At 38.9% G+C, this 144179-nt stretch overlaps 4 protein-coding genes across 4 annotated transcripts; 2 read left to right on the forward strand and 2 right to left on the reverse strand.

Annotated features, from left to right (window-relative positions):
- Positions 1-2362: 2362 nt before the first annotated feature.
- Positions 2363-10264, forward strand: LOC139731611 (deoxyribose-phosphate aldolase-like). The gene is made up of 8 exons (XM_071642499.1): positions 2363-2393; positions 3667-3764; positions 4612-4759; positions 5230-5328; positions 6553-6687; positions 8207-8335; positions 9080-9192; positions 10058-10264. Exons 1-8 carry the CDS (start codon positions 2363-2365, stop codon positions 10262-10264), a joined length of 960 nt encoding a protein of 319 aa, XP_071498600.1.
- Positions 10265-15869: 5605 nt separating this feature from the next.
- LOC139731678 (tetraspanin-14-like) lies at positions 15870-20890 on the reverse strand. Its single transcript, XM_071642566.1, has 4 exons — positions 20729-20890; positions 17277-17520; positions 16617-16707; positions 15870-16236 (listed from the first exon to the last, which is right to left on the reverse strand). The coding sequence occupies exons 1-4, from the start codon at positions 20888-20890 to the stop codon at positions 15870-15872; spliced, it is 864 nt and encodes a 287-aa protein (XP_071498667.1).
- Positions 20891-25362: 4472 nt separating this feature from the next.
- On the reverse strand, positions 25363-34902 carry LOC139731613 (tetraspanin-5-like). Its single transcript, XM_071642502.1, has 5 exons — positions 34574-34902; positions 31225-31501; positions 28116-28359; positions 26935-27025; positions 25363-25772 (listed from the first exon to the last, which is right to left on the reverse strand). The coding sequence occupies exons 2-5, from the start codon at positions 31459-31461 to the stop codon at positions 25463-25465; spliced, it is 882 nt and encodes a 293-aa protein (XP_071498603.1). The 5' UTR covers positions 31462-31501; positions 34574-34902; the 3' UTR covers positions 25363-25462.
- Positions 34903-52246: 17344 nt separating this feature from the next.
- Positions 52247-110070, forward strand: LOC139731614 (RUN and FYVE domain-containing protein 2-like). Its single transcript, XM_071642504.1, has 15 exons — positions 52247-52529; positions 64871-64906; positions 70010-70198; positions 72327-72444; positions 74527-74628; positions 77427-77633; positions 78769-78913; positions 80852-80953; positions 88595-88711; positions 90310-90477; positions 91833-91930; positions 93239-93325; positions 96326-96550; positions 101650-101776; positions 109064-110070. Exons 1-15 carry the CDS (start codon positions 52409-52411, stop codon positions 109205-109207), a joined length of 1986 nt encoding a protein of 661 aa, XP_071498605.1. The 5' UTR covers positions 52247-52408; the 3' UTR covers positions 109208-110070.
- The last annotated feature ends 34109 nt before the right edge of the window (positions 110071-144179 follow it).

Consider the following 144179-nt stretch of genomic DNA (forward strand, 5'->3'; position numbering starts at 1 on the left):
GATGTGTTCTACTTATGTTGCTGCTTTCACTCAATCCACATTTCTCTTTTGGTTTTGGTTTCCTCCCCTTTCATCAATAGGCTAAGTGCAGTGGCGGTTGCAAATTATGGTCGGCAATCAGACTGTTATGATAGCACTCGCTTAATGTCATTAGATACTCATTATGATAGTTAATTATGACACAACGATTATGTTTTGTCTGTAATTGATGACAAGTTTTTTTTTCTTTCTCCAGCTTCAGAAATAGGGGTGACTTTCTCTCTTAAAACATCGAGTGAAGATGAAATGTTTATTTTCACTAATTTTGGAGTGACCTCAGGGATCACTCCAAAATCTTCGAATGATCCCTGAGGTCACTCTAAAAGAAGTGAAAATGAAAATGTTCACTCAAAATTCACTCCAGTTTCACTCTAAACTCACTCTTTTTTGTTATTCACTCCTTCAAGAGTGAACATTTTCACTCGATTTCTTTTTTAGAGGGCTGTCTTTTCCCAGTCTACTATTGTAATCCCTGATTGGAACTGATGTATAAAGTGTGTAATGGTTTGTTTCTATAGGTCAAGTGCTGATTAAGGCCTTACCGCACTGGTACGGATCGGAAGAGGAAGTTCTTGACATCATGACCAACAATTTTACGGTAAATGCAGATCACATCATTAGGTAATCCGTATACTAGTAACACTATGGCTATGATTATGACGTTCCTTCTTCATTCTGTCTCCTAAATTAATTCAAAAGATTAGTGCAGATGATGAGGAGAGAGGAAGATCACCCCAGATTTGGGTCTTTTTTGTTTTTAATCGAGTTTGTTTGTGGGTATGATTGTGTTTTTGTTGTTGATGTTGTTGTTTTATGACCATTAATTGACACACTTTATACCCCTCTTTAATTGCTACATCCATTCCTACAATAGACATCTGCCTGACCCAAATATTGTGGGTATGTTTTGTTTGTTTTATGACCATTGATTTATACGCACTTATATTCATTTTCATCTCTACATCCCATACAATAGACATCTACCTGACCCAAATATTTCAGGTTAATGTCATTTTTTTCATTGAATTTTATAGTGTATTGAATTAATTACGGGGAAATGTAAGTTTTATATGATGCTGTGTATTTGTTATGTTAATGTAATTGGTATTTGTTATTGTTAAAATGTTCATATAATGTACATGTTGTTTGATGTAATTTATATGTTTTTTAATGTGATGCATTATAATTTAGTCTTCGGGCTACTACTTTGCATGTTTGTTCTAATAAACCATTATCAAATCAATCAAATCAAATTTGCATTCATCAACTGATGCAGTTGCAAATAAATTAGACGAAAATGAACGTAGCGATTAAATTGAACGTTAGCGAACTTATATACTATACTTAATAAGTAGTATGTCAATAAATTACGCGTTTAGTTTGCAAATGCATCAGCAACAGCATCGATTTCAGCCGCGTACATTCACACTGACTGCATGCAAAGAGATTTTTCTCCTCCCCACTGGGGAAAATCTCTTTGACTGCATGTGACTGATTTTGGATACGGGCATGGACCTTATGATAATATACATGGACTGTTCACTGCAGTCTTTCTTTGATGTAATGATCGTCGCCGACACCTGATTATGTGCATCTTAATGAGTACATTCAGGTGTCTGGACAATAACGATTGTGTGATCATATCGTCGCTAACAAAAGAATCCTTTCCCTCATTTCAGTCTTGTTTCGCTGATGTGCCTTTTTTCAGACGGAAATGTCTTTGAATAAATACAGATGACGAGGAGCAGCAAACCTGAGATCTTTTTTGTGTCAAAAGATGGATAATTGCTGATTCGCACGTTTTTCGCACACGCATAAGACCTTGCCTAATGGCAAGATATATCTGTTCTCTACCATTACAGTCCCTTTTTGCTCTGGAATAAGCTGGAGAAAAGTGAAATATTGAGATCACAAATGACAGTCATTCTGCCAAAATGTTAGCTTTCTTTTAAAAACTTCCTGCTTCTCCCAAGCGAAATTGTTTGAGGTATGATTTCCTAACATACACCACAACTGCACATTCACTTTACTTGATTTTTGTGAGTTATTTTCTTCTGCGCATATACTTCTAGATTCCTCGAATCTCCGTCTTGTTCTTCTCCCGGCTTGCTGGCGATGACGATCATGGGATCAAAGCAGTGAAGCATGCTAAAAATGTCTTTGTGGCGCTTTTGAGATGTACGGGTGCATGAATTACGATACGATGAATGTCCATGTGTGCATTAGGTCCATGATACCGGTAAAATGTCATAACAAAAGCTTCAGGTAGATGATAAGTAAAGAGAGCAAATTCGATAACAACAACAACAACAACGATATCATCATGGCCGCGCGAAATCCGGGCACCGAGTTGGGTAATGAACTGACTTTCTTCTGTTCTGTGAACAATATAATATAAAGTTGTGCATCTCACTGATATACTGACCGTTAATATCTTTAGCTTGATTTCAAATCATACTTTCATTGAGTAGATTTCTGTTCTTGACTGTTATCAATCGTCAAATGTGTGTTTATCGTAATGCAGTGTGACGCGCCTTGTGATTCTTCAGTCCCGTACGTATAGTTTACACGTTGGATGTTGGGACGTGATACTTTGTACGCGATTTAGCTAGTACTAGTAGTTCGAGAATCCAGAAGTACAACACTAACATTAACAGAAAGGAAAACACGTGACCATCGTGTAGAATTCTACGAATCACGATACTGACATTACTGTATTTTCTAATACCGGTACTACAATTGTAGTAATGATACTATAGGCAAGAAAAAATACTATAAACTGTAGATATCTAGACGGTGTAACTATTCCTAGATCTAGATGACAGATCTACATACTAACGTTACTACTACTCGGCCCTAAGTCTTATCTAAAATTTACTGTCTATCCTGCATTACATAACCTTCCTTCCCACGCACTGCACTTGCTGTGCGGACTTGTTGGATGGAACTCGCTGCCCCTGACATCATATCAGCCCCATCAGTGGAAGCCTTCCGGCTTAAGCTGATGGCAAGCTATGCAGTGTAGACTGCTAGTTGAGTTTTACTCGCACCCTGAGATATTTTATACAACTGCACTTTCACACAACATGAATCACGCCTGTAATAATCTTCAAGTAAGAAGAACGCAGGACTATCAGAAGAAGAAGAAGAAGAAGAAGAAGAAGAAGAAGAAGAAGAAGAAGAAGAAGAAGAAGAACTTGCTCTGTAACCATAACATTTAATATGCTCAGCCCCTTTCAATCTTGGGTCTAACGGTTACTTTCCACTTTCAGCTTTGCCAACCCCTTTGGCATTGACCCTTTTTTTTTTGTGCTTTAGGTTTTCTAAGTTTGAAAATTCTAAGCAGTCATGTACCGGTATAAATATTTAAAGCCAGGATCTGGAGTGCAGATGAATGTGTGTTTCTATTTTGTTTTGTTTTTTGTTTTGTTGTTGTTGTTGACTTTTTTTTTCTTTTTTTACAAAAAAAAAGCATGAATTTCATTGCAGCACTTCTTACAACTAATGTCCCTATATGTATGTCCATACATTTCATGATTTGAAACCTGAACAACAATGATATTGCTGTAATGTGAGCCATTCTGTTTTTGCTCCTTCTGTTTGCATAATTTACTACACATCTTCTAGACCTTGCATGGGTTGATGCAGTGAGGATCAACAAGCCAGCTGTATTCAAGCGGGCTGCTGAACTTCGGACTCGCAGAGCAGTCAAGAAAAATTATCAGGTAAAAAGAATATGGGACTGGGAATATCATCATGCCAGCTAGAAATATCATCATACAGGTGTGTAAGAAATAGTTCACATCATATGAAGATACTGGCTATTATGACCAAGGTTCCTGGCATTTTTGTAAACCTTTACTGCCACAGGCAGTCCAGCGGTATATTTATTTAAAGAAAAAAGTACTTTGATTCCAGCACTAGGGATACATCTTGTACCTGTCATGGGGGGAAAAAATGCATAATTGTATGTCATGCAAGATGCCTGACAGTATTAAGAAAGTTGACTCATGAATTTCTAAGTCTGACTGTAAATCAGTTATTGTCAAAGTGGAAGATAAGTTGCTGTGTGTGGTAAAAGATTCATACTTTCAATAAGCAGTTAAAAAAAAATGGAACTCCCCTTACAATATGTACAAAAAAATAATGGTTAGTTTAGGAAGCCCCATAAGGAACCCAGTGGTATTATAGCTTCGCCCTATATTTCCGTGTGTGGAGCGTTTCCTACACACAATTATTGTCACTGTCATTACCATTGTCATTGATGTTCCTTTCATTGTCTTAAATTTTCTTTTGTTTTGATTTGTTTTCATACTTGTAATGACTATTTCTGGTGTTGAAATCTTTGCAGTTTCAATCAATGGGTAAAAAGTATCATACCTGGGTAGTATGTGTCTAAGTAGCTCTCTTATGCAGAGTAGTTTGGGCTATGTTTCATGCACAAAAATTAGACATCAGATCAAAATTGATGAGGGGATTTGCTGCGTTGGCTATCTGTCAGATAATGGAAGAATTTATAGAGGAAGTTGGGATCATATTTAATGATTGTGTCTTGTTCATATCTGTTGGAAGGTTGCATGGCTCTTGAAGGCAGCTACATGCATTGATCTAACCACCCTGTCTGGAGATGACACCTTCACAAATGTCCAGCGGCTCTGTTTCAAGGCCAAGAACCCTATCAGGAGGGATCTCTTAGAAGCTGTCAAGATGGAACACAGGCGTAAGTACCAATTTAGATTGTGATATCATTACCCCCCCCCCCCACCCCTTTCTCAGGAAGTAACATGAAAAAGATGACAACGAGTGGTTACTGCTGATGTAACAAAACAATAAAAGGAGATGAAAAATGGCCAGAACTAGGGGGTTACACCAGAAACTGGAAAGAACTTTTTTATTTGACTTTTGACAAGACATTTCAAAAGGCCACTTATGCATACAACTCTGATCTAGTGCAGGTAAATAGAGTGCATACATATGAGTGGGAATCCCAAATACAATGTACCAGCTAGCAGGTACAAAAATTTATGCAGTCATTTTATGATCTGTGCACGGTTGTGATTACCATGTCGCTTGATGAGGCAGGTTTTTCACACTGAGCAATTCCTCTTAAATAATGTATGCCGTTAATTTCAAAATAAGCATTGCACTTTTACAATTTTTTTTTTGTATTATTTTCTTCATTTGACATAGAACTGACGGTTGGGGCTGTTTGTGTGTATATGTCAAGAGTTCCGGATGCCGTCAAGATTCTGAAGCAAGCCGGAGCCTCTCGCATTCCTGTAGCATCAGGTACCAGTGTATATTTCAGTCTTGGGATGCAAAAACACTCTAGTTTTCCATCACTGGAGTAATGTAGTCATTGCAATATTTGAATTTTTCCCACCATGTAAAGAATTTTGAATTTGTAATGTAATGTTCAAATATAGTAATAAATATATCTATGGAGACCTGAACTGTGAGACTAAGAGCTTGTGACAAAATGCATATGCTTGTCTCTTTTTTTTCTTTTGTTTCCTGACATTTTCTTGGATTATAAATATCTCAGATCTCAAATTGAATTCCTGGTTATAGTAATCACATCAGTTGCATTATATGGCAGACATAAGAAGACGATATCAAAATGAAGAGCCACTTTGTATTCTAGTTAAAGGACAAGTTCACCTTCATATACATGTGGAGTGAGTGAATGCAGCAATATTAGTAGAACACATCAGTGAAAGTTTGGGGAAAATCGGACAATCCATTCAAAAGTTATGAATTTTTAAAGTATCTGCGTAGTCACTGCTGGATGAGAAGACTACTACAGTGTATGATGTCATATGCGTACAACCATGTAAAGAAAATAAAAAGAGAATTTCACAAAACTTTACTTTTTGAATAAAGTGCACATTTCTTCGACTTGTTACTGACATATCCTATGTTAAGGGTAATATTATTCCCCCGGCCTTCTGAAAGAGAGAAGTCAAGTGTTCTTTTGTTATGCGAGAAAAGTGAAAATACATTGTATGTTGAATTTTCTCTATTCTTTCTTTGTATTGTTGTACTCATCTGACATCACAAGCTATAGTAGTCTTCTCATCCAGCCTTGAGTGAGAGAAACATCAAACATTTATAACTTTTGAACGGATTGTCCGATTGTCCTCAAACTCTCAGTGATGTGTTCTACTAATATTGCTGCATTCACTCAACCCACATGTCTATGAAGGTGAACTCGTCCTTTAACTTTGATGGAGTAAAATCAAACAAAAAAAATAAAATCAGGTTAAAATCAGATGTTTAGAAACTTTTGGAATATCAAAGTATTACAATTTTCCCTCCTCGAAATACCAGTATTGGTTGCAGTCGTATTGATCATGTAAAAGTTGATATTTTCACATGCGTAATTTTCAGTTTTGAAGTAAGATGTTTTGTATTCTTCAGTGTACAGAGGCTCTCTTCAGAGTATTCTTTGTGTTACAGAGGAATTTTGTAAATGATATTCTCTTTTCTTTCTGTCACGTTGTGATATTCAAGTTGCCACTGGCTTCCCTGCTGGTCAGACTCCATTCAAGATACGGCTGGCAGAAATCAAGCAGGCAGTTGAAGATGGCGCAATGGAAATTGATGTCGTCATCAACAGAGCGTATGCACTGGCAGGCAACTGGAAAGGTTCGTGTTATGTTTACAAGTCCGTTTTCGTTATTGCAATGTCTAACTACTCGTAATGCAGGAGGCAGTTAATACCATACTGTCTTTGGAGAATGAATTGCATAGTAGGGTGATTTGGGATGACACTAGTCAGGCATAAAACATGCATGGCATTCACACACCAACTGGTGTAGACTACAAAATACAGGGGAAACTTGGTATAACGAACACTGCTATAACGAGATATCGGTTATTACGAGGAAATTTTCCCGGTCCCAAATTTCCTTCCACACAAGTCTATGTAAAATGCTACTCTTATAGCGAGATCGGCTATAACGAAATAACTGCTATAACGAGATAAATTTTGTGACTTCCAAACAAAGAAAAACATAGCCAATCAAACCTGTTATAGCAAGGTAAAGCAAAATGTCCTCGGGTAAAGCTTTACTTCGCCTGTGCTATCACCTTCCGAGATTGTAAAGCTTGATGCGCCAAAAACGGTCTTGTACACACATATTTTCTTCAGTGCACTCCAGCTAGCACCCCATGTTGTATGTGTATGTGTGTGTGTGCGCGCACACTGATACATGCAGAAAATGTGGTGGGACGGCCATATGTATACATGACATCATCATGACGTTTAGCAGGTGTGAGGCAATCTGATGCTGTGATTGGCTTTCTACGTACCTGGTAGGGAATTCCCCATCTTCACACACACGCAGTCATAATGTACATACAGAATGTGTCACATACACACACAGCATTGTGCAGACCATATCATTATTCCACACACCCATACCATAACCACATACTAATCCACAGACGATCTTGACACAATCGCAAGCTATATAATTTACAGATTCAAACATCTACAATTAATAAGAAACACATTCTTGATATGGATTTCATTGGCGAAAAACATCTTCTTACCTATAAAGGTGAGTAATTCCCTCACATACATTATCAAGTTATCAGTATTGATTGAAAGATGGTGGGTAGTCCCACATGTGCAAATTAATGTCTTTATGTTATGCTTTCTTTTATGCCTACTGATATAACGAGATATCGGCTCTAACGAGGAAAATGACTCGGTCCCGACCATCTCGTTATATCGAGTTTCCACTGTAAAGAGGTGTACATTATTAAAAATTAGGTATGGACCAGTGCTCTACACCGGTCACATATTCCCTCCAATATGTATGTCCTTTTGCCTCTAAGCCCTAATCACAACTTTCTTTCGTATAGTGTGGGTGAACCTGAGTACCCCTGACCCGTGCATGTCACTGCTGGGTCAACATGCACCACACACATTCCCGCTTGTCCTAACTAACTCATCATTTCTGTTATGTTGACTGTCATTTTGTGACACTATAATGGGTTATTGTTGTTTTGTTTTTAAGATAACACCAGAGTGATTTATAATGTATAGGAAAATGGTCAGACCAGTTATACAACTACATACCATATCTCATAAGATTTGGCAAGTGTGTGGATATGAAGAAAATAAATCATCCAGATCACATCAAACCTCCCTTTTCAGGGGTCTACGATGAGGTGCGTGCTTTCCGTGAGGCATGTGGGGAAGCTCACCTAAAGACAATTCTTGCTACCGGAGAACTGGGTTCATTGGTCAATGTTTACAAGGCCAGCATTGTAGCTATGATGGCAGGTTAGTCCAGTGCAGTCCACTATTTTGTCTTCGTCAACCATGCAGGTAGACAGTAGAAAATTTAGATTGTAAATCAGGTAAAGAAACACAAAACTGAAGATTCCAATCAACACAAGTTTACTTGCAAATACACTGCATCACTGAGATAGATGCAGGCTTAGGAACATCAGAATTGAGTATGAGAAATGTGACTCTGAACACAGAGAGACGAAGGAGTGGATCGAGTAATTAATGGCAATGAAGAGTTTGGAGAGCAAGATATGCGGAAAGATAAAAGTAGACTTACATATTGAGTTGAAAAAGAGAGACAAAAAAAAAAACAGAGATTAGAGTGTTGTACTCTGAGTAATGCACAAATTACAATTCACTTTTTCTTTCAATTCGTGACTGATAGAATTGCTTCTTGTACCTCAGTAATCATAAAGATTAAAGCAAATGGATTTCCAACTAGAAGAGCAAATATTTGAATGCTGTGATATAGTTTTCACTTTTGTGATATTTAGGATTTCAGAAATTAATTGTTTATTAGAGGCAAGATGATGATAGTAAGAAGATCTGAGTATCTCCAAATAGTTAGATATTGACTTCAAAACAGTCACTAGTTTCCTTCTTATAATTAGTAAACCAGCCACACACCATGTGACAGACATTTAAAAGGAGTGAAGCAGCTCTGATTTAGTGATGCAAAGATATTCTTTCTTGTCTATGTATCAAGTATAAACTAATTTCTCCCTTCTCACACAGGGTCTGATTTTATCAAGACTTCCACAGGCAAGGAAGGAGTCAATGCCATCCTCCCGGTTGGTTTAGTGATGGTCCGCGCCATCAGAGAGTACTATCAAAAGACCGGTTACAAGGTAAGGTTTACGACAATCCGTACTCTTCCTAAAACTGGATCAGAGAATGTAATCATGGAACTACTTGCAAGGCAAGGCTTACCATGTTCCCCGTTCTTGTCTAAATTTGTGCTTACCGCATCATCAGCGGTTGTTCAAATATATAGAAGGAGAATATGAGCCAAAGGCTGGTTTCAAAGGCCAGGCCTGACACATTTCCCATTCTTGCTGCGATGAATCATAAAAAAACAAAAAACAGTGGCAGAATCGGGTGCAAGGGTAGACTTATCATATTACCCATTTGTATGGTCAGAGAGTATTTCCAGTACACAGCTTCAAAGATTAGGCTAGCTATCTTACTCTTTTGTACTCAAAAGGTATGTTTGGTTAAAGGACAAGTTACACTGTCGAGACTCATTGCCCATACGTACTCAGATTTTATGATCGCAGAGTGCCATTTCTTTCACAACTGCCCTGAAAATGTATCTCTTCGATGATACAGCAATTTTCGATGATACAGCAATTTTCGATGATAAGATACTGCATGTCTAGTTGAAGTGCTAAAGTAGTGGGCTGCTTGAACTTTGCTTTCTGGCAAAATATGAGAGTTGGTATTTCTAGATTTGTTTGAGGACTATATATCAGAATTAACCATACTCTAATTGTAAATGATGTGTCAATAGTGTTGATGCTGTTTAAAAATATGGGAACAAAAAGCGTAACAACAATGAGTACTATATGTATAATGTATTACTTTTGTATAATTTTGCCGATAGTAACTGCACTTTCCCTGAGGGGATCTCATTGTGTATCTGCTCATGTTGTTACATTCTGTGCAAACTTTTCTAGAAAGTTTTAAACCACTATTACTTTCTGCTGACTGCAGGTTGGTTTCAAGCCGGCTGGAGGCATACGCACGGCCAAGGACTCCTGCAGCTGGCTTGCCCTCATGAAGGAGGAACTGGGCAATGAGTGGCTGACTCCGGCGTTGTTCCGCATCGGGGCCAGCTCCCTCCTGGGAGACATCGAACGACAGATCTACCACAACGTGACTGGCCGCTATGCTGCCGCCAACGAGCTGGCTATGGCGTGATGCGGGAGGCTTGACCCACGATGTGTGCTGGCTGGATCAGGGTCAGTGGGACTGTTGTTGTGTGAACCTACTACATAGTATGTCTTCCAGTTGTGTGTGAACCAGGGTGTCTGCTGACCCCCTACATTGTTGACAACATAACTTGTGGTGGAAAAAAAAAATAGCTGTTCTTTGTTATCAACACTGCTTGTTGAAGGTGCAAAGAGCTAATCACTATTCCTAAACAGTATTGCCAGATGGTGATTTCACCTTAAAAAAAAAAAAAAATGAATTTTGCGATTTCTCAGTTTAGAACCTCAGTGAGCAAAGTTTGTCCTTGCCACAAAACAGAGCTTGCAAATTTTTGATGGCTATTTGACGATTCTTCAAAAGTCAAGAGCTGTACTGTTTTTTAACTCCACAAGGTGTATTCCACAATGAAAGTAAGAAAATCTTGTTTAATTTCTGATTTCCATCGTGAAATAGGCGATCAGATTGTCATGCAGACAGTCAAAATTCTGCCAAGAAATGACATTACACATTAAAGCCTGTACTGGTGGAGATATCCAGTATACATGTATTCTGAATGTTGTGATTCAAAGTTAGATGTGATTATTCACATATCTACTAGCTTCGTTAAGATGGGATATGCCAACAAATTTCTGTGATTCCCTTGTTGAGATCATCAGTGGTATTTGGGGAGGATGCCTCTGAGTAGAAAGACTGTGTTTCATTTTATGGTGTTCTGACTGCCTGTCTTCTCTGAGATATTAAAAGCCTATTGACCGACAAAGTTGGCTTAAACAACAGAAGTGAAAATTTGACGGGAGTTCATGATTAGAATTTGTTGTTATTACACATTGTGAATGGAAGCGTAATGTGAAGAGATACGTGTTAGCAATGACTGTAACAAATTGACAAAGGACACATTAGAAGGGACATGCCTCCACCTTTTTCCCTCTGATAATCAGATAGATTCACTATGAAAGGTATCTGTCTGCCGAGCAGAATCAGTGATGTACATTGTACTTCCAATCCCGGCTTTTAAGTCCCCTCATTTCATCAGATTTTGCAAAAGAAAAATCCCAAACTTTTGATCTGGTTTTTACTCTCTGTTTTGATAATGCAGCATGCAGTATTATCTCAGTATCACATACTGGTTTGGTAAGGAAATGAATAATTGAAAAAGAAGAAGAAAAAAAGAAAACGAGTGATATTGAAGAAGTATTTAGAAGAATGCAGTAAAGAGATGGAGGAGTAAGATGAATCTCTTAAATAGTGCTTCATGATTAGTACTTCAACATCACGGTAACTAGATATGGAGGGGTTTGAATCATTGGTTATAATGGCTTGATAAAATGCTTCTTGTGCATTGATTATTGGTAATCATGTGGCTATGATCAAAGTCCAGAATTATGTCAAAATCAAGTTCCAATTGTTGATCAGCATTGAAGACTGTGATTATCAAGCTCTCATTTGCAACAGAGAAGCCATGTCATCAAAAGTAGAATATTATGAAGAAGTATCGGTATGCAGGAAGTAACCTCTCAGACCAAACATACAAAGCATTTCAAAGAGAAAAAAAAGAGAGAGAGTAAGCCAGAGTCTTAACCCTTTGCAGACAGGAATCGGATATGCCCTGCAGTAACTCCATTTGGAATTGTTAGGTAGCAGAGGTTATGGGTTAAATGGCAGAAATGCACAAACACCATGATAGGGTCAGTTCTTCTAGGGAAATTACTGCAGATGTTAATCCATGTGCTGATATAGTTTTTGCCATTTTGTACAGCTGCTGTCAAATTCTCTGTGGAAAAATGACCACCCATGTGATGCAGGGTCCTTGTCAGTACCTCCAAGGAGGTTCTAGAGAATGGAGTCACAACCGTCTTATTTCCTTTGCTAGATGTTCGATGCCGCTGCTCAAAAATGTTTGAAGCATGTGCCAAACAGGATCTGCCATGCAGATAGGAAGACAATTGACTCGTGTCTCATTGCATAATCACCAGCCACTTTCAAAGGAAGGTATGTCTTCGTGATGGCAATTACTTTTCGCTATCCCTTCTTATAAAAGGTAGGTGGTACAGACACGAGGATGCGCGAATAGAAATTGTGCATAAAATGCTGAATTAAAGATGAAAATTACTCGACTGGGCATACCTGGGCACTAATCTGATATATCTATCACTAACGAATTATACTTGAAGATTATTCCATATTAGTTTTATTTGTGGAAATAAAGTGGAAAAGTGATAAAACTGGCTTTCCAGGATGGTACAGTTTTGAACATTTTCACATGATACAGCTCTGATTTACACTTTTGCACAAATTTCAGGAGGGAATTGACTTTTGTTTTACATGCGTTATCATCAAGTGAAATTTCATATCATTTAATAAATGAATAAATAAGCAAAATATGGCCAACATTGTTACGTTCAAAATGAATCTTCAGATTGCTCAGCAAGACGGCGTCGTCGAACATAGATCATCAAAGGCACAAATGCACCTGCAGAATGCTTTTGTACATCAATAGAAATCTGACAACTGTTTGAATGATTACAGCCAGTTGGAACTCCAACTCGTAAACCTCCTTGGTATCTCTGTGAAAAGCTACTACTGTATATAAAGATGCTGTATCTAATGTTACCTGTACTAGCCATTTGTGTAACAAGCTAATGTTTACATACATGTTTATAACGTGTCAGCATATTTGACTCGGGGAACATATGAAAATAAAGCCACATACGCATGTAAAAACATGTATACGTGAAGACCTGCGTGTGTATGTACACATACATATATGCATGATAAACCAATTAATTAGAATCACACATACTGAGGTACATGTTTCTGTATATTGCACACACAAACGATGGAATTAGGCCTATATTATAGGTAGGGTTGTCATCCATGATATTATGCTGTTGTTTATGCTTACATTCAATGACTCTATACACCTTGTAGCTGGTAATGTTTATGATGAAATGTAATTGTACACAATGCCAACTGGTGTGTGAGTTGGAATACATAAACATAGACTTGAATTTGTACTGAGTTTCCCACACTGGTCATATATAGTCTGTAAGGAATGATATATTGTGAATTGTATTATAGCAGAAAAAGAGCAAAAAAATCTCTCTTGATTGTCACATGTGAGATATCAAGTGAGAATAAACTTATTTTCATCAGGGAAAGTGATTGAATGTGAAATTGTTTGGTGATGCATATTTTGGACTTTGTTTGTGTTAATCACACCTGTGTCCTGGCTGGAGGAACGATCCCATTTACCTAATGTAGTCATTGTAGTGGGGAGAATATCTGAGCTTGTACAAGAACTTGGCACCATGCTTATTGTTTTTTCAGTAGAGAACTTGATCGCATTAACGCAGCTTATGAAGAACTCGACTCAATGCGAGTCGGTTCATTTTTCCTTAGCTCAAGTACTGGAATGCTCGCTGGAAAGAATGCTTGTGTGCAGATGTGTGTGAATGTAATATCTCAACTTGTGCAGGAACTTGACTCCGTGTGAGTCGGTTGTATCTCACTTGGTAGAGAACTTGATTTCATGCAGGAATAAAATGCTTGTGAGAATGTGTGAGAGTGTAATATCGTAGCTTGTGCAGGAATATGACGTCATTTGAGTCGGTTGGATTTTTCTTGGTACACATGTACTTAAAAGTCAAACGCAAGCACGAGAAACTACTTGTGTGCATGTATGTGAGTGTAATATACGTGTATTCCGGTTAGTTCAAACTTTACTACATGTATGTGTGAGTCGGCTGGAATTTTCTTGGGAGAAGGCATGAACTGAAACAGAAGAAAATGCATGTGTGCAGGTGTGTGTGTGTGTGTGTGTGTGTGTGTGTGTGTGTGTGGGTGCTTAGTACCTCAATTTGTGCAAGAACTTGACTCCCTCCGAGTTGACGGGGTTTCTTCTTGGTGGAGAACTTGAACACAAGCAGGAGAAAATACCTCTCTGCATGTGTGTGAGTGTCGATTATTATTTAGGATTCATATTGGGAGTTTTTGGATGGCCTGATCACGGGGAAGGTCTTGTATTATGCCTTGCATGAAATGAGAATGATCCACATGTTTGTGCTTCTTTCATTTCATTCGTACTACTGTATTATTTTTATATCCCATGTAGTCATAGGATGTTTCTCTGAGTGTTAAGCAGCTTCCTGACACATCATTTGACATTAAGAATGAGGAAAGGATACACTCGGACGTATACAAATGATAAAAACAATTTAATCTAGGTTTACATATTTGCAAGTAAGGCATTAATGAGAAAGTGTCTTGCGACCAAAATCACTGCTCCATGAAAATACGCTAAACTGTTGAAATGTTTAATACATGTATGTACATGTGTGTTCTATCGTGTTGTGATACCATTGGACACTCAAGTTTATCATCATTTATTCAGATTCAGTCATTAGAAATCTGACTCGCCAAATGTTGCTGTCATTCTTTGGTACTGTACTCTTTCACACGGAGGAGGAGAACTGTAAGGTTATACCTGTAGGCTTTTAAACCACCAATACTATGCCAATACCGTACTGAGGTTGACGTGGAGTGTTGGATAATGCCTTTGATATATTTCATGTGGAATATAACCATGGTGATGAAATAATCTAAGCACTCGAAGAGCATAGACCTCTGCCAAGCAGCTCATTTGCATCATATATTATAGTCCTTCATCAATATAGACCATTCCCTCTGTGTAATAAAAGTTGATTGACGGTCACCATAGTGTACAAAAGAGCGATGACGATGCTAAGTAATCTGGCTATTCATTGTGGAGTTGTATACACATATGCTGAAAATGGCACCATTTCTCAAAGATAGAAGAAATCCTTTAAAAAAAGAAAGAGAAATCCATAAAAAATCCATAAAAAATCCTGGATCCAGACGGTGATCCGGGTTACTACTGAAATTTAATCATCTTTTTCTTTTGTCACTCTCAACTTTTCCTAAAAATTCAATCCAAATCCGTTCATAACTTTTGAGTTACATATTTTGCAAACAGATAAACAAACAAACAAACGCCGGCAAAAACATAACCTCCTTGGCAGAGGTGAAAAATCTATTCATCCTGTCAATTCTTCATAATGTCACACTTCCACACATTTACGTTATATGTCTTGTTCTCCGTATGAGTTTATGTACTCGTTGATCTCTGAAATAACTTCTTTTTTTGGGGGGGGGGGGGGATAAAGAAAAATGCAATAAAATCATGATAAATCATACAACGTGGAATAGCCAAATCCTAGATAGCGGCGAGATGAACATCAACAACGCTTGTATATACAAAAATAAAAATACACCACCCACTATTTGCTATGCATACATGAGTAAAAGAACCTGCGTAAAATTGCACATCTAAGGAGTCGTTGGAAAAGCTCTGGCTTCATTCGAGCTCAGCAAACTTTTTGTCAAAGTTCTAAATAGTACTTGGACTGATCCATCACTACCAAGTACTGCAAATGACTTCTCTTTCGGGAACATAAAGAATCTAGTAATATCCAAGGGTACGAAATGCTATTTAACCTCCCTACATAGCATTCCAAACCTTTTGTATGGAACTTTCTGTATGTTCTCTTTATACCTGCATGTCTTCAAAAACATGCTACATAATATACACTGGACTGTCGGTGCCAGTGTAATCTCCCTGGTAAGTGTTTGTGTCCCAGTCTGCCCGCACACTCTCCACATTCCGTACGAGCAACACGGCCATGAAGGTGGCCATCAACTGCAAGAGGAGCAGCGTCCCGCCAAGGCAGGTAAACCAAGGCGCGTTGCTTAGGAACCAGTCTGGCAGTGCCTGGGCGCAGCCGGTGGTATAAATGTTGAGGTTCCAGTTTTCTGCCGGTTGGGCCAGGACGCCGTAGCCGCACTGGCTGTTTTCAACGCCGATGGGATCGGCCGGGTCGGGCGTGCAGCAGGAGAAGGGTACACCGCATCTCGAATGCGCTCTGGATGAGCAATTGAAATATCTGAAGGGACAGAAATGAAACGAAGTGTTGGGATAACGGAGAGAAAAAGACGAGATACGTTCTCTTGATGATGATAAAAGCATTTCGTCCAAGGACGTAAGCTCTGGGCGGGAATCAAACTCGGGGCCTCCGATTGGGAGTCGGGAATCTTATCCAATATGCCACACCAACCCCATATATTCTTCTTGATAAAGTAATATACGGAGGCCCTATGTGATTTTCTCATCTCATCTTGCCAGAATTAAAAGAAAATATATAAGTTAGATATTTATTTTCACAAATGCTTGTGTTCTTTATAAGAAAGGACACAGGTTTTAATGGCTGATCGATCAATTGTTCATATCTTTTGAAAATGTCGACGATATCGTTTGGATACTCACATATTAAACTGCCAGTCCATTGGTGAGTCTATACCACAGCATTGAAGACCTTCCTGCATGTTGTCCATCAGGAACTGACTGTCGGGGTCATCTGTCATTTTGACAGGGTAAAACATGGTGTCTAAGTCAGATCAGAATGACAGAAGTCAGATGTTTGATCTTATACACAGTGTACTCATCAGTGGACATCATTGTTATGCGTCAGCCACATGTATATGAAAGTATAATATCTGCAAGAAAATCCTATACAAAGTTGCTTTACAGGATTTATCCTTTTTTTTTTTGTGACGATCAACAGACCGATCAGACTTGTCCTTGCCATCTCAAATGATGACATAAAGTGTAAAGGCTTTGCCTTGCTTCCACGATTATTGTTGTCTTGGGGATTCATTCAGTCAACAATTGTATTCTTTCTCCCTAAAGCTTACTCCGTACTATCCACTCTGGGTTTTTTCTCTCTTAGCATTATCTTATGACGCCTACTTCATTCCTTATCGACACCCCGAAAAAACAAAACAAAACAAAAACTAAAATACATTTTCCGGTGGTTTATATTCGCAAATGTATCTTCGTATTGGGTGTTTCAATGGCCTACCAGCTAATGTGTTGGGTGATTGTTTTCTGTCTACGTAAGAGACAGTCTTCCGTCGTGTAACTCACCAAAGTAGCTGACCAGGGTTCTTTGCACCCACGTGTCCGTGAGCTTCGAGAAGTTGTCCTGGAAGATGTAAGCTAGGATGCCAACTGCGATTTCCGCGAGGAAGATGGTGAGAAGGAGCGCGACGTAGAACTTGAGTAGACAGGTGTTCTCCCGAAGTGACCCGATGCAGCCCAGAAAGGCCAAGAGGAAGATGATACCACCGACGATGATGAAGGCGTACATCGGGTCCACGTGGATACCAACCTAGAATTGGAAACTCAACACCGTCACCAACAAAACTAACGCGTTCAATACAAAACGAAATGATGAATACATTTTTTTCCCGGCAATAATGTATTGCTATATGTGGCTGTTTGTACCACATGGGATCGACGGGGTATTCAAAGAAATATTGAGGTACGAATGTAGTGCAAATTTATGGGCTTCAAAACCTCAAGAGTAAGAAATTGTCTTTCCGTTGCACAATGCAAATCAATTACTTCATTTCCAGCTTCTATTCTCACAGTTTAGATAATATACGGGTATACGATCACTTCAAAACACACGAAAGCAATCAAAAGGACAAAATGCTTCCATGCTGATAGCTTGTCAAGAGATGACACAACATTGCGCCTGGGACAATTGCTCCGGTCTTATTTTCTCCAAGAGCTCAGGGTTAGGATTAGGGTTGCAATAGGCAGTGATAGGATTTTAGGTTTACTTTGATATGAGGATTAGGATTAGGATTGTAAGAAGGTTTTAGGTGTAGTTATAGATGTGAGAATTAGGATTAGGGTTAGGGTTATGTTTGTGAGTAGAATTTATGTTTGCCTTAGCGTGCAGATATTTAATGGGTGCAATTGTCGCTGGAACAAATGTCATGGAACCTATTACAGTCCCCTCCACTCGAGAAACAATTCAGAATATGTTTGAGATGTTTCCAAAACAAGGTCGTCTTCTGTTGCATCGTAGGCAAAGCCGTCTACTCTTAATCTTGAGATCCCGACTTCAAATCTTCAAAGTTCTATCATGCACGGGCAAGATCCTGAACCAACAACCTCTCTCTCAGCTCTGGACCCACTTGTGAGTGTAGATACCTGGCAATGTATGCAGAATACTAGGCCTACTCTGGGAGACAGGAAGAGACTACCTTACTAATGTGAAGTTATCTGACTTGCCAGCATTTTAACAAATACCTATATTTTTTGATGATTGATATCAATATCATTACTTCGATTGTTTGACTTCATAAACACAGGATTCATGACATTTCGAATACATCCAAACTTATGGAATCTTATGAAACAAGCGAGTGTAGACTGTTCTATACAATACACTTGAAAAACAACAACTAGCGACCAACGTGGAGTGGTCAATAGTACTTGTCACCCCTTGGCTTGTCAGGTTCAGCGTTCTTTTATCATTGTTTTTTTTTTTGTGATAGACTTTCATGTCGACATATTATGTAGACAGTTCATGTGCGTATAATTATTAGATGAGATAGACCTGTGTATATCCAACATATTTGTACTCATAATATCAAACTACATCAACCGAAGTAACTCCAGCTTCGAAAGCTGAAATTGCCTATGAAGTCGACTGCTATAATTCTTTCCCATTGTGACAAAGCTGCAACAGTGATGCAACTCGTTATTAAACATAATGGAGACAGACAATCTCTCCTCTCAGATGACATCATGACGCAGGAATAACTCGGCTACCCAACTTACAGCATGCTCATAGTCCATCTCGTACACTTGTAGCTGCTGGAAGCCTATACAGTCAGTATAGCCATGTATCCAATCGCGTATACTTGGTATCGAACAAAATATATCCGATGTCCAAGCGTGATTTTAGCCACAGCTATAGTCTGTCAACCAGCAGTCGACCCTCACAAGTAGTTCCCTATTATAGTAAGTGCCTCATCAATACCCCACGTCAACCTTTATTACTCGGGTTGAACCAGGGAGGTGTCTCACCTCCCTGGTTGAACAGTAGTGGCATTACATACTCGGACTGAAGGCTGAAGTCATTGACGGCTCCCAGTTTTCATGAATAGATGTGTCATATAAGTGGTGCCCCCCCCCCCCCCCCCCACTGACCCCCACGCAGGCTCTGTCATTAGATCAGAATTTTAATTCAACGACAACGACACGGATCACGTCCAGTATACATGGTATGTATACGATGCAGCTGAATGCTGGTAATAATGTGTTACAGAGGGCCCGTGACGGATGGGGATCAGCACGATCCGCTGCACCTGACATCGAGGGGAATCTAATCTGCAAATTTCTCGTCAAGAAGTGCGCTAGCTGTACTATCAATTATATGAACGGATAGACTCCTTTTTTTTCAAAGAAATGCCATTTAAATTCCACAATAATTATTATAGGCCTACAATATCAAGGATTACAGAGTACAAAAGTACATGCGATCACCGGTAACTTCTGATCTGCGATGGAATGCACCGGGCGCAAAGCAAGACTGAGTCTCATTCATTGACATTTTGTTGCCATACAAAATGGCGTGAAAGTCCAGGGCCTACACTCTGTGCCATATACACTGTAGTCCCCAACTGAGTAGCTACATTACATGTCTCTGATATTAGGCATGGAGGAACAGGCACATTATAGATATCAACTCTCTGTCGAGTAAAAAAACTCAGCGATACGCTGCGTCTTCATGTATAACACATTTTCGTTTAGCCCTGGTCTCTGCTCTCAAAAGGGATAGTCTATTTATACACACATGTCGACCGCTTCTTGAACGAAGTAATCTGGTGTTTGCTCTTTTTTCACTAAATTCATTGACTGGTCTGTCTGCCTTTCCCACTTGCCACCACACCGACAGCTTATTTCGAGGAGTATTGTAATGGCACTCTCAATAGACGCCGTACAGATATCAACTACAGACTACAAGTATACTCAATAGTTGTACAAACAATAATAAGACTGTGGCTATAGTCGACCGGATCCGCATCACCAACCAAACGACATTACCACATTCAAATGGGCCGCACTTCTATGCACTATAACGCGATGGAGCGTCTAGCATAGTTCGAACTGCTGATGTAATGCCTGTTTTTGCGTATATCCACCACTAAGGTTGACCACTCAAACTCTACCCGCAAATAGATGTTTACAGTCTTTGACAAAATTAGCCATTCATAGGCACATGGGTATCCCAAAATAAAATGACTGTCAACTGCATTTGAGATTACGGTAAAACAGTTAGAAATAATTATATACCGACACGCAGCTTCAATTATCTTCTGGCGCAAGAATGACGTCATGGATTTTTTTTTTTAAAGACGCAGAATATCGGACATAATGGTCTTGAAAGGGAGATAATAGTGTGCTAAATGGCACAGATCCTTCAGTTCTGGTAACTACCGTAAAAGAGTTTAAAGATTTGGCGCGCTTATATACCTATATCTATGTGTTACAACAGTAGTTTGTGCTGTTGGCCTTACCTGTTGAACGATGACCCCCACGTTGGCCACGCTCTTGGAGACGAGTCCCCACACTCCAAAGCCTAGGATGGCTGCCCCGCACATCCAGAAGACGACGTTGGAGAAGAAAATGGTGAACTTCAAGCAGGCGCTGACCGTATTGGTACGCCGGCCCGTAGTCATTTTCGCGCTTCGCTGTTCAGTTGGTGCAATCTGAGAGAACGCTTCAATTACCGCGACTAATATACTCTCCTTCGAAACCACACTGATTTGCTTCCGTGCCTCACTCTTTTGGAATAATGAATAATCCTAGGTAAAAGGGACAACGAGGAAGGGGACCTTCTAAATGACAAAAAACGGATTATCAGAGAAGCCAGACATTGACCGAGAACAATTCTGAAAAAAGGTACAACTGAACATTGTTCCCTGTGACATAAGACCGGCCGGGAAGCAAACTTCGAACAATAAAAAAAAAAGAAGAATTATCTAAGCGCAAAATGAATGAACAATACTTTACATGTAGTTAAAGTTGCGGTTGGATGAATTTTATGAAGCAACATGTTTTGTAATACGTACTTGGCATCACATTTGGTACTAAGAATAGCTGTGAAAGAAATTTACACACAACACATTTGATTTCAATGACCCAAACGTTGAACGGAAAAAATTGGGAACTCCCATTCAATCCCCCGAACAATGCATGTGTACTTCACTGGTACTTCATGGTACTTCACTGTACTATGCTGTGCTGAATAACAACTTTGATTTATAAACTATGATTTGACCACTATAATCCCAGACTTATTCGAGATTTTCATTCTCTGTCTTAAAAGGCAATTGAAAAGGCATATATTTTATGGAATGATTTATAGAATAATTGGAATATGGTTTTCAGGATCAGTAAGACCTCAAGACAATTTTAGAAGATTATAAACAACACCTTTTTTATGCAAGTAAGTTTCAACTTAATGAACAGCTAAATATGGAATTTTCTTTTTTCTTTTCTCTTATAATGTAAACGTATTCGTCTTTAACTTTATTTTAAGATGTGAATTTGATCGCATTTTGTGTTCATGTTTGTTTCAAGCCAATTACAAATGATGCGAAATGATTTCACATATTTACATCATGGTATTTGTTAAGGGATCATTCTCAATAAGCCTACTTTGCGCTTTTCATGATTCCGCCACTGTATCGTATTTGATACCATGCATTCTTGTTTGTTTGTTTGTTTGTATGTTTTTCATGCAAATTTTGAAAACCAATTATGAAAGTGGAAATAAAGATAGAATGAAATTTTAATATGCGTCGATGACCTCAACAATTCTTAGTGGATCTCTCCCTCCCCATCCTCTCTCTCTCTCTTTCTCTCTCTCTCTCTCTCTCTCTCTCTCTCTCTCTCACTGTCTTTCACAAGAGGACCGTTGTGCCATTTTTTATTCACTTTCGTAATATCAGATTCAATTTTCAATTTTCGTAAAACCGTGTCCGTTTTTGATAGAAAATATTGATAGTATACTTTGCACATCAGAATAGTCTATCATGATTCGATATGTAATTCATCGTCCTACAATCGACACATGTGATTTCTCGCTGTAGTTACTTCAAGTGCAAATCTGTTGCATTTCTAAAGCTGATGTGCGTGTCTTTCTCAGGTTATTTTTTAAGTAATTTTTCCCCTTGCCACGTTAACAAACTAAATTTGAAATGAGTGCATTATAGCTGACATACAATACAATCAACCATTTCAACCAACCATTTCAGGAGGATGTTCTGGTAAGAATTGATCCAAAATTTTCTTCTTTTTACAGTGGTAAGCTTAAGGTATGTAGACCTACATGTGAATAAGATGTTAAGATTGCATTGCAGACATCAACGACACAGCAGACTATAGCACCCATTTTTAGGAGCTGCGTGATCAAGCTCACTTTAGGGCAGAGATCACAGCAAAATAATGCATTACAAAAAATCAGTAGAAGTTCATTGTAAAATTGCGTGTAGAAAGGAATAAAGATAAATAAAAAATATATCTTTATACCTATTAACAAAAAACACTTACTTAAAGGGGTATAAAAAATACAAGAATAAAAAAAAACAAACTATATTTAAAGCTTAACGCAACAGACAAAAGTTATTACATGGACACAATAAACTTTCTCTACTTATGCCATGCAGTAGAATGTTACTGGTATGCCGGTTTTCGTGTTTTTATGTAGAACTATTCCGAACAGGGGATATACAATTAAACCGTATGTTTAATTTAAAATAAAAGGGGAGGCTTACCAGTATCACTCCCATAGTTACAGAAATCTCCTCTTGATCCATTAATTCACAAAATCAATGACATTATGTGACATGAATTTACCGGATTATCATGTTTGTATTCAAGACAAGAGCCTCAACATCCGCTTTATTTTCACTCCTTCAGTCATCATGACGTAATGATTTAGACTACAGTTAGTCGTTGCACTTTAAATTGCAAAGGTTGAATCACAGTTTATTACAAAATAGAATAGAAATTCAACACACACCATTCAAGATATGTTTTCTCAGTGTATGATACGACGCATCACACAAACTTACAAAACGCTTCAAAGAGAGGCGGAAAGACTCATTTACAGTGATACAGTGCAAAATAAAATTAACAGCATACATTACTTCGTAATGAGCGTGTTGTGTATGTACAAGTTTCCAAGACAGTGACCTTTGAATGTCTAACCCTCTCAGACTACAACAGCGCACAAATTTGTTTAAAAAAGAAAAATGTGTGGTTAACATAATAATTCTGGAATACTCGCTACACGACTGGAGAATTCTTGAAGGGAATTTGTCGGGTTAATGGACTGATCATACACACGACGCACAGATGCGTGGCAGTGAATACGTCATAACAATCACAGTTGACATTGTACCTACATCAGGCAAAATAAAGACTATCAATAGGTTCGTACCATGTACATGTAAAAGCTAAGCTCTGAACATTGTCAATGCTAGTTAGCCGAGCCTCCAGTCACGGGTTCGTATGAGTGGTAGACATGTTCTTGCTATAGCGCTTTCTGACTCCACGTCAGTGTCTGTCGAGTGGGTAGTTGAGGTCCAGTCGAAGTCTACTCGAAGTCGATCCAATCTCTCTCTCTCTCAATCATCTTCTCTCTCCGTGGCATGGGCTAGCACTTTTCGGTAACAGAGCACCAGTCAGTCAGCTGTCAGGAGTTGTCCGTATTGTCATATCGGCTGATATAATTTCAAGTTACTAACCAGTCTTCCATTCAGCAGGATCCTGAACTTTTACTACAATCCACAGAAGAAAACAGCGGACACAGAAAGTGTGATTGAGTGCTATGTACAGTTAGCCAAAGGAAGAATTCTTAATGTGTAACATTATCAGCCACCATATTATATTCATTACATACCGCCAGCCTCTGATCTCTTCACATAAAAGTGCCTGTCATTATCAACTATATACGTGGAGACGAATATGTGGACTTTCCCAGAATTTGGATATTAATGCTTCCATTGTCTAAGAATGGACTAAGAAGATTATGCTCAATCAATATGTATTTTACTTCATGGGTATCTTTCCCACAAAACAACCTCGTAGCGAGATAATCCAGTTCCTGCTTGAATTGGAATCCAGTTGTATGGAATAGGACGTATTGATTCTTGCTATGACAAGGCTCAGTTACAATGATTTTTTGTTGTAGAGAACAGCATTCGCTGTAGAAATACGCGTATTAAGATTTGAATATATTAATAATCGAAACAGTTTTGATTGGCCGTCAAAATAGAGAAAACGAAGAAACGTAATACATTGTTTAGGTGACCTATCATAATATCTCCAAAATACGCACTTCAGCTTGTGTGAAGTTATAAAGTTATGTGCGTGTGTCCGCAACCAAGAGTAACATTAATGGCCGAGTCCACCAGATAACTTATTTGGCAAAAAGTGATGGTTTATATAGGGATTTGATAAGGTCTTTCCTCATTATAAGGTTTGTATTTCAGAACGGACAATCCGTGGGTTAAACCACTCGAAGCCAACGGAAGTGTTTTCCTTTAAAAGAACTGAGACTATAACTTTGTTGTGTGTGTGTTTCTTGTCCCATTTTTGCAAGAATACTTAATGTTTCCTGCATTTTCTCTCATACTCACTTCCATTGTTCTCGTTTAGAGCACAATTATAATATGTAGGGCCTATACACTGTATAAGCATGATAATGACATTCAACTCAAATACATTAGGGAACATTACGAATAGTTCTATTATGTGTTTCACAATATTTTGGCAATTCGCAGAATTCGAACCGTATACTGTCGACATCTCATTGATATAAATAGTACTGTTCAACCACATGAACCAGGAAGAGAATCGCAATTATGCGCCTCCCTGATTGTCTTAAGTGAATACAGCAGTTCGGACAAAAAGAAATGCAAACTCAGTTATTTTGAGAATATTCTGTAATGTCTACCGTTCCACTAGGCAATTTAAGTGTCGTTGATCAGTCACGCGCTAACAATGCCAAATAAGGCCATCTGAGTACTTCAGGAATGCTTGGTAAGGTCACTTTTGACATGTCATAACAGGATCACGCTGGTGTAATTTTTTTTTCTTCTTCTTCTCCTCCTCCTCTTCCTCCTCCTCCTCCTCCTAATTCTTCTTCTTAATTTCCTTGATAAGATTATGCCGATGCTAATCACGAAGGGGTCCTCCCTGATAGAAAGTTCTGGCGAATCTTACTGCTTGTATACAAACGGCTACCAGTATGACTTCACTTCCTCCACATCACCGATGAGAGACCGGGCCAGACATATCGCTACAGACTGTAAGAGTATCAGCGCCCCTCCAATGCACCCGAGCAGGATGGCGTTGTTGATGAACCAGTCCCGCAGTGCTTGGGCGCAGCCGGTGGTGTGAATGACGAGGTACCAATCCGCTAGCGGCTGGGCCAGGACGCCGTAGCCGCACTGGTAGTTGACCACGCCGCTGGGATCGGCCGGGTCGGGTTTGCAGCAGGAGAACGGGACGCTGCATCGCGATTGCGCCTTCGACGAGCAGTTGAAATAACTGAAAGAAATGACAAAAATTAAATGCATGAAATCAGTTCGGTGCAGAGAGAAGAAAGAAGGAACGTGTTTTTCTCTACCAAAATGGGATTCTTACCATGTGAAAATTGGTTTGAATAAGTCTCGGAAAATTAGAATGGTTGCAAGATTTCATTCTTTGGCTCATGCCCTTCGGTTAGGGCGGTTCGAAAAGCCTTTGAAAGACAGGAAATAGCAGCAGGGAGTGTATATACTTGATCCGCGGTTCAGTTTATCGGCAGAGTGGATGGAAGAATTAAACCATGCACCAACTTGGCTTAAGGTTGTGAAACTGATACACGTATTGAGAGCTATGGTGGAGAGTTGTGGCATACAACGATTTCTTTTTTCAACATGATAATCATTTTTAGAGATTTGTTTCAGTTTTTATCAGACAATATGGCTGGAGAGCCCATATTCAGCTGCAATAAGTTGGTCTTCCATGCGTTGCAGTGAAGCTGTGTGTGCTTGGGGCGCAGACCACTTTACTGGGCCATCCAACCTGCTCTTTGCGATGAATAAATGATAAAGCTGGATCATTTACGTGAGTTGGTTGTGACTCTCTGGCGCATGAGATCTCCATATTATATCCTATTCAACCAGGGCCAGAGTGCTGTGCCTTTTGTTAATGAGAACGGCATGATAGCACTCAACATTGCTAAAAAATAAGATTCATTTAGATTCGAACCCGCGCCCGAAGAGCCATGAAATTTATTATTGAATAGAGCCACCTTGATAGAGTCACCGGATAGAGATATCTTGCCGCCCTTAATGGGGCGGGGATAGGAAGGGGAGAGGGAAAATGATAATTAGTTACTTAGTTAGATAGATAGATAGATAGGTATAGGTAGATAGATAGATAGATAGATAGATAGATAGATAGATGGATAGATAGATAGATAGACAGATAGATAGATAGATATATAGATAGGTAGGTATTATAGGTAGATAGATAGATAGATAGATGGATAGATAGATAGATAGATAGATAGACAGATAAATAGATAGATAGATAGATAGACAGATAGATAGATAGACTATAGATAGATGGACAGAGAGGACAGAGGAGAGAGTTAGGGGGAGGTAGATACTAAAATGATGGAGCATTGGATACTAACTGCCAAGGGGATAGCATGGATACTCACATATTGAGCTGCCAGTCGTTAGGCGAGTCTATACCACAACATTCGAGTCCTTCTTGCATGTTATCCATCAGGAACTGACTGTCAGGGTCATCTGTAGAATAATAATGATGAAAAAAGTAAAATGTGTTATCGCCAGGCGATCTTTATCCGAAAAGGGTTACCCCCTCCCCTCCTCCCCCATAAGTGGAAGTTATTTCATGATCACAACATTTGAATAAGGTACAAAACCGAATACACCCGATACAAAATCTTCCTATAGAGTGAAGATTAATTTAGATTTTTCTGATTTGGTATCTTTGTCCTTTGACAACTGTTTGATTTTGTTGAAGTTATCACCACCTTAAACAGTTCTATAGTAAATATCTTTAAACTGCAACACAACTTTAAGCTTCTTGAGTAAAATATCAATATTCGTAAATATATCAATATTCGTAAATATATCACAATGGTGACATGAAAGAACTGAGATAATATGCAAGTGAACGACATCAAAACTTAATAGAATCTGTTTGTAATCTTCAGTGCAATACTGGCAACACTGAAAGTTGCATTAAATCGTCAGTAGTTATCATGACTTATAAGTAGGCTCCTAATTTCCACCGCACGTAAAGCTCCTCGTCGTAATATGCGCACAATGCATGCGCCGGATAATATTCGTCATTTCGAAGGCTCGTCAATTCGAAAGTGAAATAAGGTTCGTTATTCAAAAACACACCAATTCCCTGTACCCATTGTTCAATAATTTGAAAATGAATCGCGGTTTGTTAAATCGGAATATTTATTTTTATGGAGTTATACCGAAGGTTCGTTATTCCGAACGCCCGTTAATCCGAAAATGAAATAAGGTTAAATTCGTTACTCTCAGGGTTCGTTAATCCGAAAACAAAAAGACTGAACCTTATTTCATTTTCAGATTAAAGAACCCTCGAAATAATGAACATTTGGAACAGCAAAACTCATTTCATTTTCTGATCACTAAGAACCTTCCGAATAACGAACTGTAACCCACAGCAAACAATCCTGGTCACCCGACAACCTGGGGGCATTTCAAAAAACTTTTTGTCAGACATTCCGTCCGACAAACTATTAAAAGCTACTGAAATCCTTGCATCTGATTGGCTGAGAGCAAGTTTGTCCGACATAAAATGCTTCATGAAATGCCCCCTGAGCTGGTCACTCACCGAAGTAGTTGACCAGCGTTCTCTCCACCCACGAGTCAATGACCTGCGAGAACTTGTCCTGGTAGACGTAGGCCAGCACGCCGATGGTGATCTCCGCGAGGAAGATGAGGATGAGGAGGAGGACGTAGAACTTGAGTAGACAGGAGTTCTCCCGCAGTGACCCGATGCAGCCCAGGAAGGCCAAGAGGAAGATGATACCACCGATGATGATGAAGCCGTACATTGGGTCCATGCTGATCCCAACCTGGGTTTAAGTATTAAACACAACACAGTGCCGCAATTATTAACATCATCACATGCAACACCCTGCGACAAAGATATTTAAAATATTTATAATATTGACGATTCTAACATTACTCATAATCATTATCATCTTAATGATACCATAAATATACCGACAATAATAATGATGATATACAATGTATAGCACAGAACTCGACTCAGAGCAAAACATGCCAGCTTTCCCACAACAAATTTTTCGTTTTATCTGCATACTTTGTTCTCTCCACTTTGTTGATAAGGCTCTCGACTTCATAGCAGCAGATAATAACGAGAGAATTACATGAAAAATAATAAGTTGTTTTTTTCATGAAGAGTTTAATAACTGAAAATTTGTGATTGAGACATTACTTCAAGTCATTCATTGTTGTTCTGGAGGAGTTAAGCCTCCCTCCCTCTCCTTGTCCTAGAAAAGTTTTATGATTTTTTCCCTTTGAAATCGTGCTCACATGAATGTTTCACACACTTTCACCATTCTTCGACAACTACCACTGTGATGAACATCTTCTATATTAGTGATATCGGTAGCAATCAGACAGTCATATTGTTGATGCCATCACCCCCACAATACTCGCACTGGATTGCACATGAACATTGTTATAAAAACGTGTTTTTGTTGTGTTATATAGCAAGTGCCACCCTTTCCCCTCCCCATAAGATTCACAGTTGGTAGGTTATTATGCACTGTGTACACAATAAATATCAGAAAACAAATTTTATGTATATTTCTATATGACAATAAAATACTTTGAACTTTGAACTCTGAACTACAAGACTTCAGTAACTTGGCACAGATGCACAATTTAGTCTTATTGCTTTAATGACAGGAAGGGGATTTAGATTAATAGGTTAATGGGAGCCTTGCAAGGTCATCATGTCTTCACCTCCTCCGTTTCTTTCTCCACCGTGTTTGCGATTGAAATCACTGTTTAAACTTTCGTGCAAAAATGCGTTTGTCTGTTACTATTGTTACTCGTTATTATTCAAGCTGTAGTATCCCGACAATAATGTTATTGTTGTATGCTGCCATCTACGGCAGAGATTCAATTGTGTTCAAACGAGAGGAGCTGTGGCAAGATGTATGGGATATTGGATGCCTCCAAAGTTGAGTTCTTTCTGCATGGCTTTTATGTTTGTGGGGGTAGTTAGACGCTTATGGACTCAGGAGAATGATGGAGGCATTACTGCTTCTTGCTGGAGCCAAAATGCAAGTGTCCTTCTTTATTCACTGTTCCCCAATATAATATTCCAACGCATTTACCCTGGATACATCATGTTCACAAAACATGTCCCCGTGACTTTCCGGTGTTGTTTATATTTATACACATAGCTTATATCGTGAGATGAGGTGAAGACAAATGACAGGGGGAGCGGTCAGGAAGTGGGAATAGAAAGTGGCTGTCAACATGTCGAAGATTAGTTGATCTTGATGAGAGAAAGAAACCAGAGAACGATAAGGAGCTTGACTGAAGAAGGGTGGCGGTGAGATGGATGACTATGGAATGAATGAGATATGATGTTCACTACTACATTATAGACGTAATACTTCTGTACAGAGTTACAGACACAATAATGGCAATAAAAGATACTGTTCCTAAATCATGCATAAATAACAGATGTCGAGTTATAACAGAACTATAAAAACAGCGTGGAATCAGCCAAGATACCACCTATATTATCATCCATGGCATGCCACACGTCCCCGCAGGCGTGCACCCTGTACATGACCCGGTGAATGACTTTTGCAAGTTCGTCAAGTCACGTTTCATGATGTTCCTAGCTGATCTACTTCCTTCTCCTGCTCCTCCTCCGGGACCAGTTATTACTAGCAATGGCGGACAATCTGCTGTGCGATCTCTTTCTTGATTCCACATAATATTCTGCATGACATAGTTTTTTTCTGTCCTTGTACCTGCGCCTCATCACATCACATCTGTAGGCAGTGCGTGTTGCACTAGATAATGACCCAGTCGTATTTTTTGTTGTCTTCCCTCTTCTGCCTTTTTTCCCTTTTCTGTCTTTTATCTATTTTTCTTCACTGCCGATGGAAACGCCGCTCTCCAGCTCTTCAACAATGTCGCAGATAACTATTCCTGACTACACAATGAAATTATTGATTAACGTGTATTCGGACTTATCAATGACATCTTTTTTCCAGTCACCTGTAGAATGAGCTTCACTCATTTTTGATTGTTACGTTTTATACCGACCAAATCGACAGCTCAAAAAGTGACAAGACAGTGCTTTGTATATATTAAGCCACTTGATTTGAATGAATTTACTGGCGTTTTTTAAGCAAGTTATCTGGGCAAAGCGCTATCAAGGCAAAGCATCATGGGACACGGGAATACAGAAACCAACTGAAATGATTGGGAGCCAATTTTTCACGGAGTACACCATAGCCATGTTGAAAGCTACTGAGTATATACTGACTTCTCAGTTCATAGTTCCCAACGGGCATAGTGCTATTTCTAATCCCGAGCACGTATATTTTATCGCTGCTAATAATGGCGTCTAATATTTGTATGATGAGAGATCAAATCAACATGATGAGGGTTCAAGTTTCGACAAACTTTTTTTGATAGGGCAATATAATGCTACCATGTATAAGCACATCGGTATGTATGTTTTAACACATGCAATCATGACAATACAATACAATAATAAAGAAAATTCAACTTAAAGGACCTGAGTACTGAGTTCTGAGTACTGCACTTGGACCAAGTTTTGTTTCATCGCTTCAGAGTACCCAGTGGCTGGGCGCCAATGATCAGAACGCCACCATGCTTTACCGCTAAAGTGGTCACCCATCTGATACTGGGATGCTTACCTCTTGAGCAATGGCCTCCACACTGGCCACGCTCTTGGATACGAGGCCCCACACTCCGAAGCCCAGGATGGCGGCCCCGCACAGCCAGAAGATGACATTGAAGGAGAAGATGGTGTACTTAGCACATAGGCTGACCTTCACACCGGGAGGGGCCCTCCGGGCTGGTTGTCGAGGAGCGGCCCGTTGCTGGAGATGTTCATTCGTGACTGGGTGCGGTTGGGTTTTCGACTTTCCCATGTTTCTAAGAATTCTGAATTATTCCTGCCTCCAATGCAATCTTGCAAATGGAAAAAATAGAGAGAAAACGTAATTTCTATATCGCCTTGACTATCCTGCATGGGTTCATAATCGAAGTGAAATTGTGGAAAATGCGGAATACATTTTAATGTTTATCTCCTTTTAATCACATGGGCAATAATGTTTATTAGTGGTGGGTGGTTTCACGGCACACCATGTATTCTTTCTTGAAAAGAACCTTCTCGATTTCTACGTTTCATTGAGCATGTTTGGCCATCCTCGAGAATTTTGAGGCCTCCTAAAATCAAACCAACGTTTAGGTTGTCACTTCAAGGAAACTAAACAGTTACCTTTTCCTCTATGCTATCCAGGCCTGATTTTTATATCTAACAGAGACAATAAGCGCACTTGAGTGCATGGTATACACATCTTCACGCATCGTTGTCAGTGTAGAGCAACAAGTCCATCTACGGAGCGATTTTAATTGGGTACGGTGCGTGGCCGTTGCTAGGATACGTCAAAATGAAATGAATAAATCATCCTTGACTGTGATCGATAGAAGAGGAAGTCTGGTGTAGACCATCTTTACTATATCTGGGAACCATAGCTCGGGATAATTGGGCGCACGATGAGTAATTGGCAATGGAATGGGAGTGTCTATTTGTTTTATTACGACATAAATTATAGCATGGTCATAACGCGATTTGGGCGTATTCACTCACTACACGAGGATTTCTATTAACAATCCAGTTTATGACTGCACTGTAATCACTGTGTGTATGTGTTTAGGAAGTGGTATGGATACAATTTAGGTAGGAAAATGTAGTACAATGTACTATCTTTCACTGAAGTCAATCTAGAAGGAACAATCTTGATTGATAGAACAAAATTAAAATGAATCTTTGTGCTTGCTGAATTTAAAGCCGAACTTTAACACGGTCACAGTTCTGCTAGAAGGCAAAGATTTATTGAACACAAACTACACTGTAAAAACATCGGTGTTAGATTTAACACCACGGGTGTTAAATCTAACACCGATCAAACTTCAATAAAGGACCACACCCACAGGTGTTGAAAATGCACTGTGATGGTGTTGAAAAGTGTTCACCTGACACTTCGTGGTGTTAATTTGACACTGTACCTGGTGTTATTTTGACACTGTACTGGTGTTAATTCAGAAATGACACCACATGGTGTTGATTTGATATTTGTTGGTGTTAATATCAATGGTTTAACACCCGTCCAGCTTCAATAAGAGACCACACCAGCTGGTGTTACTGTGGTGTAAATTTATTTTCACATTTTTTCAAAAATCTAGTATTTTAATGTAAAATTCTTGATCGTCTTGTTTAAATAAAAAATCAACAAGAAGTGCAGTTACTAAGAAACTCTTCAAAAAACAGTTTAAAATTTGGAAATGACACCCAGAGGTGTTAATTTAACACCATAAATGATCACCGAAAATTTAACACCAGCTCGGTGTTCACTATTTAACACCGGACTTTTTGCAGTGTAGTCGTAGAATTTTTAAGAAGGAAAAGAAGAAGAAGAAGAAGAAAGAAGAAGAACAAAAAAGAAGAAGAAGAAGTATTGGTGGCAGTAGTATAGTTGTATAATGTAGTAGTCGTAGTAGTAGTAGTAGTAGTAGTAGTAGTAGTAGTAGTAATAGTAGTATATAGTAGTAGTAGTAGTAGTAGTAGTAGTAGAAGTAGTATGATTGTAGTAGTAGTAGTATAACATAGTGGTAATAATATCAGTAGCAGTGGCGGATCCAGGGAGGGGGGGGGGGCGCACCGGGCGTCCCCCTCTTTATTTCTTGTTAAAACGAAAGAAATAAAAAGAAAAAAATGAGATGGAACCCGGAAGTAGCACCAGAAATATTGTTTGCGGTCCCCCCCCCTTTTTTTACGGAAATCCTGGATCCGCCACTCCAGTAGTATATTTGCATAATGTGGTAGTAGTATAATGTAATATAATAGTAGTATATCATAGTAGTAATAATAGCAGTAGTATAGTAGTAGTAGTGCATATTATGTGCAGTGGTATAGAACAACAGCGGGAAAACAATACCATATAGTATAAGCAGGGAGGTGGGAAAAGTCTCTTTCCACCTCCGTGGTATAAGACAACCTACATGAAGATATCAACAGAAGACATGAGAAAAGTAGAACTACTATCTTAGATTTTGGTGTCCGTGTTGAAAAAAAGGGGGAAACCTGAGGAAATGAATTCCGAAAATCTTGATCGTTGCCTGTATATTAAAAGAATCTTGTGACACCCCACACTTTATAGACCTAATAACCTTTGGCGTAACATTTGACACGTACGAAAGACATATACAGAATATACAGAACTAATGCCATCGCGCTCTTTGAGAAGAAAAAAGCAGACATTGCACTGAATCCACCATGAATATCAAATTTCTCTCTACACACACAAAAAAAAAATCAGATAAATCGTAAAAAACATAACAGAAGGATACATATCTATACGTAAGAACGTTATCGTAAGTTTATTTGGCATGCCGATGTACAGTTTGTCATAGAGAAACACAGTGCCAACTTATTATACCTACAGAATACAATATCCTATCAGAATTCGTCGATGCTCAACGAACATGGAATATTCTACTCATTCTATACAAAAAACGTAACATTACCTCTTTTGTTTTGTTTCTTTTATTTATACAATCTTCCACTTTTAAAATGACTATACACAGCCCTGTCGCTGTACACAGAATGTCGCACGGCGTCTGGTCGAGCTACTTTCAGAACTGCTTCACTAAACACCATTCTTTCAACAGAAACTTCATAATCTACAATCTTCTCACATTTTGATATAAAATTACAGTTCTTTTATAATGAAAAAGTGGACTTGATATCACTCCCCGGGTGAAAACATAGTTCGGCCAAGCGGAACAATAGACGTAAAAATATGAATACAAATTTCTAAATATAAAACATAATGATATTGTTATACAGTGTAGTTACATTTACCAGTTCAGCATATCCCATGCAACGATCAGATATGAGAACATATATTATTTTATTGATTCGAGTTATTAATACCAACGCAAGGCAGAAATTGTCTAAATCACGACAAAAAGACTTACCCTCAGTTAGTTGGTCTACAGTAAGTTTAGTCACTGGATGTATCTCTGGAAAGATACCACAATGCGACCACTAAAACAATATTCCGCGTTGGTCACGGTGTTTCGTTCTGTTTATTCCCAGTACTTCCACATTCTTCTACGAAAGGTGGCTTCAATGTTTGGCACTTATCTCACAGTTATTCTATATACCTATGCTCCCATGTAACATGAGTTGTCCACTAGAAGTTGCTGGTCTATACAACAAACATGACAAACTGTCGATATTCGTATAAGCAGGTCATAGACGTCCCCTTATCTTTCTGATTAACGGATCTTCCACATAACACGTATCATGGGTCATCCCATAGAACCAGGAAAACGAACTACTGGCACCGACTGGTGTTGAACGCAGTGTTTCCAGGCATGGTGCTGTGTGTAGAATAACAAGGATCCTCCGCTCCGCTGTATTCCAACCAGTGGAAATGAGAAATATTTAATGGGGAAAACCATCCACATGGTACGAAAAGTGAGCGCTGTAGCATTTGCCTTGTCTCGACATTATTTCCTATCCCCTCCTCTTTTTTAACTTCAAAGGGAAATGTCACAGAAAAAAAAGAAACGTTACACATGATGAAGACACTCCAATTTGCTCTGGAGGGCATCGTCTGCTAGAAAATGATAATCATTCATGCTGAGTTAGAGTCAGTTTACTGCTATGGGCAAAATGGGATCATCCAAAAGGGATTGATTACACAGATATTTAGCATTACATTTAGAGAGAGAAAGTTTCGACGTCGCTCACACCTTATAGTAAATGGACATACTCGATTAACAGTCGATGGAAATCAGCATTGTGGATCTATTTGCCAGTTAGTTTCATTTTCGCTTCATAATAATCTCTCCCTAGCTCCCTCCCCCTCTCTCTCATCCTTTCTGTCTTTCTCCTCCCCTTCCCTCTATCTATCTATCTATCTATCTATCTATCTGTCTCTATATCTATGATATCTATCTATCTATCTGTCTCTATATCTATCTATCTATCACACACTTATACACACACACAAATACACCACACACAATTAGGTTTGTGTGTTCGATGTATTTCTATAACACAACTTTATCATTTAATCGACCCACCTCCCCAATGTATTGTTCCCGGTTTTACATGATTCACAAGAATTCACTGTAATAATTATAATGCCGTGTTATAAGGATTGTGCGGTATATCACAGAACTCTGGCAACTTCAGGAAAATTGTAGAATATAAAAAAAAAGCATTTGTGTCTTCATATTCATTAATGACATGGATTACACTGGGTCGACTTTTAGCTTCCCTTTCACAATAGGTAGGTAGATGGCATACAGTGTAGCGCGCTGTGGATTAGCTAATAATTAACATCTTGTAACGGATCGCACAATTAATAAGTTACAGTATCGGAGGTCCCCGACACAACGTCATTGCCGATGTTGACACAGTGAAACACATTGAAACTGCCAAGATTTCGATCAATAAAACTTGGGAAAAGAGTATTGAATAAAGATAAAAAAACATTGTCCATGAACTCTGTCGTGTAAATCAATATTGTGCTATTTTTACTGCGTCTATTTTATTGTATGTCGCTGTTTCCCCGGTGCCGCTTTCGCTGGGAGGATGCAAGAGTACTTAGTAGTTCTGCCAGAACAGTCGGTACAAGCGAAGGGGCCGACGTAGAGGGCAGTATAGCTGTTTATGCCATAAGGTGCTTTGTGAGAAAACAATTAAAGGGATGATATAGTTTTGGTTGAGACCTAATTTCAGGTTTCTAACATTTTTTGGTGAGATAATGAGAAACATCTTATGAAATATGAAAGATCATGTAATTCCATAAAGAATTCAACCTTCATTTAATGAAAATTGGTTTTGAAATGGCTGAGATATCTAAGACAGAGCGATTCTAATAAAGTGTGGGACCCACACTTTATTACGATCGCTTTGTTTTACTTTGTTTTTGGAGGTTTCAGTCACTCCAAACCCGATTTTCATCAAACAAACTTTGAATTTCTTTTAAAATGGTATGTTCAGTACTATTTCATAAGTGGTTTCTTTGTATCTCACAAAAAGTTAAAAGCCCAATTCTCAACTCCACCAATACTGTACCATCCCTTTAATATGGATCCAAATAGATATTGCAGGCCTAATTTCTTTGTATTGGTCCCCATGCTTTGCGACGATTACTGCGCGCTAAGTGATGCGTATGATATGAATGACTGTTAGCGAACTTTTTGTTATTTTTTTTAAACTTATGACACGCTTTTATTAGTTATTCTGCCACACCAGTAAATTATGCACTCCAAATTACACGAATACAATACACACAGTATTGGCACGAATACTTTTCTGAACATATGAAGAATTTGATTGCAAAACGACTTAAATCCCTTCTTGTTATTTTGATATATTTTGCATTACATTTCCTTAAAAAAAACCCGATAAGATACGAAACTTTTTTCATAACTTCATGAATTTATGCAATGCAACAAGTAAATTGGGAAAGTTAATTATTGCTCTATCCAAAGAATGATCATATGACTTACTTTTTTTTTCTTCAAAATGGCGCTTAACCCGTCCTGCTGCTAAATTCTTCACGTAAGTATCATGACATTAAATATGATCGCACAATGATCCTGTCAGTCATCAAGGTGCATGAAAATGGCAGTGGCTCAAGTTTAACCATTTATGGGACATAATTTGGGTTTGGTTTGATCTCGTTTTATTTCTGTAATTTCATAGCAGCCTTGAGAGCAGAATAACAAATTTCCCCCCACATTTTATATATTTGTCTAGATTTTACAATCAGGGGCTGTGTTTATTGCCACGATCTAACATATAAATTATGTCCCATAACAGTATCACCTCCTGTTGTTTAGACATTAAAAAACGGGGAAGTATCGATTCCGGGGGGGGGGGGGGGGGGGCACACTTTACAAGCATTGTCTTTTCAGTGGGTCCTTCCGTTTTTCGCACTGACTTTGATATTAGTTTTCACTTTATTTCATTTTACTTCAGGCATTATAATATATGGTGTATCTTTACTGTAACTTTACAAACATTGTTTACTCTGTTAAATTCACATAACACATTTATTTTGTTTATACGATTTCTATTACTGAAGAAAGTGAGATGTATTATTAATGTTTTTATTGTCGAAAACGGAAATAAATTTGATTATGAATTTGAAACAATTTTATATTTAGGCCCTATAGAAAAGAAGATAGAAATGAGAGGGGGTAAAGGGACAGTGGAAGAGGGGAGAGGGTGTTGAGAAAAGATACAGTGTTGTCACTATACAAGTCACAATGGCAACGATTTCGCCAACTTCGATTACGAAGTTCCGCTCTCTTGGAACATAGATTGATTGATCGACTTAGAACTGATTCCTTTCTGAACCCCCTCCCATTTGCTTGAGGGTGCGTGTGGATGAGGTGAAACTTACTACCGGCGGAGGTAATGTTTTCTGTTCTGTTTGTTTGTCAGTCTGCCTGTCTGTCTGTTTATCCGTCTATATGTCTGTCTGTTTGGCTGTTTGTATACAAGATAACTTGATGAACGGATAAGTAAATTTCCATCAAACCTGCAGGGTGTGTTGATAATGAAAGAACAACTTTGAAAAAAGAACAACTTTGAAAATAAAATAGAATGAATAATAAAAAGACACCAAATTACATGTAACCCATTAAAGACGTGTGGTTGATTGAACCATTTCACATGATTTCACAGCTACACTGTGACAATCATGTTGATGTCCAGTCGTCAATCTAGCAGAATGAGCTGAAATGAACTTGAATTGAAAATGCATTTTATTAAAGAACATCCTTGGCAAGCCGAAGGCTGAATTGCGGACGTCTTACATGATTTAGATTGAAACCAGTGAGCTTGATTGCATTGAAATGAGTACAAAACAATTAAGGATTCCCAGAGTGATAAATTAATATATCCATCTTAAATATTGCACAATAACATTATTTTTTTACCGCTAACAAGAACAATTTAAAGATTGTGATTTATACTCATGATACATATAATTATGACATACCCAAGAAAAGAGAAAAACTTTCGTAAAAACAATTAGGGCTATTTATAGGAAGCCCACACTATAAATTACACTTGTTGAAGGGTGTAAACTAAAACAAACGTAGGTCCTATATCAACCCATATCAATTTCAAAGTATATTCTGCTTTCTCTAACACCACTGTTTTCATTATTGTTATGTTTTGATGACATCAGGCATTCGGTAAATGAAGTAACGCCTTTGCATTTTAAAGAGACTGAGCAGTTCAAATGCATGTTCATTGTATTTCGTATTGACTCATAATAATCCTGTTGAATACACTTATCATCACTTCATATATAATTATGTGGCCGAGAGAATGTCTAAATATGTGCAATATAGGTCTATGTCATTTTGTGATAATATTTCTATTTGTTGTACAGATTAGGGGTCTACCTGTTATACGCCAAAAATAAAAAAATAAAAAAATCAGCAACAACTTTCAAATCATGGTTCTGCCCCACTGACACCATCTGTCAATCATTGCCAGAGTGCTGATTTATAAAGTTAAAGATGTTTCTCTACAATGTCTTTTGTAAATCGTTTCACCAACATGGAAAAATGGAAGTTAACGCTCAGTCCATGGAAAAGTATATTCCCAATGTCTATTGTTAAACATAAATTACCGTGGGGTGGTACTTAAGAAATGATTGACAGGTGATGCCACTGACAGAATCTTGGTTTGGAATTTGTTGCTGTTGTTGTTGTTGTTTTGTGGGCGTATCCATTAAGTAATCTCAATTACTGAAGAAAAAATGGAGGAAATTTCATTGCTGGCACGTATTTAGTTGGCTACAGGATGAGTGATGTTTGACAGTATGATGAATCAAGATAAGGCCCCGGGGACAACATAGGCAACACTGTTGTAACAATAACTCGTTTAGTTCCAGCTTGTTGCGCAAAAAAGCGACCCTTGATGAGGGAGGGATCACTCGCGAGCTCGCCGCCGATATGGGGGATGACAGATCGATCGCGATATCTACTGATTCCAAACAAGATGGCGACTTCCAAGGATGCAACAACAGGTAGCACCACTCTGAGTAGTGGTGTTCCTCGCCAATCTAACGATGATATAGTGTTCAAAGGTAAAGAGAGTAAAAAAGGTCGTGTTGAAAGTACGAAAAAAGAAACGAGGGAATCCAGAGTGGTCCCTGGAACACGAAAACGACGAGGTAAGCAGCTTTCTAGTTATTTACGTTGACGTAGGAATCGGACTAGTCTAGTCCCATACGTGTATTTATATGCTGTGTCAGGGAATTCCTTGTGCTAAGATTTGATAGTGAGAGAGATGTCTAACGGAACGCCTAACGTTACTACTACTATTAGTCTCTCTTCCAGTGCTGTGCAGAAAACTCTATGGATTGTAATCTGAAGCTCTTTCACTGTGCATGGATTTTCTTTTTAATCTTCAATGGGAGTAGATAGAATTCTACTGTGAATCTTTGAGACTGTGAACATTGACTCTGACTCTGAGTAAAGTTTATATTATAAGTAGTCTAGTGAATTGCAGGCCGGCTGGACCAGGGGGACCAGTGACAGTGTGCAGTGAGAGTGTTTTTACTTAGTATCATTTCCTTTCATGTCAATCATTTACATCCATAATAGTGAATGAAAAGCTATCTGTGCCCTGAACCTTATTTGCATTCTAGTGTTGATAATATGTTACAGACATATGAACGGGGAATGAAACCTGGAGTATAAAAATGGATTAGAGTTAATTGTTCCAGTTTGCAGCCGTGTGGCGGTTTGCGGCCACTACAGCATACATGTATTTGGTAGTATAACGCTGAACACAGCCACACACTTTATACATACCACACATTCACTAACACACTGTCATTCTACAAAAAATCAACTGATAACATGGAAAAAATCTCCAACAAAAATGACATTTTCTCATTTAAATGACGACATCTCGCATCAAAAACTTCATTTTCGATACTTCTTAACATCACAGTTTAACTAAGGATCAAGGGTCTAAGAAACTGGATATTTTGTCGTTTTCCCGATGTTTGTTGATTTTGAATACATGTCCTCACGTAGATATAGAACTTTCGCGAGCTGATGTGGGCTGCCATTTTTTTCCGGAAGTGGATGTTACGATTGAAAAAATACGAAAAACATGGGAAAGACAACAATAACACCGCCATGCCTGTTCGCGGTCAGTGCAAGCGTGTGAGCCCTTTTCATGTGCTTTTGCAATGGGACTTGGCGCTTACGCAACTTTCGCGAGCCAAAATGAAGCCGTTCAGCAGAAGATCGCAGAGCACGCGCATATCGCATAGGAATTGTACATCAGGCCGCGAACCGGACTACCACGGTTGCAAACTGGTGGACGCTGTACCGGATCACGGCAGTGGTATTTTTTTACTATCGCGATGGACATTGGTCTTGCGATTTTCACAATATTGTTAACTGGTAAGTGGTCAACCGCTATGATATAACCTGGGTTAAAGCAATTAGCAAGTTTGCATTTCAGAGTGGAAAAACCCTTATGCGGCCGCAAACCGGGACTTTTACTCTAAGTGCAGTGGCAGATCTACAGGTAGAGTACAGGGGTGGTGGGGGTGTTGGGGAGGGGGGGGGGGGCTCCTTGGACTGCCAAGTTTAAAAAAAAAGTAGAAGTGCAAGTATTGTGAGAAGGTATGATACTATTCAACTCGTCTGGTAACTTATTAAGTGAATAACCAAACACATGATAACTCTGGATATAACTTTTACTTAATCTAAAAAGACGTTATCATGGACTGCTTTTTATGGTCTCCATTGCATTAGTAGCTGCCAGGAAAACATCACTTACGGGGGTTCAAACAGCGAAAAAAAAAAGAAATCGGCGCGCCGGTACGTGGCTCACAGACATCGCCACTTTGCACCTTGTGGACGATGCTCTGCGTCTTTATTATGTCAATCTCAGGGACCGCGGAGCCAGGGGGGTGACTCTAACCCTAACCCTAACCTAAGCCTCCCCCCCCCCCCCATCTATTTGTGCAAAAACAAAAATAGAGCATGCAAGTATACTTAAAATCACAAGCTGGCAACCCTAAAAATGAAAAATCTCCTTACTGTGGGAGTTGAGATACCCCCTCCCACGCCCTCCTCCCTTGCAATACCCAGCTCAGCCCCTGAAACTCCCCCTTAGTGAAAAGCTAGATCCGCCCCTGAAGTGAATGCAGCAATACAATGTTAGTAAATTATAATTTGTATGGGGTTCATGTTAGAACACATCAGTGAAATCTGAGGAAAATCTTATACACCGTTCAAAAGTTAAGAATTTTTAAAGTTTTAATGCCACCATCACTGGATGCTGCCACTACTGTAAAGTGATGAGGTGTGTGTGGTGTAGTGAAATAGTGATATGGTAGGGATGATTTTTGAAAAGAATACCAAATATTACTTCAGCCACCTCTCCTAGACAGTGTGTGATTTGCTTGCGTCAAGTGGCATTCAAATGTATTTTAACCTGTTTTAAGGACATGTCCTGAGTATACTCGGAAAAGTGTCTATGGGAAATGCATGTTGTAGCAAAATCAGCCCATTCTCATTGGGTTAAGAAGCAGCTCAATGCAAGCTGTGAATGAATATATTTAGAAGATAGAGTCCCTCCCCAACCACCCCCCCCCCAAAAAAAGAAAAGAAATAGAGAACAAACACAAAGCAGAATGTAAATTAATTAATAGGGCAACTTTCTTTGTTGTTGTTGTTGTTGAATGTTACATTGTTTTCCTTATGAGAAACAATGGGTAAAAATTTAGAGACCTTCATTTTGATATCTTCAGAAAAATTGTAATTAGACCCATAAACTTGTTTTTAATTTGAAGTGCTAGTGCAATACAGGCCACAAATAATACAGCATCAAAAAAGCGTAATATTTCAAGGGGAAATCCAGTCTAAATATGTTAGTCTTATTGGAAAGAGTAAAATATCATGAGTTCAACAGTAAAATTTTGATTGAAATTGGGTGAAAAATAAGGAAGTTATGACATTTTGAAGTTTTGCTAATTTTTCAGGAAACAGTTTTTGAATGGTCAATATGAATATGCAATATGGAAAAGTGAGCATGTCATACCCTCACATCTTTGTCATATATTCTACATAAATTTTGAAATTTCCAAGTTTTCATTCAAACTCAATTATGCCTCAGGCTCATATCCTGATATATCTAACTGATTATTATTCTGAAGTTATTCAACCAGGAATTTCCATGTTTTAGACTTCAATGACGGAAACATTGAATTTTGGTCATATTTCATACACGATCAATGGAAAATTGTGAGGTTAGGATATGGTCAGCTCACTCATTTGCATACTATATCCACTGTACAAGAGCTGTTTTGCTGAAATAAGCAAAATTTAAACTTATTATAACTTCTTTTATCTGAGTTCAATCCAATTTTTATAATTGAATTTGTAATATTGTACTCTTTTTTTATCAGACTAACTTCTTTTTTTTTTGGGGGGGGGGGGACTGGATTTCCACTTTAAGTTACATTAATCAAATTTTTTTTTTGATTCATATCTTTTACTGACACTCAGTGAGTGTAACCTTCTTGCCAGATTTCTGTTATTTCCTCTGTTAAGTTTAGGATAATCTTCTTGATTTCATTTTCCAGTAACACACATTCTGGCTGCCTGCATTAAAAACAACAACAACAACAACAACAACAACAACAACAACAACAACAACAACAACAACAACAACAACAACATCAACAAAAACAGTAAAGTGCAATGTGTGACATGAAGTGATGACAGACATCAGGGCCCTCATTTGAAATTAGTCACTCATTATCACTTCTCTGTAGTAGGCCTCTCCCCTTATCCCCATTTTTTCTTTGTAAGTAGGGATTAATTGATTCAGCAGTCATCAGTGACAAATGCGATTCTGTTGTTACATGTCAGATGATAGACCAGTTTGATACACAAGAGTAGACATAAATTTGAGAAATATTTGATAGTCTATACTGTTCAAATGGCAGTTTGTGCACATATTTTCATTTACTTTCTTTTCTTGGCTTTACCCATCGTGTATGGAATGACATACAGAAAAGTAACCATTGATTGAAGTAGTGTCAAGAGTGCTTTTAGCCTATATCGACATTGAAGAGCTAAACAACATTGCAGAGATGGGTCGATTTCCTGACACGGGAAACAGGTCCTTGGGTAATTACTCTCGGTCTCTCAGTTTTTATATAGTCAGTGATATTATCTTTGAATGTGAAGGTTAAGAAGAAATACCTGTACAATTGTAAGTTGACTTTCGAAGAATGAAGATTGACTTGCACTGTCATCAACGGGTTAATCATTGTCACATGAGAAGTGAGAAAATTTAGCTTTTATACTCACTTTCCTTTCAAATACAGAGCTGCCAAATTGCAATGCTTTCATCATAATTCCTTGATAAGTCAACAATTTTATGATATTTGCCCCTACATGTAGGTGAATAACAACAGTTCTATTCCAATTTGGTGAAATGTTGTTGAATTTGATATCTGGTTGTGCCAATGATAATAATTAAAAAAAATCCTTATTGAATACGATTTCTTTCTTGCAAACATTTAATTCTTATCATATGATCTAAGTGTCGGAATCTGTATTCATTGTACTGGTTTTTACGTCATGGTGTCATTTGTGTGTGCATAAGAAATGAATTACATTCATGTTAGTAATATTTAAAGGAATTACTTGAGTACATACTTGAACGTGAAACTGAAATTTAGTATAAAACACAGATTACTTAGGATGTGTGCATCTACATGTATGTATGCATGTAGGTGATGAACATGATACAGAACAGCCAGATTTATTCAGATGTGGGGTGCACAGAGAGAAAAGAAATCTATAAAGATGTAGGTACATTGTACATAAAAGTGTTCTGTGAATTCACAATGGTAAATGAACTCTTGTTAATTTGATAGTTTCTAAAGATAAAAGATCTTAAACTTTGTCTTGTCTCCTTGAAATATTTGTATGAACACTTTTGAATGTATGTTTCAGAAGATGTATTATGCTCTGACAATGTTTGACGTAGTGACAGGATCCCAATAACTACATTGCATCTAGTGAAAGGACAAAGTAGCAATACTGCCCTCTTGTGTTAGTCCTCTTGAACACTCTGAACCACATTTGATCACCGTGAATGGTGAATGGATGCAAAATTGTCCCAGCACTCATATCTTACTTTTTTGGTAAAAATTACTTTTTTAGAATAATTGTGAGATGATCAGTCTAGTGATGTCCTGTCCAAATCCTAGGTGTTTCACCCCAGAAATGAAACCACTTCAGTGTGTCAAAAGAAAGACGATCCAGTTTGTTGCCATGTTTTTACAGTGTATGCTCTCTTGAAGAATTAACATTATTTAGATAGGAGGTTTTGTCACCCCAACAGTGATATGTGTTTTTTGTTTTTTTCTGCAAAATTTTCAATTAAGGACTAATATTCTTGAAATTTACAACTTGCATGACATATTGCCTGTGATAGCACAGATACAGCATACCAGTAGGTTGTCTTTTATGTTAGAATTCACTAACTTATCTCTAGAAAAAGAGTATTTTAAATTTGCATTTGATCACAGTGGTTCCTGATGGTGAATTAACCACTTGTCAATTTTCCCGACTAGTTCCAATATCATTTCTGCAAAATATATGGCATATCATAAATACAGAATGTCCTTGCAGAAAGTATGGCTTAGCATGAAATTAAAGGTGGGTATGCATGTTATACTGGCCACATTTGTTTACTGTACGAGCTGAAATTTTCGCGATCTTCGCGAATCGCCTTTGAACCGCGAAAATAACAACACGCAAATAACTAATTTAAGTTAGACCCTCGCAACCGTGAAATTGATAACACGCGAAAATGTCCTCAAAGCAGCAATTCGCGAAAATATCTGTACGCGAAAATTTCAGCTCGTACAGTACCTGATGTCATAAAATTTGCTCTGGAGGTGTCTTGTGAAAAAAATCTGGCCACCTAATGCTTTTAATGGCAGCACCCACAGTGTTTCAACTTTTATTGCCTGGCATTAGGTGAAATTTTGAAGATCCTATTGTGTACATAATTTATACATGCTCTAAAAGCTCCTGTACAAGTTTACTTGCATAGATATGTAGAGATCTATTATTGGTGGGAGAGCTATGGTTTTGTTACAGTTTTGGTGGTGCTGCCCTCATTGATCCATCTTTTACAGCCCTGGGAGAGCCACCCAAACCAGATAAACATAAAGTTGCTAATTATACATGTTGCCTGTGTATGGCTGGTCATGCTAAGTTCCTGTAGTTTTTGGTGATTCTGCCCTCAGTGTTCAGATGTTTGTAGGCCAGTTTGTCACATTTTTTGTGTAAACTCTACTGGGCACATTTCTTGCTGTGTTTAACTCAAATTTACATTTTTGTGTTCCATGATGGGAAGACATGTATTCCATACACATGCAAAGGCCTGTTGCTTTTGGTTGTACTGTAGTGCGCAGTTCTCAAGTTAATACTCCACATGAATGATACCCCAGATTTTCAATCTCTAGTATAATTCTATTTATTAGGAGAATTTGTAACATATGGTCTCTGATATAATATAGGTACTCCATGGCAGTGAACATTACTATGCCTCCACCAGAAGGACTGAGGGGCCTTATATTTTTTGGTTGTCTGTCTGTCTGTCTGTCTGTCCATCTTACCTACACTATGTACATGTACTGTAGATCTTATCATTGTGATATATATATACAAACAAACATTCAGGAAAATTTCATGGTGCCTGGACCATTATACTGCATGAGGTGCTAATTTGATTTGTGGTAAAATTCCTTAGGGTCAAAGGTCAGTGAACTTTAGGGGAAATTGTATACAATTGAATCTACGTGTAGGTGTAACTTCATCCAGGCATATCTAGTGGTACTAAAACTTTGTTGAACAGGTATTGATGAACAAACAGCTATTTGCATGAAATGATAGTGTTGAAAGGTCAAGGTCAGAGGTCACTGTACTTTTTGGGGAAAATGTTATTTCCAGCTGCTACTTTAGCTATGAATTCCCAGTAATTATGTAAATTGGGGGACTGGGCACAAGTGAATTGACAATTATTTTTGTGAAAATGATTGTTTTGGGTAGGTCATAGGTCATTGTACCCCATTGAGTAATATGGCATAAATCTAGCATTCTTTAATCAAAGTTTCAGTTAGGAATGTTCAGTAGCAATATTTACCAGGTGCACAAGGGTAGAAATGAATATAAAACAATCAGTCTCTTTGGATGACAGGCATGAAAGGTCAAAAGCCAAGATCAAAGTTCATCAAAATTTAGCTGAAATGTCATCTTTTACTTTAAATCCCAGTTGACCAGTGCAACACTGGAATTGCCCTAGTTTTATGTTTGTTCAAAATGCTGGAATGGTCTGTGATATTCCTCACTCACTTACAATTGTACAGAACATTGTGTGACTTACAAAGTCAAACACATTTTCTCTTGTACTGATAGCTTGACAGTGATGTACACCATGCATCATTATGTTTACCATACATTTTATCATGTATGTTTTTTTTTTTTTTTGGGGGGGGGGAATAAAGGAGTATGAGACAGAGCATGCATATTATAATTTGTATGCATTCCGTGATCATGTTACTTAATACAATATGTTTCAGATGTGAAATTAGCTCATGGAGTTATTATTTCCACTACCGGTATACTTGGGTGACCCGCACCTCGTCATAGTTAATGTTTGCCCATAATTGAATCACATTTCGCCACTGAAATTCTTTGAAATCCAACTCACATACAAGAAAAATGCTGAAAATTCCAATGGAATCACAAGTTCACTGATCGATATTGAAAATTTGCAGCTATCGTCGTCAAAGGCAAACGATGCGAAAAAGTTGCGCGCTAAGGAAGGGGCCCGCAACTCGTCACCCGCTCTCCCATAGACTTAGCACGTAAAAGACGTGTGCGGGTGACCGTGATGTTCCCATAGACATACACGTAAAAGATGCGTGCGGGTGACATATAACACGTATTCCTATAGCCCTATTAAAATTTCAGATTTTCGCGAAAAACTGTTCGGTTTTCACCACAATTTGCTTGGTTATGGTAGTCCTGCCAAGTTTCAAGCGTACAGAACACAGTCCCGGGCATACATTTTTGTTCAGTGCGCTCAAAACGATTTTAAGCGGGGTGACGGTATTAGGGCCCCTGACGAGGTGCGGGCACCTGGCTATACTTCATTGTGCAGATCACTGTACGTACATGTACCTGTATTTTGTATGGAAAAGGTTGTTTCTAGCCATAACTTCTGTTTGAAATATATACAGGAGTAATATCATCAGGTGAGTTAGAGAAATTATGATGGTGTGTTGAATCTGGTGATACAACATTTGCTCAGCACTACAACAATTGCTCTGGTCTTATTTTCTGCAATGACTTTAAAAGAGGGAGGGTTGTGATAGGGTATCTTTTTCTTAATTTGATGTGATTATTAGGTTTTTAGGGTTATTAAATGTTTGTGGGTAGAATTTTTATTTGGCCTAACGTGCAGATATTTCATGGGAGCAATTGTCGCTGGAGCAAATGTCATGGAACTGCTGAATCTATATTGCAATGCACCAACTCATGGCAAATATTGTTGATTTGTGGTGTGATCTTTGCAGCTCAGAGAGAGGTAAAGGTAGAAATTGCACCAGCCAAGCAAACACACCAGCTAGTGCTACATTGTATCTCTGTGATTGCACAAGTACAATGAATTGCCCCAGTGTTTTCTGTCATTTTTTTTTTGTCTGTGTCTGTATCCTTTTGCACAACAACAAAGTGTAGATGTATTTTATTCTCAATTTGACCTTTGAATGAGTTTCAGAAAAACTGCTTGATTTATGCATTATGTTACACTATATGCATGTACATGAGTTTATGCCACTCCCCACTCAACCTTTGCTCATGTGTATTGCATGATCAGCTAAGAAGCAGAAGGACACACACCATGTACACCCGGACTCCCTGTGAAGCTTGCACTCATGCCTTTCTAGCATACAAGTGTGCATTTGCTTGGTACCTACAGTCCTGTCACCAGATTTAAACATGGGATCTGTATCTTTCTTTGCAGTGGTTGTCGTTGTTGTTGCTGGTGCTGCTGGTGATGGTGCTGCTGCTGCTGTTGTTGTTTTTGTTAATGTTAATGTTAATGCAGAGAGAGGGGTTGATGTAAATGCCATGAGATTAAGTGTTTAATTAGTGCTATTTGCCAAAAGAATGTTATTCAGGATTAGTGATTCTAATGGTGCATGAATGTTGCTGTCAGTAAACATTAGAGACCATCCTTTCCTGTTGTACCTACAGAGGTTGTAAGGCGTTCACATCATGGTAAGATGAGCACATGCTGCATGTCATTGCAATGCATCTAGATTGGAATAGGGGTTTATTATATTTATAGATTTTTTTTTTTGCTTGTATGGTGTGTGTGTGTGGGGGGGGGGTGGGTGGGTGTATGGTGGTATGAATGGTATGTGTGCAGTGTAGTTGTGTTCTACATGTATTATTATTAATAATGATAATGATGATAATAAGTTATCAGTTCTTAGAAACGCATATATATAGTCTCTATGCGTGTACATACAATGTATGAAACAAAAATCATTCAAACATTTCTGTATTTTCACTATTAACATAATCAACAATTAACAAAAAGATGAGTTTTTAACTTAGCTTTGAATTCATTTCAATCTGTAATACATCTTACGTTGAGGGGGAGAATTGTTCCATAATGATGACACCATTTTTCCAGTAATCTGACATCTTTCCCATATTCTCTCATGCTACACGTATCAATAGAGTCGGTGAAAGAAGACTCCATTTACATTTTTTTTTCCTATTATGTGACACATTATCCAAGTCTTAGCCAGCATGGTATTGGTATAAATGTCTTGTTCAGGACAGTTGCATTAAGGTGTAGATTGCATATTGTTGTTGTGTTTACCACACACACACACACACACACACACACACAAATTGCCCTAGACAATACTGACATCAAATCAGACCATGATGACTTATAAACAATGAAACATTGCATATTCCTTTGGCAAAACCTCTATTTATTAAGAAAAAAAAAATGAGTGGAATCATTTGTGTCTGTGCATGTCATAGAGATTATTAACCCATTAGGGCCAGTTTGTGGTACACAGCTTGTAAAATGAACAGTGAGTAGATCATGTAAAAGCATGAAGTCATATCGTATATTTGTGTGCTGTGAGTTTAATAGAAAAGCAGGTTGCTGTGTTGTAAAACTGGAAGGTGACAATGCAGACAAACATACAACTGTAGTTTTGAGACTGAGACACACACATGCACTCTCCACTGGTATAGAATTGTGTTTCCCTCCTCAGCCCCTCCCATTTCTCTCTCTCTCTCTCTCTCTCTCTCCCTCTCCCTCTCCTTCTCTCTCTCCTCCTCTCCTTCCCTCACTCCTCCTTTTCTCTCCATCTCCTTTTATTCCTTCCTCCATTCCATTTCTTCTCTCTTTACACTCGCTCTTTTCTGGGCTGTTTTCACAAGTGTAGTCGTGGGCTAGACAAGGGAGTACATAAAAATTGTAATTTGGATGTGGCAAATGAGTGAGGAAGCACTGTGGTTTATTCAAGACATGTGTGCTATGGTTAGCGAGTGTGATATTCTAATTTCGCACTCCATTAGATATGTGATGGATCAACCTAGATATCTATAGCCTGTCCCGGTGAAATGGACATGTACCTGCAATTTGCAGTGAAAGTGGTAATTTGCTTTTCCCTTGTAGCTATAGACAAAATGCACCCCCACAGCATAATGTATTCAAATGACTGCATGAGAAGAGAAGCAGTAGCGAGGTGGTGCATCTGTATGTTAATGTACAATGTCATAATGTATACGCCATACATATAGCGAGTATAATATTTTGCGAATCGGGACTTTTCGACAATTTTTCGAGTGATTGAATTCGTGACCTTGGAGTACAGGGCTGGCTGGAGAAATGCATGCATACATGGCACATTCATGGCGGGATCAGAGTTCATATATTCATGTGTTTAAAAATCTACAAATAGCAACTGACATGCGAAATTTACAAAAATAAAGACCTTGCAAAATATACAGCGTATACAGTAGCTTATGCTTCTTTTCCTGGACAATTACTTGACCGTAGAATGTACAAATTTGTGTACAAGTCAAAGCTGCGATGTAGATGAAAAAAAGAAAAACAGAAGAAAAAAAAATTGACAGTATTCCAAATTATCCAAATCATTTGCAGTAGGATGAGTGGCAGCAATTAACACAGCCATTAAGTCAGAAGGAATTTCCTGATTAAAACTCTTGTGAATATCAAAAGTCCAGTCAAGGAGTTTAGCTTGCACTTTCAATTTTCATACTACATTAGTGGGGAATGACTATGAGACGAGAGCGATTACAATAGCAGAAGTGTAATGTTGCAAGAAAACTTAGCTTGTTTTGTACACATACAATGTTGCTTTTTTTTTTCATACCAAATTTCCCAATACCTCGTCTATGTGTACCATTTATAAAAGGCCAAAAATGAATAGGAGAAGGAAATAATGAGTTGCAGTTGGAGAATGAATTGTGTATTAGGGGGGGGATATTTCATCAGATGTACTAATCATCATTAGTGAGAAAATGTGAATTAGAGCTGTGTATTGAGTGGAAGGTGGCTTGAGCAGGAAGAAATTAATGTGGAGTAAACTCCCAGCTCAGCATTTTAAGAGCGATACTCATACACCATAGGAGGTGTTTGGGTGTGTGGAAGTGTGTGTGTGTGTGTGTGTGTGTGGGCATGCTTTGGCGTCTGTGTCTACATATCTGTGAGTGTGTTTTGTGTGTGTGTGTGTGTGCATGTGTGTGCGTTTAAGTGTGTGCATGCTAGGTTGCTTTTCCCATCTCCTATTTCGACTTGGCGTGTCGCCTGAAAACATTACCATATGAGCTGTGGGATGGAGGTTGCCTGTGAATGAGTCTGAATGCATTCTCACTCGCTACCGTCCCACCATCCCTGGTTTGCTGCCGTCCTTGTCCAGATTCGCTGGGTTCAGCTGAAGAGGTAGGTGACGTTTCACCGAGAAAAAGGGGACGCCCACCTCGTGATTATGCCGGTGCATTATACAGTAACGGCTCGAGTAGAACCATGAACTTTAGCATCCCTTTATTCAGTTGTTGAATGATGGAACTTTCTCCTTTTTGCCACAAGGAAGTAGAAACCAGTCAAAGCAGTGAAGATGCACAGTAACTAAAACTGATATCGGAGATCTGAACCAAACAAGCAGAACTCGTATCGGCACATTCACTGGAGAGTACGATGCAGCTGTTGTCAGACAGTGCAGTTAGTCAATAACCAAGTCTTTTAAAGCTGAGAAAAATTTCAGGAGTAAGACGAAGTGTGCACATGGCTAGAGGAATGAGCGCAACTTGACGTTTGAGGCCATTTATTTTGCCTCGCTGCGTGCTTGTCAGAACCCTGTCCCTGTCGAAAATCGGCCATTTGCATCGGATAGAGATTGCTCGGAAAAGAGAACATCTGGATACACCACATACATGTACTGTATGATCACCAAGTTCTCGAGGCTTTGGAATTTTGCTGCTACACCACTCCTTACTTTGTATGTAGTGTAGAATTGTTGTTAGTATAAGGAAAAGGCCCATCAAAATTCCAGATTTCAATGCAAGGTTTCCCTTGCAGTCCAGGCAAATCATTCAGTCCGCACCAGGCCTTGGGATAGTGTCTTTCACAAGGGCCCATCAGAGGAGGCAAACATGACGTCTGAAACTCTGTATCTGTGCAACTTTCGCGTGTCAGTGGACGGGGAGTGGCTGTGTTTGCGCGAGCTAGGGGATCTCAATATGTCGCCCCAACTCCAGTCTCCGGCGGAAGAAGGTATGTTGATGGTTCAAATCCCCTTCAGTTGTCACTGCAGAGAAAGGTTGTGGAGAAATTGTAATAATGGTTGATGGACTGTCTTGAATGCTGTGCATGATATTAAACATTTTATGAAAGAATATGAAGCATATGTCATCAATTTAAAGATGAGGAAGGAGAGAAGTAGAAATTGAATGTTTGACTAAAAAGTGTGTCCACCCATTTGTTTTCTAAAAGGGGAGTGGCAGATACAGAGGTCAGAATGCTATGGGATGGATGGAATGAGTGAGAGAGAGTGCCAGGAGAACAGAAGAGGAAGAGAAAGAAGGAGAGAGAGGGAGGAGGAGGAAGGAAGGGAGAGGGAATTCTGACAGGTAATCATGAATCAAAGAAGTATTAAAGCACTGCACAGTTACCATAGAGACTGTGTCTCTTTATGCACTGATCGTAATTGGTAGCGCAATGCGCCATTTCTGCAGTGTCCCACACACTTTATAGGTGAATGTATGATAAATATCCCAGTGCAGCATGATGCAGCACCTTGCGGGACATCACAGTAATATTATATACGCAAATCGATCCTCGGATCAGTGTATAGAAAACAGATGAATCTGTGCATCCATAAATTATCCATCTATCTGTCTATTGCATTTATCCATCTATCCATCCATCTACCTGTCTATCTTTCTATCTGAGTGTTTGTGTGTGTATATTGTTTGGTGTAGTGGATAATTTTCTGGACTCTGAAATGTGAGATTCGGAGTTCAAGTTCAGTCTGGTACATGTATCCTGGTAGAGGCTGTAGATGATCGATGAAGGTATCCATCTTGTTTGAGTTCTAGCACTGGCTACCTGTCAGTGTTCGAATACCTGGTGGTAATAATTATCACAGGGCTTTCTGAAAGAGCATTGTAGACCATAGAAAGGCATCACTTGGTTGATAGACCATAAGAATGATATCAAGTGTTACAGTCGCATAACCATTTGCACGCTATCACAGTTGTCAGAGCTATGTAGGTTGAAGTTTTCAGATACCCCAGTGATATACATTATAGGATCCCATTTAAATGAATTCAATATACCTATATTGCCCTCCATTGTTTCAGATGATATTTCAATCTTAGATGCTAACACATCCCTGTGATAACCACCATTTGAACTAAAATACTTCACAATAACTACAAAAAACAAACACCTTACACATCTCAGACTGGGCAGTCAAAGCAGATGAATCCTTGTACATGCAGCTGAGACAGCAGCATCCCTACTTCTAATACTTTGTCTGATACTTGTTATTTGATGCACGCTTGATGGTATCCAAGAACTCAACTGGACTGCATGGGTCTCTCAGGCATGAGTCTGATTTCAAATATCAGTACGGTCATGTCTTCAATGGTTTGTTGACTTCTGTTTGGATGTATCGCTTGTCCACTACTATTGCTCAAATACATCTGTGAGCTACAATATCAATTGCTTTCCTTTGCTCTGAATTCATAGATTTATAGCATTCTTCAGTTTGCATTCTGATTGGTTGAATCAGTTTTATTCCAGAGGGAGTCTTGTGATAGTGAAGGTATCTCCCTTTGTGCAGAAAAGCAAACAGCATCTACTTTTGTAAGTATGTATTGACAGAGTACGTTTGCAGTTTATGAACATTTTATCATCTTGTCAGAAACATCCTTTTACTACAGGATATGAATGTTTTCATACTATTTCATATGTCTCTTCTCACGTCAGTGCGATTGTTGTGTCACAAGCCAAACTCTGATATTCTAAGGTTTTCTGTACTACAAATTTCAGACATTTTCACGTTATCATTGAAGTCCCTTGTGCTTTGGTTCAATCATGTTTCCATCCAAAAGTTGCCTCATTTAGTAATAAAATGTGATCTCTTGTAAACATAAATTTTGACTCACCTGCACCTAAAGTTCCACTCTTGAAAACCAACCATGATATTTGTTATTTAGGAAGACATGCAACTTGGCGAGTCCTCTGTTTATCAACTACATTGTATTGCTACATGTACGTGTGACCATTCGCTATTAAAAGAGCAAATGCCTATCAGGTACCTCTGATAATATCTATAGTAATTGTTTAATCAACACAACCCTGTTCATGGGGGTGATCCCAGTTCATGTTTAAATTCATACTATTTCACAATTTTCGACTTAAAGCAGCAACAACAACAACAACAACAACAACAACAACAACAACAACAACTGAGGGACATCTATTATTCTCTCACATGTGTGTGGTACAGCAACTTATCCAGCTACAAACATCTGCATTACAGATAACCTTTAAGGGCAAATGAAGTATTTGAAAAAGACAGTAATTCATGTACACTATTCCCCTCACATGTCCCCTTCTTCCTCAGAAAAAAAAGAAGAAGAAAGGCGATCATGTTAAATCTTTTATAATGTCATCCAAATGTCTTGCATTTAAATGTCAAACATGTATTCTCTCCAACTACTCCAGTGGGGCCTGAGTCTGCTCTCATGCTGTCTGATGAGTGCCACAAAATAGTTGATGTGATCATGCAAACTAAATGTTGCATGTTTACTGGTGCTCTTTTGTTTTGTAGTGACTATAGATGGGCAAAATGATGGAAAGATAGATAGACAGATGTTTGTCAATGTGTTTTTCTTTTCTTTTTTCTCAAAAGAAACAGAACCCCTTTCTTTTATTTGCATGATAGGCATACAGAAGGCAGTACATGTGAAACATTTTCTAAGACAAAGTAAATCCGTATTCCATACAAATGAAAGGATTTTTTTTTTCTAAGGGGGGGATCAGTTTGAGTTAATACCTGCATAAGACAAATGGAGCATGCAATGCAATCCACACTATTGCGATATGACTGAAATTTTTTATTTGAAATACGTAGATGTAAAAATGTCAGAGGTAGAAATGGTAGAGATAAAATTATCAGGAGTAAAGAACATCAGAGATGAAAATGTAAGAGGTGATAATGTCAAAGGTAATAATGTCATGGGTAATGACATCAGCGGTGAAAATGCCAGAGGCAAATATGTCGGAGATAAATTAACAAAATCCAGGGCTTATTGCACTTAACAATTTATGGAACTTAACTGCAAAGGTAAAGAAAATGAGAGAATTATGCTAAAATGTATATTACTTAGTAGTGTAGTGTAAATCTCTCCCATATACTTCTAAACAGGTACACATGAAAATTGAATTATACACGCATACACACAAGCAAACACACACACACACACACATTGCATTATGATAATTATGTACTTGTGATTTTAAGTTTTCTGTGCATATCTTGTTAACAAGCAACAATAATTCATTCTGGACTCCCATTAGGCGTGTCTTCATCAGACCGAAGTTTCAAAATAGCGCGCTATCTTGCGGTTACCAAACTAGTCCGATGTCAAAATAGCGCGCTATCTGTGTAGTGAAGACGCAGATAGCGCGCTATTTGATCGGGAAAATTTCCCCCCAAATCTTGGTCTAGTTCGTCAACTAGAGCGTTAATTCGTGAAATAGCGCGCTATTTGGGGTGCGTCTCCATCAGCCCGAAATTTTCTCGATCCCTCCACGCTTGTGGTAAGCCAGCTGCCAATGGAAAACGCATGTACAAGCTAGTAATTGTGTATAGTACATTACCCCCATGCACGGTGTATTCATCCAGGATCACATAGGCCTACACTGTTGTTGACATCATTAAAACCAGGGAGGTGATTTCTCTCACCTCCCTAAAATAACTCAGTGCCGTGCATGCTACTAAATAGCTGTTTTTTTGTAAACTTCTTCCTTAGCTGAAAATTCTTGCAGATTGTGTGTATTTTTGATTGGTTTAAACATTGCAATTTGTTAACTTCATATAAGATGCCTCACCGGACAAAAGAGTAGCGTTATTAATATCCCTTTGGAGAGAATTTGCTGTACCGCTCACCTCCCTGGTTGTCGTATCGTACATACGGTGATATAGGAGATTTTGAGCGGGGAAATCCACTTTCGAACCGCGAGCTAGGCAGAGTAATATTGCAAAGTGCGCATGCGTTAATTTCCGGACTAATTTCCCAAAGCAGTCTGTTCGAGCTGATGAAGACGCACATTCGCTGTATCGGGCTATTTACTAAGACCGCAAAAAGTCTCGCTAGTTTGAACTTCGGGCTGATGAAGACACGCCTATTGAAGACTGTGTACTGTCATTCAGTCACAGAGAAAAGCCTTTGAAATCTTAAATTTCTCAAAATGTGATAGAAATGAGGGTGCAGACCATTAGTGCTAATTAATGTTCATGTGTTTTCAACTGCAAAGAACCAGCATGAGGCATATTCTTAAAACTAAACTTGCTAGATTTCCACCTGTTCAACCTTATTTTCTAAAATTTGGGTTTTCATATTCATTTTTTTCATTTTCTCCTTGCAAGAGCAGTACTTCCAATATCAGCTCCCTAGTGGAGACCTTATGAGCTCCCTTGCGGAGACGTCCAATATGAGCTCCCTCGTGGAGACATATGGTATACATCTAATATTCTTGTTTAATACATTGAAGATTTATTATGTTTGATTTATGTTGGTATTTTCAGGTGCAAATTGTTAGTTGTATACAACCCCAATTTTTTTTCTCTCTCTTTTCTTTCTTTCAAACACAACAACAAGGCCAGTCACAAAACTGATATCAAAATCAAGAGTATGTGCAGACATGATACGCTCTGGCAAAATGTTTTATGACAAAGTTCAAGTATCACATGGTGCAAAACAAAGTTCAAGCAACACTTTGAAGTCAGTTGACAGACCTACGCATATGAAACTTGAAACAAAGAATAACAGAACTATCCTTGACTACTAATAACTTGAAAACAATATCATGGTCTTAAACTGTCTTTGACTAATAATAACTTGAAGACAATATTATGGTCTGGTAGTTTGCCACGTGCTTTCGGTTGTGTTGTAACGCAATTAATGATGAACTCCAGAAGATGTACTTTTCGATAAGCTAAGTACCATATCATAAGAAATATGCAAATAAGATCAGTCCTTATTATTTCAGTTGTTGATTTTCTAGCATTTTCGACATGTGACATTTTTACCTCTGACATTTTTGCCTGACACTATGATTATTACATCTGACATTTTTAATTCTAACATTTTGATCTCTGAATTTCTTTTTTTTTTTGCTTTTTACAGTTTTACCTCTGATATTACTACTGGAATCTCTGACATTTTTACCTCTGATATTTTTACCTCTGGCATTTTTACCTGGCATCTTTGAAGTAGCCTGTTAGATTTTGATTCCAAATTACTTTACCAGTGCTTCGTAAGAGAAAAGGTAGCACTTTAAAGGGTAAATACCTGTTACTCGCAATTTTCATAGGCTATAAAGCATTAGCTGTTATGAAACAACAAGGAAGTGTAATCACATACACAATGCAGTGATTGTACAAATTTTATCAGAGTTTGGACTTTGGCAGTAAAATGGAGAGGGGTATGTAAAGCCAAGTCCAGAACATGTATTAAAAAAAAATAATCAAATAAACATGTTTATTGACATACACTCATATGCACAGATATGTAAACACAAATATGATTAAACATGATCCTGATTTAACCTATAATATTCAAATCTAATCTACATTAAAATGGAGTCAGCCTTCAGATATACCTGTACTTCTATTGATTGAATGGATAAATAATAATAATAATAATAATATTAATAATAATGATAACAATAACAATGATAATAATAATAATAATAATAATGATAATGATAATAATGATAGTGATGATAATAATAATGTCTTGTTAATCCAGGGTAGCCTCTCCAGTGTTGACACTACTCTACCAGAGGACCCTGACATTATTACCCTAGCGTTGCCAGGTACCCATTTGTACACCTGGGTCGAAAGGGACATGGTGGGTAAAAACATCTTGTACAAGGACGTAAAGCACTGGGTAGGATTCGAACGCGGGTCCTCTTGATCTTGGTTTGTTGTCCACTTTGCACTGTACATTTATTAAAAAACCACAACTACAGTAGCACAGGCCTAGAATAGAATTGCCCTTCAGCTAATAACGTGTACTGAAGCTATGCTAATCAGTAATGGTCAACTCCAGTAAACTGACAGTAAAATTACTTGTTTTCCCCCATGAGCTTTGCACAGATACAACTCATGTGTCCTACTATAAGTGTGAACCAGCAAACAAGTATGGCTGCACATGTAACATTTGCAACTGTCAGTCATTAATGTGGTCAACCAAGCAGATATTATCATCTCATGAATTGCTGTGTTACAAAAGTAGTTGAATGGTTCTTACTTTCATATCTCTCAGAAAACTTTGTTTAGATTTCTTGTGCCACTCTGATCTGCTTTCATTCAAAACAGTGTTTTATTGAAACAGAATCTATCTACAGAGTCAGATAAATCAGAGTAGTAACCCTGCTATTTATGGTATAACAATCCTTAATCATCATCAATTCAATGAGAAAGATGAAATATAATGACAAGCATTCTGTTGCCAATTGTGGCATTTTGATGCACCTTATAAGAGCTGTATCTGGAAGCTGATTAAGATGCTGCTTGGGTATTGATCCTTCATACGATATAGAGCAGAAGTATACTTTATTGTTGTTTAATTTAACATCATAATAAGTGATTTAGATCTGTTGTAGAAGACACCAAAGACCATCATGTCCTTGGTTGTATGCTGGACAGGGCCATATTAAAGGCATGTAATTTACCATTTGCAGATGAAACAGAAACCCAGCATTAGTGCTTTAAAATAGTTCTAAAATGTGAGTTAGGGATAGAAACAACCACTGTAAAAGTTTGAGTCCATATAATCAATGTTAGATATTGTTAAATGCACAAAATGTGAACAATAGTAATAATAAAAATGTTTCCAGACTAAACCTTCTATAATTGTGGTTTTTATTGCGAAAATTTTATATGGTAGGATGTTTTGTGATACAACAGACTTACACATATGCTTCAAATGTGATATCTTGAACATTTTTTTTTTTATATCACTGCTCCCAAAGTTGAACAGCACCATTAAGATTATTTTTTATTTTACAAAGCCATTAGCATGTACGCTGTATATCCAATCTTTCTTTCTACAGTACAATGCTGTATTGCTTCTATGTGTGGGGTAATCAATATTTCAAATGGGCTGTAAAAGAAAAAGGAAAAAAGAGAGAGGTATGGGGCTTCATAAAAGGGGGAAAAAAAGAACATTGATAATACAGCATGCTACAACAACAACAACAAAACATTCTTTTATGAGCATTTTGTAGTATTCGTAGAGGAGCAACACCAAATGTGTGTTGTCCTGGGGTTTTTGTTTATCCATTAGTTTAAGCTAGGGAGCATACAAGCAGCGACAGTAGACTTTATCTTCAACATGGCTTAATGCATTCTGTATTTGCTTTATTGGCCATCTGGCATTATGGACAATTTGTGAAGGCAGAGTAGCAGTATGATTTTTAGATTTGATAAAGCTTTGATACAAAAAAAAAAAGATGATTAGGGGATGGCATGAAGATAGAATAACAACCCAGGGATAATGGATCCCGCAGATTCATCTTTAGATTAAAAGAAAGAAAGAGAAAAGTCTGTATGATTTCATGTTTTATGTTCAAGAGAAATAGTTCTTTATTGTCATAAATCATCATAAGGGATGTCTTGCAACAAGCAGGTACTTGGTTTTGCTTTGCTTTGGTAGAAAGTCAGCCTGTTCGCGATTCTCCCCGTATCACTGCTTGCGCTTTTCTATCAGAACAGCGAAATTAATTTGGCCCCCAGACAATGGTAGAAATCAGAAATGCAGCAGATGCTAGTTGCGTCTCCTCTTTTTTTTTTTCTTCTTTTTTTTTTCCCCCACTGGCTGGTTTACAACCAGAAGCCTTGCCGAGAATCAGATGGGCGGTCACCATGGCAACGCTTCCAGCTAGCTGTGACATCATCACTCTGGTAGAGTGGACATGAATGAGCAATCATGTTAAAGGCTTATTATTGACTGTGTCTGAAAGGAAGTGGCGGTTGTATTGACATTCCATGTTGCGTATCATTCGGCAGCCCATGCAGGAAATTAATGTCTAGTCTTGCATTCAGTCCTTCTGATAAGTAGGTCTGGTCGATTTCAAGGAAAACAAATCAAGAGTGGTGTTGAAAACTGTGAATTCACTCAAACGGAAATGACATACTGTAAAAGTGGATATTTTTGCGCGACTAATTTTTCGCGCTTGGCCGGGTCAGAAGAGTTTCGCATGTTTTTAATTCCGCGGAATCAAGACGTCATGCACAGGAACATAATGTGGCAAGCAAAAATATTCGCGGGCTTTTATTTTCGCGCTAGTTTCTGGTTGCGCGAGATGCGCAAAAATTTCAACACCACGAAAATTTCCACTTTTACAGTAAGTAAATTCCATGGCAAATTCATATCATTTGTTGCTTGATTTGGAATGACATTCAGCTGTGTATTTCATGTTTATCATTCCAACCTTGATATCAGGTATAGCTATCTTCAAAATACGTAATTTGCGAGCAGTCCTTGAACTGGGTTTTTGATGTTCTTGATGCAAATTAGGTCTTGATTCTTTTCCCATTGTTTTTAGAAGGTACATACAAGTAGTATGACATGTCTGAGAGAACTATGAATAATCCACAAAGGTTAGTACTTGTACATGTATGTCACCTCAACTCATTAGGAGGAGATTCATCCTGTCATGTAGTTGCAGAATAAGATAATTTTGTTGATTTTGTTTTCATGCCTCCACCACGAAGTGTCGCCTGAGGCATTATGTTTGTGGGTTGTCCGGCCATCCGTCCATTTTTTCCATCCGTCCCTCCATCTGTCCATAATCGATTTTGCGGACAGCATAACTTACGATGTAAGCACCGTTTGAAGTATCGATATGAAAGTTTCCATAATGTATGTGTGAGTGGACAAAGTTGTGCCTATCAGCCATTGGGCTCACATGCTCAAGGTCAAAGGTCATCACGTGTATATTGTTCAAATACTAAAATTTCACAATGTCCCCCCATACAATGTATCTCTACAATGCCTGAAGTTATTTTCATGAAACTTAGTGTATTGTGTATTACAAGGTCGAGATGCTCGAGACTAAGTATTAGGCCATAGGGTCAAAGGTCGAAGGTCAAGTAAAAATGCTAAAATGTCACTCTTTTTCTGCCATATCTTGGAAAATGCTCAAGGTATCTTCATGAAACTTAGTACATTATGCTGCCTGACAATGATTCTCTTGGAGGGCTTTGGGTTATGAGGTCGAAGGTCAAGGGTCAAAGTTCAGGTCAAATGTAAATGGTGAAATTACACTTTTTTCTCCATATAGAGATATACCTCAGAAATAACGTAATGTACAGTTAATTTAACCCGTTGAGGATGAGTCCCTAGTATACACAATCAAGCATCTATGGGAAATGCATGTTGTAGCAAAATCAAACCGTCCTCAACGCGTTCAAACTTGTGGATAGTGATGTTGTAGGGAAAGATGCTAAAATTTGGCTGCTTTTGTCAATGTTATGAAAACGGCTCCAAGTATTGTCATGAAAAGTGGTGTATACAGATAGTGATTATTTGCTAATCATATGAAACCATCGTCTCACATTTGCAATATGTTCTATAGACCTATAGGGAGAGTGATGTGAAATAGTGGCGGCATTCCAGTTGCCATGGTGACATTTCTAGTTTTCTTTACAAAAGGCAGATGCTACAATAAACAATGTGGAAACAATGTGACCAATATGGCAACTTTAAACAGATTCCCATAGAATCACTCAATAGTCACTCTCATTGAAGAATAGGCCTATAGTTGTTATTTTGCATTTGTGACCAATATTTTAGCTAGATTATCTCAAGTTTTTGTTCATTTCAACCAAACTATGCACACTGGAGCTTTGATCCATAAACTGATGGAGTCATGAAGTGTTTGGTAATGTTGAGAGTGTGATGATAGCACGAGATCTAATCAGACTTTGTGCTATCAATCCGCGGTATAACCCGACACCATTTTTTTTTTCTTTTAGCAGTAAGGAGAGAGCCCTGAGATTCGTTGCAGCCCATTTTGAGATGAACTGAGACCAATAGTCTCTGGCCCTGAATTATAGATGAGTGCGCTGATAAAGGGGAGATGCCGAAGATGGTGCCACCGGTTTTGGACCAATAGGACGCTAGTGTACCAATGTGATTCTCTGTAAAATCACTATGAGCAATTTTGACCTTGGTTACATGAGGTGTTGCTTGCGAAAAACAAAACAACAATAGTGAAATGAAAGTGATATTTCTTTGAAAATTTGAGCACTGGTTGTAAATTGTCTGTTGATTTATCCAGTGTGTGCTGCTAAACATTGAGCTACGTCATATGACTGTATTTCTGCTTGGCATGTGCATTCATTTTTCTGTGTTTTTCATATTCAGGGATGCCACAAATTTTTTTTTTTTTACAACAGAACATTTTATTCATCATCAGAATGTATCAAAGGTAATATATCTATGCATCTTCAGTGCCTTTAATTTCTTTCCTTTTTAGTTCATAGTGGTCTTAACAAGTGGAACCCATTCCTGTTTGATTCTTTATAGACTTTATTTCATTTTAACAGGAAATGTTCTGAAATAGATGTCATTTTGTGCAACCATTGAGCTGTTTGTAATCAGTTTCCCCATAATTAAGAACATAGTTTCCTAGCTCATGAAGTTAATACCATTTGGTAACCTCAAGCTGAAGTGATGATTCTGGTCTTTAAAATGCAGTTGTGCCCACTATTTTTTGAAATAGGACACATCTCTGATGCTCACATCCCATGGCCTTCAAACTTCTATTTTATCAGACTCATCCAGATTTGTATGTCATAATGTTCAAAATGTGAAATAACTGGATGTGCGACTTGAATACGCTCATTAGTTCTTTCATGTGTTAGGAGGGATATCTTTGCATAAAATCATCCTGCAGGTTTGGTGGTATGTGCAAATGTGATTACCAATGGCAGAGATGCCTCTGAGGTGTAGAGCATAGCGTGTGTGTGTGTGTGCATGACAAGCTGAGACTGTAGAGTGTTTCTGAATTTATGGCTTGTTATTAGTCTCCGTGGCATATGCACTCTGCTTTTCTTTAGGGCAGTGTTTAGGAATGATGATAATAGTTGAGCTTCTAAGGTGCATATAACAAATCAGTGTTCCCTATGTGCTTCACAATAACTCTTGTCCATTTTACACACTAATACAAAGGTATATTAATGAATTACGTTGAAAATAATCATAGAAAATAACATTAAACATACAACACGCAACACAACATAAGCTGTATGCATTGATACACACAAGGACTGTATGTAGTGCACTTGTGCATTCCTAATGCCAACAGATTACATGCCATATGAATGCTGTAGTTGTGGCAGATAGAAATATAATACCTACATCTCTCTTTTTTTTAATTATTCAAATTAATTATTCAAATTATTTGAAATTTGCCTGAAATGTCACATTCATGGGTCTACAGTATGTACGTGTGTATGTTGCATTATACCGCTCACATGAAACGTGAAAGCCTGATTTTTCTTTAAATCATTACTCATGGACAACAGGAATGCAGACAGCTGGAAAAAAAAAGGATTATGATGTGATTTTTTTTTTATGCATAGAGAAAATGCAATTGGGGAACCTTATAGGGTATATATGATATTTGTATATAATATACTCTGTATGTATATACTTTTAATTGTGGTTATATACATACTTTGATATGTGAATTTGAATTTGAATGTAAACTTGCTCTTAAAAATGACAGGGAGGATGAAGGTAATTTTTTGGAAGCATTCAAAAAATGTTGTAAGCCTTTTCATTAGAATTTACATAACGCAAGTGTCAACACTATCTTTATTTCAATTCGTATTAGAGGTACAGGTACATAGCTTGGTGCACATTTTAAATCTCTTCAGAATGGTCTGTAGTGTATTGCATCTACAATGCATATAATGCTTGTGCATTTGTGTATGTGTATGTGTGTTTGTGTGTATATGTGTATGCACGCATAATTGCCAGTGCATGTTGGTTGAACAAGATGTATTTGTATTTGTTATGTGGGTAGGATGTGAAGTGGAAAACAGGGGAGGGGCTAGAGAGGGAAGGAGGAGAGGGATAGAGGGGCGGATGAAGTGGGAAGAGTCTCGTGTTTTAAACAGTCCATAGTATGTGTTTTAATATTGAGTGTGGTGTAGCTCCCTAAGGAAGAGGGAGAGAAAAAAATGATGATGTCTGGCTGAAAAGGGGAGACTGAAGCCTGCTGTTCAGGGGAGGGGCCCTGCGAAGGGTTCCATGGGCCGACTGTGATTCGCCGCAAGCAAGGCATTACCTTCTCTGGAAGAGATGCATGGGCTGAGGCACCACGATGCGTGGAGGAAAAAAACACTAAAAAACAGAAAATGCCACCGTAATGTCAGTGTCCATATGGTAGGAATTTTGCACTAATGTGCCTCAATGTGCCTCAATGTCCCAGCCGCCATTACGGTGGCTGATGAGCCATTTCGGGCGGGGAAGGTTTGGGACCGAGGGTTTGTGGCTTTCATGCATGGAGGTGATTATTATGGGGGGGCTGAATAGGATTTTGGTGTTTGTGAGGTTGGGGGAAAATGGGGTTCATGATGAAAGTAATGATGAAATTAACAGGTGGCAGAAGAGTAATGACAGTGGATGCAGACATTGTGATTGAATCTATACCGCAGTTAATATGTTCTTTGTGTATTTCTATCTCAATGTACAAGTATGTTATTTCCAGATACGTGTGTAGCATGCTGTTAGTACACAGTATATCTGTGTCGATGTTATCAATGATGCATCAATGTCATCCAGGAATGAATAACCTGATGCATAAATGTAATTAACCTTTGAGCAACTGAAGATTTTGTGCATAATGGCCTATGGTTTCGTGGAAGGTATGTAGCATTCTGGTCGATTAGCAATATTGCTCTCATTTTAACAACTTCCTTAATAGTGCAAAAAAGCTCATTGCATGTTTATTTTTGTCCACTATAAGTTATGTTTATTTGAAAGCCTATGAAGTCATTGCCAAAAGAATGTGTCACAGAAGTAATTCTGACATACTTTTGTCAACTTTTGACCTCTTTCAAATTAATCTATATAGAAACAAAAAGAAAATGGTAAACCATAAAACTAAAAAGAAAAAAAAAAACGATGGGTGGTTTTGGGCGGTTTTGAATGTTTCAGTTACTAATGGGTAAACAAATTATTTCCAGCATTTTCATGGCCTTTCTCTCTATTGATAAATGTATGTATTCCAAAGACAAAGCAGAACACTTCTTTCAAATTACATAATTATATATTCTATATAAAAACAAAAAATGGTAAAGCACAAAACTAAAAAGAAAGAAAAAACTGATGGGCGATTTCGATTGGTTTCGGATGTTTCAGTTGCTAATGGGTTAACAAATTATTTTCAATATTTTCATGGCCTCTCTCTCTGTTGATAAGTGTGTGTATTCCAAAAACATAGCAGAACACCTGCAGTACTACATTTATCAACATGTGAAGTTATTTTATACACAATTAGATCACTCCTCCAATTTCATGAGATCCTGTGGATAATGGCACTGCTGTCTGCAAAATGGCGTGGACTTTTTACAACTAACTGGTGCTTGACCATTAAAGAAATGACCATTGGCTTGATTACGAGCAAAAGTTATCCTTGAATGGCACTTTGTATTTAATCAATCCATGGGAAGTGGAGAGATTTGAGACTGTGTAATTGATTGGCATGCCAATGAGTAATACTGAATGAGGAATGAATTGACAAAGAGAGGGAGAGAGAGAGATGGAGTATTGTAACCTGTCTGCATCACAGAAAGATAACACTTGTAGCTAGCTCTGGGTGAAAATGCCCCCGCTGTGTGTGCGACAGGTTCTTGTCTTCAGCTGATGTAATATAAGGGTTACAGCGGTGGGGGCACTCAGAGGTACAATTGTTGCATGTGTATGTCACTTTGTAGAGGCTTCTATTCAACTGATACCCATCATACTCTCCAGATGTTTCATGTCACAACTGTTGCCTTTGTGAGAAGATTTTGTTGTATGTTTGATATCATGTGTCTGTGTGTATGTATGTTTTTATATGAATGTGTGTGTATGTGCATGTACTGTGTGTGTGTGCATTAGTGTTTACCAGTATATTTGATTTTCATTTTGCATTTTTTTTTTTCATATTGTGGAGCCTGGAATTGATGAATGGAATCGGTGGAAATAGACATTTCTTTAAAGAAATAAGTGAGTGTGTGAGAGGAGTGTTTATGTATATGTGTGTTTGTGTGTATGTGTGTGTTTGCGTGTGTGTGTGTGTGGATGTGTGTTAATGTGGATTTGTGTACTTCTGGTCTGTATGTTTTTTGTGAAGGTGAAATGTGCATGTATATTTTTGGATACAATGCATACATTCCATATCATCCATTTCTTCTTCTTTGAATGATCTACTCTTGTTTGTGACAAAAAGGTCTGCTCACACAACTAGACAATTTTCTGTTGTTGTTTCTATACCTTTGTTTTTCTTGCATTTTTCTTTTCCTGTTTTCTTGAGATGTCATACTTTTTTCTACAGAATATTTGAAGGAAAGCTAGAGTATGTTGCTAACAATAAAAGTCGGCATGCGTCACTTGTTTTGATCAGAAAGACAATCCATGTCATATCCGTCACCCTCTCACAAAGTATTGGCATTGATTTGGATCTCAAAAAAAAAAAAAAAATCAATCTGTCAGTAGTTTCATTATGTCTGGATTTATTGCTATATTTTTTTTCTCCAAGTACAGTAACGCATTTGTACAAAGTATGCAAATAAAAATTAAAAGATATAAATGTCTTGGGAATTGTCGGTTTCACACAACACTGCCCCTGAAGAAAGTAGTGCCATTGCATTACATATTATAATCACACATAGACAAGGGAGAAAACCATAGAGGAGATAGCCATCATGAGCAAAACTTGACAAGGATTAGATCTCACCATATTAAGTTACATTATTTTGCCATTACTTTACCATTACAATACCATTACATTACCATAATGACACAATTTTACTGTGTATGCATTCCTTAATTTTTTTCAGTGAATAAATATTTGAAACATTCATAATTTCCTAATGACAAAATAATGCACATGTACAATGTAATGTATTGTTATACTTTTAAAAAAAATGTTCCTGTACATAGATTTTTAGTTCATTTATCATTTGTAAAAATATGCCTAATAAGGTTCCATATTTCATTTGGGGATATTGACAATTTCTCTACACATTTGCCCAAATTGTACATCATTTCTAATTTAACACACAATGTGTGTATTTGTTTCAAGTGGTACCATGTCAGTGGAAAACAACAACAACGTGATATATAGGGAGAGGGGATGGGAACGTTTGCTGCCTTTGTATTTAAACTCCAAAGCATACATCTATGACATGAAGTCTCATTTTCTCAGTTGACTCCTACAAAGTGCAGAAAATAATGACTAATGAAGTCACATCTCCCTGCTGTGTCCCCCATCTCGACCACTACATGCTGTGAGCTCACAGTGCATCGGCTGGAGATTAGTCGGACGTAATATGATTAATTCTTCCACTTACGGACATTTGTGTCCACAGCCAGCTACTCATGATGTGTAGGGTTTCCTAGTACCATGTTAATCAATCTGTTTAAAATGTTGCATCATGTTCATTGCAAGTATTGCATGTTTCATTTTACTACCTTGTGGGCTGAAAAAATTATCATTTTTTGCTTACATCATATGAATTTAATGCAATGAAAGTACATTGTTGCTATTTGCAGCATATTTTTATATAGCATTATTTTGCTCATTTGGTCTGATGGAGTGGGTAAATCTGCCGTTGATTCCATGTTACCGCAGTGTGCAGTTTAGCGCAGCTTGATAACATGTTTCAGTTTATGAGAAGTCTTGGTTATACATAGTGTGGTGAGTTAGAGTTTGTGGTGGAGAATAACATTTTCCTCAGTGATTGTATTTAAGGAAGAAAAAGAGCAGGTAGATGTCTTCTGTAATAAAAAAAGTTGTTATCCAACTCTTTGAGAACGTTATGAATCAGTACAGTATTGTATTATATATTCCGTTAGTGCATTGCTGTGGAGATATTGTAATTCTCCATGGAGTCAGTATGTGTATACACCTTTTTCCAGTATGCAGTGTGTTAATTGTCTCCTGTGTATCAGGTACCCTGGGTAATTTTATATATGGTGCTAGTGTTGGTGTCAGTGCTATCTCAACACTAGCACCAGCTATAATTACAAACTCAAAATCAGCTGATGTGAGCAGGTTGACCTCCAAATCATGATGTAGTTCAGGTAGCTTGTGTTGACCTCAGTGTTCAATGTCATCTGTAAGCTACAGTATTTGTGTTTGTGATGTACATGCTGTCTCTCTATTGGTGAAGAATAACCCCTAGGACTTATCAAATTTATCATTTCAACTTCAGCATTGGTATTAGCATTGCTGAATATCTGAGACTTGGTCCCCACACACATCCAAGTACATCTATGTGCATAGCCATTACCAATACATGAGTCACCTTGTAACATACACAAACACTCTAGCTATGGCTACATAAATCTGAGCCAAATTATGATCACTGATCACGGCATTATGATAAATGGACAATTTTTTATGGCAATATAATCTGTCTTTCACATCATTCGTCTTAAGCTAAGCATTCATGACTGTATCTTTTCATATTTGACATGAACCAAACACAATTACTTTTTTCCCCTGTGCAATTCCAGCAGGATTGGATGGTCTTATGAAGATAGCACTGTTGTTGGAGATCAATAACTATGATCAATGTCGCTTGCGTTTACCTGACCATCAGTGTTGGAGCTCACTTTAACTCAGTTGTGTGGGAGAAGACACCAGTGCCAGCATTAGTACTGTAATGATGATAATAATAGTAATAATAGTCATTATAGTGATGATGATAATGATAATAATGATAATAATAATAATAATGATAATGATAATAATAATAATAATTATAGTAATAATAATGATAATAGTAATAGTAATAATAATAATAATAATAATAATAATAATGATAATAATAATAATAATAATAACAGTAATGATAATAAAGTCTTCTTTGTCCAGGGTAGCCTCTTCAGTGTTGCCACTGCTCTACCAGAGGGCCCTGCCTTTTTATTACTCTAGTGTACCTTGTACCCATACCAGATACCCATTTATACACCTGGGTCGAGAGGGACATAGTGGGTAAAAACATCTTGTCTGAGGACGTAAGTGCTGGTCAGGAATGGAACTCAGGTCCTCCGATTGGGAGTCTTATCCACTGAGTCCCTTTGAGACTCTGTTATCCACTATGTCACAGTGCCTCCACTATCTATATCTGAATTCATAAATGGCCAGTTTGTCTTTATACCTGATTTCCAGTCATTTTTCTTGTTTCACTGTTATTGATATTATTGTTTTTTTGCCCCGTTTTTGATTGACAGATGACAGCGTTATCAAGAACCCAGTGTTGGTTGAGAGGGCTAACCTCCTCAACGTGGCCAAGCTGTGCATCAAAACCCTCATTGAGTCTGCCATGGAGGAGGCACGCATCCTGGACGATGAGTACGTCCCTCTCCAACAATTCTTTGTCGTCATGGAGCACGTCATGAACCATGGGGTCAAAGGTCAGTATCCCCCTCACCCTTTTTACCTTCACAACTTGGTCTTGAAACATAGGTTCCATTGCTACATTGGTTCCTTGGAACATTACTGCAGAGGCTTGTGTTCAGAAATTGAGGAATCAGCTTTGTAAAACAAATTCTATTAATTCTTTGTTACTATGATAATAACACCTCCATCGCTCTGATACCAGTTGATGTTGCTGGGAGATTAATTATTGTGATTTTGTGCTAAAAACTGTTGAAAAAAAGGTTTATTGCTCAAATCCAGATGGAGTGCCTGCACAAGAGACTAGTAATATTCTGTATGATGTATTATTTCATGACACCTTGGCAACATGAGAAAACCATTCAGTTTGGATTATTTACACTACTTTTGATAGTTTACTTTTGCCCATATTTCACTGATTGTTGTTATCTATTAAAGGGTAAGGCTAGTAAATGAACAGTGGGAATCAGTGGGAATCAGTGGGAATGCTGGAGGATGATTGTTACAATCCTTATGGGATTCATTTAAGAGTACATTATATATCTATTGTCATGTGAAAATTATTTGCTTCAGAATGGTCTCATATTCAAGTAATGTGCAGTTTAATGTTTCCAGGTTAGCGTGCCTGGTCAGTGACGGGGCATTAATCTGCACATTACTTGAATATGAGACTGTTCTGAAGCAAATAATTTTCACACAACAGTAGATATATAATGTACTCTTAAATAAATCCCACAAGAATTGGAACAATCATCCCTCAGCATTCCTACTGATTCCCACTGATCGGTTACTAGCCATCCCCTCATATTGTGCGCTATTGTGGACTCTTTATTTCAAACACCCATATACTTCTGACTGTATGTTTCAGCAAGAAAGTATGGTGTATATTTTTGCGGTGCTGGTGATTGATGGGAGTTTGAGCGAAAATTGGTCACAACACATCAACATATCAGACTGCATGCAGTATATCATCCTATATAAGATGTTGGGACGGCACAGTAGCTTTCCAGGCATGACCATCAGTGTAGACAAATTTTGTCTGTTTCTGTACAAGCTATGAAGCTCTTCTGTCGTCCGACAAGAGACACCCCTTTGCTATCAATTTAGGGTGTTCATAGATTTGCATCCAGTGTTAAGTATGATAAAATGGCATAATTATATTGGATTGTGTGTGTGTGTGTGTGTGTGTGTGTGTGTGTGTGTGTGTGTGTGTATACAGTATGTGCCAACAGTTCTGAGTAACATTTACAGTTCTAATCACCAAATATTCTTTAAGAACATACTGTCAAGGAGTTGCAGTAAATGAACTGTGCGACTCTGCCACCCCTTTTCTCTATATACACTGTAGCTCTCTCTCTCTCCTTCTCCCTGTATCTATCTCTCTCATACCTCCCTCTCTTGCTCTCTTTCTCTCTATATCTATATATCTCTCCTTCTAAACAGAATGTAATTATGCTGCAGCACAGTTCTGTATGCATGGATTGAGTGGCTATGCAAGCAAGCTGTCACAGTGTGTTTGTCTGCGCTGCCTATGCTGCTAAGTGAAGTTGAAGGGGGGGGGGGTGAGGGAAAGGGAGACTTTGGAGCTGTCGACTGGCTTATTGGCTTATTCTTTGTATGTGATGCCTACTGCTCTAGAGGCATCTTATGTTGCAGAATTTTGTTTGTTCTTCAATTTTGACTTGTTCCTTTCATGTGCAAACTTCACTCTGAGGACTTTCGCTTACCAGTAGCAGTTTATTTTTAGCTACTGTACTCGAGCAGTTTCTAATGAGAGATGGCCATAGAAATGTTGAATTCAGTATTAGATATTCAGCAATATAAATTTTATTCATATATGGAGAGCGGCAGCAATCTTTGCTGTTTGCAGACTTCACCGGAGCACCATTTTTCTAGCAGCCAATAGCCCACCTTCTTTCAAATTACTGTACTTGCAATGTCCATAAATCTCACCTGCATAAATGACACTTAGTGTCAGTTTCTGAGGTGTGATGACTCTGATCTGGATCTTCTTTTATGATGATGAGAAAACATGATGTTTCTCGGGGTTGTCCTTGTATCGTATTATCTCCCAGTATCCTTAAAGGGGAAATCCAGTCCAATGTTTAAAGGTGAGATGGTACCGTGGTGTTTCTTGTTTGGCAGGTAAGAAGACCTTCCTTGAGAAGAAGAGGTCCTTCTGGGGTGCAGTCGAGTCCCTGGAGAAAGTAATACCAGACTTTTCAGAGATCATCGACAGCGTGAGAAATCTGCCAGGCATAAAGTAAGTTCTCAACAAGTTTTGGTTTTATTTGCATTAATGTTTCTTTTTTTTCTTCAAGGCATTAAAAAATTAATGCAAAACAAGATATGAACTGAGCTATGCTGAGGCTATCACAGTTATTCAACTGATTGGTCCCGAGTACCCCTCCCTCCATGTGAAATGGGGGTGGAACATGCAATACTTATCCATAGATAATATCTAAGGAGAACGTACCATTGATTATGGCCTACATGTAATTCTGTAGGTGCCTTGCACAAGCCCAAACCAAATCTCATCTAAATGTCTTCATAGACCCTCTTGACAAGTGTTTGCTGGCAACCTATTGTATCCAAGATTTGATAAGTCTCCATAGAGTCAACATGTATCTTGCAGTTTGCCAAAAAAAAAACCCCACCAACAACAACAGCTAAATGGGTTTTGTTTTTGTTTATATTGTATTTGTCTCTTGATTCACTATGGGGGAAAAGTCTTAGAAAAGAAAAGGTAGTTTGATAAGATTACTTCATCTCTGTGAGTGCCGTCAGTGACATGTCGGTAAATGATATTGAGGGCAACGTGAGGTAATGGCCCTGAGAGCATTAATTGTAGCACTGTTAATAACATAGTTTTGAGGGGGAGCTCTATAATAATTAATCAGCTGATCTTGGATGCAAACTCTGTATGCATGCTAGTGTCATATCCTGTTGTGAGTGATGATATAACCAGGCAGAAAAAACACAATTAGTTCACATCCCTTCCTCCTTGGAAATTAATACTTGGCCTGTTTATTAAAAAATTGCATGCGGGAAATCGTGCCGAGAAAGTGGAAAGAAAGAACAGAGTAGAAATTAAAGAGATTGCAGCCTTATTGGAAATTATAAAGGGATAATGATCCAGAGAATTATTAGGTAATCTACAGAAGAAATTAGACTTTAATGGCCTGAATGCAGCCAGTTATTATGACCTCAAAATGGGAGAAGGATAGAATAACAAAAACAGGAGAGAGTCAAAACTAGAATGACAGGTTGGCGGTATACTAGGACAATGACATCAAAGGTAGATAGGAATGCAAGAGAATGAGAGATAGATGAGGTAAATAAATCATGAAATATCTATCTTCTATCTATCTGTTTGTCAATCTTTCTATCTAATAGATAGATAGATTGACAGACAGATAGTCTATCTGTCTGTCAATCTATCTATCTGTCTATATACCTACCTATCTATCTATCTATCTATCTATCTATCTATCTATCTATCTATCTATCTATCTGTCTATCTATCTATATACCTACTTGTACCCATCTACTTTGTACCTATCTATCTATCTATCTATTTATCTATCTGCCCGGTCTGTATGTTTATATATATGAATCAGTAAGATACACATATCTTTGGGAGGGTATCTGCACCAGTTCTCAAGGCATATTACTGTAGAAAATCTTGCACAGGGATGATGCCAAAACAATGTGAAATTCCTCATGTTAACATATCACCACCTGCTTTCCATGATGGCATGTCAGTAACAAGAAATTTCATCTCTGCTGCACATGAAGAATATATAGTGCTATTTTATAAAACATAATGTATCTTGTGGCATAAGAGCACTCTATGGAATACCTTCAACAGCAGAGTGACAAGGCTATCAAAGTCAACCTTTCCAGTTGTTTGGGGGGGGGGGGACGTTTTTGCATTTCCACAAATTACTTCGTGTTCCCTTGGGTATCTGTCTTTTACGCATTCAGACAAATGCACAACTACATTTTTTCAAAAGCTTTTTCATCAGCTTGGCTTTCTGAGCTTCTTCTTCAGGCCATTCTCGGAAATATTTGAAGGATATTGTTCTTGTGGATCACCTCTTCTGTAGTAGTATCTCTATTTCCACAAATTGCTTCCTACAATGTACATGGATGTCTTGATCTTTCAAGCAGTCAGACAGATATATGCGCTTTTTCGAAAGATGTCATTTGCATCATGTTCAAGGCCCATCAAACCATTATCTCAAATGGACTCTATGTTTTGGATCAGCTCTTCTGCAATTTTGAAATGACTGCATTGGCATAAAAAACCTGATGTTGCCATTTTCTCGTTTTCCATTTCTAGGACCAGCATCGGACGGGGACGAGCGTGGTTAAGGCTAGCCATGATGCAGAAAAAGTTGGCTGACTACTTCAAGGCCATCATAGAAAAGAAGGATCTGCTGATGTAAGCCTCCCCCCCCCCCCTTTTTTTTTTCCACAGTCAGCTAAATTTCCTGGGCCCTGTTTCATAAAGCTGTTCATAAAGTTACGAACAACTTACGAGCGACTGGTGATCAGTTCTGATGTGCTATACTTATCAGAATTTCCATAATTTAGCACAAGAACAAATCACCAGTCGCTCGTAAGTCGTTCGTAACTTTACGAACAGCCTCATGAAACACCCCCCAGGTCCTCTTGAGCAGACCCATACAATATTTGAATACAATGGGCCAATTTGAAACCCAGGACGACCTTCGTAAAAACTTTTGGTTTCAATTTCCCAAATGTTCGTAAACCTTCAATGATGATGAGATAATGAAGGTACTGACTTTTCACTTTTGAAGAAATTTAGAATTGTTCATCTTGCAGCCAGATCTTCTTATTTTGTAGTTTCCTTGGCTTTAAAGGGATGGTATAGTATCGCTTGAGATGACTATTCAGCTTTTTAAGTTTTTACTTGGAAACCACGTTTAAAAAAATGTTTAAGAGCATATAATTCTAAGAGGAATTCATAGTTTATTTGATGAAAATTGGTTTGAAATGGCTGAGATGTCCAAAAACAAAGTAAAACAAAGTGATCCTAGGTTCTGTCATTTTTTAAGCCAATTGTGAAAATTTAATCATATCCTGGGTATTTGCATGACATACAAGATGTTTCCCTATATGCATGCTTTAGATCTCTTCGTCTGTATACTTGTGAAGTACTTAAAATGGATGGAAGGGTGTCAAACTTTGACATAGTCTATACAATCTGCTTGAGATTGAATGCCAGTCTATTTCTTGAATCATAGGCAAGAATAGGAGTGTAAATTAATTCATTGTTACCAACCATGGGGTGTTGTCTTTGCTGTTTTATTAATGATTCAAATGAAACCTCGATTGAGATTGCTGTAGGTAATGCCAGACAAATATCTTATGGATGAAATAGGGGCCCCACAGTGTCTATCATGCCAGACACTCCACTTTGTGACCTTTTATACGCTTTGGGATTTGATTTGGAAGATCGTGAATGTGCATATTTTACCACAAGAGGGCGCTGAAAGATATTCTTGTTTGGATGTCTTTGGGAGTTGCCATCATATGCATTGAAGGTCAAATGAGATCATTTCTTTTGTTGCTACTCCTACTTTCACATGCCAAAGCAGTAACAACATGGAAATGAGTTGATAATTCTAGGTTATATCCTTACCATTGTGCCTATTTCATTTTTCATAATGTGCGTCAATTGTTCTTTAACATTATGGTTGTTTAATCTTGAATTTGTTATTCATTTATTTTTATTTCTTTATTATCAATTTTTTGGGTCAGAAAGGAAAGACAGCTATACATATGATTGCAAATGCCCCATGTCAGCATGCTCAAAGATTTTACTAATGTAGTTGAATTTTGCCCAGTCATGGGCATATGGTTACCTGTTCACACTGTTACAGTATCAAGATATCCCCCTCCCATCGCCCGCCCATTATAATACTATTTTTGTTGTGATTACTTTATACATGCAATGTGCAGAATTGACTTACTCATTCCCATTCCATAACATATCCACTTCCATGATTCTTTCATGAACAGTTTTCTATACAATTTGTAAAGAAATAAGAAACATAGAATCAAGGCTGCTTTGGAAAGCTTTCGCATTAGAGGTGAAAATGATGCGAAGAAATTTGTTTTGGAGTAAAAAGGAAGAAAATGAAATTATTCCTCATTCTCCAATCTCTGGTCCATTCTGCTCTTCCTCCCTATACTAGTAGTTAAATTAGTGCATCCTTGGCGGATGTGCTACGTGCTGCCCAGATGCCACGTTGTATTATAGTTTGATTTCATGTGATCTGTGTTGATTTCTTTGGCTGTCTGTACCCATCATCATACATATATCAAGAGACTTATTTCATTTGATCAAAAGGAATACAATAATGTACACACTAATCAGTGTGAGGCAAACAAGTAATATATCAACGAAACAAAAGGACCACAACTCAAAGCAGGGGTTGATATGCCTGCAACCCAGAACATAAACAAATTTATCCGATGTATTCAATGTATTTGTGGATGATATGTTCCACAAAAGAGGAGGAGGAAGGATAAAAAGGGCAAAAAAGGTGAACTTTTTGCTTAACCCATTGAGGACAAGCTGATTTTGCTACAACACACACTTCCTATCCTGTCTTCAATGTGTTAAAAAGAAACCCAGAATACACGGAAGGAATTTTTAGTGCTATTGAATGACAAGTTACACCATGTTGGCAATGGCACACTGTATTCAGTTCATTTCATTGAATTAAATGAGAGCTATGGAGCTTTGCATTTGCTATGCACCAATCACGGCTGCTGTAACAGCTAAAACATTTTAATGTATCATATTTTTCACTGCTTTTTTTTTAATGTACAAGAGTGCAAGGATTTAGGGTTCCAGCAATAACAGGGAGAGAATTCCAGACATCTGAGTCTCATTTCTTAAATAATATCACCATAACAATTTGTGTTAGAATGGCAACTTCTTGAAGCAACAGCCAATCAGGAAGTGAGATTCTTAACATTACCATGACACGTGCCATTGCAGCAAGAGTTGCTGTAATAGCAGCTTTCTTTGATTGGAGCCCTGGACTGTGATATCCGATAGATTGCACAACTGTAGTAGTTTTTTGGGTATTACATAAGAGAAATACATCAGACAGTCTAGTTGGATAAGAGTGGATCTCTCTTACTCAGATTGAAATCAAAATTAAAATTGAAATTGAGTGGATTCTATGTTTCCCATGCCTTCAGTGAGTGGTACGAGCCCACAGCCCTCATCATGGAAGAAGAAGCCATGGTGATCGGTGGTCTCCTCGTGGGCCTCAACGCCATCGACTGCAACTTCTGCCTCAAGGGTGATGACTTGGACTCGGCCCCATCAGTCATCGACTTCAGCATGTACTTCAAGGACGGCAACTATCTGGACAAGCCCATGGAGGCTGCCTCAGGATCACCCACGTGAGATTTAAAGTGACACTCCACTCATGTTGACACCAATAATATGAATATACCCAAATTAACTGAACACTGAAAGTTTAATTCATAAAAGAGCAAAATTACTTCTTTTTTTTTGCATTAAACTGATATTGGTCACATACAGTTGTATGATATGCAACTTTGAAGTTCTCCTCAAACTTCACTAATGTGTTTTAAGCATTTAGGATAAATTTCCCTTCAATGATAGCAAAATGAAGAAATTGTAACCATTGTGTCATATGACCATAAAGCTGTTAGTGATAGTGATGTTTATTAATATGAATGTTCTATGATAGCATAATTATTGCACCCCTAAAAATATATTTTTATGAACCAACCAATGGGAGTGTTTTGAGCTAGTGACATCATCACCTTAGCTTATTTGAATATGTGATTGTGACTAATGTCATATGTTCTTTAGAGCTTGTAGAGGTTTTAAAACCAAAACTGTTTTTTTTTTTGTCAGAATTGACAAAAAATACTGTTATATTCGTTTTACTGTATTATTTCTACAAAAGCCAACTTAAACATCAATTAGAGTTACCCTTTAACTTCCTCAGTGCAGTAAGAGTGCACCAGACTCTGTCAACAACATGCCAAATTTTATGTTATTCCATCAGCTTACAGTGGAGCATGAATGATATGTAGTAGCAAGCACTGAGTTGAAAGTGCACTGTGTTTGGCTCTTTTCCATACTCTCAAACATGTGTGGTCAAGGTGCAATTGATGCACAAATCAGCACTACCTTGAGCAGTCTGGAGCAAGTTTTCATTTTCCTCTGAAATTCCTTGTTAACCAGAAGCACAACATTTGTTATCTGTCATCACCCCCATTATTGTAGTAATTACAATTACAGTGATTCTCATGAAGTAGATCATAATTCCTATGAAGAACAGATGCAGACTATACACATTATCTATTTCTCCATCCAACATGTCTTTCCAGATCCTCTGATAAATTCTGAGGTTTTCATAGTAATCCTCAGGGATTAGGGTTTCCGCGAAATCAGATCGTGTCTAGACAACATTCTATTGCCACAGCAGGTCTGACAGTGCTTTTTTCCCCCTGTATATTCCTTTTTTTATTCTTTGTCTCTTTCTCTCCTTGTTTGTGACAGTGGTCCCGCAGAAGTGAACCTGACCAACATCCTGGATCAGAAGAATTTTCTGGAGGAGCACAACCGCCACTTGACGTCACAGATCGCCAGCCTGCAGTCCCGCATCAAGGCCTTAGAGGATGCCAACACCAAGATGAAGGAGGAGGTAATGTGGGTGCTGTCACAGTGGGCTTATCATTTTAAGGGATAAGTTCATCTTCATAGACAAGTGGATTTAGTGAAGGCAGCAATATTTAATAGAACACATCAGTGGGAGTTTGAGGAAAATCAGACAATCCGTTCAAAAGTTATGAATTTTTGAAGTTTCTACTCAGTCACTGCTGGATGAGAAGACTACTGCAGCTTGTGATGTCACATGTGTAAAACGATACAAAGAAAATATAAAGAAAATTGGACATATTTTCACTTTTCTCCCATGATAAAAGAACACTTGCCTCTTTCAGAAGGCAGGGTGAATAATATTACCCTTAACATAAGTCAGTGACAAGTCGAGGAAATGAACACTTCTTTCAAAAAATTAAATTTTGTGAAATTCTCTTTATATTTTCCTTATGTCATTCTACGCATGTGACCTCATACACTGTAGTAGTCTTCTCATCTTGCGGTGACTGTGCAGATACTTTAAAAATTCATAACTTTAAAAATTCATAACTTTTGAACGGATTGTACGATTTTCCCCGAACTTTTACTGATGTGTTCTACTAATAGTGCTGCAGTCACTCATTCCACATGACTATGAAGGTGGACTTGTCCTTAAACACTTGCCGCAGTCACACAAGCTAAACTTCTGGAAGGTTAACTTCAAGGACCTTGCGAAGTTTGCTCGTCCATTCGCACTGGCGGCCAAACGTCTCAAAGTTTCAGTTCTTGATAAGTTCTCGAAGTTTGGATCACTGCTGCACATGGGCAACAAAGAAAAAAACTGTCTGACAGCTGATGACTGTTGCATTAACAATGCACACATGTTCATTCCATTGAGTGTGATTCCATTGGAGGCATAGCAAACAGGAATTGCACTGGTCGTGTGACAAACTTTGCAAAGTTTCAGCGGCATGCGCTTAGACTGCGCAAACTTTGAGAAGATTTGTGGAGGTTTAGGAAATTTCCCTAGTTTTAGTTTTCGGGAATTTTCGTTCACAGTGACAAAACTTTGAGAACTTTTGCCAGCTTGACCTTGGCTACTGTCATGTCTCATTCCAAGGGTGGTATTGTGTAATCCACATTCCACAAATTATGTTATCAAGATATCTACCTGTATACATGGACATAATTTCAAGCTAAAAGCTCAGTCCATCACATACATGTATTGATTTCATATCAAAGGCATCAGATATATACATTTATGTATACATAACAAAAAATGTGTCTGTTTCATTGTATATCCAATCTTTTATGCTAACGTAGATTCATTGCCATGCTCATTCACATTCATGGAGCATTAACATTGCTAACGTCTGGGGGGTGTTTCATCAACGACTTCACCGACAAATTTGCTATCAGCCAATCAGACGCAAGGATTTCAGTAGCTTTTAACAGCTGTCAGTGTAAATCACTGACAAAAAGTTTCATGAAAAGGTCCCCTGATCTACATGTAGTGCTGATGCTGGAAGATTTTAACTTCAATTCCACGAATAAACAGTGTAAATTGCTCTTTCAATAACAGTAGATAGGCATGTCATTCATTTGCAATCATGGAAATACAGTGTACCAATGCAAAGGTAAAGAATGTTTGAAATCTGAATTCTGTGAGATAACACATAGAAAATAAAATAAATAGATAAGAGAATTGGAAAAAAAAATATGTATGTCTGCCGCACATACTTTGTCATTTAGTAAGTGTCTGCATCTGCATAACTTGGGCAAATGTGTAACAGCAAGCATGAATACTGCAGGTATGCCGTGAGACTAAGCTGGCCAACCCACTGAACAATTTGTCCAAATATGGCCGTCAGGCCTATAGAACGAAAGCACAGTTTAGAATATGCTGCTGCCCAACGTACATGTACAGTGTATCTCTTTGAATTGGCTGTGGGAGTAGAGAAATATTGATTCAGACTAATTGACGTCATTTTTTTTTCTCCAGTTGGCCGTGGCAAATAACAACATCCTTAGCATCCAGGGCCACAATGACCTACTACAAGCAGAGAACAATGTCCTAAAGCAACACACAGAGAGAAAACTTGAGGTACTCATTGGAAGAACTCTCATGATTCTATTTATTTGTTTGTTTGTTTGTTTGGTTTTTGGTCAACCTTTTTTTTTTCTTTAGCTGAATTTTCATAGGGCGTGTTGCGTGTTGAGTGTGCATTGCAGAAAATTCGCATTCCATTCAAGAGCCTACAATCTCACAAGCTCATAATTGCCTGTCTTTAGTTTAGTTTAGTTGGTTGTTGTTGTTGTCGTCATTGTCGTCAGGTCTGCATGAACATCCTGCAAACTAAGAGAGATTCGGCTCTGATCTACTTTTCTGTTCCTTTGTATAATTTGCACACTTTTTTGTTATAGATGGATGCAACATTTTGTCCATGTTCAATATTATTCTGTTTTTTGTTTTTATTTTTGTTTTGTTATTTCCATCAGTAAGTGTTTAAACCCGTTGAGGATGAGTCCCGAGTATACTCGGGCAAGTGTCTATGGAAAATGCGTGTAGCAGCAGAATCGGCCCATCCTCGACGGGTTAACTAGTCACATAATCATTGATAATTTGGTGTTGTTTTTATGTGCTTTGTTTACAGTACTCAACTGTTACATTTCATTAATTTCACATGTAGTGAAATCAGTGTGTGTTTGTGCTTCCATACCAAATATGTATTTTCAATACAGAGCTCGTCAAGTGTACTCTGTAGATACTAGTAAGCTATTTCCCCATGGGCAAAATTTTGACTTAAGCTCACCAATTGCTGAAGTTAAGGCTTCCGCACCATCCATACATACTAATTTCCCAGGGATGAAGTTTAGCCATCTCTAATATTCATTGTCAGTGGCTTTCTTGGAAAGTGTGCAGATCCCAGCAATATTCCAGGACTGTCTAGCATTTTGTATTTTGGTAGGAAAAGAACAGAAAAGTGAAAACCTAGGGATTTAACTAGTGCGAGATTGAGCTGTCCGGTCTGTCTGACCGGATCATATGGGCAAGTTTGTTATTCTTCTGAAAATTCTACTCTGTCTTTGCTGTACAGAGTTCCTATGAATATTTATTACGGACAAAATAGTCCAAAGATAAGAGTTTGCAATTGAGAAGAACAACAGTTGTTTTTGCCTTTGTCTTTTTTTGTTTGTTTGTTTTTGGCCCTTATCTCACACATTGTTCATGATTGAGAACCCAAGTAAGGGGAAAATGGGATAATCCTGGGGAAAATGGGATAATCCTGGTCTATGCATAGAATGGGGCTAACCCGTGAGAAGAAGGCTATGGTACTTGTTTTGGAATTTCAGTTGAGAAAGAGGAGCATTTGATGATTGTGATGGTAATAATGATGGCAGTGATGAAGATGATGATGAAGATGATGATGATGACTGCGACGATGACAACGCTGATGAAGATGATGATGTTGATGATGCTGATGATGCTGATGGTGATGATGATGCTGGTGATGATGTTGATGATGATGCTGATGGTGATGATGAGGACGATGATGACAATGATTGCGATGATGACGACGATGACGATGCTGATGATGATGATGGTGATGCTGATGATGATGATGCTGATAGTGATGATGATGATGATGATAAGGAGGAGAATGATGTTTTAGGTTACATGGTGGTTCATGGTGTGAGTTCTTGGAGTCAGATGAACTTGTTTGTGGTTGACGGTTTCCTATAAAATATGTTCTTCTTGTGAAGATGTTGACCATCGCGGTGAATACTATGACGATAGGGAAACAATTATTCATTTGTCTCGCGAAGAAGATCGTAGAAAGGTGTACGACGTTTCGCTCGCTACTGCTGAGCTTCGTCAGGTACAATAAGACACGTTGGTGCGTGCACGCAAGTTATAGCGTGTATGCGGACGTGGTAGTGGGCCCGCGGCCGCCGGAGCCGGGTCGGGCAGTGCGCCACACTGTGTCCGCTGTATGCTGCGTTCATGCGGACCTAGTTGGCAGCACGTTTCCTCCCCCAGCGGGGCGGGCAGTGCGCCATCCTGTGGCCGCTGATTACAGCGTCTATGCGGACCTAGTTGGCAGCACGTCGCCCCCCGGGGCGGGCCGGGTGAGTGAGTGAGTGAGTCCTCCTGCGTCCGTTGACTGCCGTCACGATTCGGTGGCTTTGGTTTGTGCATAGTGTGGTGGTGTATGCGAATGCAGCGCATCCATGACTCGGGTAACTCTATGCCGACGTCCCTGTTGAGGTTGTCCTTACTGAGTCGTATATGGATGGCTTCCTTCACTCTACGAGTGTACCAGTGTCGTGCTGTGTCCATGCACTTCACGCCTTTCCAGTCTGGTTGGTGTTGGGCCTTCCATGCATGCTCTGCTACTGCAGATGCCTCTGTTTTGCAGTTAGTGACGTCTCGGCGGTGTTCGGATAACCTTTCCCCTACCGGTCTGCCGGTTTCTCCGATGTAGCTCATCCCACAGTCTCTGCAGGGTATACGGTAGATCACTCCGTCTTTCCTGAGGGGAGGTACCGGGTCTTTGGCTCGAACCAGGTGATTTCTGATAGTGGCGTCGGCTTTGTAGACGACTCGGATATTGTGTTTCGCCAGCCGGCGTCTCAGAACGGGAGCAATTGACTCCACATAGGGGAGGACAACCGTGGACTTGTATTCCTCCTTGTCCTGTTCAGGTTGAACTCTTGCCGTTCGTGCCTTGTTGATGAAACACCTGGGATAGCCATTGGCCGACAATGCTGATCGCAAATGACGTTTCTCGCTTGCTGTGCCAGAGGGCTTGGTTATGATCTTGTTTGCTCGATCGTAGAGGCACCTACTTTCTCTACAACGACACATACTACGAACAGTTAGAGGGCGCCGCCATGGGCAGCCCTGTGTCTGCTGTAGTTGCCAACATGTATATGGAGGCCTTCGAAGAACAAGCCCTGGAAGAGTGTCCCCCCTGAACCGCACCCAGGATTTGGAAGCGGTACGTCGATGATACCTTCATCGTTGCCGACAGGAGGCACGCTGACAAGCTACTCGAATTCATGAACACGAGAGAACCTACTATCAAGTTCACCTCAGAGCAAGAAACACAAGGAAGCATCGCCTTCCTGGACACCCTAGTCCACAGGGACACAGGGGGGAAACTGAGCACAACCATATACAGAAAGCCCACACACACAGACCAATATCTGGCCTTCAACTCACACCACCCTACCTCCGCCAAACGAGGAGTGATCAGATGCCTCTACGATCGAGCTAACAAGATCATAACCAAGCCCTCTGGCACAGCAAGCGAGAAACGTCATTTGCGATCAGCATTGTCGGCCAATGGCTATCCCAGGTGTTTCATCAACAAGGCACGAACGGCAAGAGTTCAACCTGAACAGGACAAGGAGGAATACAAGTCCACGGTTGTCCTCCCCTATGTGGAGTCAATTGCTCCCGTTCTGAGACGCCGGCTGGCGAAACACAATATCCGAGTCGTCTACAAAGCCGACGCCACTATCAGAAATCACCTGGTTCGAGCCAAAGACCCGGTACCTCCCCTCAGGAAAGACGGAGTGATCTACCGTATACCCTGCAGAGACTGTGGGATGAGCTACATCGGAGAAACCGGCAGACCGGTAGGGGAAAGGTTATCCGAACACCGCCGAGACGTCACTAACTGCAAAACAGAGGCATCTGCAGTAGCAGAGCATGCATGGAAGGCCCAACACCAACCAGACTGGAAAGGCGTGAAGTGCATGGACACAGCACGACACTGGTACACTCGTAGAGTGAAGGAAGCCATCCATATACGACTCAGTAAGGACAACCTCAACAGGGACGTCGGCATAGAGTTACCCGAGTCATGGATGCGCTGCATTCGCATACACCACCACACTATGCACAAACCAAAGCCACCGAATCGTGACGGCAGTCAACGGACGCAGGAGGACTCACTCACTCACTCACCCGGCCCGCCCCGGGGGGCGACGTGCTGCCAACTAGGTCCGCATAGACGCTGTAATCAGCGGCCACAGGATGGCGCACTGCCCGCCCCGCTGGGGGAGGAAACGTGCTGCCAACTAGGTCCGCATGAACGCAGCATACAGCGGACACAGTGTGGCGCACTGCCCGACCCGGCTCCGGCGGCCGCGGGCCCACTACCACGTCCGCATACACGCTATAACTTGCGTGCACGCACCAACGTGTCTTATTGTACCTGACGAAGCTCAGCAGTAGCGAGCGAAACGTCGTACACCTTTCTACGATCTTCTTCGCGAGACAAATGAATAATTGTTTCCCTATCGTCATAGTATTCACCGCGATGGTCAACATCTTCACAAGAATTGCTTCAACGTACGGGCATAATGCCCTGCAACTGGTTAGAAGACACGAACGGTGCCTGCGCAGATTGGCACGTTTCAGCAACCATCTCACCTTCCTCACGCGCTGCATCAAGTCATCAGTGATTCCCAAGGACCTACGGATCAAGTCACCTGTTCGTACTCAAGGAGCCAGGAGGGCAGCCGAGACAGCGTCTATCCGCTTTCTACGGGAAAGGATCCTCCTCACGCGCCTCACAAGGGATCTTACTGAGAAAGAGGTAAGTATCACCGCTTCCGATATACACGTCTTGCTTTCCGCCGCCGACAGCAATGAGATACTACGACTGCATGATGCCATATTCCGCGACGTGTTTCAGAAGTCAAAGGAAAGGCAGCAGGCCAAGTTTCTCGACCTATTGGTCCCTAGCACTCAAACTAGACATGAACGGGGAGTTGATACTGAGAAATGGGTGGTCAACTTATCTTCTTGTACTCTGTCACCGACTGAGAATTCTCTTCTAAAGAAAGGCATGAGCTTTGCGATTGCCCCCAAGCGGATACCCGCAGTGGAAATTGTTTCCAGAGTGGAATCCACCATTCGGACCTTGGATGCAGAATCCAAAGAGTCTATCAGAAAGGACATCAGCACCGTCCTACAACAAGCCAAACCTCCAAAACCCAACATCACCGGGGAGATGCACAGAGCCCTGGAAACACTCAAGAAAGACCGAGATATCATAGTGCTGCCTGCCGACAAAGGCCGAGCCGCTGTGATACTGAACACCAGCGACTACAAAGGGAAAATGACGGACCTCCTCTCCACGGATTCTTACCGGGAGATCAAGAGGGACCCCACCGACTCCCTCTCCCGTAAACTTACAGCCACATTGATGGGGCTACGTAAGAAAGGGAGCCTAGACGACAACACCTATCACAGGTTGCGTCCCAAACGCAAACAACCACCAAGAATCTACGGCCTCCCCAAGATCCACAAGCAGTCTGTCCCACTGCGCCCTATTGTGTCGTGCATAGGATCGTTTGCTTATGATCTGTCGAAGTTTCTAGCTCAAATTCTTTCCCCGCTCACGGGACGAACTTGCCACTCCGTTCGCAATTCCACCGACTTCGCCGAATTCGTCAGCACTCAGACTATAAGCTCCAACGAGTTGATGCTTTCCTTTGACGTGACGTCACTGTTCACAAACGTCCCGATTGATGGTGCCTGCAGTGTTGCACACTCACGGCTCTTGGCGGACAAAGATTTGTCAACCAGAACCACCCTCAGTCCGGATGAGGTCACGGACCTCCTCAGCTTTGTTCTGAGATCCACCTACTTTCTCTACAACGACACATACTACGAACAGTTAGAGGGCGCCGCCATGGGCAGCCCTGTGTCTGCTGTAGTTGCCAACATGTATATGGAGGCCTTCGAAGAACAAGCCCTGGAAGAGTGTCCCCCCGGAACCGCACCCAGGATTTGGAAGCGGTACGTCGATGATACCTTCATCGTTGCCGACAGGAGGCACGCTGACAAGCTACTCGAATTCATGAACACGAGAGAACCTACTATCAAGTTCACCTCAGAGCAAGAAACACAAGGAAGCATCGCCTTCCTGGACACCCTAGTCCACAGGGACACAGGGGGGAAACTGAGCACAACCATATACAGAAAGCCCACACACACAGACCAATATCTGGCCTTCAACTCACACCACCCTACCTCCGCCAAACGAGGAGTGATCAGATGCCTCTACGATCGAGCAAACAAGATCATAACCAAGCCCTCTGGCACAGCAAGCGAGAAACGTCATTTGCGATCAGCATTGTCGGCCAATGGCTATCCCAGGTGTTTCATCAACAAGGCACGAACGGCAAGAGTTCAACCTGAACAGGACAAGGAGGAATACAAGTCCACGGTTGTCCTCCCCTATGTGGAGTCAATTGCTCCCGTTCTGAGACGCCGGCTGGCGAAACACAATATCCGAGTCGTCTACAAAGCCGACGCCACTATCAGAAATCACCTGGTTCGAGCCAAAGACCCGGTACCTCCCCTCAGGAAAGACGGAGTGATCTACCGTATACCCTGCAGAGACTGTGGGATGAGCTACATCGGAGAAACCGGCAGACCGGTAGGGGAAAGGTTATCCGAACACCGCCGAGACGTCACTAACTGCAAAACAGAGGCATCTGCAGTAGCAGAGCATGCATGGAAGGCCCAACACCAACCAGACTGGAAAGGCGTGAAGTGCATGGACACAGCACGACACTGGTACACTCGTAGAGTGAAGGAAGCCATCCATATACGACTCAGTAAGGACAACCTCAACAGGGACGTCGGCATAGAGTTACCCGAGTCATGGATGCGCTGCATTCGCATACACCACCACACTATGCACAAACCAAAGCCACCGAATCGTGACGGCAGTCAACGGACGCAGGAGGACTCACTCACTCACTCACCCGGCCCGCCCCGGGGGGCGACGTGCTGCCAACTAGGTCCGCATAGACGCTGTAATCAGCGGCCACAGGATGGCGCACTGCCCGCCCCGCTGGGGGAGGAAACGTGCTGCCAACTAGGTCCGCATGAACGCAGCATACAGCGGACACAGTGTGGCGCACTGCCCGACCCGGCTCCGGCGGCCGCGGGCCCACTACCACGTCCGCATACACGCTATAACTTGCGTGCACGCACCAACGTGTCTTATTGTACCTGACGAAGCTCAGCAGTAGCGAGCGAAACGTCGTACACCTTTCTACGATCTTCTTCGCGAGACAAATGAATAATTGTTTCCCTATCGTCAAAATATGTTCTCTTTACATTTAGTTGTTGATAAACCCTTAATAGGCTTACATATGAATGACTTCTGAGATGTCGTGTTAGTGCTTGTGTCAGTGTTTGTATCTGTGTTTGTGTGTCTTTGTGTGTGTGTGCGTGTATTTCTAGATGTTTGTGTTGCTGTGATCTTGGTCCTCTGCAGTGGCGGATCCAGGGAGGACTGCAACCGGCGTACGCCCCCCCCCCTTTATTTTGTGTTGAAACAAAAACAAAAACAAAAACAAAAAAATGGGGGGGAGGGGTGCGTGCGCCCCCCCTTTAATTTTGTAAACGCACCCCCTCTTTACGGAATTCCTGGATCAGCCCCTGCTCTGTGTATGTGTGCAAGTGTGTTGGTGTGGATGAGTGTGTGTGTGTGTTTATGTTTGTGTTTGTGTGTGAGCACAGGGCTTGGGAAGGGCAGGGAACTTGAAAGAATGAAGTCCATTTTGCTGTTGAATGCAAGTACAAATGGGTAAAACAGTTGTGTGTGTACCTACATGCAATTATGGTAGCCTCAAAAAGAAAAAAAAAGAATAGTACTATGAGAGAATCTACATTCATTTCAAATCATATTCTTTTGTTTATGTTGAACAGATTGCCAAGGCTGACATGGCGGTGGAGAGAGAGACATACAACACGTCTAGGATAGGCCTGAATGAGATGTACACAGAGGCAAAGGAGAAGCTACAGCAAGAAACACAGATGAGACTGGTCAGTGAATTATAATCTGAATGTCCATCTCAATGTCCATCTCAATGTCCATCATAATGTCCATCTGAATATCCATCTGAATGTCCATTCGTGATGTACAGACATTGCAGAAGATCACCTGAAAGAAGCAGGGGAAAAAACAAACAAACAAACAAACAAACAAACAAACAAACAAACAAACAAACCACGTTGGTCCCCGGTGATTAGTGGTCTTTCCAGACAGGTCCAAATGCATGGAAAAGCAGTAGGAAGAGGACAGATTTAGGGGGTTGCTATTTCTTAGTTGTGTGTCTGCTATACTAGTAGGAGTGCTACAATGAATTTGTTGTAAGGGTTGCCATAGGCTTTTGATTTCAAGTTGCAATATATACCACTGTCTGATATAAAACAACAAAAAGGCAGACAAATAACAAACAGACGATGCTGGAGAACAATGATACAATGTATTGTGGAAATCATTCTATAGAAGCAAAAATCAAAGCTGACTGAAAAAAAGTATGTACCTTCTAGATGAGAGAGAAAAAAAAGAAGCTAACTTAATTATAATGATGTCAGCTGTTGAATATGGCTTACTCATTTTAATGTGGTCCATATTCACAGTACATGATGTGGTTTTAGTGTGTCAGGATGAGATTATATGTGTTGCGAGAGAGGCTCTGATCTAATTTGACCTTCACTGTATTAGCCAATCAAAAAAAGGGGATTCCCAAGAAGTGGTACATCTTTTTGATGATTCCCATACTCTTAATTATCAAGCTGTGTTCTAAGGCAGGTCTTGGAAATGGCAGATGTTCATGATATAGACAGGTGATCTTTATAGGGAGGTATTGTGGGTGTGTGTGTGTTTGAAGTAGTTAGGTGGTTCTGCACAAAATGCTCCATGAAGCAGTTTCAGCTACATTGAAGTAATGGTCACCTTTTGTGTACCAGGTGTAATTGCTCCCATGTGAATAGGTTTAGTCCTGCCTTTAAAATTGATGTGAATGGAGAGAAGAAGGAGAGGAGAAAGAGAAGAAGGAGAGGAGAAAATGTCAATCTATGATGCGGCTTTGTGGAAGCTGTCTTACAAATGATGGAGACCCATCAATATGATTATTTGTTATCTCGTGTACAGTATACTGGGGGTACAGAATGCATTTCATAATCTTCAGGGAATGAAAATTGATTTTTACAGAAGCTCTGATGAGATGATGCAGTTTTTGACTCAATTACAAGCAAACTGTGAAGTAGTCTCATTATTATAGCATTTTTTTTTTCACATGTGCTGATATATCATACTTGAGAAATGTTATACTTTATGTGATAGTACATTTAATGCTACCAAAGCATGACTTTTCCTACAATTATCAAGAATATAGCTGCAATTTCTATTGAAAAAAAAAAAGCTAAGTTGGAAGCGATGTCGTCTTCTGTAATGCAAGATCAACTTTATAATTGTGTTCATATCTCTCTCTCCCATGTATGTCAAAGAGTGGAAGATTGATACTGTATCTTTCAGAAAGCGCTCCATAACTGCAGTCTACTTCACATGTACAAACATACCCGTCTCGGTTCTCACACGATGTTGAGTGTTTGGGGTTCTTGTTCTCCTCATCCAGGATGTGGAGCAGGAGCTCCAGCTCCAGATCAGCCTCAAGATGGAGATGGAGATGGCCATGAGGCTCCTGGAGACGGACATCCATGAGAAGCAGGATACCATCATATCGCTACGGAAACAGCTGGACGAGATCAAGGCCATCAACATTGATCTGTATAAGAAGATACAGGTGAGGCTTTCTCCCTGAAGATGAGCGTGATAGTGGTGATGGTGATTATGATGATGGTGGTAATGATGATAGTGGTTCAGAAAGTGGTGCTCATGGTTTAAATATTTCTGTCTCTGCTTCTGATAATAATGTTGATGATGGTTGCCATAGTAGTGATGATGATGATTTTGTTAATTACGATGATGATAATGATGATGATGGTTGTTGACTATGGTGGTGATGGTGATGATGGTGGTAGTGATGATTGTGATGGTGGTGATGATGATGATGATATAGATGGTAATCTTAGCACTAATGTGTTTTTTGAATGATATCAGCCTTGACAAGGCATGTATCAAATGCTCCTTCAGAATAGCGTGATTAGTTGGTAACTAATGGTCAAATATCGATGTCTAAAGGACATTTTCATTCTGTTTGAATGTTACGGTATATACATACATCAGACAGCCATTTTTCCCTACTAGATCTAACTGAAGAATTGAACCATTTTAAATAAAAAAATACCGTCAAGTCAAGGTATTTCAAAATAATGTATTCAAAGTTCAAGGAAACTATACTGAATCAATGAAAATTTGAATGAAATTATACTGTATAAATGAAGTTTCTGCTATTCAGAGAGAAAGAAGTCACTAGAGGGTGATAATACAAGTAACATTCATTTCATTTTATAACAAGTCTATGATGAGAGCATGTTTAATAGTGATCCAGCAATTGCAGAAGATTTCCTGCTGAGAATTGGTGGACCCTTTGAACCACTGCTTTGACTCCCAGACACTGCCATTGAAGAGCTGTGGTCAAAGTTCAGGGACACCACAAGTAATATCACAGGGGAGATTGTCGGCTGAAGAAGGGCAAAGTTAGCGAGAGGCCTAGCAGTATAAACCACCTATATTTTGTATCTAGGAACAAACAAAGCAGCAGATGCATATTGTTTTCAAGAGTTCCAGAAGAAATTTTTATTTCTTAAAACATGTATTTCAAATGAATTGGGCATAATGTTTATATATAATATGCCCTCAATAATGATTTTTCCTATCATGTAGGAAGAGACCAGGGCCCATTTCATAAAGAAGTTTGTGATTATTGTGTCCTGCAATAATTTCAGTTACTATGGCAGCAGTCAGGAAAAAAAAAAACTTAATCAGTTGTTAGTATCTGTGAGTTGCTGCTGTGATACAAGTAATTAATGCAACTTTTGCAACCATGACAAAACAGTTTTTTGAAACAAACCCATAATGACCATGATTTGGTGCTTTTTCTACATAAATCAAATGATGCCTATCATCTACCACAAGAACAGGTTGGCGAGTGCGATCTGCCGTGATAACATTTTCATCCTGCATATGTCTCGACAGGGCAATGAGGAGACGATGAAACACAAATCCGATCTGGTCGGGAAACTTGAGGACAAGACCAACCAGATGGTGGAGACCATCAAACAACTCGAAGAAAGGTGAGTCCTCTTGGACTTCCGATATTATGACAATACCGTTGCATTGGTGATAATTACTACTTTCTCCACCCTTTACTCGGCACACAGATGGTTCAGAGAGGTTAGTCCAAATTCTTTGCTGAGATGAATTCAAAAATTGCATGTACGGTTTTATAATCCAGACTACTTTATAGTCCTCACACGCCTTCCTTTCCTGTCTCGTCAGACTATCACCTAGCCGTGCTGTAATTTGCTATTCATTGCCTGTCTACCAGAAATTGATATCCCATGATATTGTCATGTAAAAATCCTCTGTGTGAAATTACAATCGCAAGTAAAGCCCACCCTTATTCAGTGGTATGCATAGATATCTGCATTGTATGATTCAAATTTACGCTATTCCAGATCCCTGCAAAATAAGTAGTTCATGATTACCTGACAATGTTCTCATGCAGTGCATTTCATAAGATTTTTTTTTTCTCCTGCTCACCCAAGTGGCCATTTGGGCAAGGCCCCTTGGCAATTGTCCACATATATCACTTGCCTGGCAGTTAGTTTTAGTAGCCCCAGACTAGTTGGACAAGTGGGTCTGTAGTAAGCAGCCTGCTATGCTGGTGCCAGAATTTTTGTATGGGAGAGCAGGCTTTTGTTGTATGTTAATTGCATTGTAATGATAATTATTGTTGTAATGATAATTGTGAAAAGGGATGAATTTACTTTGTGCATATAGCTCTTATTCTCTGTGTCACTTTTTGAGTATTTTATGAGAATACATACAGTTGCATCCATTTTATCAATCCAGTACAGAAAAAAAACATAAATCAGTATATAACTGATAGTATGTAATTGTCAGTATTTAACTCGTAGTATCTAACTTCCAGCATTCAATCTCAGTATGTAATTATTAGTATATAGCTGACAGAAAATAACTGTCGCTATGTTATTGTCGCTGTCAGTGCACTTCTATTTCATAAGTGCTTGTTCATGTTGTGTTCCTTTCTTAACATAAAGAGATCGTGACACGTGAATGTTTTAGAGCAATCAAAGACAAGAAAAGAGAAGAAAACAAGCCACGTTACCTGCATGATTGTTTGGTGTTATTGTGAAATTGCATCATCACCTCTAGCTAGATATTGTCAAACATTCTTTATACTTTCATATATTTTTATCCCATCTTCTTTCCCTTGGTCCCACACACGCTTATTGTTGTTGCCATCCTTGGTGTCCTACTCACTGCTGTAATTGGTCCCTCGCTCGGTGTTTGATCTGCAAATTGGTGTCATGCTCTGGTCCCCCCTCCCATGTGTGCCCCTGTTTGCCTGCATGCAGACTGCGAGAATCGGAGCGCCAAAAGCAGGCGGCCGCTGAAACAGCGCGCAAACTCGGGATGCAGATTGCAGATAGAGATGCAAAATGGTATGTTTTTGTCTTCAAATTATATCCAGATTTTGTTTTGAAATGTTGGCAAGAGTTGTGTACAATGCTATTCTCTCAGGTATGTTGTTTCTTGTCATATCACAGCAGAGGAATGCTGGTTGAAAGTCCCCAAAAGTACAGACATTGGCATTTTTTTTTTCACAAGAATTACAGATGATATCATATCCAGTGAGTAGATATGATAATGCAGTGAACTGAGCCCCCAAACCTGTCTGTATCAAATCTCATCATGCCACCTTGATACCCACCAAAGTTCCACACGATGTTTCCGAGCATTTGATAGAATGCTGAATGTGTATTTTCATACATTCAGTATACGGATATTGACCATGCCTACTGACCATTGCAGATTGTTTCAGACGTATGCATACCTGATTCCAGTGTTAGGGTGATCCCCACATATCCCAGATTTTCTTGTTTGCCCTGTCAATATACTTTTTGCTGTAGTCAAGTACTCATGTCTATTTTAAGTCTTCTTCTAAATCTGGCACCTAAACACCTTGCCACTCCCTGCCCGAGAGACGCAGGTGGCACATTGAGGTCAACATTCGTTTGAAAGATGCTGTGATAGGTTTCTTCTTTGTAGCATGGCTCTTTCTTTCTGAACAATCTCGATTATTTCTTATTTTATTTTGCTTCCAACGATTCAAACAGTTCAGTGTCTATATTTGGATTCAAAGATTTTTTTCATGGATCGAGTTGTGGCTTTAGTAGCAAACTGTAAATGTATAAGTTTGCGTATACGTATGCTTCTTTGTCATGAGTTATTTTATGCATATTTTGTATACTTTGTTAGCAATTCTCTCATATTCTCTGTGAAGTTGTGAAAATTTACGTAAATGCATGCTGTGTATTGCACTTGAGTGTTAATCTTTAAAGTGATCATCAGTATTGAAAATATTTTCTACTCTCTATTAGATGTCTAAAAACCCTTTGTAAGTTGGATTTGTAGTGATGTTCAAGGACATGATGTTGATCACATGTAACAAGCTGTTGGATTTGAAACATTTGACCAACAAACTTTAGCTTCAGATGTTGTTCATAGGATAATTGTGTTCTGCAAAGCTGGGTGACAGCGAATCATAGTTTGCAGTCTATTGTGTGTGCGTGTTAGTTCTAAAGAGAACCTTGTTTAGAGGAATAGTGGGAGAGGAAAGTATTGCAACACACGAGGGAGGAATAGTATATAATTGTTGATGTTGCCTCTCTCTCATTCTCATAGTACTTATTTTTGCTTCTCCTTGCCTTATTCTCTTCATTGTACCCTCTTGTACTATCCATCTGACACATGCTTTTCATAGTGACTGCATGCAAGTGATAGGCCACGTACAAACTACAATTAAAGATGAAATGCAGATTTGCTGCATGTGATGCCTCACTCATACGATGGGACTTCCAATCCTTTTGTCAATTACTGTATGATATTCCAGTGGTCATGACTTTTCCGTACACATTTCAATTGTTCAGTTTTGCTCACTAAAGATTTCACTGAAGAGTTGCTGCTAAAATGAGATTTTTCATGGAGTAAATTCCCCATTTACTGTTTTGCTACACTCCAGTGGCTTTGTATTAAATGATGTCATTATAATATTGTTTCCCTTCAAAGTTGGAGTATGTGGAGATATGCCCTTTAAAGCTACAAATTTTATGCCCTGTGATGATATATTATCCAGGGTGGAACTGTTGGTGCAAGACAGGCAGAAGAAATAGGAATATACGGCACAGTCTTCATTATTCATCGAAAATTGACATCTCCGTAGAGGACTGAGCAATAATTTTCCTCTCTGCTCTTTAAATTTCAATGTCACTTTCAGCTTTTCCACTTGATTTGGTGGCTGGGAATACCTTGTGTCACAGAATCTGTGTGCGTAGAGAAATCCTTGTCATGTAGAACACGTAGAACATAAGAAGTAGGAAAATACTAGAATGCGTAAGTGACAGTTGGTACCCCATCTCTATCGCAAAAATCTGCGTGGGAGTGGCGAAGCAGGCGGCTTATAACACTTCCAACGGGGTCATGTCTGAAGCGTGCGTCCAGAGCCCCCTGTCGCCACGAATAGACCGCACGTCGTAATCGTCAATTATGCAATGCGTGTCCTTGGATACATGCTCCACCATGGAGTAATGCCAAAAGAGAGAAGCAAAGCCATGTGCGTGAAATATTGCTGCATGGAGTTTTAGAGTTCACGGCTTGGGTACTAGACAGAACTTGGAGGCAAGCCATGAAAAGTGACTTGCAGAGATCGTGTTCAATTGTCTTTCTTTTCACAAACAGACAGCATACTCCAATACAAGGCTATTTCAGCAGCGAAATAGACACAGCTCATCATAAAGTTTATACCAAAATGAAACAAATGATTAAAAAAAAATTGATGCCTCAAGCAAAAGCATCTCTTCCTCATAAAGTCCTTGTACCTGTAAGAAAAAAAAATCAGACACACAGAATAAGACAAACTTCAGAGAGAAGTACTTTAGCAAATGTGTAATTCTCTTGAGCATTTTTTTTTTTTAAGGAGCAATACAAGACTTAGTGTTCATTTTAATCTTGGCTGCCTTTGAAAATGTCAAAAATGGAGACAGGCCACATAATCTCTTCTTCTTTTTTTTCAAATTGTCATTACCCCATTTTCATGATGCCTAATTTGAAAACAAATATTGTAAAAGAACTTTGAAAAGAAATTCTCTAAAATCTTTTGAATTCCATCATATTCCATCGTATGTACATATGGTCAATATGGTTACACTCGTCACAAGTTTTGTACTTGTGACGAGATGTGTCCCCAGCATTTTCAAATTGACCGCATGTTACTTATACTTTAATATGTATTCATATTTGCTGGAAATAAATGTCATTGAGCTTGATGGTATAGAATGATAACTATGGTATCTCAGTGGGGAAAAAAAAGAAGAAAAAAATGCCAGTGCCCACTCTCCCAATCATCATCCTTCACTCTGTCTCTTCTCCCCTTTACACCATAGCTCCAACCTGGCTGCTGACCTCAAGGTGGAAGGAGAGTGGCGGGCCACGCTACAGAAGGAGATCGCCCAGGAGAAGGAGCTGGTGGGTCAGCTGCAGGTGGAGATCCGTGAGATGAGCGAGCTGCGGACCCAGCTGGCCAACTTGTCGGGCATGCACGAGGAGCTGCGCCGCACCTGTCACGAGCAGGAGCTGGCCCTGGCCGAGATGGGTTCCAAACTGAGCGAGTGAGTTTGATTGTTTGTTTATTTGTTTGTTTTGGGGATGGGGGAGGGTTTGGTGTCTAAACTCACCTGCATTGAGCATAGTCCATTGTGTCATCACAGGACTTGATGTTAAAGGGATCGTACAGTTCTGGTTGAGACCTAATTTCAGGTTTCTAACATTTTTAGGTGAGATAATGAGAAATCTCATATGAAATATGAAAGAGCATGCAATTTTATGAGGAATTCAACGTTTATTTGATAAAAATTGGTTTTGAAATGGCTGAGATATCCAAAAAGAGCGATTCTAATAAAGTGTGGGACCCCCACTTTGTAACGATCGCTTTGTTTTACTTTGTTTTTGGATGTTTCAGTTATTCCAAACCCGATTTTCATCAAATAAACTTTGAATTCCTCTTAAGATGGTATGCTATGTACTATATCATAAGTGTTTTCTCGGTATCTTGCAAAAATTTAAAGGCCCAATTCTCATCTCAACCAATACTGTACTATCCCTTTAAGTCATCAGACAATAATTTTTAGATGTTGGTATTTGTCTTTTCTTATCGCACTCCAGACCTTGCACTTTCCAGTGATATATGAGTTGTCTCACTTTAATTCAGAACATGTGTGTCACCAAAACAGTTCGAAAACAGTCACAGACAATTATTTTTTTTCCTTGTATTGACCGATTCGGGTTCGTTGAGGGCAGCAGACATTTCATGGCACTGGGCGCAGCCATAGTGGGTGTCTCAGCCGACCCCCCCTGCTCTCCCCCACCCCGGGCAACATGTTTATCACGCACTTGTAACAAAGGTTCGCGCACTAAGCAAGCATTCGCGCACTCAGTACGAGACGCCCATTGGCTAAAGCAGTTTTTCATTCTGCGCGCATGCTAATGTAGGGAGAGGGGTGGGGAGTGGGAAGGGGGGGGGGTCGGCTGAGACACCGAGTAATGGCGCTGCCCATGCCAAAAATACACATAGCGCGTCACAGAATCGGTCAATACACCTGCCAGCTTCGGTTGCATCATCACAATAGCTTGACAAAGCACTCAGGGTGCTACATAACTTTTTTTTACCACTTGCCCGGTCGGACAAGCAGATTTTATCAAATTTGCTGCAAAACACTTGCCCAAACATTAATTTTACTTGCCCGAAAACAAAGTCCAAAATATAAGGAAATGATATAGAAAATCATGTGTACAAAAAACTCCTGTAAGTCAAGGGCTTGATAAAACACAATTATTTGAATAAACAGCACACATTGATTCGCATGCGTAGACAGTAACAAACTTGGTCCAATCAAGTGTTGCCGTTGCATTGCATTGGGGCTTCTACACATATGTGTTGGAAAGTTGCTGAAATGAAATAAAGTGGGTTGCATCACTAAACAGCCATTATCTTTGGGCTTCTCTATGGTTGACTTAGTGGGTTTGTTGGGGGGAATAAGTGACACGTGATTTGCCTTTCTTTCTTTCTTTCTTTCTTTTTTATACAAGATCTTATACACAAACAGTGAGAGAGCTAACCTCCAGAAAAACACATTGGGTGATTCCAAGTTTGGTGCTAGTGCTAGTGCTTGTGCTATCTCAGCACCAGCACCAGCGGTAAAACCGAACTTGAAATCAGTTGGCGTTTGGAGGTTGACCACAAAATTATGACGTATTTCCGGTTGCTGGTGCTGGGCTCAGTGTTGAATGTCGTCTGCTCAACCGAACTCCCCCTTTTTTTATTGGCCATTTGCATGCTTTTTCCCCATTGGCCAACACTAGCCACTAGGGATTATCATTTCTTGTCATTTCAAATAAGGTGCTGATGTTAGCGTTGCCGTGCAAGACCCACATTTACTTCCATGATAGATGCATGTTGTACGTGCAAAGTCTGTGCTAATGCAATGGTCACCCACCTTACGTACACAAACATTCTAGACGTGGCTACATAAATCTGAGTTTGCCACAAGAACAACATGCTGAAGGGGAATTCCAGACAAATTAAAAGTGACTTGAAAAGAAAAGAGTGACATTTTACCTGCACAGCAGTGAAAATTTCATCTAAATTGGATTAAAAGGAGGAGGAATAGAAGAAGAAGACAAAGAAGAAGAAGGCAAAGGAGCAGATGGAGAAGAAAATTGATATAGCAAAAGAAGATAAATAAAAAGAAGAAGAAGTAAAGGAGCTGGAGAAGGAAGATTAGGAAGAGGAGATTTGATATGCACTGTGTACACGTAACCATTCCAAAGTTTGCACGTGTTACAACTTTGGTTTGACTCACAGAAATAGTTACCTTCACTTACAGAGCACCAGGGGGGTGTGCGATGGAATTCAGGAGGAGTGTTGGCATTCCACACTCTACGAGCAAAATGCGTGACATCATTTGACGCCTTTTTTACGTTGCTTCATTTACTTCAGAGACTCAAAATGTTTCGCTCGAGTCAACTCCAATATGTGCTTGAGTGCGGCGAGGAAATGAGAGGAAATTCGTGGAATTTTTTTATTTCCCATGGCCACACTTCATGGTTTGGCGCAGCGCCCATGAAAAATCTGCAAGCCATATTGGGATCAGATTTGCAGATGCCAAAGGGGGAGATTGAGTGAGAGATAACAGAGTGTTGAGGGACGTCAAGAGAGCCTTAGATTTAACCCTTCGACACCAAGAAATTTCATGCAAGCAATCAACTTTTACTCGCTAAAGGTAGCAATTAGTGTCACACTTTTGCATGGGTTTTGGCAAATTGTGTTTTTACAGACACTGGCTTGCAGAGTGGGGTGATACAGGGAGGATATTAGTAAGGCAGGGAAAGACACACACGCAAATTATCGCTAGCCAACGCCCCACACATGCACGCACGCCCAGTCTAGCGTGGGTAGCCACAGACACTTTGGTGAGTTTTATGAGGAGCAGTGATGACTAGCTGATTGTGCTGGAGGTCTACCTGATTCTAAACGATTGAGTTTCATTGAAATAGGTCTGTCAATCTTAAGAAGGCACAGAATTTTGCTGGAATGGTCAATGAGAAAGAAAATTCCTCAGCACTTGCTGTGAGATGCAGAACAAAATTGTAGTTCCTATTCCTTGAGATCATAGTGGCACTCGCATACATGCATTAATCATTTTATTTTAGGTCAAGCTGTTCAAAGAACATACAAAAGATATTGTTGTCGTCTGTGTAGGTGCTTGTAAAGGAGTTAATGGGTGGTTGGACAAAAGGGGTGGCAAATGGTGACTGTGTGAGCGTATGCATATATGTTTTTTGTCATGAAGGCATGGAGTCTTGCCAGATTTGTGGATACAAATCAGCTTTGTGGTTGGGTCGGAATGCTTTGCAGGCTCCAAACTCCCAGTCCCTCAGCCACCTTCGGTACAAAGCATAGGGCGTACAGTGGTTTTGTATTAAATACCGAAACATGTCAAGTCTGATGCCAGTAACCGCTGGGTAAAACAGACCCAGTTTCGCTGAAAGTGGAAGGGGATATCAAAAATGCCTGCTGCCTGTAATTTTGTTGTTGTTATCCATGTTAAGCATGTTAAACCATGTACTGTATACACCATGTATTTCAAAAAAGTATTTGTTTTCCAGAGTTTCATGAGCTGGGTGCTAATCGTGAATACAACAAAACACAAAAATATTAACTCAGATCCTGACATGAATGCAACATGTGTGCGTACCTTTGTCCATTCATTACTGTACTCCAAGATCCCAAATACTAGTGAAATCATCGGGAAGTCCCTATTCACAGGAATATTAGACTCGTGGTGTATATAATGTGTGAATAATAGGTGGTGTAAATATCGTCAGTTGAGAATGATAAGGGCGTTAAGTTGCCACGAAACCCATAGAGTTCGAGACAACTTAACGCCCTTCTCATTCTCAACAGATGATATGTGATGTATACAGTAATTGTTGCTGCTGCAGTTATGTAAAATTGTGATGTCGTGGACAAGTTTTTGTATGCTTAGACAGAAGGCTTTGGGTTCAAATCTCGCCCTGTTTATACATCTGTGTGCACTATAGTCTACCCATGATGTCCTTCTGAACCCAGGCGTGTTGAGCGGATTCTTGGCACTGACATACAAATGATGCACGGGTCTGAGTGTGTCAGTGGGAATTTCAAAATGGACTTTAGAATCTCTGCAATCTGATTGGTCAGTTGTCATGCATTGATTTTTACTGACCCAAACTGAACCATGCGTCCGGTAAAATTGGAACGCATGGCCATGCGTCTGGTAAAATCTGAACGCGTGGCTCAAGCCTTGTATAGTGTTGTTGGTGTATCGGACACATGATGGGGAAAAAGGCTGTATTTCATGAATTTACGGGCCCATTTTGTATACAAATGATGCACAGGCCTATTTCGTGGATCAGTGAGAATTGGATGCTCTTGTTTAACTTTGGAACAGTCTAAAACCTGCTCACTCTGCTCATGAGTTTAAACAGTTCCAAGGTTAAACTCCGCATTCAATTCACACCGATCCTTTCCATCCTGTGCAGCATTTGTATATTGTGTGCATGATGTAATTATGCAATGCTTAACCCACGAGGTGAAGTCGATTGGGTTTAGGCTAAATTCCATAGTTACTGCATGCACACAATTCCTTCTGATGCACGAAAAGATGTATACATCATTCGTTTTATGGAACAGTATCAAAATTGATATTGCCCGAAATCCATTGTTTTATCGTATTTCTGACTATTTACAAGTCCCTCTTTTTGGCCTGCCATAGATGAAACCATGCATGGTACTGATGTAGGGCTAGCTATCTGCTGCGGAGTGCGGGAATGCTTGTCAAGTGCGCGAATGCGGTCTACATGGGTACGGTAAGACATCTCTTGCTATAAAGTGCGCGAATTCTTGCTACATGTAATGAGTGCATGAACTCTTTGTTATGTGTACGCGCAACAATATGTTTACTGCATCTATCTCCAATGATCAAGCATGCTGCCAGTAAAAATTGATACATTGCTTTCAACCAATGAGATTGCAGGATTCTCTCGACCTGTTCCATAATGTTGATAATGGTATTGTCATTACTGTCATCAAGATCATCAATATTCCCATCTTCCAACATTATCATCATCATTACTGTCATTATTGTAATCCTCCTCATCATTACCCTTGCAGATCACAGCTGAAGATGGACAATATGAAGGAGGTGGTGCAGTCGACAGAGGGACGGGTGTGGGCGGACGACAAAGACGTTAGGGACTGCATGCACTGCCAGAAGCCCTTCTCAGTGGCCAGGAGAAAGGTCAGTTCACTCCTCTCTTACTTTTTCCTGTGACTGAGACAAAAAAAAAAGACACCCCTGTCTCTTAAGCCCTTTTTACACTTGTGTTTCTTAACCCCATACTTTCTCTGACCGAGGACTATCGTTAGTCCCGTACCAATTTTTTCAGCTTTTTACACTCGCCAATAAATCCCGTACTAAGCTCTTGTCCTGGGCTAGGGAGAAAACTGACCTTTTTACACTCGTATTTCTCAGCCCCGTACTTTCCAAACCACATGAATATTCATGATTACGCTGTGCACTTTACAAGTACACGCACGCACCGGCAGCACTTGATTACCTCGTTTCTGATTGGTCAGTGGGGGGTCGGACTTCGTCTCCATCGCTTAGCCCCGGATTATTTTTTCGTTCTGTTTACACTCGCTTGCTTGGCACCGCAATTGCGGTGCTAACCCTGCTATTTTGCAGGGCCAGATAGTACGGGATTATCGGTGGGGCTAGCCCACTTTCGCAAAAACAAGTGTAAACAGAAAGTGGGCTAAGGAAAGTCCGGTACCAACGGTGGGGCTAAGGCCCCCCCCCCCCCCCCCCCCTTAGCCCCACCGTTGGTACGGGACTTAGCAAAAATTTGCAAGTGTAAAAAGCCCTTTATTCATTCCTGGAGTGACCTTGCATGATTCACGCAGACATTGGCAGATTACATTGCCTTGACTCGGGCGCTGGTGAGATTGTGCGAGCACGACCACCGCACTCACTGGCGGGATTCGCGATTTATTCTCGGCACAAGGTCCACCCGTATGAATTGAGGTTGCGTTCGAAGCTTGATGTTTGCAACTAAGTCTGGATGATTCAGCCGTCATTGTCAAGGTCTTGTTCGTGTGCTTTCTTTTCCGTTTTTTTTTTGTTGTTGATACAGACTGCAAGTATTACCCCTACAGATGCGGATCAAATCGAGTGTTGCCAATAGACGTGAAGTACCTGACAAGCTGTCAGTCTCATTGAAGTAACCCGACTTACACCTGTTCAAAAGTAGCACCTTGAAAATGTCAGCTTACAGACACAATGTGAGACGTGTGTGTGGCATGAAAATATCACCTCACAATCCCTTAATCAGCTCTAAACAAGAAAAAGAAAGGAAAAATGTGACACCTCGCCGATGTAATTGAGATGGATTTATTGGCGTCTGTTCGAGAGACATCACTCCGAGCTATTGCTTCATGGACAGATATCAGAATTGCACGATGGGGATCAACGATCGTAATGTTCGTGGGTTGTCATGAGAGCACGTAATATTAATTGTGCCTTGAAGACCATGGCAAGCGGTCTGTATGTCATCATGCGGATGTGATTCAAACTTTTTTTTCTTTGTCTTCTCTTTAGCCTTGTTGTTGTTGTTTTTTCCTCCAAAGCCTCTTTTCAGTTTTTTGTAAAGTAACCCTGTTGTAAATTTCTACAAGCACTATTAAAGATTTGCTTGGAAAACATGGTATCAAAAGCTATAACTATCATTTTCAATGGTAGCATTGTTATCATTATACAGTCAACCTCGGATACCTCGAAGTAGTCGGGACTGAAGAAATTGGTTCGAGGTACGCGTACGTCGAATTTTCTTCGACTTATCCGATGTTTGTCGATGTTCAACATGGTATCTGTTACAGTGCCTACTGATTGTTTGTATGCTTGTCAATTGGATTTGAATCAACTTTAATGTGAATGAATTGAATGAAAATCGATGTTCTTCTTTCATCAGTGTTTTCTGGTGGACAATTGAATCACTTATCACCATAAAAACAAAAAGAAAATACTGGTACGTAATCGAGTGCAAGACAGGGTTGCAGAACATGCATGCTGCATGTACATTGTCGCGTCGGCGTAGGTACCCCCCTCGATCACTATTCGTTTTTCCTCCTTTTCTCTCTCTAAGTCATCATCTCTTACACAATATCCAACACAAGAATCACAGTCTTAGCTTTGCAAACTATTACAATTTCGCACAACTATGGGTGTACATGTAGCTCACCTAGAACATCTAGAGCTACAGCTAGGGAGCGACGGCAATGTCGCACCGCTGCGCACCGGTCTTCCATGTGTCTACCAGCAGCACTCACAGTCAGCAGATTGATACCGTTAATCATTTCCAAATGTAAAAGCAACAATCTGTTATTTATTTTAGTATCATACGGAGCAGAATATTACTGTTATTCATTTCCAAATTTACTAGCAAACATCCGACATTCGTTTTACTATCATACGGAGCCCAATATTACTGCTGTCCACTTCCAAAAGTGAAATGAATTATCTGACAATCATTTTATCATCGAGTGGAGCTGAATGATACTGTTTTTCATTGTTGAACGTCAAGGCAGACATCAGACATTTATTTTACCATCAAACGCAGCTGAATGTTAGTGTTATTAACTTCGAAATGTATAATAGCAAATATCCGACATTTATTTTAGCATCTTATGGAGCAGAATGTTACAGCTATTCACTTCCAAATGTAAAAGCAATCATGACTGTGATATTTATTTTGGAATCTTCCGGAGCCGAATGTTCTTGCTATTTACTTTCGAAAGTAAAAGCAAACATCCGACATTTATATAATCGTCGTACAGAGTTGAATATTATTGTTATTCATTTCCGAACGTAAAAGGGATCATTCGACATTTATTTAGCCTATTCTGGAGCTGAATGTTGTTGCTATGTACTTTCAAACGTAAAAGCAAACATCCGGCATTCATATTATCATTGTACGGAGATTAATATTATTATTAATATCCGAACGTCAAAGCAAACATTCGAAATTTATTTTAGCATCTTCTGGAGCCGAATTTTATCGCTATTTACTTTCGAGTATAAAAGCAAACATCATATGGAGTTGAATACTATTGTTATTCATTTCCGAACGTCTAAGGGATTGTTCGACATTTATTTTTGCATCTTTCGGAGCCGAATGTTATCCTTGTTTATTTCCAAACGCAAAATCAAATATCTGACATCAATTTAAGCACCGTACAGAGCTGAATCTTACCGTTATTCATTTCCAAAAGTATGAGCAAACATCCGACATTTATGTTAGTATCGTATGGAGTCGAATATTACTGTTCATTTCCAAAATTAAAAGCAATCATCTGACATTCATTGTAGCAACTTTCGGGGTTGATTGTTACCGCAGTTCATCTCCAAAAGTAAAGGCAAACATCCGACTTTTTTTGGTGGCCCGACGTGCGTTTTGGTGGCCCCGGGCCACTGTAAGTGTCGAGCCCTGAATAAGTGCAGCACAGTACATGAAGGATGGGCTACTTGAGTAGTGAGTAATATTGCAAGATCAGATTCCGGCTATGGCTTCTGAGAACAGTGCTATTACTGTAATCATAAACATCAAGTTACCGAAGAAGATTGTTCGCGTTTAAAAAAAAAAAAAAAGCGAAACAATCTTAGGGGGCCTTTACGATTGTGCTGGAAAAGAAAAGAAAAGAAAAATACCGAAAACTCAAAAAAGATTCAAGTAGAAACAGGGGTAAAATACATGATGATTTTTTTTTTGTCTGAAAATCGTACAGCGTACTATTCCGTTACTTCGAAATCTATCATAATAAACTGTTGTTAAATCATATCTACACTATTCTTTATTATGCTAGGCCTATACTTCCAGATCATATACCACACTATTTTCATAATCGCATTGCTGGAAAAAAAAATATTCAGAGCTTGCGTTCTCGGGGGAGAATTAATGAAACAGACTTCGTGAAAGGAAAAAAGTTAAAAAAAAAAAAAAACACTAGCGGGAGATTGATGTTTGGACAGTGGACCGTGATTAATGCCAAAGATGTAACTGTCAACACCTACGCAGGTGCGCCACGACGGTTAAGAAATGTACGCGCACGGCATGACTATCACGATCGCAAATCAAAACAGAGTGGTCAAAGAAAGATGATGGGCAGAGCGTAGTGCTATTGTAAGCACTCCATTTGCACGGCTGCTATATGCACACCGTGTACGTGTGTAGGTACAGTAGGTGTTGGGGATTTTTCTTGTCAGCTGTGTACCGGGTACTTCAGTATTTCTTTGAGCGCACGATCATTCTGGGCTCATAATATTTACAATCGAGTGTGAAAAGATTTGTGACATGTCTTCGCTGTCCACTCGCGCTTCATAGGAAATGCTGAGTGATGTTTGCAATTTCAATTCGAGCAACATGCTGGGAAAAACAATAAGTTAATTAAGATAGGGACTTGAGATTTCCCTTCGAGGTAACCGAACTTCGAGTTAGTTTTTTCGAGCTACGCGAATTTTAACACACAAAAACTCCATAGGAACAATCGGGACTTTCATTTTGCCTTCGAGGTAAGCGATATTCGGCTTATCCAAGTTCGAGGTATCCGAGGTTGACTGTATTTTGATATTTTCTTTAATCATCGTATCCCCCGGTACATGTACTGCAAGATACTTTAGATTCAGCAGTGTTACATTGTCGCTTGCACTGTGACATTTGTGTGTGCGATACTGGCAACATTTCTTGACTGAAGTTCTTGAAATTCAGTATGGAGATGTATCATCCAAAAAAACGTAGCCACCTTTAACTTTTGGTGGTGGCACAATTACTTGTTACATCTTTATATAAAAAAAACAGGTTGATTTTTAAGGGTGTGCTTGCATGCGCTCTGCTATCCTCATTGCTGAATGAATTTTGTTCAAGTTTTGTACAGTGGTTTATCTTAGTCAAACCTGAAGCCTTGTAAATTTTGGCGATGCTGCCCCCAATGTTCTGCCTTTTACAGGGTCAAAGGCAGCCAATCATGTCATGTTTGTGTGTGTGTGTGTGTGTGTGTGTGTGTGTGTGTGTGCTCTTCCATGCACATTTCTTAATCAGTTTTCTTCAAAGCTTGAATGTATGGTGGTGCATCATGGTAGAACATAGAACCCTATTGTTTTTTATAACGCTGCTCCCAGTGTTCCGCCTTTGATAGGGTCAAAAGTCATACTAGTATTTGGTGGGTGTCTTGTGTGTGCCATGCAGATGGCATTTCATCACAGATATACCAGATATTGTTCATATTTTGTACTGAGGTACATGATGGTCAAATCTAGACTCCTTGTGTTTTTTATGTTCCGTTTTTCATAGGGTCAAAGGTGATGTTGAGGTTGCTGACCTCTGTACAGTCTACTAGACACTTTTTTTGATAGTTTTTTTTTTCCTTTGGTATTGTGAAGTACTTCCACGATTGTGAAGCAATTGAAATCAAATTTGGTGGACATTATGGCATTGAGGTATAGATGTGGAGACCTGATTTTTGTGTTTGCCAGACAAAGCGTTGCCATGGTAACCACAATTTTACCAAAACGTTTGGGGATTTCTACAGGAATTTGGGATGTACAAAAAAGAGCATGGCAGACCTGATCAAACTACAACAGTTACTCACAAGGTACTATACTCATACACATACACACACAAACAAACAGAACCTTTTATCAAACCCCGGTTCAATTCTTTTTCGTAGTAGTCTGAGCTGCTGGAGCAGGGGTATTGATCACCTTCAGTGATAGTTCTAGTTTGTATGAGTGAATTATGATCAATTAAACAGGGCAGTGAAAGTTTTCATTGAGATTGTATTATTTTTCTTTAAAAAAGTACAAAAGCAAAGCAGTTGAGGTACCTCACAGCTTCAATTCTGTACTATTATGTCATTTGGAAGTTGAATTCAAATAGAAATCACATCTCATAATAGAATTGTAATGATACAGCATTGACATGATTCATACAGCAGCATACATTGTAGGTGTCAAATTATGAAAAAATATTTTCATAATTATGCAATATATACTAACCAGTGAGATTGTTGAGAAGCATTTCCATAATACTTTGTTCGATTTACCTATGGAATTGAGAATTTTGTTGATGTTAACACATCACTGACCACTTATTGGAAGTCCAACAACATTGAAACTGTCATTTTTCACTTTATTGTGATTTTTCTCACTGTTTGAAAGTCACAATTTGAAATCAGTGTGGACAATTCCTTTAAACAAATGACTCATTGCACTAATTGGACACATGATTGCATTCATGGTGAGCATGCCACAGTTAGTTCATGAAGTTTGTGTGTGTCTTAAGGTGACTATCATAAAAGGATGCCTTCATCTTCGAGAGAAAACTAAAAGGAAACTGCGAAAATGTTTCAATTTCCCCACCGAAGCTGCATCTGTGGTTTATTTTAGGCACGATATGACTCATGCTATCGTGATATTTGATAACATATGGTTCAAATAGAAAGAGTTGTGGAAAGAGGGAAAGTGTCTTTAAATAAGACATCATGTCAAGTTTAAGGTCCAGACAGAATTGCCTTGAAAGGATCAGAGCTTTAACATCGAATGAATCCAGTGATGATTATTACCAGGAGAGAGGAATCCCTGTGTTGACATCTTTCTTACACAATTAGTGCATGTCAGAGTCTTGGAAAATACAATTTGTCATCAGTGTGATTACTTTTGTGTTGCTTATTGGTTGCCCTTCTGCCTTACCTCATACTGAATAGTGAATCTACTTGTACATGTATGTAGTCTAGTACAATTCTTTTAAATGCTGCTTACATTCTAGATGCTTTTTATCTCACAACAGTTTTGTATGCAATACTAGGCTCAGGATTATATGCAGGATTTTCCTATTAATTGTACACGAACTGATACATGTTATAGAATGGTAGGGCTTTTTAGCAAGTTACACCAAAGTTTCTTCTCTTTAACTCTTTATGTGCCACATCCACATGCCCGACTCAGTTGATGACATGCCAAGTTCACATATTGTGCTCAAACGCACAAACCCGCCCAAACCGATTGATAAATTGCCACTACAATGAAATCGCTTCTTGCGATTCCATTCCTGTCCCATGTAGCTTCCATTTTATATGGTGATTGACCCTTAAGTTATGCTCCCGACTGGATTTGCAAGTAAATTCTAAGTTTCTGTCACTGTTTCGTGTGCAGAAGTAATTCCTCTACAATATGTATAGCTACTGGTTATTTGACAGAAGAACAGTTGTGGCTTAGTGATACAATTTACATCAAAGCAATGCTTGGCATTTTCTGTACGACATTGCTCATTAAATGTCCAGGATAACAAAAATCTATAAAAGCTGCATAGATTTGAAAAAAAAAGATTTTCCCAAAGCATGACTATGTTGCTGTCTCAGAATAACATGGCACCTAAGGAGTTAAAGTTCCTTCTGATTCCCTTTCCTTCATCAAACTTTTTCACACCTACTCCGTGGTTTCATTCATCCACTTCCTCTCTCTCCTTCTCTCACGCAGCACCACTGTCGGAACTGCGGCGGGATCTACTGCGGGCCGTGCTCAGACAACCTCATGCCCCTGCCCTCCTTTGCCAAACCGGTCCGCGTCTGCGACAACTGTCACACAGAGCTACTCCAGCGGTACTCGGCGACTTCCAGATGAGGAGGGACGAAGACACGCCCACCTCCACCAACATCTCTCTCTCTTTTTCTCACTCTCTTTCGCTATCTCCTGGTCACGTCTTGCCCACCCTGCAAAGCAACTCGATGTCAGTTCGTAATTCTCCGTACTTCGCACCCTGTCTGTGACAATGTGCTGCATGTTGTTGTACTTCTGCCACGTGAATTTAAACAAAAAGCACACAATGTCAAAAGCTGCATAGGGATTCTGTGCCGCTACATTTGTCGCGTTTCGATTCAGTCATCGTAAACAGTGTTGCTTAGGTTTTGCAATGTGGTCTCAATTATAGGCATGTTTTCTCCAAGGGAGAATGTCCATTGCAAACTCCCCAAAGCTTGTTCAGGGTTTGCCCAAGGCTTGCCTAGCGTGGCAGTGAGTAGTGATGCACGTAAGGAAAATTCCATGTACAACTCTGATAGCAGAAGAAATGCAGGAATTGGTAATCTTATTCAAGTGATGCTTACACTGAGTGTGAAATCATCTCTTGACAAAATGCCAACTTTTGCAAAAGCATGTTTCACGTACATACATTGTAGCTGGTATGTGTCATAATCGTGTGGTTTTGCCACGCAACTAACACCAACCTTCCTTTCCTGCGAATACCGTCTTCTTGGCCACAGTGTCACGATTTAATATTAATTTCATTTTACTTTGAGCCATAAACAGTTTTAGCGAGGGCAGCTCTTTGACTCTTGGATATAATTTGTGTATGCAATACTCTGGGGTGTTGTTGTGATAGGTTTAAGAAAAAGGAATATCGAAGACTTGATGGAATTTGTCACAAGCTACTGTAAGCATGAGCAAGATCATCTTGAGGTATGGTTTGCAATGCTTGGAGGTGATATATGTATGAGAGAAAAACCTTGTGGACACATGAATGTTACCCTTTTATGATGTGGTGATTACTTCAGCTTGAATTCATCGTCACTTCATCATTGAACCCTGAGAATCTGAAATATTGGTTTGTCCAGACATACAAACTGTGTAAGCCTTACGTCCCAAAGTCTGGTTCGGCATCTCTGTGAGTAAAAATTCCTACAAGTAGCCATCATGTGAACATGTGACTGCAGCCCTCAGCCTAGGGTTTAAACCATGTGACCAACAGATGTGTGTAGCATTTGTTCTAAACAGTGACCCTTTGACAGTATGGGGCCTTTCAAACATTGATGATTTAAAGCACAAGCCTTTGGAGTTTCCTTACCAGGTTGAAAATGTGGTGAAACAATGAATATCACTTTTGGCTCTGCCTTAGATTATCCATACTAAGACTAATAGATTCCTTGCAGTCTCCTAGAAGAGTTAATGTGGACGGAGCATTGATAAGTTATTAAGTTGTAGAAGCCGAACGTAATCACTTCATCAAGCCTGCCGACAAAGAAATGGCCTCTGGTATGTCAGCACACACCAAGCACTAATGAGATAGCTCCGTTCACACTTGTAACAAGATTGTACGACCGCCAATGTACTGTAGTATCACATATCTGTCCACCCACATGACATGAATGGATTATACACAGAAAATTCATCGTACAGTATTCAAAATGTGCTCTCATTGATCGTATTACATGTAGTCGCACACTCGCAGATGTTAACAATGCCACACATGAATGGGGTGCAGCACTTTAAGATGTAGGCTACCAATGTACCTAGATTTGTGAATAGAGAGTTACTTTACAGTTGTCCCCATTGGCCTGACGCGATAAACGCGACTACAATGTAACCCTGCGTGGAGGCACAAATATGAAGGACATGCAAGTGGGTCACAAACTGTCGTATAATCCCAGAGAGCTTTGCTCCTTCTTGGCTTGCCTTATGTCTGTTATATAGATTTGGTCATTGTTTGCTCACTTTCAATTCCAAATTTCATCAGAATGCAAAGAATGGAACTGATGCCATGGTTGAAGCATCAGTGAAGTATTAAAAATGCATTTTTTCCCCCTAAAGATCTGTTACAGAAATGTTGGCTGAATTTGATCTTGAATGGTTCGAATATGCAAATTCTTTTGTGTCTGTGATTTGCGTAGACTTTTTAAAAAGTCAAACAAAGTGAGCAGTTTGCATAAAAATCAGGATCATCTGAACTCCTGAATCTTGCTAACAGAATGGATGGTATGTCACAATGATTAGATATGACAGTCAGTAAAGCCAGTCTGAATCTCTGCAGGAGATTTTGTTATTAAGAAGAAGGAGAAAAAAAAACTGTCATTGTGCAAGTCAGGATGGCCAAAATTATCCTCGTGCAATAAGAGACCTGCGCCACTTTTTTGGCACAAGTCTTATCCTGAATTCAAAATAACAAGGAGGTTATTTTTTTTCCCTTTTCTTTTCTTTTATTTATGGGGAGCAAATTTAATGATACAAGATAGAATGTCTTTTTTCTTCAGGGATCTGATGCCTAGTTTAACGGTGTTTGATTTGTAAACAAGTCTCCAGCCGATTTGAACACATGTCAGTCTGACAGATCAACTAGACACGTAAAGGAAAGAGGAGTGCCTCACAGCTTGCAGGTCCCTCAAAGTTTGGACAAATGATTCATGCTCGGTCCACCGAGTGCTACATTATGCTTCACCACAGGAAATTTGTGCCATTCAGTTTGTCTTTCACACTGAAGGTCACTTGCACTCTTTGACCAAGAGCGAAATAATTATAATAGTGACTGCTGAAAATGAGTATAATTACGTTTTTCTCTTAGGTACAGGGACAAAGAGCTTTATGTTTTGAGGGCTCTCTGTTAGTTGTCTATAGCTGCGGTCATACTGTCAAAACTTGTGAATGTTAAACCTCAAGAACATTACGTGAAATTTGCATATATGCGTTCACACTGGCAGCCAAACTTCTCGAAGTTTCAGTTCTCAAGGTTTGGGTCACTGGTGTGTATGCACTACAAGGACAAAGAACAACAACTTTAACACAACAGCATTAACAATGGACACACGTACATCCCAATGAGTGTGAGCTTCAGAGGCACCTATGCAGACAGGCAGTGGACTAGTCATGTGAGTGACAAACTTTGTTAAGTTTTCATATGTGAGCTTTCAGACTGCACAAAACAAAAGTTTTGCGAGAAATTTTCTGGAAGTTTGTGGTCACGCTGGCAAATCTTCGAGAACTTGAACTTCTCGAAGTTTTTTTTTGTGTGACTGCAGCTAATTTGTGAAACTCATTAACTCAAACTGGCTATCATGTATACCTTGAAACTCTTCAAAAGAAGACACCATTGGACCAGGTGCATGCCTTTGAGTGCAAACGAAGATACATGCCTGTTAGAGGAGGCTCACTATCACTAGGTTTCGAGCATTACTGAAATAATTTCAATTGATTTGCCAATCATGTTAAACTGTTGTCTTAAATTGGCAAGATGTACTGTAGACCTATTGGGAGAATAATGCGATATAGGGGAGGCATAAAACCAGTCACTATAGCAACATTTCTAGTTTTCCTCAATTTTCTGTTCTTTTTTTTTTACTATAAATGATAGGGTCAATGAACTCCTTTCAGTTTGAATGACTCATTTTGTAGGCGTTCATGTATTTCATGAACCTTTCAGGCCTCAAACATGTACATCTTGAAAAGTGCCACTAATTCTGACAAGATGCCAATGAGCAATGAATGAATCAGTGAACTCGCAAGATAGCTGTGAGACACCACGTGTGAGTGGCTGTTGAGCGAGCTTCATCCAGTTGCAAACCAATCATGACGAAGAGCCCTCAAACTGACGAGGATGAAGGGTATGACTATGCAGGCAGCAAGGAATGACATTGTGGTCAGATATCGGCTGAAGTGGTCAAGTGTGAAGGTCAACAAACTATGCACAGGGAGAGTAGTTTTACTTGTTTTAAGAGCACAGATAATTTGGTGTTGGTAATGCATAAAACATGAGATGCAACCAAACCTGTCTATAGTGGCCACAGACTTAAGGGAAACAAAAGAGTCTCCTTTATGTACAGGTGGTCACTATACACAGGTTCTCCAACAATTAATGTGTATGACATGCATATGCATGTATCATCTTTGTATACAGGTATTAGGTGCACACATGTGTATGTACGTGTATAAAGTGCGAACATGTTTTATACATTGAACCATGTCCTTGTTGATTGCAATATTGCACCCCAATATGCAGACAACAGGCTTTTCACGAGTGCATTGCTATGCCTGAATGGCGGGTGACTGCAGTGGTGGTGATCATTTACCTGTTTGCCATGCATGATAGCCTTGACTGTAAGGCAGAAAAAACGCTTAAATTATCGACTGCGTGTGGATCTGTGGCCGCTATATACAGTTGAAAATCTACTATGGGATACAAAATATCTTGGCATGCTAGACAAGCACCCACTATACACAGGGTCTTTAACATGGATTTTCCTTGGGGGGATTTTTGAGTGGCTATGTATGGAATGTGACCACTATGAAGAGGTGGCCACTAAGACAGGGTTTGACTGTATATTAGAAGTAAAATTATTGACAGTAGGCAGAAATCATTGCATTGTTGGGATTTCAAAAAAAAATTACACAAGTCTTGTTTAGTTTCCTTTGTATCTCACACAGTCATTTCATTGGCAAGTTATACAGAGCAGATTGTATAGCGCATCACTCTAAGTGTAGGTAGCAATCAGAGACGTATCAACAAAGAAGTTTCTTGATTAACCCGTTGACTGATTTTGCTACAGCACGCATTTCCCATAGACACCTGCCCAAGTATACTCGGGACTCGTCCTCAATGGGTTAAAATACGTATTTGTTTTTACGGATATTAGTATAGTGAGTCAGACATGCAAAATTATTTTAATTTTATACTTTTGCTACTGTACTTCAATCTTTTGATTCAATATTTGTTGCTCAGTCATGGATGTTTCTGATCAGACACAAGAAATGTTTTGGCTGGTGTTGTATTTTTCCGTACGCATAATCAAAGAGTATATATGATTATATCACGCATTTTGCGCAGATCGCTTTTATGTAACTATATACAGTGTATAAATATATTTCATGGATGCATGTTGAAATAACTGCCACAAGTTTGTCAGTGCTATGAAGGGCTGGCATTAAAATGTGTGTGTGCTGGATGAAGTAAAATGGCTGTAGTCAGCATACAGCCTTGTTTTGTTGATGCTTTTCTCATGACATGCTCAATCCTGTGGAATTGATAAATGTTGATTTAAGCACTGACTGGCTGTCTGTTAACGTCTGGTAAAAGAATCATTTATGTTCATTTGTGTAGATGATTTTTTTTTTTTTTTTTTTGGGGGGGGGAGGGGTGGGAAAAGACAGAGGAAATTGATAAATAGGCCTTGCCTATACAAGATACTAGATTGTGATTGTATCGACCAATATGTAAATGTGTTCGTGTTTGTGTGTGTTGGTGTGTGTGTGTGTGTGTGTGTGTGTGCACACATTCCTGTATGTGGAACTGAAGTAACACAGAACAATTAAGCCTTGTATGTGGAGTTGAAGTTGTTTTTGTGTAACATGTTTCCAGGTAGAAAGTAAGCATTATCACCCAGTTTGTTTTTCTGGACAGTATTTTGTGATACATTACAAAGAGTCAATGCAAAACAAAGCAAAGATACAGAAGAAGAAGAAGAAAAGTGTGGATGAGAATGCATCATCTATACTACAAGTCCAAAGCAAGTTTGATGGCAGTAAGAGCTCAGTCCGCTGACTCTAAAGATTGTCTCATCCCAACACATGAGGAACTGTTACTCCTGTTTAACCCACAAACCCATTTTCTTCACTACATAGTGTTTACAGTGGAATTGATATATGATGAACAAAAGATTTTTGGCTGAGGTTACTATATACGAGAAAATGAATTAATCAAGTAATTGTGTACTTACATATGTGTATGTATACATTTATGTGTGTATAGCATACACATAATATACACACAGAGCATGCATCGTGTATATGTGACCCTGCACCTCAAAACAAACAAAAAGTCGCCAGACATGAATTTTTAGTTAAGACCATATTCTAAAACAGCAGACTCTAAGCTTTAAAATGATGTATAACTCAAATCAAATGGACTCTCCTAACCTATCTAAATATTGGAAAGAAAGCACAAACTCATGAAAAGTGTGAACTGAGGAAAGAGGCTCTGAAGTACAGTGTCTATTCAAGCGCTTAATCTTTACCAAACTGCGCTGGCTGTGCGATGAATGGGACAAAAAACAGGAAGTAAACCACCAGAGTAACAACAATGAAGAGATTATCAGATTAAATTGAAATTAAGCATGCCTCATTAACACATTCTGTCCATAATTGATGCCAACTTTCAAATCAGTAGCCTTATCCTTTCAAAAGTTATTAGAGTTGAAAGTGAAGAGTGTGGACAAGGTTTTTCAGAAATGAAAAAGGGATTTCTAAAGACACACCTAATCACACTATTCCACCAAAAATGTTCGAGGTAAACTGCTAAAAAAACACACTTTCCTGCCCGTTTTATGATACGAAATTTTAACATAATGTAAAAGAAGACCCGCTCTTTCAGAAAATATGAAAAAGTCAAGTTCGGCTAGGTTGACCCATTTCACTTATTTTCAGTCCTTACGCAAAATCAGTGTGTGCGACTTTATGTTCGTTTTGAGGTGCACGGTCACATATACACATGCCTGGTATGTACATAATGACAAATATATCAAAGAGCTGTGGCATATGAAAGTTCACATGCACTCACACATCCACAAAGACATGAAACACATAATATAATCTATTACCGTTATAAAGTTCAATTTAGTGTATCAGTAATACTCTACTCAGTCAGGATGTAGAGTAAATTCACTTTCTGTGTAATACTAATATGTCAATAAGAGGTAAAGTCCTTTTATTGGTGATCAACGCAGTGTAACACTTATGTCCCACATGACTAAATGAACACGAACTTCGCTGGAGTGTGCATTAAAATATTGCATTCATAGCGAATTGTTAACCATCGGGGAGAGATAGGTGCGACATATGCATGCCTGACGGTGTAAAATTAATGCATGTACGGCTTATGAGCCACAAAGTCTGAATTATGCACTAAGAACAAAGGAAATCGACTGAGCGCCGGTGTCCTTGAGTCTTCATGTTTAAGGGCAGGGAAGTATCTTTCATTCTCATTTTTTATCTTTATCTTTTATTTCTATTGAGGAAAACATTTTCCGCCTAAAATCCAGGCAAACCTTAACGTTTCATCTCATGAAAATACCACTACTACTATTCATATTCCTCTACCTCCTCCTCCTCTTCCTGTCGTCACCACTCCCTCTACTGCTGCTGCTTCTACTGGCTCCTACCGATTACTATCGCTACGACCACTACTTCTATCAGGAGAATCGATAATAAGGATGCGATGTCACAAATGTGCATTCGCTGTTAAAGAAGATACTCCTTGATTCCGTTGCTAGAAACTTTGCATTTTAGACGCAAGTCGAGTTTCTAGCAACGGAGCCCAGGTCATTACAATTAAATACGTAATAGTGATTGGTGTTACATAGATATCACTTTGTGTTCATTGTGCGACAGTTTAAATCTGACAATGTGTAAATTCGTTGAGGATTATAAAGTTAAATGCTAAGTGTGCTTACAGTGCTGATTGGCACACACAAAAAAAAAAACCCATAGCGCTGTACACACTGACCAAAGTCCGTGACACAGAAAGGGTTTATTGTGTACTAGTACCTCCATTGTCGCACTTGCTGTCATCTGTGTCACACTCTCTCTGTAGTTAATCTAATTTTTGGTTATGCATTGTTCTGTTTGTTTTTGTTTTGTCTGCGTCAAATGGTTGGAATTTCTGCCAGAGCCAGTGCCAGCTACCTGCCTGTAAGGTGTGGTAATTAGATCATCCTATAACAGGAAGCAATTAATTTAGATCTAAAAGGCACCCCAGTTGTTGGTCATTTTGTAATCTAAGTGGCAACTTCGATATGGAAGCTGTGTACAATACTCTTTTCCACTCTCATGGGTAAAATGCAGGGTGTTTCTTCTTTCTTTATAACTTTAAATCGATTCGCTGGTCAATGTAATGATTTGGTTTCATCACTACACTATTCTGTGTGTCATTTTGCTTCTGCTTCTCCTCCTCCTCCTCCTTCTTCTTCTTCTTCCTTTTCTTCGTCTTCGTCGTCTTTGTCTTCTTCTTCTTTTACTGTCCCTGTCTCTGTTTCTGTGACCTGTGTAATGAGTCAAGAAATGAGTAGATTACGAAGAAATGCTACGTACTGGAATCATGGATATATGACAACCTCCTGAATGGTCCTTTTCACTGCTTTACGCCTCTTCGTTAATCTCTCCCTTTCTCTCCCCCCCTCTCTCTCTCTCTCTCTTGTTGTTTGATTCTGTCGCTTTTTCTCTCTAAGTGCAACTGATTTTGATTTGTGTTGTTTGAAAGTGTTTTTTTTTAATCTCATCTTTACCAATCTTTAATTAGACCTATTTCTCTCGCTTTTTTGTCGTTTCCTTATGTATTCAAATTTACACAAATCATGTACCTCTCCATAAAAGTAAATCTATATCATTCTACGTTCTCATTTCTCTCTCTCTGTAACTCTCTTTCTCTCTGTCTATCTATCCATCTATCTCTATCTATCTATCTATCTATCTATCTATCTATCTATCTATCTCTCTATCTATCTCTATCTATCTATATCTATCTATCTATATATCTCTATCTATCTATCTATCTCTATCTATCTATATATCTATCTATCTGTCTATCTATCTCTCTATCTATCTCTATCTATATCTATCTATCTATATATCTCTATCTATCTATATATCTCTATCTATCTATCTATCTCTATCTATCTATATATCTCTATCTATCTATCTATGTATCTATCTGTCTAAGTATCTATCTCTATCTATCTATCTCTATCAATCTTTCTATTTGTCAATCTATCTATCTATCTGTCAATCAATCAATCTATCTATCTATCCATCCCCTAACCCCCTGTCTATCATTCCCACATTCAAGCGGTTACACATACATTCTCTCTTCAAAGCGCCACATCATTTCAAGGATTAATAATGAGAGAACCATAATTGTAGTAACACGTTAGCCTCCATTACTCATCGTTAATCATGATTTTTCACTGTACAGGGTTCATCAGTAAGTTTCCATTAAACGTTCCACGTCGAATTGCATATTACATCATATACAGTATTATATCATACTCAGTAGTTATGTAATTCTCGCAGGAAGTGGTTGCTCAAATACCCACAACAAATCTGCTCAAAGGCCCAACACACTTTCATGTATACACACACACATATAGCACACCCTCCCCCCCCCCCCTCACACACGCACACAAACCTTACTTTTCTCTCATTCAAGCAAGCGCCCCCCCCCCTTTTTTTTCCCCCGGTAACCTTCGAGTAGAGATTCACAACCCATTGATGAGACCAGTGTTGGGTTGTCCATGTATGTACATTTCATATGACTTTGATATAAATCTTTTGATGACTTGTCGTGAGTAATGAATGAATAGGCATTTAAACCATGAGGTGCTGATTCTTGTCTTATTTCGTTTATTTGTTTGGTTACACAGATTCTCTCGTAACTTCAAACTAACGGAATGCGTATGCCAATGACACATTCGCGTGTACTAAGAGTTTATGGCATTTTTATAGTAGGGTAGGACAAACTGAGAATTAGAAGTTCTCGTAAACCTGGTAGCCCTGTGTATCGCGGACTAAGTATGTAATGTATAAATATCTATTAATGTAGATGTGTAGCGCACGTCACAAAATCATGCAAAGTAGCAACTGTGTGTAGACTGCCACAAGTGCTTGAACAATCAACTGTTCCTGTGAATTTCTGTGGTGTATAAAATATAAGCCTTTGTTTGTTGTGGTCATGAAAGTTTTAAATAGTGTATATGCGATGTTCAAATTCATGCGTACAATTAACGATGAAATCTGTTAAATGCGTAAATGCAGGAAAATCCATTTATTTCTGCAATAAGATGTGAATACAAGTATTTATTTTTATAACAGAAGCATGGTTGTCTATAAGAGTAGAGTGTATTTCTTTTAAGCTGATTGGTCCTGATATGTCAGTGTAGGGTACGTCAAAGACACTGTTGTTGTGGAGTATTCGAAAGGACGTCTATTTGTCGTGTAATGTCAAAGTTTATTAAAGCATTGTACGGTGAGCAGTGTATGTGCATGTAACAGCCGCAATTATCAGTATGTTTGACGTTGGTGTCGCCCTAATTTCTACGTTGATGATGTCAGATACTGATTGATAGATTGGTAAAACTGATACTGTTATTACTATTGCTACTACGATAAATATAATGTTGCCGCAGCAGCAGTAGCAATTATTATATGTGAGAAGTCTAACAGTCGTTGTAGCAGTAGCATAGTAGTAGTAGTAATAGTATAGTAGTAGTAGTAGTAGTAGTAGTAGTAGTAGTAGTAGTAGAGGTATAGTAGAAAAATGCAGCAGCAGCAGTTGTGAAAGTCGAAATATTGCAGATAAAATGATGCGTTGGTCTCTATTCTCAGCTGGTATCTCTCTCGAGAAGTCAAATTAGGAACGCATCTATTTCCGAAACCAACCTAATCGTTCAAACTTGAAAATTTGCAAGCATCAACACCCCCCCCCCCCACACACACACACATTCACATACACACACAAAGAAAGGGTAATATAAATAGGCATCCTGCCAAATTTAAAGTTTATTTCTTTGTTGTTTTTTAACGGAATCTTTGGGGGATATGGCCTACCTGAATTCGTAGCAAAGGAGACAACTCATAACAATAGTAAATACATGTAATGTAATGATTGATACTGTAACATTGCTGCCCGCTGTAAGATACGTATACAACAGATAACAACTTAAGTTATTCAGTTTTAAACTTTTATATCAGACATAACAATCACGTAAATGCAATGAGGCCTTAATGCTATCTCCTCACTAGTGATTTTAAATCATATTAGGCAAATTTGGTGTTTCATCATTAAGTTTTATCGGTAGAGAAGTTCAAGATTACTGAATAACTACGTGTCCTGAATTAGTGTGGATGAGAAGAATGTGGGGCAACTGGGATAAAACGGACGCTCGTGGTAAGACGGACCCGCCCCATTATCTTCCGTTAACTGCCTGCACTGTACCTTAACACCGTATATTGCGCAATTCATCTTTTAGTGAAAGGGTCTGCAGCCAACATTACTGTCATCCCCGACTTTCAGTCTTGGGCGAAACAAAGCCTCTGGTCTGTTTTGCTCCAACGGAATTAGTAATGTTTCCGATAAGGACTAACTATTTATAGGCAGCTTTTTGGCACGAAAAGTGCCATGAATTATGGAAAGCATACTTTTGGCCCCATCATTAGTGCATTTACATCAAGGTACGCAGGATAACGGTGAGTAGAGTTAATGGCGAGCTATTGTTCAAAATGGTAATGGTTAATCAAACTCCGTTTCAATCGGTCAAACACAGATCCATGCTATTTCTGTACAAAATTGCTTACAAGTAATTCACTTCATGAAAAGTTAGTGGAACAAAATAGGGGATAAGAAGACCGTTTTACCTGTCTCGCGTGGTAAACTGACCTTCGCTAAAATTCTTTGAGTATCATTTTCGAGAAAAACTAAGGAATTTAGAGGAAAAAAAGATCTATAAATTATATCTTGTGTTCTAGAAAAAAAAGGGGGTGGGACTCAAGGCTTACCCTTTTTTTAATGGATCGTTATGACAACCGACTTCAGGGTCCGTTTCATCCCACCTTCCCTCACACTCACATTTTAATTTAAGAAAGGTAATTGAAGATATTTATGACGATATGTATGTAAGTCCATGACATAGACACGGACTGTTTCTTTTTCTTTTCTTTTTGTTTGCATTATTTTGTACTGGGTCTTTTTTTTTCGCGAAAAATATTGTTTTTCCCAAATCGTATTATTACACGTGTCTGTAGCAGGAAAGGTACATATTCTGTTTTTACACATAACTGACTTAAAGTACGCCTTTTCAGCCCTCAGAATATATACCGCAGTGCTATTTACAAGGTTGGCATCGTTACCGTAGGAGACGTGTAATTTTTAGATTATAGCAGCACCAACCTCTCCAATTTGCATTTTTGATCAGCATTAACATCATTATTTCAACCGTTTTGAAACCTTCCAATGTCATACAGTAATTACTTTCGATCCAAGTTCAGATGTAAACATTCACTATTCTATTTGCTTGATTCTCATCTTGATTGTGAATTGGTGTTCATCTTTACGCGGAGGTATAGTCTGCAGTCGCCCTCACTAGAAGGAAGAAATGACTATCATTATTGTTTGAACAAGAGCTTGCGGATCCCTACCCTTTTTAGTGCCATCAAGTTATTTTTTGTTATTGTGCATACGATTGTTATTTTTTTTTTGACAGTGAAGATCAAGACGCCATGATGTAGTGAAAATGTTATCGGTTATATCGGCATGAGTACAAATGAGTCTGCTGTTGATGTGTGTTTAATCAAAATGATGCATATTTCGTTTGTCTTCCGTGTATGATTACGTCATGATTTCGTCTTGACACTGTTATTTGAATGATAGTCATGTTGTTATCGGAATGATGATGTCAGCAAAATCAATATTTTTGCATGTGTGACATTTCGTTTCTCAAATTCCTTCGGCGTTGTCGCGTAATTGAATCATTCCATTTACTCGTGTTATTTTTTTAATGTTTTAGCGTGTAATTTCATGAGGAAATAAGGAAGAACCGAGATTTCAAAATTATACGTCGCCAGTGTCCTGTCACGTGCAATCTTTGAAGTGTAATATCTACTGAGCATACTAAACAAATAAAGTCTGACTAAGAACACGAAATCTAGCCCAAAACAGCATCTTTGTGACGTCACATCAATGCACTAATGGTTTTGATTTTGTCGTTTTGTGTGTTATGTTTTCATTATTTCTCTAACTTGCCTTCACGGAGATCTTTCACAGGAGTGCAAACGTTTAGTCAACTGTGCCACTTTAAGAGGGAAACTATTCTTTTAATGTACTCGATGTTTGGTGTTTAATGTAGTACTGGAACGTAAGTGATTTTCCTTGAAAACCACCTGAATGTATTCAATCAGAATTGAGGAAGAATGAAATAAGACGAAAGGGACGACGAAGAAAACCGTGAAAAAAAGAAAGAAGAGTGTTATTTGTTTCTCCTTACCATTCGTGGTTGTTCATTCAACGTATGTAGTAGTGATGTGTTGCAATTAAACGCATTTTGCAATCAAAATTCTTTGAAGGTGAGACCACCGATCTAAGCTCCACTACCACAGGTTTTAGAGTATTTATTCGCAATGTAATTGTCATACCCATTCAATATTGCCTTGCTTGGAACCTCCGGGCGAGGTATAATCTGCGGTGCACTTCACGAGTTTGACACCCACTAGTCATACAACCGACAAGTTATACAGCCCACAAGTTGTACAGCCCACGAGTCATATAACCCACGAGACATACAGCCCATGAACTCAACACTAGGCAAATAAAGCTCATGAGTCTGACATAATTTATAGACAAACAAGGCCCACGAGTTCGACACTAAGCAGAAAGGACTCACGAGACAAACACATTAAGTCCCGCGATGTAATGTTGGTCTCGTGGCCATTTTTTGCCTTGTGTCGAACTCGTGGATCTTGTTTGCCTAGTGTCGGACTCATGAGCCTTATTCGTCTATTGCCGAGCTCATGGGCTGTATGACTCGTGGGTTGTATGACTCGTAGGCTGTATAAGTCGTGGGCTGTTTAACTCGTGGGCTGTATGACTCGTGGCTGTATGTCAATTATTTTCTATATGCTCGCCATTTCTGTGTAGGATTTCGTCGCGTGTTCATGGACAATAAAGTGTATTGACATCTGCAAGGCATTCATTTTTGACGGTCCTTGATTATTTTGTAAGATTCTGATTTGGTTCAAACATGGATGTTTGCAATTATCTATACTTAAAATCGCATGTCTTGTCCCCTTTGCCCAAAATTATTTTTCGTTCGTAATCGAGTTGACTGTAATCAATAGAGTAAATTCCCCTGAAAAAAAAAATTGTGGAAGATTCAGTAAATTGGACGTAAGATTACAAAGTTATGAAGTTTGAAACAATGGTAGTGTTTATATTTACAAATGCAACCTGAACAAGGGCTTACTTTTCACTTTCACTTTAGGTTGAGTCGATTTGAATGAGCTTACAGACGACTGTGGTAATGCCGTAGACAATATTTGTCTTTATGTTCATTGATTGGATTTATCTAAACTTTGTCTTCTTCAATCCATGGTACGTTAGTTAGTTGTGCTCATCTGCCGGTTTTGCCTTTTCAATGCGTGCAGATCTATGTCGAAAAAAAATTATAGGTCGTAAATTTGTGAATTGGCGACATGAAATTTAGTATTAACGATATTGGGGTACGTGCTTTAAGTGCATAAAAAATATTAAGTAATCTTTACGCTGAATTATGTTCATGTTGTTATCAGAATTCCACATTATGTTGGCTTTGAAAACTTCAAATAAAACGGGCGAATGATGACCAAGCTGAGCTTAAAATGTTTTGTGCAAACACGTGTATTCCGGTTTTCACGTGTGAAGACGTGTTACTGCTGAGAGTCTCGCACATGTATACCGGTGGTCCTGTCTGGGCCCTATCACATCATCATGCCACACAAAAGATACACAAATACTCATCATGGCAGATAGAAGATAGAGTGACTATACCAGCTTGGGAAGACAGACTAAACTGTGTGTGTGTGTGTGTGTGTGTGTGTGTGTGTGTGTGTGTGTGTGTGTGTGTGTGTGTTTTATGCTAGTGATTATTCTTCTTCAAAATACATCCCTGAATAGAGACTGCACGCGTATTTTCTTCAACTTGGAGGGACTAGCTTTGTTTTGGCGTAGTTTCACAAAATACGTGCAAATTTGAGCAGTAAAACGTTTCTTTACCCGCAAGTTCTTGGGGTGCATGTCATGAGACCGACACCCACGAGTCATACAGCCCACGAGTTATGCAGCCCACGAGTTATGCAGCCCACGAGTCATACAGCCCAGGAGTTATACAGCTCACGAGTCATACAGCCCATGAGTTCGACACATTAAGCCCCGTGTGATATCTGTCGAACTCGTGGGCTGTTTTTACCTAGTGTCGAACTCATGGGTTTTATTTGCCTAGTGTCGAACTCGGGCTGTATAACTCGTAAGCTGTATAACTCGTGAGCTGTATAACTCGTGAGCTGTATAACTCATTGAGCTGTTTTCAGTGTCGAACTCGTGGGCTGTATGACTCGTGGGTGTCGGTCTCGTGGGATGACCCCAAGTACTTGTGGGCTTATATAGCTCGACTTCCCCCAGACTTTGCACACTCTGTAGTTTCATGACTGAAGGTTTTACTGTTTTGCCACACATGAAATAAATATATTAATTGTATCGCTTGCGTACAGATTTTTTTTTTTTGGGGTCAAAGTTATCACCTTCCCAACACGCATCTATATGAGAAAGAAGCGTGCAGGTATGGGGCCTGAGGTTACACACGCCTTCATCATTCCTGGTTGCCATAGCGTGATGAGATTATAGGAATGATATTGATGGTGGTGATGATGGAGTGGGTCGTGGTAAAGATGATGATAAGGCGGACGTCGATGATGACGGTGAATATGTTGCTATGAGAGCTTGTGATTAAAAGCGTGACAGTTGGCATAATGTGACTTCATGGCAAGGTAAGTAACTTCAGAGACGACTCGTACTCTTTCGGGCTAAAAAAGAAGAATGTATAGAAATGTATATTGTGAAATTTCTGTCTAAAATTACTCCTAAATAATCGGTTACGAATTAGATTATGAGACCAATTAAGGATTGGATTACACACACTACCCATGAAGACTCAAAATTATTAGTTGCAATTAAAAAAACAGCAACAACTGAAAGCAACAATTCAATTAATTCAAATAAATACGCAGTACCCGTTGCATTGAATTGGAACCAGCACAGCCTGTCGGGCGGAAGCTCGGCGGTCCAGTGGATAAGACACCTGTCCGATGATCAGGAGGTCGTTGGTTCGAATCCAGCCCGAGTATGTATGCCAATGTTTGTTTGTTTTTTAATCATGGCTACTACTAAAACATTGATTAAGTCGATGCTTATTTTGGTAAATGTAGGGATATTTTTCAATCAGTTGCAATAAAAAAAGGGTCCATTTGTATGTCTGGAAATATCGCGACAAGCATACTGGACCACAGCCAAGTATAGGCATCCTAATCAACTAGTCCCCCCCCCCCCCCCCCCTCTTGTGTTTCTTCAAGGAATTCCCAGCTTGTTGATACTTTAAAGTTAATCTCAAAAGAAATGATAATGTTTGACAAACACAACGGTGCAAATTAGATTTGATCAAACTTGTATAGGATACTAGGATCGACATTGAATAGCGAACATGAAGTCGCCAGAATGTTTTCTATCTTGTTTATCTTGGTTAATACCTTCGACACAGTATGAAATTCCCACATTGACCCGCTGAAGGGTACTTAGTTTTCATTGAATGCCAACTTTAAAGATCCGCTAACTTTTGTACAACATTTCCTGAAAACTTGATATGAATATACAAATTAGCGAGTTGATGATGTCATTACCATTACCTCACAAATTTCTATTAACCGTGTAAAAAAACAACAACAGAAAATAAAAATTTTCTGCCATTAACGTGAGAACGTAATGTTATTCATATACGTTAAGCGCCCTCCACTTCTCTAGCTGCCTGTTCCCCTTTACTGTCTTCACCCTTTCCTCTAAACTCTTCTATCACCCTCTCTTTTCGATAGTGGGGCAGATATGTGAAAAAGATGCTCACATCCGGCGGAAAGTATGAAATTTTGCATATAGGGGTATTTTGAGGCGCTGATTTCAAAAATTGCCGGATCCAAGAGATCTGATCACGGGGTCGGCCGCCATTTTGAATTCCAATATGGCCGCCGTCAAAGATCCCTATCTTCAGTTCTGAATGACATTAGCCATTGGATTTTGATATATAAAAGCATGAAGATATGATGACTTCAATAACAAACTTATTTGATATGTCTGACAAGCTGCACGGCAGCCATTTTGAATTTGATACATATTTGCCATGTTGGAGTGTTGAAAATCTCTATCTCGGGTTTGTAAATTAGGCTACCTGATTGAGCGCGCGTTTGTAACTGACAGAGTGCGCGCTGATGTATTTACATTGTGACGTCAGTGAAAGGTGCATTATACTTCCTTTTTGCTGCACTTTTTGACATGCCCGTGAATGTTAGTCGTGATGTTTGTCTTCGTAGCCACATTGGAATTCAAAATAGCAGGCATTGCGTTTGTCAGACACATCACATCAGTTGATATTTTAACTCAGTATGTTAAAATACTTGTTTACACCTAATTTCAGGGTCATTCACCACTTAGAAATCGAGATAGGGATTTTGAATATTTCGTCGAGGCGGCCATATTGGAATTCAAAATGGCGGCCATTCGATGTTTGTCAGACACTCCGAATCAATCTGTCATCAAATTCAATGTGTCAAAACGCTCATGTGTACCAAATTTTGGCGCCACAGGTCATTCAGAACTGAAGATAGGGATCTTTTAATTTGTTTTGTGACGGCGGCCATATTGGAATTCAAAATGGCGGCCGACCCCGTGGTCAAATCTCTTGGATCCGGCAATATTTGAAATCAGCGCCCCAAAATACCCATATATGCAAAATTTCATACTTTCCGCCGGATGTGAGCATTTCGACCAATTTTTGTTACATATCTGCCCTACATAGGCGCCCGCCACCTGAAAAGACCAACACCTCACCGGCGTCGGCGGGAGGGTTGAAGACCCTCCTGCCGACGTGAACGGCGTAACCGTACATCTGTTTTCCTCTAAACCTATCCACTTCATTTCTTCTACTTATTAGGTGTTTAAGTATTAAATTCAAAATGTAGATAAAAGTTTGTTAGTAAATAAGATATTGTTTTTTAGTTTAATTCGTCATCAAGTTAATGAATGAATGTACTTTGCTCACCTAGCAGAGCTCAAAACAACAACAACAGCAGCAGCAGCAACAGTATTCCTGACAGAATATGGAAATTAAATGAGATTGGGACATATTTATAGTTGAACCAAAAGACATTTTGGAAATTTCAAAATTTTACGTAAAAACTAAAAGTTGTGAGGTGATGATGCCATTAACTCACTATTTGCATATTCGTATCGACTGTTCAAGAACTGTTTCTCGAAAATTAGTGAAACTTTCAAATTCTATAACTTCCCGAATTTTTATCCTCTCTTGATCAAATTATCACTATTGTTCTTGTAAAGTTTTACGCTTTCTTCTTAGATAAACTTTTAATTGGAATGCCCCGAAAAAAAATAAAACAAAACAAAATGCTTTTCCAAGCCTTCAATGAAAATTCAATCAAATGATTAATGATTAAAGAAGTACCGTCAGGAGCCAAAACGTTACGTGATTAGATATTACAATAATTTCAGTCTGAATAAGTCTTCGAAGATTATTTTAAACTGATACTTGATGTGTATACAATCAACTTGATAGTGATAGCTAGTAATTGAAAGTTGATGAAAACACAATGTTTCTATCAAAGGTCTTTTAAAATCAAGATCCCCTTCAAATCATATCTTAGTTTATTTCTCGAAATGTAGCAAGCAATAGTTGGGGTAACTTGGTTTTGAAAAGGAGCACACTTTTGTCAACCTTGGCCTTGTCTACATGAAGCAGAACAACTTGACCGTCCTGTGAGGACAACGTTTTGAGATATCCAGAAAGCTCTAAGGAGGTGAAGCATTGCGTGTCAGTTTGGAAGGTTAATTAAAGACGTGATGAAACTCAGCGTAATACCGACGGGCTTTATAGCGGATGGCAATGGTAATTTTAGCCTTGCGTTTGTCTCTTTCTGGAGTCGGGAATGACACGAGGTAAACAGGGACGGGGTTATCAAAAAACAATAATAATGGGAGGCAGGGACGTCGATGGCTTACCGATCATTCGGGAGGGGATTAGACCTTTATGACCTTGAGTAAAGCAGGATTGATATTGCTGTACAAAATTTATACGTCATACGCGTGCTGGTAGGTAGAGAAATCAAAACAAAAAGTTTCATGATACGTCGAAATGAAAGTAAATCTAGCTGGCAGGGAGAATTCAGTATATGTATTTTTTGTTTGTTCGTGTCTGCGGCTCAGTATACCTATACGGGATGTGTTGGTATAATGTCTGTGTTGCATAAATTGTCGTGCGTGCGTATATGCTCGCTAGGTTTTAAAAAAAAATGAGACAAATTTGTATTGTTTTTCCTTCCTTCGTCTGCGTTAGTCTTTACTTGTTCCGTGTGTTTGTTCCCATCCTTCTTTTCGGCCTGCATCTCTTATCATCTGCATCATTTGTGTCATTCTTTTGTTCTGCTTGCCATATGTTGTCTATAATATTCATAATTGCTTCTGGCGCATTGCGCAAAACATTCCAAATTAAATACGTACATTGCAACGACAATAAGGCAAACACGGCACATCCTGAAATTTTTGATCGGCTCTTGTCACCGAGAGGTGATCGCGATTATTTACGATGTTATTTCAGTATAATATATATTAAAGATGATCTTGTTATCTCGCCACAGTAAAGTAAAAGTAAAAGCTACGATTACTTAAGAGAGAGAGAAAAAAACAACAACGGCAAAACGTATTCACAACTCGCTATAGATAGCATAATTTCCAGCTACAATAAATTTCTACCCAAACAATTACCTAACATGCCAAAAGTAAGTGTTACCATTGCCATGCGCAAATTAAGCGTTTGCCCTTTAAATCTCTTTGCTGAAAAAAAAAAGACAACAGTGGACGAGAGTACAACGGGATAGGAAATGGATTAATTTGATTTATGTTAGTGATTATTGTTGCGATCCCCCGTTAATACGCCCTCACTCGGCAATAGCTGTATTTTGATGTTTCGTTGTTTTTGTTTCTCTGTTCCAGTTTTAGTCATTTAGTTGAAAGCTTTTTGAGGCTTCTGATTTTTCTCTAATTGTCGGAATCCGTGCGGAAGAGGATGGACACTGAGCGAAATTTTCTATTATGAACTTACATTTGAGTTTTAATATCCGTTTTCCAGGAAATAATTAATCTCTTATATCTCTCCTAGAGTACTTGCTATTCATCTCGCTGTAACCATGATTGATGTCCTTGCGATGCTAATCCAAAGGTTGGGATAACCATCTTCGGAAGGGTCATCGGTCGTTATGTCGTTCTGGACAACACTCGACCATTTACAGGCCCAAGGAGTGATACAACCTGTCGATATCATGAATTTGTACCGTCTTGTTTTCCTTTTTAATTTTGCTTTCATCTGTTTTGTTATTGTTTTTGTTTCATTCATGATTAACTCTGAACGAAATTCTTTCTAGTCATATCAATGCCTTTTCTGCTACAGGTTTGTTTTTTAATTAAATCCGTAAATCTACCCGTCTGTTCGCTTCAGATGTCGATGTAGTGACACAAAAATCCATTAAGAAAATCTAAATATCTCTGAATTAGATTGTACAGTTCTGATACTTGGCTTGGTATGTTTGATATGCTATAGATGGAGAGGATAGAATTTGGTCAAATTTTCATCGAGGTCAAAGATCAAAGGTCAATGTTTCTCGAGGTCAGCGATCAAAGGTATATATATATATATATATATGACCCCTGCATGATAGATAATTAGCTGATTTTGTTGAGAACGACGGAAAGACTTGTAACATGAGTTCTTCCAAGACATTTGTTGGTTTCCTTGCAAATCAACTCATTCCCCCTTAAAAATGAGGCAATAGTTTCTAACCATTTGCAGATGAATAAAAAACAACAACGTTAGTGCTTCAATATAGGTTTAAACGGTGGTTTAGGCACAGAAACAACGAATTTCAAAATGTTAATCAGTATAATCCATGTTAAGTATTGTTAAATACATAACATGTGAACAAAGGTTTTATTAAGATCGTTTCTGAAATAAACCGTCTACAGTTATGGCTTGTTGTGAAAATTAGTATTACCTCCTTGCATTTGTGGCTTTATCGCGAAATTTTCATAGAGTAGGATGCTTACATATGCATCAAATATGATAACTCGTATTTTTAATCACTGCTCCCAATGGTAAACAGGGATTTTAATGCCGAATTCCAGCTTGATACAGTGATTGGTCGTACATAACAATAATTCTTCGAATGAAAAAAAAAAAACACCCTTCATTACAGGGCACATCCTGAAGATAATTAGCCTTTGTGCGCGTCATCCATACGTTTGTAGCAATCCTCTTTCTGTGATTCCTCAGAGGATCAGTTCTCTCTTTCGAGCTTAATGTTGACATGGAGGTTTATCTCTTGTACGTCATTCCGGGCTCGCTGATTACGTTAATCGAGGATCATGTGTATGTACTGGTCAACATCTTGGGGAGCGGAAAGGGTAATTGGCAGCATCAATGTCCTTACTGACCGTATGTAGACTCTTCAATTCAAACAAAAACTACAGCATTAAAAAAGAAAAGATTACAGACGACAGTTATCCATTACACTTCATGGTTTTATTTAAAAAAAAAAGAAGCTTAAGCTGTTAAACCTCATTGTCAACAGCAGACGAAAACTTTGAAATCCAAGTATTTCTTTAGCTGCTATGTTCAAAATTTCCTTTGTATTTTAGGTACAACCCGTCGTGAGACGGGGAAGATAAATAGCTTGTTTTGTAGGCGGAAAAAATTCAGAGTTAAGATTATTATTAAAATCGTTAGACAACTGTTGTTCACCAAAGTTTCGTTGTATTCAGACGATAAATTGGATACATTTTTGATCTAACAGCTTTGAGAAATTTGTTGTAAAAGAGTTTGGGTGCAAAAACACCAGTTCAGGTCTCCAGGAGAGTTTTAAACTGTTGCTGAACTACTAATGACTCATTCGGACGATATGTCACAACTTATATTGACGACCATACGTACAAAATCAGCAGTAAGTCTCTTAAGGCAACTGAGAAATCTTGTATATCTTAGATCTTATTTTAACCATCTTAGAGTGTTCTTAGAAAATGAAATTAAAATCTAAGTAGGGAATTTTTTTGGCTTATCTTCTAAGCCAGCCTATACGCCTACTTTCAGCTATCAATTTTACAAATACTTTTGTAACTTTTATGCATGCTTCGTTTCAGGTTTTGCAAAAATAGGATGACCTTCAAAAGAAAAGAGATACGTTACTTACACACACACACACACACACACACCAAAACACCATATTATTAAGCAAGTAATCAACTGGGACAAACTATCACTTCCGAGGCGATACTGGATGTAGCTATCTTTCCGAAGCGCAGCTGAGGAAAGATAGCGTACACATTCAGATCGCCGAGGAAGTGATAGTTTGTCTCATTGCCTGAAACTAAAAGTTGATTGTTTGTTTTATATTCCACATCTAGGGTCCTAGAAATTCCCATTTTATTCCACATCTGAAACCGTTTTAGCTGTCTTTAGGTATCCTTATAGGGCTTAGGCTACGTGTGCGCGTAGATAACAAAACAATGAATTTGCTGCGCGCACCGTGCGGCACTGAAGTGAAAGTGCGTTGCACTGTGTACTATCAAGTGACCTAGTTCTTCTCAGGTGATGTGATGGGCAAAACTACGCTTTATCACGTGATCAGCTCTTGACCAATCCTATAGCAAGATTCTTAGTATGTGGAATATAAATTCATATATCCCCATAATGCATGTATTTTTATATATATGAGACATATATGCATATTTCATGTACATAATGAGTGTGTGTGTGACACAAAGACACACACAGATCATAAATACGTAGGATTATATACACTATATGTATATGTATATATATATATTATGTGTATATATATATATATATATATATATATATATATATATATTATATAGAAACAATATATACCGTGTGTCTGTGTCTGAAGATATGTATAAAAAGAATGCGTTCGCCACAAAATCTGTTACGCAGATCTCTTGACAAAATCATGTTTGACCAAAGCTTGGAAAACTAAGTGACCGGATAAACCAACAGTGTTATTAAGTGACCGGATATAGACCAACATATATGTATATATATATATATATATATATATATATATATATATGATATGCGCGTACAGTCAGAAAGGTTTTTTAAATAGCTTTCTCGTCCAGCCTACAATTTAATTTGATTTTTTGATCTCTTTAAACTCATCGGAACCAGATCCGTCAGTATGTTCATATTTGTGAGGCGTTGGAAATGTTTTCATTGGGTGTATTTCTACATGTAATGAAAAATGAAATGGCGTGTAAATGACAGAAATAAACAAAACGAGAATCTCACTGCTTTTGGAGATAAAAGGCTATCGCTCTGTAAGCTCAACTGCTCAAGGTATTTTTAATAAACTTAATGGTGAATATCTGTCCTAATTCGTTAGATGCTATTTGGCTAGAAATTTTATTATATAAGTCTTTGTCTGTATTGTATCCATGTATGTACCGATATGTTTTTGTTTGTGTGTTTATATTTGTATGCATTGTATATTTTTGTTTGCCTGCGCAGGTGTGCACATTTTCGCGCATGTAAGTATTTAAAAAAGTTGATATCCATATCCGTGCGTAGATGTCTGTGAATGTGCATGCGTGTGTGCGTTTTTTTTTAAAAGAAAGTTAATATCCATAAACGTGCGTAGATGTCTGTGCATGTATGTGTGTTTGTGTGTGTGTGTGTGTGTGTGTGTGTGTGTGCCTTTCATCCTTTCATGCCATCACCCATGCCCACCAGCAATGAAGCATAATCAACTAATGTGGTAATTAGTTCTAGTGATGACCCCAGCGCTTTCAGATCTTCCAGTATCTTCAACGGAGCTGTTTATTGGTCTGCAAAAAGGATCGTATAGACTCTCAGAAGTATGTTAGTTCAAGTATTATTCCACCTTCTGTTTTTCATTTCGGTCAAATAACATTCAAAATACGTGGAAGTCTTACGTTACTTATTCTATTTTATGTGTATATGTTCTGTTCCATCAGTTTAAAATAGGGTAGAATTGTTCCAAGCCGTAATGCTTAGAGGCCGTTGTCCAAGTCAAGCGATTTGCTCATTGACAAACGGTCTCCTCCACCTGTATACTTAAAGACTTGTCGTCATGAAATATATGTATTATTTACATGATTATGTACTGGGAACTCCTGTTTATATGTCCACGATTTGTGAATATGTTTGATATTGTCATACTTATTTTTGTTTTGTACAAGTGGAGAAATAAAACTGAAACTGAAGTCCACTTGCAGCTGCTGGTTTGCCTTCATAGGCTAAGAGTTTTGTTTCCCTTTGTCTAGTCCTTTCGCAAAGACACAAAGACTCACAATGACATAAGTGTCATTTTGTTTGTTTTAGAAGGCACGCGAAATAGGTCCATACACAGATGCGAGAGGTATTTAGCAATATATAGGAAGGAAAGTGATAGTAACTTAAGTCCCTTTAACGCGTCAGCTCCTGAGAGAATCTTGCGGTTTGTCTTACAGGCGCTCTGGAAATTAAGGTATAAAAACCTTGGTTTCTTGCGTCTGGTTCTGTCCTTGGATCTTTTACGTAAATAGAAAATAAGACAAAGAATAATATAAACGGGTCGTTCGGGCTATTTATCCTTAAACTCGCCAAAATGGCAATTTTGGAAATAAAAGAGAACCGCTTCATATGAAGTTTTTGTTTTCTCCATGAGAAGTGCCATAGGAAGAGTAAAAACACTCTTGGAGCAAAACAAAGAGAGACATTTATCATGCTGTTTCAATCACTTCCTGAGCCTCTCCAAAGTGAACTGTGCACTTCTGGCCAAAGTTCGACAGAATTAGCTGTCCATCCCAACACATAATCACTATCATCCATCACTACTCTTTCATCTGCGTAAGACCTTGGCTTGACCTTCAAGAAATGTTTGCCTAGAAAAAAAATATCACAAATGGTTATATTATTATGCCCCCCCCCCTTCTTGTCTTTATGCCTGAGGCCCAATATCCACATCAGTAAACGGATATCAAACATAGCGAGCACCTTTGTCATCAAGCGAAACGTGATAAATATCAAATTTGAAGGAACTGTCTACCTCAATATATATTATTGCTCCGTCTCAATCTCCTATCAGTCTCATTTCTTTGCCGTGCTCTGAAGGACGGAGCGATTAAATGTGAGGACCAGATCGTCATCATCGAAAAGGGAAAGTACTTTCTGGAGAGCGTTGAATAATCTCCGTTGCTGGGGAGGGACCCACTTCGGGTAAGTAAATGTGGCGCCGGAAGCAGTGACTTAACGTTGCTCAATATTAGACACTTAGCAGACCCTAATTAGTACATAGCAACCCTCATTGATTTCGTTAAGTGTGTAATTTTGGGTAGCACCATCTAATTTTAGCTCAAACCGCTTCTCACTTCGTCTGTTACGATCGCCAACACTTTCTGCAAATTGGTTCTATCAAGCGAGCTGAATTAATCCAACTACATGTGTATGGGACCTAATGATGAGACGACAGGGTGGTGCTGTGAAGATGCATAGGCCACTATGTGTGCGCGTGTGTGCGTCCGTGTGCGTTCGTGATTGTGCAACTTGCGGCAGGTATGGTTGACGTACAGCTTTACCTGACGATACAACCTTATCCACCCCTTCCTCCCCAACACACATTATCAGCAGCATCAGCAGTGTCATCATCACACACAGATACTTTTAAACCGACGTACAGCCCACACTGAATCTTTCCAAAGTCCAAAACTGTAAAACGCACTGAATGCGGTAGAAAATGGATTGGCCATCGACAGTTGATAAATGTGAAATACAAACATGACAAAAGTTGTTGTTGTTTTTTCAGGAAGTGTAAAAATACCTTTGCCTAATCATTTTGCTAAAAATGTTTTCGTTAAAACGTTACGCTATTTTGATTCGGGGGCATTACTAACGTTTTTTGTTGTTGTGTACATAATAGCATTGTATAATTTGTTTCCAAAATCAAAAAGGATTGCAACTATCTCTCGACATCAAGTACAGTTTATCTGATGCTTTTTGACATTAGCCATGCTAACAGCGACGCATGATATGGCAGAATAGTTGTGCATGTTTCATTCAATTGTTCAAACGTTGTACATAACATTATAACGAAATTACATGACATAATTGGATACATAAGAGCATACAATGTACAACTGGTAATCCAACATGATTTAACGACATAATTAACCCACACAAGTATATTCATTTAAAAGTTATATTGATGTCATTTCCACGTTATCAAGTCATTAATCTTTTGGAAATAATGATTAAAAAATACAGGAGACAGCATCATATGCAATAAATTTATTGATCTCGATAGCGGCTTCCTGAAGACAAAATGTATGAACTTTGACTACAAAATCAATGCGGGAATATCATATATATATATGTATATGAACACTAAACAAAAAGTAAGTTCCCCCTAAAACAAATCTCTGTAATTTATGACTCAGGAACCTTTCAGGAAATCTGAATACAGGATCATGTAGCTGTATTTCTCGGCTACCTTTCATGTGAAATTCAGTGGATATCACTAGTCTTGGTCACACTTGAGTGAGCATAGCTTAAAGTCAAAATGGTCACTTTTTGAAGTTCACAAGGGCAATTTTTTTCCACTTTGATTTGGTGATATTGGAACAAATTTAAATTTTTCAGGATAAAAAGGGCATGCAACGTATAATTTATGTGCTTCTTATGTACCATGTGACTTGTGCACAAAATTTCACGGTTGAGTGAATACAGGGTGATGATTACCAAAATGGTCGATTTGACATGTTTCTCGTGGTAATTTCTATCAATTGATATTGAATTCTTGTGTTGAACAATTTTTACATACAATTCACGTAATTTCAGGGTTGAATGAGCACATTAAAAACAAACAAAAATAACAATTTAAATTGTACGGTAACAATTGCGATAATTTTGCGCACTGAAATCAACTGTATGATGCTTTTTTTTATATTGTGCTAATACCCACACGCATATCAGTGACCACCTGACATTTCAGTTACGCTTCAATAAGCACGTGAGGCTGGAAACCCCTTTTTTACCCTACAGTATGAAAGATTGGCAGTTAGGCCATAATCCCCATGGTAAGTTCATGTGAAGAGGAGGAATCAATGTTTTTGAAAGCTAAAATCATGGCTTTTGCATGTAACGTGGTTTATTTTACGGTTGAATGACCACATTATGAAACAATGATTTATCTTGTTGAAATCATCCAGCAGGTGTTTCATTGATATTCTGCATTTAAAATCAACCGGAAAAAAAAATCATTATTGCGTTTTAGGACCGATATGATTGTCTCAGTGATCCTTGGCATTCCGTCGAAATTTTACACGTCAAAGGGTACATGGGGCCGGAACACCCCCCCCCCCCCCCCTTATAATCCATGGCTACCTTTGATTAGATATAGAAGTATTTGTGGGAAATTGGTCTGCCTTTAGTTTGATGAAATCCTCTTGTTGGGGCAGAGATGAGAAATTATGCAAATTAAATCGCTGGGCCTTTGCTCTCGCTACTGAATACTAATTTTGGCATTCAGTTCTTGATGTCTTTGTGACGTCATGAAGTCATTAACTCAAGGGAAAATAAATGCAATTAATCATTGACATGGTACCAAGTTTCACTTTTTTTAAACATCAATATCCTCCCGTGCTGCAAATATGCACTGAGAGTCTGGAGACAGATATTGATTGTGGTGAGTTAGTGGCCTTTGTTGTTCATGTGGTGTTGATGATTGTGATGGTGATGATAGTTGCTTAAAATGTTGGTTGACTACAATGTGATAATTATAAATGGCAATATAACTCAGATTGGGTAGCATCTGCACTCACTTCTTAGGCTCTGTCAGCTAACACCGCTGAACACGTCTTCATAAACCAAACACTTATGGGAATTTCAGCCACGAAAAATGGTTTTGACCTGCACACTTTGCTCATCTAATGTGCTCACTGAAGCATGTCACAATGTCATTTTTTATTGAAATGATATTTTTTCATTGATATCAGAGTACTTTCCGAACATTTCAACTAAAACATAAAAAAATGATTTAAAAAAAAAGTTATATAAGGTAAAAAGTGTTTTCCAGCCACACATGCACACTGAAGCGTGACTGAAATGTCAGTTGATCACAGTATGCACAGTGGTATTAAACACAATGCAAAAAGCATTAAACAGTTGATTTCACTGCGCAAAATTATCGCAATTCTTACTGCACAATTCAAATTGTTATTTTTCTTTGTTTTTAATGTGCTCCATTATCAGATAAAATGCTCTGCCCACATCTTTTACATTCTAGTTCAGGACATAAATTTCATTACATCTTTATATTTTGTCTGTTTTTCTTGCGGAAAGACGTACGTCTATTATGACTGTATGCGCGCTATTTGATCAAGATCCATATACTGTAGTTATGCAGAATCCTTTGGAAACTTTTATGAAGACAATGAGTGAATTTTACTCGAGTAATCATGCAATAACAATTTTGTGAACCTATGCACATATATTAATCTGCACTACAGGAGCCCCTGATAAGCGTAAACAATGATGACAAGTTACCGAAAAATATGTGAATTTTCAGTCTTAAAAACTTAAATGATGCTACAGTTGGGGATTTGCTCATTTCTTATGGCTCGTTATTTCAAGGGTTGGGGCTGCACAGGCAACCGTTCAGTTTCCTAATTTTATTTTTGTTTAACTTACAGTAGGATTTGCAGACGACGAGCACCTTTAGATCTCTGCTCAGGTTATGAGCATGTCTGTCATTTAGAACTGTTCAAGTTATGAGTATGTATGTCAGATTTCAACAGTAATAATATTGGAATGTAACCAGGGGCTTTACCAATGAGCGTTTTGTGTACAATCAGCAAGATCTTAGTTAATGGTTATATCGGTAAATTTGAAACAAGTGTAGATAAGTAATATATACAATGTATTAGTGCATGTGCGTTGTGATGGGTTGGTGTATGTGTGTGTTTGTGTGCATTCTGTTACAATAAAGCGTTGTCTTGCCCTGTATATAGATAACCCTTTCATATATTGTTTTTATTTTTGTTACAATATTACATTTTTTTTTTGTGTGTGTATCTGCACGCACAAGATGAACATTAGATAAGACACATCAGCCAATAAAGTTGTATTGCAAACATTATTTATGGAACGGTATAACAATAAAAAGAGATTGGAAAGAAGCACAAATGAACATTAGATGAGGCAAATCAGTCATGTAGTTGTACAATGTATTTCAAACATTTATTCATGGAACAGTATAACAATATGAAAGAAGGATTATAAAAAAAGCACAAATGAACATTAGATGAGACATATCAGCCAATGAAATTACATGTCAATCATTTATTTTATTTATGGAACAGTATATGTAATAATATCAAAAAGAGGAATTGAAAAGAAACACAAATGAACATCAGATTAGACAATCAGCCAATAAAGTTGTATTTCAAACATTAATCTTATTCTATTTATGGAACAGTATCAATAAAGAGTGATTGAAAAGAAGCATATCCTTGCACAGCAATTCATTTTACTTACCGAAACCTTTATAAATGGATAGTAAAGGTCGTTCTTATCCGGTCAAACCTATACAAACGGTGAACCACTCAACCTCATACACTTCCAAGGATGATATGGTTTCGCTTACGTCACAAACGAAGGTTCAATCTAAACTTGTCTAAATGAATTGATATGGAATCAATTGCTAGTGGCAGGAAACTTATGATAGACGCCATCGATTTTTCAACTACGGGAACGGATGAGAAGAAAAGGGCAAGGATGTTGGATGGGAGCCCCTGCATCGTGTAGTTAACAATCTTACAATGATGCCAACGAGCATCGCTTCGAAGGTAATCAATGTCATTATTTCCTACTGTCTTTTACGTGACCAGTATGTCACCTCAGGGGGGCGTTTCATCAACGAGTTCGTCGGAGTTTTCACCGACAAATTTGCTATCAGCCAATCACACCAAGGATTTCATTAGCTTGTAACAGTTGTCAGTGTAAATCCTTGCGTCTGATTGGCTGATAGCAAATTTGTCGGTGAAAACTCCGACGAACTCGTTGATGAAACGCCCCCCTGATCCGAAGGGGCCGACTGAGGGCGGGATCGTCTCCTTATCAGTGCCCTGACCACGCCTTACCACAGACCTCTACACACTCTGTGGAGTTCTGTGCGCCTTACCGGCTGTGTCGCGTCTTCCATGGGGGCGCCTTCCACAGATTTACGGAAGATAACGTTTGACGTCACTCTCCCGTGCATCTACACTGTCTGCGTCTCGTCAACATGACGATTGTTGACAGTGCGTTCTACCCGGTCACAACACACTCTGATATTGCGGATATGCAAGAGGAAATTATGAATATATTGTTGACCTGTCGTTACACGTTCACAAGGCATTGTGATATTGTCGATATGCAAGACTGCACTATAAAGATATTCAAGCTACGATAAACCTTAATTTTTCAAAGTTTCCATCAATCCTTGACCTGTCACTGAGATGTTAAAATAATTGTTTAAAAAGATGCTTGTGGCTATGAATTGTACGCAAATCAGCACTGATCAAACACATCCCTGTTCCAGCTATGCATATCCTATGTGGAATGTGTATTTCAGCTACAGTATTGACATTTTGGACGGTCCTGGCACATTTTTCTCTCTTTAGGGCTCTCCAGGGTCGGCGACTGAGCAGAGCTCTTCTAGATAACTGGGCCCTTGAACACCAAGGTGTATGAATAGGCCTACATCAAACGTTATGGAATGGAATATTAAATACAAGTTTTGATACATTAACTGAGTGCGTAATTCAACGTCTTACTTTATCGGCCATCAAGATATCGACATTGCAATACACATCAATTAAAATTGTTAAAGATTCATCGCAGTTCCAAAGCCTATATTATTTAATATTCTGTTTTGCAATAATATGTAAATTGACACTACTGTCGATGCTAGAGCAGCAACTTAATTTGCCTAAGAAGAAGAAGAAGAAGAAGAAGAAGAAGAAGAAGAAGAAGAAGAAGAAGAAGCTATTTTGGGGGTAATTACATGACAAACTGCTGGTAATGATTGCAAAGGTTCGAAGATGAGAAGACGCTTATTAAACTTTCTTTGTTCTATTTCATTCATTGAACTCTGTTTGGTTAACATGCAATTCTCTACTCAAGGTCATCACAAATAAGAGTCCCTACCAAACAAAGCTCCCGGATTTGTCACATGAATCCTAAACAAACATGTCCCCCTAATTTCTCAATACACAGACTTAAAATTCCCCAAAGAATCCAGCATAAGATATCAACCATTGTTTTTAAATCCATTCAAAAAGAGATTCCACTATGCATTAATGAACTACTCCATGCCCATGGATCTTCTTACAATTACAGTTCTGTTTTCTAGATTTTCTGAAAATATTTTCTGTTGTTTTCGACCTAAGAAATGGTTCTTAAAATTACTACTATTTTGAGCCGTATTTCAGATGAAATATCATGGAACTTGTGATAATACTGTATAAGGAACAAATCCGTCAACTTTTCTTCAAAATTTCCGAGTTGTCAAAGCCCCAGGACTGAAAAAGGAATTTTGATATCTCGTAAAAAAAGTTGACATTTATCCACCTTGCTCGTATCTGTGCATAATTTTGTTCTTAAAATTTAGCACTCAAAATAGTGTAGAATTTTTTCAGAAAATGCACGCCATTTTCTAATACGAGCTGATATTAGCATGTTACGTAGAAAGACGTGCAATTTACACTGATTTTTCTTCGCATCTCCTGTTCTGTGTACACTGAGTTGGCTACTGGAGTAATTGCTGTCGAAAATATTGAAAGGGGCAGCAAGCTTCTGCTCTTTAAGTTAGTTGTGATTTAAGGATGATGCTAATTTAAACAGAAGTGTTGTCTTTGTCAAAGCAATTTTTCACAACCATGAAAGAGCGCATAACTTTTCCCCGGCGCGGAGCATGGGCTCAAAGGAGAGATTCTAGTTTCTACATTAAAAAAGTTTGTAAAATAGTAGATGCAAGACATGCAGCGGATTTACTGAATAGATTTATTTATATTGCCCGGAGTTATCTTTTTTGATGCCAAATTAAATGCATATGAGCAACGTCAGAATTGTATAATTTCATTTTCTTTTTGAAACAGTATCATCTTATTTATTAGTATTTAAGGTAAATTTATTTTCATTTCATATTATTCATTAAGTTTCCATACAAATGTTTATGGATGTTTAGGTATTTTTTCAAAGCACGCATTTTATGCACAAATGTTTATGCATTCTAGCGTCTGTGTCACTTGTGTTGTAATAGTGTATTGTACATAATTGTTTTTACCTGCCTATGGGCAGGAAGTAACCTAGGATTGATTATGTCTACATGCAGTGACATGCTTTGATCTATAAAGGATTAAAGTACGTTTTACATATAAAAAAAAATTCCTGGTTTGACTACTGAACTTAAAACAATTCATAATCATTGCCACAAAAACCCAAGCCTCACTAATTACTTACCTACAGTGTATATCTGCATTTGCCTGTAGGCTTTGCGATGACGTAACTGTGACTGGATAACGCGCATATGTCAGTTCAGCCATGTTCATACCCCCCGCAGAGCCCCTTGAATCTGTGGCTCCCTCTAAGTATACGGTCCATCAATTGCTACAGGTGACATCGCACATTTTGTTCCATGAGCCACTTCGCGGCAGCAGAGACTTTTTTTGATGAACCATTCATTCCATCGCTGGTACACGCATGCGCAGACGATGTTAGGACGAAGCGCGCTCTTGGGACTAATTCTAGTATCACGAAGCACCTCGTCAGAAGGCTAGTCATATCACAAGGGTCGGTGTCGTCTGCTGAGGTATCATCAGTTTCATCGTATAGGAATCGCGCGCGCGAGCAACTTGTGTGGAATCCTCATCATGGGACAGATAGTTTGCGTAATCACCGTGAGTCAAATGCTGCGGTTTTGAAGGGAATGCATCCACATATGAATGCATAATCTGGTTTATAAATATCGACCCCTTCGGCGAGATTCCAGCCACTTTCTCTCGAACCCTTCACAGACGATGAGAGTGGAGGAGCCTGACTTGTCGTGACACTGAACACCAGACACCGCACTCATCACCACGTTTTCCCTCTCCTCTCCGGTGACCTAGCTGATGGATGAATAGGATGCACACCAGCACTTGGCGACAAAAGAATCTACGCTTGAGAAGCACGTATTGATCATCGGAACAATCTTTCTTTGTTTTAGGAATTCCTCAACATTGTTCCTCTTTCGGCTCGCATACTAAGAGGATAAGCAACATGCCTGACATTTCGTCATGCGTGTCCATCTCCTCATCTCTTTTCTCTCTCTTCATCTCTGACGTCATCTACAAGTGCAAAAACTTCAGATTGTAGACATCTGCACACTTTCAAGCTCCTGGGTTTTGGCTCGCTGTGATGTGTTGAGACTGAAAGCGGCGCCACATTCAATGGTTCTCATCCGACTATTAACAACATTGACAATCAGAACTCCGTTATGAGAGGTCCGGGATCGAATATATTTTGGATATCACTCCAAATAGCTCTAGTGGCGCTCCCAAAAAATGTTGGTAAGCTCACTGCGTATTCATTACCTTGTTAATATTGACTGGTGTAGATAAACAAAGGGTTTGAATGCATCATTATGCATGCTCTTTTCAGAAGTGGAATCTGCATAATGGCGCTCATGATATAATCACTCAATCATTGTAACTCCACACTAGCTGATTAATCGAGACGTCAGCGTAAAATCAAATCTTTCTCTATGTGTGCATGATATGATTCTTTTTTCGCAAAGGACTAATTACCACTGTGACAAATTCTGGTACAGATGATGCGAAAGGCATGAACTGGGGAAAGTAACAAGGAAAATAGTCCCATGTCACATCAGGTTAAATTTTGTTCCAATTGACGTGCTTATTAACTTCTTAGCAGACTGACTAGGTTTTAATCTATTTCTAGTCGGTGTCGGACTCAATCAAGGAAAGCGTTGAAGTTTCACAGCGATAAGTGGTGGAAATTAAGGATCATCATCTGCATATGCTGTAGATCATATCGAATCCACATTGCGTTGATGGTTTCAATATAAAATTGATCCTAAACACATCGACTCTTTTACCGTATTGGCTTGGGTTTCGAGTAGACTTCACTTCAAGAATCTGAAAGGTCATTCTGTTCAGTTTACATGAATGAAAAGTCATTTTACCCAACTGACATTTAATAACGATGATGATGATGATGATGATAAAAAAATAAAAATAATAATAATAATGATAATAATGACAATAATAATAAACCAATTCTAATTTATCTAAGATATGATACTCTGTTTTATTTGTATTTTAAGGGCCCTTTTACCTTTGAGTCATTTCAGCCTGGTACAATTTGCGACAAATTACCACAATGATAAGACATATGCATGTATGCATCGACAAAAATAAGAGTGGTTTGGTGATGAATCACAGGATGGGGCACGCCAAAAGCGTTCCATCTCATAATGAACATGTTTTGTGACTTTAAGGCCTCTTCCAACTCTCTTCCAACAGTGGGATTGTTTAAAAACATGTTCAAAAACAAACAAACAACCTGAATTGATTCGATACCAACCTGTCATAAAATGGCATCATGAATTGTTATCGTATGAGGTCATTAAGGTGATAATCAAATATGTATGTATATACACATTTCATATATGTATATGTCATATGTGAATATACGCGCATCGAAGTATATGTACCATGTATATGGATATATACTATATACATAATGATATATATATATATATATATATATATATATATATATATATATATATAATGCGTTTACTAACCGTCAGCACACAGATATGACTGGTGTCCCCGGAAAATCAAATGCGAAGAATCCAATACATGCGCCTGCAGTAC

The sequence above is a fragment of the Diadema antillarum genome, unplaced genomic scaffold (genome assembly GCF_040938485.1).
Source record: "Diadema antillarum isolate AM-2024a unplaced genomic scaffold, OU_Dant_1.0 seq00000382_RagTag, whole genome shotgun sequence".
Lineage (NCBI taxonomy): Eukaryota > Metazoa > Echinodermata > Echinoidea > Diadematoida > Diadematidae > Diadema > Diadema antillarum.

Coding starts and splice junctions, on each gene's coding strand:
- LOC139731614 (XM_071642504.1), top strand. CDS start 52,409: ATGACGTCTGAAACTCTGTATCTGTGCAACTTTCGCGTGTCAGTGGAC. Junction 70,199..72,326: donor CATGAACCATGGGGTCAAAG/GTCAGTATCCCC, acceptor CTTGTTTGGCAG/GTAAGAAGACCTTCCTTGAG. Junction 91,931..93,238: donor ATCAAACAACTCGAAGAAAG/GTGAGTCCTCTT, acceptor GCCTGCATGCAG/ACTGCGAGAATCGGAGCGCC.
- LOC139731611 (XM_071642499.1), top strand. CDS start 2,363: ATGGCCGCGCGAAATCCGGGCACCGAGTTGG. Junction 2,394..3,666: donor AAATCCGGGCACCGAGTTGG/GTAATGAACTGA, acceptor CACATCTTCTAG/ACCTTGCATGGGTTGATGCA. Junction 3,765..4,611: donor CAGTCAAGAAAAATTATCAG/GTAAAAAGAATA, acceptor ATCTGTTGGAAG/GTTGCATGGCTCTTGAAGGC.
- LOC139731613 (XM_071642502.1), bottom strand. CDS start 31,461: ATGGGAAAGTCGAAAACCCAACCGCACCCAGTCACGAATGAACATCTC. Junction 28,360..31,224: donor TGGAGGCCATTGCTCAAGAG/GTAAGCATCCCA, acceptor ACTTAAACCCAG/GTTGGGATCAGCATGGACCC. Junction 27,026..28,115: donor AACGCTGGTCAACTACTTCG/GTGAGTGACCAG, acceptor ATTATTCTACAG/ATGACCCTGACAGTCAGTTC.
- LOC139731678 (XM_071642566.1), bottom strand. CDS start 20,890: ATGACTACGGGCCGGCGTACCAATACGGTCAGCGCCTGCTTGAAGTTC. Junction 16,708..17,276: donor AACCCTGGTCAGCTACTTTG/GTGAGTTACACG, acceptor TCAAAATGACAG/ATGACCCCGACAGTCAGTTC. Junction 16,237..16,616: donor ATGGACTGGCAGTTTAATAT/GTGAGTATCCAA, acceptor CTGTCCCTTCAG/ATATTTCAATTGCTCATCCA.